The sequence below is a fragment of the Macaca mulatta genome, chromosome 3 (genome assembly GCF_049350105.2).
Source record: "Macaca mulatta isolate MMU2019108-1 chromosome 3, T2T-MMU8v2.0, whole genome shotgun sequence".
Lineage (NCBI taxonomy): Eukaryota > Metazoa > Chordata > Mammalia > Primates > Cercopithecidae > Macaca > Macaca mulatta.
Genome location: NC_133408.1, coordinates 73,041,026 through 73,185,204, shown reverse-complemented (window position 1 = coordinate 73,185,204; position 144,179 = coordinate 73,041,026). Strand labels below are relative to the sequence as shown.

General features: G+C 43.5%; 1 protein-coding gene across 1 annotated transcript; it reads left to right on the top strand.

Annotated features, from left to right (window-relative positions):
* The first annotated feature begins 73,053 nt into the window (after positions 1-73,053).
* Positions 73,054-138,424, top strand: LANCL2 (LanC like glutathione S-transferase 2). The gene is given in 9 exon segments (NM_001261176.1): positions 73,054-73,337; positions 98,827-98,944; positions 104,955-105,162; positions 106,490-106,637; positions 107,751-107,897; positions 116,469-116,651; positions 130,559-130,735; positions 133,601-133,673; positions 136,410-138,424. Coding segments are annotated over 9 exon segments (1,353 nt in total). The 5' UTR covers positions 73,054-73,133; the 3' UTR covers positions 136,505-138,424.
* Positions 138,425-144,179: the final 5,755 nt, after the last annotated feature.

The following is a 144,179-nucleotide window of genomic DNA, read 5'->3' as shown; positions in this document are numbered from 1 at the left end:
AATTTTGGGAAATCAGGAATTCTCCAGAGGGAATACTTCCAGGCCTCAGCAAATTGTCTTATTGGTTTGAGCCATAAAGATAACTCAAATTGATACCAAGAACCCACAGGAGATTTGTCAAAGGCCAGGGGCACCTCCACTCAGAATCCCTCAGTGGTTACCAAAATGTGAACCCCAAATATCCAAATATCTGACACAGGTCTCAGGTAATTTAGAAAGTTTATTTTGCCAAGGTTGAGGATGCGCACCTGTGACACAGCCTCAAGAGGTCCTGACAACATGTGCCCAAGGTGGTTGGGGTACAGCTTGGTTTTATACATTTTAGGGAGACATGAGACATCAATAAATATACGTAAGAAGTAGATTGGTTCCATCTGGAAAGACAGGACAACTGGAAGTTGGGAAGAGGCTTCCAGGTTACAGGTAGGTGAAAGACAAAGGGTAGCATTCTTTTGAGTTTCTAATTAGCCTTTCAAAAGGAAGCAATCAAATATGCATTTACTCAATAAGCAGAGGGTTGACTTTGAATAGAATGAGGCGCAGGTTTGCCCTAACAAGTTCCCAGCTTGACTTTTCCATTTAGCTTAGTGATTTTTGGAGTACCAAGATTTATTTTCCTTTCACACTGTAAATGAGCCAAATGTACCAATTAAAAAGCAAAGGTTTTCCGACTGAATTTTTAAAAAGGCAGACATAACCGTGTGAAGCCTATGAAAAACCTATGCTAAATATAAAGAGAGTAAAACGATGGAAATAGATACAGTAACAGTAATCAAATGAAAGCTGTAGAGGCTCTGTCATTTTAAAAATATTATCTGAGAACTTCCAGGGGAAATAATAATGCAAAGAACAAAGAGTGACTTATAATGACAAAAGTGTGAATTCAACAAGAGGAGGGCTAGGTGTGGTGGCTCACGCCTGCAATCCCAGCACTTTGGGAGGCTAACGCGAGTGGATCACTTGAGGCCAGGAGTTCAAGACCAGCCCAGCCAACATGGCAAAATCCCGTCTCTACTAAAAATATAAAATTCAGGCAGGCATTGTGGTGCACGCCTGTAATCTCAGCTATTCAGGTGGCTGAGGCACAATAATCACTTGATCTGGGAGACGGAGTTTGCAGTGAGGCGAAATCATGCCACTGCACTCCAGTCTGGGCGACAGAGCAAGTCTCTGTCTCAAAAAACATAATAAAAACATTGCCGGGTGTGGTGGCTCACACCTGTAATCCCAGCACTTTGGGAGACCGTGGTGGGCGGATCACCTGAGGTCAGGAATTCAAGACCAGCCCGACCAACATGGAGAAACCTTGTCTCTACTAAAAATACAAAATTAGCCAGGCGTGGTGGCACATGCCTGTAATCCCAGCTACTCGGGAGGCTGAGGCAGGAGAATCCTTGAACCCAGGAGGGGGAGGCTATGGTAAACCAAGATCCCGCCGTTGCTCTCCAGCCTGGGCAACAAGAGCGAAACTCCATCTAAAAAAAAAAAAAAAAAAAAAAAAGCCTAAAAAAATAACAAAAACAAAAACCAAAAAAGGGGCCATAACGATCTTAATGTTTATGTTCCTAGAATTTCAAATTACATGAAGCAAAAACTGATAACACATAAAGAATAGGCAAAACAGTAATTACAGTCAGAAACGTCAACACCATTCTCTCAATAATCAAAAGGACAAATGGTAGTAATCAATAGGAATGTAAAAAAACTTGAACAGCATTTTTATCCAATCTGACCTAATTGACATTTATAGACCTCTCCATGCAACAACAGCAAAATATACACTCTTTCGAAGTATACCCAGAATAAACCATATTCTGGGTCATAAAGCAACTACTGGTAAATGTTTATAAACCCAAATTCTATCAAATACGTCATTCAAATACAATCGAATTAAACTAGAAATCAACAATATATTAAAGATTAAAACATAACATACAAAGAAACAAAAGATTTTTGAAAGTGATGAATATGTTTAGTACCTTTTGTGTCCAGAATTGGTGGGTTCTTGGACTCGCTGACTTCAAGAATAAAGCCGCGGACCCTCCCCCTGAGTGTTACAGCTCTTAAAGATGGTGTCCAGAGTTCGTTCCTTCTGATATTCAGACGTGTCAGGAGTTTCTTCCTTCTGGTGGGTTCGTGGTCTCGCTGACTTCAGGAATGGAGCCGGAGCTGCAGCCACAGCCACACACCTTGGCAGGGAATATTACAGCTTTTAAAGGTGGCATGGATCCAAACAGTGAACAGCAACAATATTTACTGCAAAGAGCAAAAGCACAAACACCACACAGCATACAACGAACCACACCTGGTTGCTGCTGCTAGCGCCAGCAGCCTGCTTTTATTCTTTTATCTGACCCCACCCACATCCTGCCGATTGGTCCACTTTACCAAGAGCTGATTGGCCCATCTTACAGAGAGCTGATTGGTCCATTTTGACTTGATGCTGATTGGTGCATTTACCAACCTTGAGCTAGACACAGAGTGCTGATTGGTGCGTTTACAATCCTTTAGCCAGACAGAAAAGTTCTGCAAGTCCCCACCAGATCCAGAAGCACAGCCGGCTTCACCGCTTAATGGCACTCCCTGCGGGACTTTGCAGCACCTAGCCCGGCCACTCTGGCAGCCCAGAGGGAGCTCCTACCCCGATCGAGCTTAGCAGGTGCCAGCTGGCTGCGCCGAGTGCGGGGCCCACCAAGTGCACCTACCCGGAACCACGCCAGCCAGAGAGTGCCACGCAGCCCTGGCTCCTGCCGGCGCCTCCCCACCCTCCCTGCGAACAGAGGGAGCTGGCTGCGGCCTCGGCCAGCCCCAAAGGGGGGTCCCGCAGAGCGCAGCGGCGGGCTGAAGGGCTCCTCGAGCACGGCCAGAGCGGACACCTAGGCAGAGGAGGCTCTGAGAGCGAGCGAGAGCTGCTAGCACGTTGTCACCTCTCAGCTTGATTATGGTGATGGTATTATGGGTTTGAACACGTCTGTTTGAACACGTATGTTCAAACTCATCAAAGTGTTTACATTAAATATGTGCAATTATCTGTATATCTAAACATATTCGGTAAAGCTTAAAAGTAATAAAATCTCAAATAATGAAAGTTATCTAGATAATCTCCAAATATTTGGAAGTAAAATAGCACATTTCTTTCTTTTTTCTTTTTATTTTTTTTTTAATTTACTTTTTTTAATTTGGGACAGAGCCTTGCTCTGTGGCCCAGCCTGGAGTGCAGTGGCATGATCTTGGCTCACCGTGACCTCTGCTTCCCAGGTTCAAGCAATTCTCGTGCCTCAGCCTCCCTAGTAGCTGGGATTTACAGGCATGCACCACCACGCACGGCGAATTTTTGTATTTGTTAGTAGAAACGGGGTTTCACCATGTTGGCCAGGCTAGTCTTGAATTCCTGACCTCAGGTGATCCACCCGCCTTGTCCTCCCAAAGTGCTGGGATTACAGGCCTGAGCCACTGCACATGGCTAAATAGCACAAGTCTAAATAACACATAAGATTAAAGAATAAATAAAAGAAGAAATTAGAAATAATTCTAAGTGAAAATTTAAAGAAAACACAAAAATTGTGGGATGCTCTTAAAGTAGCATTGCCCTCTAGGGCACATTCATAACATTAAACACCTATATTAGAGGAAATCATGGGTCCAACTCACTTTAAGATCCTAGGGAAAAAAGAACAAATTAAACCCAAAACTAAGCAGAAGAAAGAAAATAATAAAAATTAGAGTGGAAATCAATGGAATAGACAGAAAAAAATATAGTCAATGAGATCATGTGCTTTAAAAAATTCTCTAAATTAATAAACCTCTAACCAGACTGATCAGGAGAAAGTAGAGAAGACATAAGTTACCAATATTAGGAATAAGCAATATATCATCATTACAAATTCAGATATTAAAAGAAAGTATTATGAGTGATAATGGAAGAGCCAAACTCTGTAAAATATTTTGAAGAGGGAATTCTGCACCAACACCAGTGACCACAACCGGGGGAAACACAATCTCAAAGAGTCCTGAAAAAGTGTGTCCACAGTAATTGGATTACAGTTTGGTTTTATACATTTCAGGGAAGCAGGAGTTATAGGCAAAGATACACATCAACTCATGGAAGATATACATTGGTTCAGCCGAAGAGGCAGGATTCAGAGATTCCTTAGTTTGCAATTGATTAAAGAAGTAAGGTTCTGACTAAAAGTTGGAGTCAGCAGAAAGGAATGTTTTACATTAAGACAAGGATGCCATGTAGCAAGATTGACAGCCTGCAGATGACTTAACCCTTGCGTCACCTGGCCTTAGATCTTATTTTTAATTTGGTGTCTTATTCACACAAAGAGTGTGTTCTGTCAGTATTAAGATCTCTACTTTAACACTAATGCTGCTCAGGTGTTGTGCCTAAACTCCAGAAGGGATGGCAGGTAAAAAGGTGTGTTCGACTTCCCTTCCCATCAAGACTGGGAACTCAGTTTTCTGAGGTTTATCTGGAGTCTCCTTTGGCCAACAGGGGGGTCCATGCAGTCAGTGGGGGACATAGGATTTTATTTTTAGTGTACATGAGCAATAGTATAACAATCAATTTGACAATTTATATAAAGTGGACACAGTGCTTGAGAGACACAAACTACCAAAGCTCATTCAGTCAAGAAATGGGTAGCCTGAAAGCCCTTCCAGGAGAGAATTCTCCAGGGCTGTCTTGCGTTTCTGTATGTCTCGCAAGCAGAGGCTTTGTTCTGGATGGTCTTCTTGTGACCTACAAAAGGGTCGGGTTGCTAGCTGCTTGTACAAAGAAGTTAAAATAACAATGAGTTGTAGAGGGAATGCAGGGGTTTTTAAAGAAAGGGTTTGGAATGCAGAAGAGGTGAGGGGTAGGAGTTAGGGTTGGTGATTAGGAGGTGCCAGGCAGCAAGACCCACTCTAATGGCTCATCTTGAATTATTGTTCAATTTGGTAAAGGGACTGGCATCATCGTGGATCCTACCAGGTTGCAAATTAATCACAGTTCATCTTGTATCACTCTTCATCTGGGAGTGGGTTCCAACCTTGAAGTAATCTTTTGTTGGAGAGAGAATTCCGGAGGTGTCTAGTCCCTATGAGGATCCCACTCCTGAAGCCTCTAAGAAAATAGATGGCCAGATAGGTGAGCATGGTGTGTGCTTAACAAGCATCTTGGTAAATAAGTGTGCATAAGGCATGGGGGCATAGAATGGAAAAGGATGGGAAGTAGAGGTTACAGCACATTCTGAGGCTGTGGTTCAAGATGAACATATACATAGCTCGTTTCAAAATCATATCTTGAGACAACGGGGTGGGGGAAGAGGAAAGGGGAAAAAAGAAAGTTTTAAAGTGTGGTTTAAGGCTCAGCTGCTAAGCTGCCCAGTTACATTCTCAAAGATGTTTGTATATGAACAGCCATGGAAGATAGTGATGGTGTCTCACTCTGGAGCACAGAATAGTCACTCTGTCCAGAATGATAATGTTTCCTTGAAGGCAAGGGTCAGATAGGTTTGCTAGCAGCCTGTATAATAAATCAAAAGAAAAGAAGGAGAGAGTGAGAGAGAGAGAAAAAAAGAAGAAGAAGAAAGAAAGAGGAGGAGGAAAGAAAAAGAAGAAAGAAAGAAAGAAAGAAAGAAAGAAAGAAAGAAAGAAAGAAAGAAAGAAAGAAAGAAAGAAAGAAAGAAAGGAAGGAAGGAAGGAAGGAAGGAAGGAAGGAAGGAAGGAAGGAAGGAAGGAAGGAAGAAAGAGAAAGAAAGAAAGAAAGAAAGAAAGAAAGAAAGAAAGAAAGAAAGAAAGAAAGAAAGAAAGAAAGAAAGAAAAGAGAAGAGATTAATAAATAAAAGATTTTTGTTTGCTGAAGTAGAAGTTCTACAGCTGTGATGCAAATCTGGATGCCCTCGACATGGGGGTTCTGACCCCTCCTGTGATTTTCAGCTTGGTCTTTCTCACTATAGGGCCGTCTTAAGGGCATCTGAAGGTAGGTTTACCAAGGCTTTGTAAAGACAAGGAAGACACTCTTCTCCCTTCCCTTTCTCCTCTTTTTTCTTTTGTCATTCTCTTTCCTCCTCCTCATCTGACTGTCTTCTCTTAGTTTTTTAGCAGCCTTGCTGAAATATTTCCATACCACAAAATTCCTCCATCTAAAGGGTTTTACATTTTAAGTCTAGTAGTTTTTAGTATATTCACAGAGTTGTCCAACCATCACCACAATCTAACTTTAGAACATTTTTATTACCTCCAAAGGGAACACTATATGCAGCAGTAGTCAGTTCTCATTCCCACCCCACAACCCCATCCCGGACAGCCACTACTTTACTTTCTGTCTCCTTGCCTATTCAGGAGATTTTGTGTAAATGGAATTATATAAAAGGTAATCTTTTGCATCTGTCTTCTGTAACTTAGCATAATATTTTCCATGTTTATGTTGTAGCATGCATCAGTCTTCATTATTTTTTATTGACAAGTAATATCATATTGGATGGATATTAAACATATTATTCATCTATTTAGCAGTTCCTGGATATTTGCCTTGTTTACACTGTTTTGCTATTGTAAGTAATGGTGCTGTGAATATTTGCATATGAGCCTTGGTGTGTGCACATGCTTTTCATTTCCCTTGGGTACATACCTACGAGTAGAATTGCTGGGTCATATGGTAACTCCACAGGAACTGCCAGACTGTTTTCCAAAGTGGCTGCCCTATTTTATAGTCTCATCAGCAGTTCAGGAAGGTTCCAATTATTCCATATTCTCACCAACATTTGTTATCTATCTTTTTTGATTACAGTCCTAGAGGGTGTGAAATGGTATCTCTTTGTGATTTTGATTTGCATTTCCCTAATGACTAATGACATTAAGCATCTTTTCACGTGCTTAATGGCCATTTATATATGTCCTTTGAAAAATATCTGTTCAAATCCTTGTCCATTTTTAGTTGAGTTACTTGTCTTTTTATAACTGAGTTGTAAAAATTCTTTATGTAGTCTGGATAAAAGTACCTAACCATATGTATAATTTGCAAATATTTCCTCCCATTCCAAATGGGAGAAAATGCAACAAAAACAAAAATAGACCCATGTGACATAATTAAACTAAAAGCCTACACAGCAAAATAAATAATCAACAAAGTAAACAGATAACCTATGGAATGGGAGAAAATATTTTCAAATTACACCTCTAACAAAGGACTATCTCCAGAATCTACAAGGAACTAAGATAACTCAACAAGAAAACAAATAAACAACCCCATTAAAAAGTGGGCAAAGGACGTAAACAGACATTTCTCAAAAGGGGACATACATGTGGCCAACAATCATGAAAAAATTCTCCACATAACTAACCATCAGAGAAACGCAAACTGAAACCACAATGAGAATGCAAATATACACTGTTGGTGGGAATGCAATTACAGCCTCTATGAAAAACAGTATGAAGATTTCTCAAATAGCTAAAAATAGAATTACTGTTTGACCCAGGAATCCCACTACTGGGTATCTACCAAAGTAAAAGAAATCATTATACAAAAAAGATACCTGCACTTGTTTATCACAGTACCATTCACAACAGCGAAGTCATGGTATCAGCCTAAGTATCCAATAATTGTGGACTGGATAAAGAAAATGTGATACATATATACCATATAATACTATGCAGCCATGAGAAAGAATGAATTCATGTCCTTCGCAGCAACATGAATGCAACTATAGGCCATCATCCTAAGTGAAATAACTCCAAAACAGAAAATCAAATGCCACATGTTCTCATTTATAAGTGGGAGGTAAACAATGAGTACACATGAACATAAAGATGGAAATAATAGACACTAGGGGAAAATAATAGGCAAAAAGTGGGGAAGGTAGAGAGATAAGGGTTGAAAAACTATTGGGTATAAGGTTCACCACTGGGGTGATGGGTACACTGGAAGCTCAAAGTCCCGGCATTACAAAATATACCCATGTAACAAGCCTGCACATGTACAAACCTTGAATCTAAAATAAAAATGTTTTTAAATGTCTGAGTGAGAAGGGATTGTAAAAGTCCCATAACCCCAAATTCCTCTGATGCCTGACCTATGTTTATCGCATCCCAACCAAGTGGTCATCTGGCCAGTGCTTGAATATCTGCAATGACAGAGATACTCTCCACCTGCCAAAGCAGACAATTTCATTTTGGGGTCAGTTTGATTTGGGGGCAAGTCTTCCTTGAAGCTCTCGACAAATCATTTCAGTATCAACCTCTTAGGATCATACAAAAAAGTCTTCCATGTGACATCTAGCCCTCTATAAACTTGAAGACATATTTTGTATCCCCCAAACCTTTCCTCCTGAAGGTGAAACATTCCCTAGTCCCTCAGTGAATTCTCACTTTGGCGTGTTTTTAGTTTCATCACCTGACTCATACTTTTGTGTTCCAGATTATTTTTAGCTTTCTAAACATGTGGCTTCCAGAAATGAATGCACTATTCCAGGTGTGGCTAGCCAGCACAAAGTAAAGTGGAGCTATCACTCTCTGCCTGCTGACTTCTATACTTGGATTAATGCAGTCTGAGCTCATTTTTTTTGGCAGGTACCTCACAAACCGATGACTCACACTGAGACAACTTTTTAATAAATGCACTAAAAATCTATACGTTGATTTAGCAAAAGATGCCACAATCCTCATTCTGCATTTGAGCAAGTGGGTCTATGGATTAAGATCAGGACTTTTTCTGCTAACTTCTACCTGTTACTGTCTTCATGAACCCTGGTTTTGTCCCATAGCTCAATATAATCTATAAGTGTGACAACCATGTAGATTTTGTCAGTCATATCTCAGAATTGGAGCATGAGGTGTGATGCTTCATTAGAGCACCCTGGAGCAGGCAGGGTCAAAGAGGAAGCCAGGACCTGAAATGATTTTTACCAGGAAAGGAGGTGAGGCCCAGAGGATGCAGAGCCAGGAGGAGCAAGTGAGATGCATAACCCAAAGAACATGGCCAATTTATCCATGGATTTGGCCACAGATGGCCCTGGTATTTCTCAAGGAAGACCATGGAATCCTGTTCTAGGGGATTGTGAGGGAAGGAACTGAGAATCTGGTGGACAAGAAGCCACGGCCCAGGAGAGCTCTCTTAGGGGTTACAGTTGTTTGAAATGTGGAAAGAAAGGGCTTAGTCTCTGGAAGAGGAGTTAGCGAGAACAGGATGGGAAGTACAGTGGAAACCAGTCCTAGCAAACTGGAGCCCAGAGAGCTTCCTCTGGACAAACTGGAGCCCAGAGAGCTCCCTCTGGGCAAGGCGATGGGATTACAGACTCCGCACTTTCTGATCAGAGTCCAGGAGCAAGCAGTTGCTGATGAGCTTGCCTGGAGGGGATTGGTCCGGAGGTTGGGAGGACAGGGCAGCCTCGAATCCAGCAGGAGGTAGTGCAAGGAGTGGAGAAGGCAGAAGCTGGGAAATGAGACTGGGCCTGAGATATACCATCGTTGAAGTCCCCAGTGAAAGTGTGGAAGAGGCCTTCACACACACTACTGAAAGTCCACCACACACCCATTCTCTTCTGTTTGAATTTCCCTTCTATGTAATTTTCTTCATTTTTTCTTTAAACTATTATTTTCTTGAGAGCAATTTCCCTGTACTGTTTTCCCTGAGGTTCTCTGGACCTTAGATTACCTTTTGAGAAAGACATGCACTTAGACTTTATTGCTCAACACTCATGCCCATTGCATCATTGTCTTAACCTGCATTTCCCTCTCATCCAAAGGGGCAATGTGGACAAAACAAAGTAAAAAGATCAAATGCCGGCCGGGCACGGTGGCTCACACTGGTAATCCCAGCACTTTGGGAGGCCGAGGCGGGTGGATCACGGGGTCAGAAGATGGAGACCATCCTGGATACACAGGTGAAACCCCGTCTCTACTAAAAATACAAAAAATTAGCCGGGCATGGTGGTGGGCCCCTGTAGTCCCAGGTACACAGGAGGCTGAGGCAGGAGAATGGCGTGAATCCGGGAGGCGGAGCTTGCAGTGAGCCGAGATGGTGCCACTGCACTCCAGCTTGGGCGACAGAGCGAGACTCCATCTCAAAAAATAAAAATAAAAAATAAAAAAAAAGATCAAATACCTTGCTGAACTTCAGTGTCAGTGTTGCTCACTCTACCAATCTTTTGATCTTAAAACTGGGTTCGAAAGGAAATAAGCTACTTTGGAGCCAGGTACAGTGGCTCACTCCTGTAATTCCAGCACTATGAAAGATTGAGGCAGACAGAGACTTGACCCCAGGAATTCGAGACCAGTCTGGGCAACATGGCAAAACCCCGTCTCTATAAAAAATACAAAACTTAGCTGAGTGTGGAGGTGCACACAGGCAGTCCCAAGTATTTGGGAGGCTGAGGCAGGAGAATCGCTTGAGCATGGGAGGCCGAGGCTTCAGTGATTCGTGATTGCATCACTGCACTCCAGCCTGGGTGACAGAGCAAGACCCTGTGTCCAAAAACAAAAAAGAAACAAACAAAAAAGCTGGTTTGGCATAGTTTTTCATCGAATCCAATGCCAAATTCCAGCCACTTCTTACTTTTCTAAGCACAGACAGGCACTTCATTGCTAAACTATTTTACAAACCTCCCAACTATATTATATAAAGTCTATCTTCCTCTCTTATCAAGGGAAACACTTGTTCATCTTTGAGCAACTCACATACTCCAAATACCTGCAGTGTTGAAAGCCGTCTGGTCATTAGTACATTCAGCTGCTCAGTGTCTGAAATTCCTTTGGGCCAGGCCTCTAGAGCAACCAGATAATCTCTCAGTGGCAGTCACGGGCTAGCAAGCCTTGTCCGTATCCTATCATGGTCTGGCAACCCTGCCAAAGTAGCAAAGCAACTTTTACTTTTACATCTTGCCAAAATAACAAGACAACTTTGAATTTATTGCCAACACTGAACATTGAGGACCTCATATAAAATCAGGATTCCCAGCTGCTTTTGAAAATTTGGAAGTTGTGACCCTGCTGGGCCCACATTCCCCAGAGTGTTGGGTCTCCTGGGCTCAGCAGCTGCTGCCCCTGAGGGAGGCACATATCTCTCCTGCGTAGGTTTCCACCGGGCCCACTGGCTTGGTCATATTGGCTTCCTGGCCTCTTTTTGCATGTAGTTTGTGATCCCTGATTGTAGGTTTCATCATTTATCCTGGGCTGTTTCATCCTGGGAGTTATAATCTTCCTAATCTGAAGCTGAAACTCCCCCAAATGCAAGCTAAACATGAGTTGACAGTAATGGCTAATGCCTAAATAGCACATACTGTGTACCAGGCCTGAACCACTAACTCATTTCATCTTCACAACAAGCCTGTGCTGTGGGTGCTGGTTACTGCACCAGCCCTGAACCACCAGCTCATTTCCTCCTCACAAGCCCATGCGGTAGGCCCTCGTTACCACACCAGGCCTCAACCACCAACTCATTTCGTTACCACACCAGGCCTGAACCACCAGCTCATTTCCTCCTCACAAGTCCATGCGGTAGGCCCTCGTTACCACACCAGGCCTCAACCACCAGCTCATTTCCTCCTCACCAGCCCATGCGGTGGGCCCTCGTTACCACACTAGGCCTCAACAACTAGCTCATTTCATTACCACACCAGGCCTCAACCACCAGCTCATTTCATTACCACACCAGGCCTGAGCCACTAGCTCATTTCCTTCTCACAAGCCCATGAGGTGGGCACTCATTACCATACCAGGCCTCTACCACCAGCTCATTCCATTACCACGCCAAGCCTCAACCACCAACTCATTCCATTACCACACCAGGCCTCAACCACCAACTCATTCCATTACCACACCAGTCCTCTACCACCAGCTCATTCCATTACCACGCCAGGCCTCAACCACCAACTCATTCCATTACCACACCAGGCCTCAACCACCAGCTCATTCCATTACCACACCAGAGCTCAACCACCACCTCATTCCGTTACCACACCAGGCCTGAGCCACCAGCTCATTTCATCCTCACAAGCCCGTGCAGTGGGCGCTCATTAGCCCCATTTTACAGGTGAGGACACTGACACTCAGAGACTTCAGCCCACTTGTCTGGAGCTGACTGCCTCCACCACACCTTCTGTGTGATTCACACTGACACAACTGGACATTTCCTACCACGAACCTAATACTCACCCCAGTTTTCTGCCTTGACCTCTACATTTTTGGCCCCCGCATATTTGGGCCTCAACCTTCCAACACAGTTCCTCCAGTTCTGTTAGAGTCCTGTGCTCTTCCTCCCATGCCTTTGGTGCTCACACTAAGTCAGGGCTCAGAACACTCCTTCTGTGACTTGGCTGCTCTGCTTTGTGAGCTTAAGAAACCAGGAAGCCTGTTAAACACGCCACCAGGAATGCTGAAGAATTAAGATTGTCCAATAAAAGTCAGCGTCGAAAGAATGGAGAATGAAGTGTGGATAGGAACTGTTATTTCTCAGGAGTGAGGGAGCATCTAAATTTGCTGTCTGAAGTCAGAGCCATAGAAAATCCCCAGCTGCACTCTGGTAGTAGTGGTTTTAGCACCTTTACTTGTCATTACAAATAAATTTGAAACCTAACGAAAGTGAAGAAACACCTCTCAGAAGAGCATGATGCCTTTGACCTGGTTTGCTAGGACAGGAACTGGACACAGATTCAGAAAATCTCATTCATTCAAGTTGAATAAAATGTAGACGCAAGGATGTTTACATAGTCAGCCATTCCTTAAGAAACGCCTACTGTACTACTGAGTGCCTACTGTGTACCAGAAGTGGCATTCGGTAGGTACCACATGTTTCATTCATTTGCTCATAGCCCTTTGAGGCCCGACTAGGTGGAAGCCCCACACTAGGCTCTGGGGATACAGCTCTGGGGATTCGCATAAGATTCAGACTTCCAACAACCAATTACACTACTAGTTAATTACAATTATAGTGCTGCAACTAGGTGTTCCCAGTCAGTCAGTCTGGGAAGTGAAGAAAGGCCTCCCTGGTGAGAAGGTCTCTGCAGTGAAATCTGTAGGAGCTGGAGGAGTAGGGTGAAGGGAGGTAAGGGAAAGTAAGAGCCTTCCAGGCAAAAGGAAGTGGAAGCGCCAATGACCTGCAGAGGGAGGGAGCCAGGGAACCGAAGGAGGCAGTCACTAGCACTCCTAAAGCACAGGCAGCCAGAGGAGAGAGCCACAGGCTGGACAGTGACCTTGGCAGGGGACACACCATGCAAGGCTAGTGAGCCACGTTCAGAATTTTGAGATTTATCTTGAAAGCACTGGGAAACCATTAGCATTTTAAGCAGAATGGTAATATGGTCAAATTAGTATTTATAAAGGCCCTGTGAAGGAAGGTCAGAGGTGTAGCAAGAATGGACGCAGTGTGTTGGTTATTGGGTGAATTCGCCAGGCAGGTAAGAAGGGATGGTGTAGAGCGAGGCTTCTCCACAGCCACACTGGTGACATTTGGCATTGCATTGATCTTTGCTGTGAGGGCTGTACTTTGCACAGCAGTGTGCTTTGCGTCCCTGGCTCTGCCTGCTGGATGCCAATAGCTCCCTCCCCCAGTCATGACAACCAAAAATATGTCCATTGGACATTGTCAAATGTCCCTTGTTGGGGGAAATCACCTATAGTGGAGAAGCACCAATTTAGAGTAAAGTGGGGACAAGGGACGTGAAGAGATACGGACAGATTCAGAATGTGTCTTGGAGCTGGAATCAAGAGATATTAGTGACATGTTTGAAAACGGATGGAGGGCATGAAGTCAGGGCTGACTCTAGCTTGAGGTGCTAGGAGGATAACATGGCGACCATTGCTAGAAAATATGAACGAAGGCAGGATTCAAAGGAAAAGATAATGAGCTCCATCCTAAGTATTTAATTGGAAAGTTGAAAAAGCTGCCTGTGCCTCGTAAGACCTCCAAGAAATACACAGAGACACACACACACACACACACACACACACAAAACAAGGTGAGGAAGGCCCTAGAGTCTAGGAAGAGACTGGCCAATGCATTAACCATTGTAGTGTAATGGATTAGATGTTACTTTATGTTCACAAGTTGGACACACACACAGGGAACCAGATTAAATTGGAGGGGAAGGTCAAAGTCAGCTTCCCAAAGGAACTGAAGCTTAGATTGATTTTTAAAGGCTGAGTTAAAATAAACTGGGTAAAGATTAAGAAGGAAAGAGAGAGAGGGAATCCCTGTCTTGTATCAGGATGATGCCATCTCACACCAGTTAGAATGCAATCATTAAAAAGTCAGGAAACAACAGGTGCTGGAGAGGATGTGGAGAAATAGGAACACTTTTACACTATTGGTGGCACTGTAAACAGGTTCAATCATTGTGGAAAACAGTGGGGCGATTCCTCAAGGATCTAGAACTAGAAATACCATTTGACCCAGCCATCCCATTACTGGGTATATACCCAAAGGATTATAAATCATGCTGCTATAAAGACACATGCACACATATGCTTATTGCAGCACTATTCACAATAGCAAAGACTTAGAATCAACCCAAATGTCCATCAGGGACAGACTGGATTAAGAAAATGTGGCACATATACACCATGGAACACTATGCAGCCATAAAAAAGGATGAGTTCGTGTCCTTTGTAGGGACATGGATGCAACTGGAAACCATCATTCTCAGCAAACTATCACAAGAACAGAAAACCAAACACCACTTGTTCTTACTTACAGGTGGGAATTGAACAATGAGATCACTTGGACATAGAAAGGGAAACATCACACACTGGGGCCTATTGTGGGAATGGGGGAGGGATAGCATTAGGAGATATACCTAATGTAAATGACAAGTTAATAGGTGCACATATATACATATGTAACAAACCTGCATGTTGTGCACATGTACCCTAGAACTGAAAGTATAGTTAAAAAAAAAAAGAAGGAAAGAAAAAAGCAAATGTAAAATATCTGTGCAGCATGAAGCAGCAAAATATATTCAAAGAATATAAGAAGCTGAAATGAGGGCCTCAGCTAAGAGTGGGAATGTAGACGGTGACATAGCAATGCTGAGGTAGGCTCCCCAAGACCGAGGCTGGCTTGTTGCGGGGAGAGGGGAGGGGTACTCTAGGATGATCTCTGGCATGAGCAACAGGTAATGCGGTGGCAGGACATGGTTGAGTTTTACATAACATTTGTTCAAGCAAATATGGGATCATTCACTGAAACGGAGAATTCAAAGTGAGGTCTAGATTTGGTGGGAAGATACAACTGATTCGAGGTTAGGAAAGGAGAGATGGAGAAACAGCAGGAAGCGGCCTCTCATCTGCGAAGCCTGAGTTCCTGAAACTCTTGTTTATTAGGGAGGGAAGTGTGGCGAAGCCATGGCCCTTTGAACATCTTCCTCTTCCATCCTCTGGGTTCTGCATTTCGTGCTGATCTTTAATACATTTCAGATTTTCCAGATACGTCCACACCTCACCCTGGTACACTACTGGCTGGAAGGTCACTTCCTTCAAGCAGGGGCTTGACATCTCCTTGTGAAACTAACTAGCCAAGCTCCAGAAATTGTAGCACCTGAAGATGACAGCAGCCTTCCTGGGTGCGGGGCAAGGCATTTCATCTGCCTGTCTGCAGTGGAGCAGTTTGAGCAGCTCCCCAACCTGGTGCCACACAGCAGCATCATGTCCAAAAGGTCTTATTCCAGGTGAGCCTTACATACCATGTTGTCAAAGGTGCCTACTGGGCCTTTCAGGGGTGCTGCAATTTCTCTCTGTGCCCATTTAGTGCAGGTTTCAGAGCATTCGCAGCTGGATCTAGGGGCCAGCGCTATTCTGAGGTTCCCGGGAACCTCTTACGTTGTAGACATCACTCACTGTGTTCCCAGGGACCAAAGAAATTGGTAAAACGGCACAAGCTGGCTACGTGTGAAATGGAGAGGAAACGGGTCAACTGGAAAACTTATAAAACTTCTAAGAAGGCTGGGCATGGTGGCTCACGCCTGTAATCCCAGCACTTTGGGAGGCCGAGGCATGCAGATCACAAAGTCATGAGTTTGAGACAAGACTGACCAACATGGTGAAACCCTATCTCTACCAAAAATACAAAAATTAGCCAGGTATGGTGGTGTGCACCTGTAATCCCAGCTATTCAGGAGGCTAAGGCAGGAAAATTGCTTGAACCCGGAGGCAGAGGTTGCTGTGAGCCAAGATCACGCCATTGCACTCCAACCAGGACAACAAAGCATGATACCATCTCAAAAAAAAAAAAAAAAAGGAAAAACTTCTAAGAGGCCCAGCATGGTGGCTCATGCCTGTAATCCCAGCACTTTGGGAGGCCAAGGTAGGGCAGATCATTTGAGGTCAGGAATTCAAGACCGGCATGGCCAACATGGTGAAACCCCGTTTCTACTGAAAATACAAAAAGTAGCCAGTCTTGGTGGTGCACACTTGTAATCCCAGCTACTGGGGAGGCTGAAGCAGGAGAATCTCTTGAGCCGGGAGGCGGAGATTGCAGTGAGCAGAGGTCACGCCACTGCATTCCAGCCTAGGCCACGGAGTAAGACTCTGTCTCAATTAATAAAAAAATATAAATACTTCTAAGAAGAGGCTGAGTGCAGTGGCTCACGCCTCTAATACCAGCACTTTGGGAGGCTGAGGTGGGCGGATCACAAGGTCAGGAGATCAAGACCATCCTGGCTAACACAGTGAAACCCCATATCTACTAAAAATACAAAAAATTAGCCGGGCGTGGTGTTGGGCGCCTGTAGTCCCAGCTACTCGGGAGGCTGAGGCAGGAGAATGGCTTGAACCCGGGAGGCGGAGCTTCAGTGAGCCGAGATCCTGCCACTGCACTCCAGCCTGGGCGACACAACGAAACTCGTCTCAAAAAAAAAAAAAAACACTTCTTCTAAGAAGAAAATGCAACTTGTTCTCCATCATTACTTAGCAACAGTGTATCCCATTCCTTTCATCAGCCCGAAAGACCACACAGCTCATAGGCTGCCTGTCTTGTCTCTTGGTCACAATTTAATTGGAAAGTTGAAAAAGCTGAAAAGTTACATATGAAGTAGGGTGCCAGATAAAATACAGGCCATCTAGTTATGTTTAAATACCAGATAAGCAGCAAATAAGTTTTTAATGTAAATATGTTCCAAATATTGCATGAAACCTACTTACACAAAAACTTACACATTGTTTATCAGAAATTCAACTGAGTGTCCTGTATTTTTATTTACTAAATCTTGTATAGAACAACCCTTGTATAGAACAGCCTGAAGTTTGACCTTCAGCTTCCTAAAAGGGATATTTTAAATGTCTTTATTAATGTATTTAACAGGTCCTTCCTTGTTCCATGAGGCATTTGAAGTAGCTGAATAAAGTTGTGCTCAATTTTGGCTCATATATTGACTCAGTTGCCAGTTTGGGCTCATTTATTCTGTATCACTGAAGGTGGTCCTCAGACAGTGATGAAGGGCCCTCCTCAGCCAGAAGCAGAGCCTGGCAGGAAAGGGCAAGTCAGCTCCTGTTGTGAGGCCCTGGGCACCACGCCACCTCCTCCTGAGCGTCCTCCCCCGCTCACCCCACAGGGTGTCCTCAGGGCATCGCCTTTCCCATCACAGCTGGAGGGGAATTTACAGCAAACAGGATGAGGGCAGGGAGATCTGTCTCACCTTGTAGCTTACCTGCTTGCCCCATTCTTGAATCCTAAGGAAAAAGCCAAACCCTTATACACACACCTCCAGCTCACTTGGAACCCCGATGGCTGTCCAGCTGGTCACAAAGAGCTGTCCTTTGGGAGCCCTGCTGTCCTGCCACATGCATCAAATATAGTGTGGAGCCTGTGTCCTGAGCCAATGCCAGTTCAGCCTGAAGCGGCCCCTGGGACCAAATAAAAAAGGCATCCTTTTTATTTATTTATTTTATTTTTATTTTATTTTATTTTGAGACGTAGTCTCACTCTGTTGCCAGGTTGGAGTGCAGTGGCACAATCTCAGCACATGGCAATCTTCGACTCCTAGATTCAAGCAATTCTCCTACCCCAGTCTCCTAAGTAGCTGGGATTTCAGGTGCCCGCTACCTTTTTAGTAGAGATGAAGTTTCACCATGTTATCCAGGATGGTCTCGATCTCCTGACCTCGTGATCCACCTGCCTCAGCCTCCCAAAGTGCTGGGATTACAGGCATGAGCCACTGCGCCTAGCGAGGGTATCTTTTTTAAAGTGACATCATCACGACAGTAGGGTCAGCAATCACGAAGGCGCTGGAGAAGTCAGAAAGCAGTTGAGGGAGCGCAGTGCTTTTTGAATGTGCTCAGGTACTGAGCTGAGCCAACCGACAGATGACCCTTGCCTCAGCCTTTCAGGCCTCAGAAACTGGCTGGACGCCAGGTAAGAAATACCACTGCAACTAAAAGGGAATTTTTTTATATGTTTTATATATATATATGCATATTATATATATACCCTGTGCACATTAGTTTTTTGCATTGCCACATTTGCTCTCTTTTTCTCCTCAATAGAGATAAATAACAGATATCATGATATTCCTAAATAATACAGCATAAACCTCCTAAGAACACATACATAACCACAGTAAAATTATCATACAAAAGACGTTTAATATTAATATGATTATCTAATTAAGTCCATATTCAGATTACCCTGTTGTCCAAGTAATGTCCTTCATAGCTTTTTTTGTTGCTATTTATCCAAAATCTAATCAATTGCACTTAGTTTTTAATGTTCTTTTAGTTTCCTTTAATCCAGAACAGTTCTACAGCTTTGTGTTTGTGTTCTACAACGCTGACATTTTTTAAAAATTGAGGCCGATATTTTTGTGGAATATCCCCCAAGTTGAATTTGATTGTTTTCTCATGATTAGATTTAGGTGCAATATTTTGGCAATCATACTAAGTAGATGATGCTGTGTCTTCAGTGCATGATATCAGGAGGCTCTTGATTTCAGTCAGTCCCACTATTTCTTTTTTATATATATACTTTAAGTTCTAGGGGACATGTGCACAACACGCAGGTTTGATACATAGGTATACATGTGCCATGTTGGTTTGCTGCACCCATCAACTCATCATTTATATTAGATATTTCTCCTAATGTTATCCCTCCCCCAGCCCCCGACCCCCAGACAGGCCCCGGTATGTGATGTTCCCCACCCTGTGCCTAAGTGATCTCATTGTTCAATTCCCACCTATGAGTGAGAACATGCAGTTTTTGGTTTTCTGTCCTTGTGATAGTTTACTGAGAATGATGGTTTCCAGCTTCATCCATGTCCTTGCAAAGGACATGAACTCATCCTTTTTTATGGCTACATAGTATTCCATGGTGTATGTGTCCCACATATTCTTAATCCAGTCTACCATTGATGGACATTTGGGTTGGTTTCAAGTCTTTGCTATTGTGAATAGTGCCACGATAAACATATGTGTGCATGTGTCTTTATAATAGCATGATTTATAATCCTTTGGGTATATACCCAGTAATGGGATTGCAGGGTCAAATGGTAATTCTAGTTCTGGATCCTTGAGGAATTGCCACACTGTCTTCCACAATGGTTGAACTAATTTACACTCCCACCAACAGTGTAAAAGTGTTCCTATTTCTCTACATCCTCTCCATCATCTGTTGTTTCCTGACTTTTTAACGATTGCCATTCTAACTGACGTGAAATGGTATCTCATTGTGGTTTTGATTTGCATTTCTCTGATGACCAGTGATGATGAGCATTTTTTCATGTGTCTGTTGGCTGCATAGATGTCTTCTTTGGAGAAGTGTTTGTTCGTATCATTTGTCCACTTTTTGATGGTTTTTTTTTTTTTTTTGTAAATTTGTTTGAGTTCTTTGTGGATTCTGGATATTAGCCCTTTGTCAGATGGGTAGATTGCAAAAAATTTCTCCCATTCTATAGGTTGCCTGTTCACTCTGATGGTTTCTTTTGTGGTGCAAAAGCTCTTTAGTTTAATTAGATCCCATTTGTTAATTTTGGCTTTTGTTGCCATTGCTTTTGGTGTTTTAGTCATGAAGTCCTTGCCCATGTCTATGCCCTGAATGGTATTGCCTAGGTTTTCTTCTAGGGTTTTTATGATTTTAGGTCTAATATTTAAGTCTTTAATTCATCTTGAATTAACTTTTGTATAAGGTGTGAGGAAGGGATCCAGTTTTAGCTTTCTACATATGGCTAGCCAGTTTTCCCAGCAAATAGGGAATCCTTTTCCCATTTCTTGTTTTTGTCAGGTTTGTCAAAGATCAGATGGTTGTAGATGTGTGGAGTTACTTCTGAGGCCTCTGTTCTCTGTTCTATTCTCTGTTCTATTCTCTGTTCTATTGGTCTATATGTCTGTTTTGGTACCAGTACCATGCTGTTTTGGTTACTGTAGCCTTGTAGTACAGTTTGAAGTCAGGTAGCTGATGCCTCCAGCTTTGTTCTTTTTGCTTAGGATTGACTTGGCAATGCGGGCTCTTTTTTAGTTCCATATGAACTTATAAAGTACTTTTTTTCCCATTCTGTGAAGAAAGTCATTGGTAGCTTGATGGGGATGGTGTTGAATCTATAAATTACTTTGGGGAGTATGGCAATTTTCACAATATTGATTCTTCCTATCCATGAGCTTGGAATATTCTTCCATTTGTTTGTGTCCTCTTTTATTTTGTTGAGCAGTGGTTTGTAGTTCTCCTTGAAGAGGTCCTTCACATCCCTTGTAAGCTAGATTCTTAGGTATTTTATTCTCTTTGTAGCAATTGTGAATGGGAATTCACTCATGATTTGGCTCTCTGATTGTCTGGTATTGGTGTAGAGGAATGCTTGTGATTTTTGCACATTGATTTTGTATCCTGAGACTTTGCTGAAGTTGCTTATCACCTTAAGAAGATTTTGGGCTGAGACGATGGGGTTTTCTAAATATACAATCATGTCGTCTGCAAACAGGGACAATTTTACTTCCTCATTTCCTATTTGAATACCCTTTATTTCTTTCTCTTGCCTGATTGCCCTGGCCAGAACTTCCAACACTATGCTGAATAGGAGTGGTGAGAGAGGGCATCCTTGTCTTGTGCTGGTTTTTAAAGGGAATGCTTCCAGTTTTTGCCCATTCAGTATGATATTGGCTGTGGGTTTGTCATAAATAGCTCTTATGATTTTGAGATACATTCCATCGATACCTAGTTTCATGAAAGTTTTTAGCTTGAAGGGCTGTTGGATTTTGTCAAAGGCCTTTTCTGTGTCTATTGAGATAATCATGTGGTTTTTGTCTTTGGTTCTGTTTATGTGATGGATTACATTTATTGATTTACATATATTGAACCAGCCTTGCATCCCAGGGGTGAAGCTGACTTGATTGTGGTGGATAAGCTTTTTGATGTGCTGCTGGATTTGGTTTGCTGGTATTTTATTGAGGATTTTTGCATCAATATTCATCAGGGGTATTGGTCTAAAATTCTCTTTTTCTGTTGTATCTCTGCCAGGCTTTGGTATCAGGATGATGTTGGCCTCATAAAATGAGTTAGGGAGGATTCCCTCTTTTTCTATTGATTGGAATAGTTTCAGAAGGAATGGTACCAGCTCCTCTTCATACCTCTAGTAGAATTTGGCTGTGAATCTGTCTGGTCCTGGACTTTTTTTGGTTGGTGGGCTATTAATTATTGCCTCAATTTCAGAGCCTATTATTAGTCTATTCAGAGATTCAACTACTTCCTGGTTTAGTCTTGGGAGGGTGCATGTGTCCAGGAATTTATCCATTTCTTCTAGATTTTAGTTTATTTGCATAGAATTGTTTATAGTCTTCTCTGATGGTAGTATTTCTGTGGGATCGGTTGTGATATCCCCTAAAAGGGAATCTTTTCTCAACTCCATTTGGTCTTGCTGGGAGGAAAGAGATACAGGGATATGAAAAGCAGACACGGGCAGGATCATCAGAGCTGCCCCTGAAGAGCCTGTCCCAAACACTTGGCCAACATGGAGAAACCCCCTCTCTACTAAAAATACAAAATTAGCCAGGCATGGTGGCACATACCTGTAATCCCAGCTACTCAGGAGGCTGAGGCAGGAGAATCACTTGGACCCTGGAGGTGGAGATTGAGGTGAGCTACGATTTCGCCACCGCACTCCAGCTAGGTGACAAAGCGAGGCTCCATCTCAAAAAAAAAAAGATCCCGATCAAATGATTTCCATTTCCCATTTGAAATAAGGATTATTAAAAAGCTTAAACATGGCCCAGTGCAGTGACTCATGCCTGTAATCCCAGCACTTTGGGAGGCCAAGACGGGTGGATCACCTGAGGTGAGGAGTTTGAGACCAGCCTAGCCAACATGGTGAAACCCTGTCTTTACTAAAAATACAAAAATTAGCCAGGTGTGGTGGTGGGTGCCTGTAATCTCAGCTACTCAGGAGGCTGAGGCAGGAGGCGGAGGTTGCAGTGAGCCGAGATCGTGCCACTGGACTCCAGCCTGGGTGACAGTGCGAGACTCCATCTTAAAACAAACAAACAAACAAAAAAAACCTCAAACACAAATAGAGAAAAGAGTATAGTGAGCCCTCATGTACCCATCACTGAACTACAATTAACAACCCATAGCCAAGCTTATTTCATCACTCACTCTATCCTCTTCCATATTATCTTAAAGCAAATCCTAACCATTATGTCACTTCATCCAGAAATGGTTTAGTATGAACTCTGAAAGATTAAGGGCACTTTTCACAAAAAGAATAAAATACCTAGGAATACAGTTAACAAGGGAAGTGAAGGATCTCTTTAAGGAGAACTACAAACCACTGTTCAAAGAAATCAGAGAGGACACAAACAAATGGAAAAACATTCCATGCTCATGGATAGGAAGAATCAATATGGTGAAAATGGCCACATTGCACAAAGCAATTTATAGATTCAGTGCTATCCCCATTAAACTACCATTGACATTCTTCACAGAATTAGAAAAAAACTATTTTAAAATCCATATGGACCTAAAAAAAGAGCCTGAATAGTGAAGACAATCCTAAGCAAAAAGAACAAAACTGGAGGCATCACACTACCTGACTTCAAACTATACTACAAGGCTACAGTAACCAAAACAGCATGGTACTGGTACAAGAACAGACACATAGACCAATGGAATGGAATAGAGAATCCAGAAATAAGACCACATACCTACAACCAGCTGATCCTCAACAACCTGACAAAAACAAGCGATGGGGAAAGGATTCCCTATTCAGTAAGTGGTGCTGGGAGAATGGGCTAGCCATATGCAGAAAATTGAAACTGGATCCCTTCCTTACACTATATACAAAAATTAACTCAAGATGGATTAAAGACTTACGTGTAAAACCCAAAACTATAAAAATCCTAGAAGAAAATCTAGGCAATACCATTTGGGACATAGCCCCCAGCAAAGATTTCATGACGAAAATGCCAAAAGCAATTAAATGAAAGCAAAAATTGACAAATGGGATCTAGTTAAACTAAAGAGTTTCTGCATAGCAAAAGAAACTATCATCAGAGTGAACAGACAACCTACAGAGTGGGAGAAAATTTTTGCAATCTATCCATCTGACAAAGGCCTAATATTCAGAGTCTACAAGGAACTTAAACAAATGTATAAGAAAAAAACAAACATCTCCATTAAAAAGTGGGCAAAGGGGCCGGGCGTGGTGGCTCAAGCCTGTAATCCCAGCACTTTGGGAGGCCGAGACGGGTGGATCACGAGGTCAGGAGATTGAGACCATCCTGGCTAACACGGTGAAACCCCGTCTCTACTAAAAAATACAAAAAACTAGCCAGGCGCGGTGGCGGGCGCCTGTAGTCCCAACTACTCGGGAGGCTGAGGCAGGAGAAGGGCGTGAACCCGGGAGGCAGAGCTTGCAGTGAGCTGAGATCCGGCCATTGCACTCCAGCCTGGGCGGCAGAGCGAGACTCCGTCTCAAAAAAAAAAAAAAAAAAAGTGGGCAAAGGACATGAACAGACACTTCTCAAAAGAAGACATTCATGCGGCCAACAAACATAAAAAAAGTTCAACATCACTGATGATTCAAGAAATGAAAATCAAAACCACGAGATACCATCTCACACCAGCCAGAATGGCTATTAAGAAGTCAAAACAAAAAACAAACAAACAAACAAAAAAAACGATACTGACAAGGTTGTAGAGAAAAAGGGATGCTTTTACACTGTTGGTGGCATGTAAACTATTTCAACCAATGTGGAAGACAGTGTGGTGATTCCTCAAAGACCTAAAGACAGAAATACCATTTGACCCAATAATCCCATTACTGGGTATATACCCAAAGGAATATAAATCATTCTATTATAAAGACACATGCACATGTATGTTCATTGCAGCACTATTCACAATAGCAAAGACATGGAATCAACCCAAATGCCCATCAATGATAGACTGAATATAAAAAAAATGTGGTACATATATACCATGGAATACTATGCAGCCACTAAAAGGAATGAGATCATGTCCTTGGCAGGGATATGGTTGGAGCTGGAGGCCATTATCCTCAGCAAACTAACGCAGGAACAGAAAATCAAATACCCCATGTTCTCACTTATAAGTGGGAGCTGAATGGTGATAATACATGGATACACGGAGAGGAAAAACACACACTGAGGCCTGTTGGAGAGTGGGGGGTGGGAGGAGGGAGAGCATCAGGAAGAATAGCTAATGGATGCTAGGCTTAACACCTAGGCGATGGGATGATCTGTGCAGCAAACCACCATGGCACATGTTTACCTATGTACAAACTTGCATATCCTACACATGTACCCCTGAACTTACAATAAATAAGTAAATAAATTTTTAAAGCATTAAAAAATAAAATAAAAAGGGCACATTTTTTATAATGTAGTCATGTTACCAATGTCATACCTTAGAAAGAATTAATTTCTTCAGTAGCATCAAATATCCAATCAGTATTTAAATGTCCAGTTATCTCACAAATGTGATAAACATGTTTAAATTTGTTTGAATTAGGATCCAAATAAGGTTCAAATGTTCAGATTGATTAATATGTCTATTAAATCTATAAAGTTTCCCTTCATATTGTTTTTCTTTGACATTTACTTATTGAAGAAACCAAGTCTTTCATGTTGTCATGTTCACCTTAGTATGGATTTATCTGATTCAATCACTGAGGTGTCATTTAATATATTTCTCTCTCTTCTGTTATTTCCTGCAAATTGGTAATTGAAGGCTTGATCCACTCTTTTGCAAACTTCTTCATAGGTCGTGCTGTGTACTTCCAGGAGGAAGATAAAATGTAGGGCTCTCTCTCTCTCTCTTTCTCTCTCTCTCTCTCTCTCTATATATATATATATATATGTATGAAGTTATCTTCCATTAATATGCAAAGCCTAACTATCTTAATTCATTACTGGCATTACTGGTCATGAAAAGGTAACATTCTAATTCAGTCTTTCCTTTTTCTTTCTCTGTCACCCAGGCTGGAGTGCAGTGGCCCAACCTCAGCTCACTGCAAACTCTGCCTCCCAGGTTCAGGCCATTCTCCCACCTCAGCCTCCCAAGTAGGTAGGGATTACAGGCATGTGCCACCACTCCCAGCTAATTTTTGTATTTTTTGTAGGGGCGGGGTTTCACCGTGTTGCCCAGGCTGGTCTGGAACTCCTGACCTCAAGTGATCCACCTACCTCAGCCTCCCAAAGTGTTGGGATCACAGGAATGAGCCACCGTGCCTGGTCTCATTTTTCATCTATTAGCTGACATACATCCACAAAAAGAAAATGTTCTCTTTTGCTGTCTGGGTTGCCCATTGCTGTAGTACACAGAAAGAAGGTAAGTTAAAGATTTGATTATTTGATTCTTTTTTTTTTTTTTTTTAAGACGGAGTCTCTCTCTGTTGCCTAGGCTGGACTGCAGTGGCACTATCTCGGCTAACTGCAAGCTCCATCTCCTGGGTTCACACCATTCTCCTGACTCAGCATCCCAGGTAGCTGGGACTACAGGCGCTCGCCACCACGCCCAGCTACTTTTTGGTATTTTTAGTAGAGACAGAGTTTCACTGTGTTAGCCAAGATGGTCTCGATCCCCTGACCTCGTGATCCGCCCGCCTCAGCCTCCCAGAGTGGTGGGATTACAGGTGTGAGCCACCGCCCCCAGCCAAAGGTTCGATTCTTTCATTTATGTAACGCTTTTTAATGTGCCACTTTTCAAAATAATGAGTTTATTCACTAGCATTCTCCAATAGTAATTAAGTTTTTGTTTGTTTGTTTGTTTTTTGAGACAGAATCTTGTGATCTCAGCTCACTGCAACCTCCGCCTCCTGGGTTCAAGCGATTCTCCTGCCTCAACCTCCCGAGTAGCTGGGATTACAGGCACCCACCACCATGCTTGGCGTTTTTGTTTGTTTGTTTGTTTTGTTTTTAGTAGAGATGGGGTTTCACCATGTTGGCCAGTCTGCTATCCAACTCCTGACCTCAGGTGATCTGCCTGCCTCTGCCTCCCGAAGTGCTGGGATTACAGGGGTGAGCCACCACACCCAGCCAGTTTCTTTTTCAATGTTGTCAAGACCATCAATTTAAACATATTTAATAGATGAAGGAGACATAAAATTAGAAAGATATAGAATACTTTAAACTTAATTAACATTTTCTCCTGTTTCTGGGGACAGAAGAAAAAAAATAACAAGCTTGCATCAATAATTGAAGAAAATATATTTTTAATTGAAAAATAATTCACATACCATAAAATTCATGCTTTTAAAAATGTTTTTTATGTACTCAGAAAGTTGTGCTCTCCAATTCCAGAACATTTTGTCACTCCTAAAAGAAATCCATATCCATTAGCAGTCATTCTTTGTTCCCTTCTCACCCCACCTGCACCCCGCCCCTGGCAATCACCGATCTATTAATACTTTCTGTTTCTATGGATTTGCCTGAAAAATACATTCTTTTTAAGCACATTTGTAACATTTGAGAAAATGTAAACTAAGTCTGTTTCTTTAAACGTAAAGGAAATAAAAGCCAGAAAGCAAATTCCAACAACATTCAAAGGATTATTATATTGTTCACATTATTTGACAAAAATACAAATAAATCTAAAATAAATAACAAATAAAATTATGCCGCAAAATAATAAAATAATACCACATTGGAAGATGAATAATACATTTATTTGACTCATGGATTAGAGACCATGGATCATAATGCCAATATCTGTACTCTGTAAGATATTCCCTCCTTTATAGTACCTATTTAAACCTAAATTTAAAAATATTAAGTGGCAACTTGACGGTATTCAAGAGCATTTAAAAATCTTGTTATGGAGTATGGAGTGTGAAAGGAAGAGAAGAAAGGGAGGAGAGCTACTGGTCTAAAGAGTCCCTGAGAAGACTGCCGGGGCTGACCATGCTCAAGGAGACGGCGCTCGCCTGCGCCCAGGTGGGCAGCAGGGAGAGGTGACATGTGGCAGAGCTGGAGTTTCAGAACAGTGGCCATGCTATGAGTGCTGGTACTGTCCATTAGGGCCAAGAGCTTTTCTGCTGGGAGTGAGAGGCCTCATGACTCGGAAATAGGAGCCCCCTCAGTCACGAGAACACAGGTGCATCTCCTTTGCATCAGATCCCTGCAGCGGTGAGGCACATCCCCGCTGCTCTTTCCATTTACATCCACCAATTGATGGTCACTCTGCCGGTTGAATGATGGATAAGAATCCCTCTCAAATGTTAAAGGACTTCTAGTCATCCAAATTTCTGATTTTACATCAACTTGTTCAGATGTCACAAACCCTGCATTTCAAGTCGCCCCAGCATTTTCACCCTGTAGTACCTTTGGCAACATCACTGCAGTGCTTTCTGCCGGCCAGTGTGGATCAAAACTGCCAGCAGAACATACTATTTTCTGCCTTGATTGGCAGAAAGCAGGAGCACAGGAATGGAGTAAACAGATTGGACGGCACTTGGCAAGCTGAGGAAACCACACTTACTTGGCCCTGTCTGGCCCCTGGGACACATCCAACTCTGCCATATTAGCGACTGTGATACTGTACTCTCCAGAATTCCAAAGTATGAGCTATTTCTGAGGGAAACCGGGCAAGCTGACTCAGCCTTTATGCAGTTGCTGAACAGAGCTCCAGTCAAGAGACGCCGCAGGGAAATGCAGCAGGAACATCCTGGCCTGGTGTTTTGCTAAGGCCGGTGGTCTTGCCAGAGTAGGAGGTACACACAGGGCACTACTTGGGGGCAGTGGCAGGAATTCAGCACCCACAGCAGGATGCAGACTCTGGCTCCCCACAGTATTGGCAGCAAATTCCAGAGACCCGTGATCAGTAGGCATCTAAGGCTGCTAAGTCACTCTTTGAGCAACAAGAATAGTTTGTGGGTCCTGTACCCACAAACCCAGATCCCTCTCCTCTCACATTACCAGGAAACAAAGTGGAAGGAGGAGGGTGGCCTGGGCTTCCAATAGTGATTGGCTTTGTCACTAAGAAAAGCAATTCATTCCTCTTTTCGTTATTGTCTTTTCTTAGACTGGTGGCCAAGAAACAATAGTCACATATGAAACTTCAAGTTGTTTGAAAATTTAACGTGAAACAGTAGTTAGTGAGTTTTCCTTCATGCCAAACTGTCCCGCTAAAACAAACATCAGGTGGCCGTCACCTCAGCCAAGATGTAAGGGCTCACAGACGGCCAGCCATGAAGCCATTGGCCAAGGGCCCACAGGACATCTGTTCTGGGTCTGCCACTGAGTGTGAGCCAAGAAAGTCAGATCTGAGAATAAAATATTTCCAAATATTATTTTCCTCTGGACCTGATTTACAAAGTATAACACAAGCTGGGGAAGAGGGAGTTTTTCCAGGATAAACAACCTGGAGTAGGGGGAGGTTATGTTATTTTAAATGTGAAGCTCGTACAGGGGAGTTCCTGGTCCCCAAGATCAGGGAGCATTCGCCGTGATGGTAATTTTCATTATTTTATGCTAACTCTGGTGCATAGCATTCCAACATAAGTCTAAAACAAGGCGCTCACTAGAGGAAAGTGAGCCAGCAAGCACCTGTCCTCCACGGACACAGGCCCTCGACATTTGGCTCCGCCACAGTTAGAGGGAAGGACTCCTCCAAGAAGTCGGCTCCTGCTGTTGCCTTCTCTTCCATTTCTACTCTCCCATGATTTCTCCCCAGGAGAACATACACACAGGCATTGACAAGCAGATCTATTATGTGACATTATATGCAGACTTCAGGGTAAAATTGTTGGCACAGCTTGTATAACTTACAGATGCACATTTTCTTGATCAACCCAGGCTCTATACATTAATTGTATAGATCTTCCAATTCAGGCTCACCTCCTTTTTTCTTGAATAATGCAGCAGTTGTTCTTTAAAATATAATAATAATACATGCTGATTATCAAAAGCTTAAGAAATAAAAAATTCAAATTGACAACAATCCTACCACCAGCGAAACCTACTGTATTATAACACCAAGTATAATACACATGTACATAAATATACATACGCACACATGCACACTGAAATCTTGGCATTCATGGGGTAAACATTTGCAATTTCAGTTCTTCCTCGGTAACTCCAGCTTGCACCCCTGCAAGGCACAAATCTCAATCTGGTGTGTGGGAGAATATTGCTAAGCTAATGAGCAATCCTGCAGAAGTTCCTGCCATGATGCCTAGATCTCTGGATGTCATAGATAATGCACAAGCGGATTTGAATCCAATCCAAGTCAATAGATTTATTTGAAAATGCTACTGATAGTGACAGAGACCCGTTCACACTGAGCATGTAGAGGAAGTGGGTGGAGTTAATAAACAGGCTATCCATATATGTGGGTGGAAACAAAGGCAAATACATATGGAACATACAAGGAGTAGAAAGGAAAACCAGGGAGGCAGACCAGGACCACGTTGTCTCCCCACTGCCTGAGGGATTTCCTCACCTCTACTTGCTGCTTTCTGTGCCTTCCACCCCAGTTATCTCTGCTTCTTCCACTTTCGAATGCCTAAAAATGACCATTTCAGCCCCCCAGAATAAATGAATCTTAGTCCCATTTCCCCAAGAAACTGAGTTTCTCAGTCTGAATTTCAACATTACTGGGATATAATCAGATTGGCATGGCTCATGGTTGATTGCCAGGCCAAGGACTGCTAGCCAGGCTTTGGAAGGACTGTCCTGGAGGCCAAAATACACCCTGACCTCATCAGCTGGTCCTGTGGCTCTCAAAGAATAGCCTTTCTCAGACAGGGCATGAACTGGTTGGTATACAGAGCCTCAGACTGCTCAAATCTGGCACTTTGTCTTTAATGTGACAGGGCAACCTTCTTTCTTTGCCACTATAAAACAGATGCAACTTTATTTCTAGTATTTTCTACCCAAGTTTTCCACTTAGTGTTAACACTCTTAACACATTTTGTAAAAATTTAAATACATTTTAACACATTTTCTTAACACATACTTAACCAACCTCCTTGCTACACTCTTTGCCCACATTAGAGTTCAACTTAGTACAACATAGCTCATCTTTTCCTCCATATTCTGTACCTATTTGTGTACTAATGGTGGCCCATTCTAAAATCTTTATCACTGGGTGATATAGTTTGGATAATTGTCCCTTCCAAATCTCATATTGAAATATGATCCCCAATGTTGGAGGTGGTGCCTGGTGGAAGGTGTTTGGGCCATGAGAGCAGATCTCTCATGAATGGCTTGGTAACCTCCCTCCCTCCCTATGATAACAAGTGAGTTTGGGCTTTGTTAGTTCACACAAGAGCTGGTTGTTTAAAGGATCCTGGCACCTCTTCCTCTCTCTCTCTTGCTCCCTCCTCACCATGTGACATACTTACTCCCCATTTGCCTTCTCCCATGGCTGGAAGCTACCTGAGGCCTCACCAAAAGCAGATGCTGGTGCCATGCTTCTTCGTTTTTTGTTGTTGTTGTTTTTATTTTTCTGTTTGTTTTTGATACAGAGCCTTACTCTGTCACCTAGGCTAGGGTGCAGTAGCTTGATCTCAGCTCGCTGCAACCTCCCTCTCCCAGGTTTAAGTAATTCTTGTGTCTCAGCCTCCCAAGTAGCTGGAATTACAGGCACGTGCCACCATGCCCGGCTATTTTTGTATTTTTAGCAGAGACTGGGTTTCACCTATGTTGGCCAGGCTGGCCTCAAACTCTTTACCTCAAGTGATCCACCTGCCCCGGCCTCCCAAAGTGCTGAGATTACAGGCAGGAGCCACCATGCCTGGCCTTCCATGCTTCTTGTACAACCTGCAGAACTGTGAGCCAAATAAACCTTTTTTTTTATAAATTAGCCAGCCTCAGGTGTTCCTTTATGGCAACACAAAATGGGCTAATACACTGGGTGAGCCCAATATCTCTGTATGTGCTGCTCTTGGTTTTATTCTCATTTCTAATGGTAGAAATGGTAGGATGGCATGGAGTTCAGAAAAGTAAGGATTTATGTTAACCTCTGTATAGATACAGGACATTTTGACACCACTATTTTCCAGCCTGATGGATTTTTGACTCTGTGATTATGAACACAAATATCTTATTGAAAATTATAGAACTATTGATAAATTTTACTTCAGAAAACATTTACCAAAGCAAAATCTATTGATCTATTTCATTGATAATTTATTTAACACATAAAATGTTTCCATCTCTTTGTTTTCATTTTTATTTCATGGAAAATATTTTATTTGGAATGGATTATTGTGAATAGTACATTTGTTTTTCTTCTGTACATCATATTTAATCTGCTTCAGTGCCTCATGCAGCCAAAATGGAAGTACCAATTGAGGGTTGTATGAGTTGGGGTCCTGATAGGGCACACATTGCCTACTCAGCCAAGATATTTTCCTTTTTAGCTTAAGAGATTGCTGCTTTGGATTTTATTATATATTATTCACAAAACAAACTAAAGTTACACGTCATTACTTGAATTTTAGTAGTTTCTGAGCTTTGACATGTAAAAGTGATTGTCTTAGTTCTTTGGATGGCTATAACAGAACACACAGACTGGGTAATCTATGATGAACAGATACGTATTTGGTTTACAGTTCTGGAGGTCGGGAAGTCCAAGAGCATGCTGCTGGCATTTGTCAAGGGCCTTCCTGTTGTGTCATTCCATGGTGGAAGGCAGAAGGGCAAGAGAGGGTGATGACAAGCTCAATTCACATCCATCACAAGCCCACTCTGGAGATAGTGAATCCACTCCCTGGATAATAACATTAATCCTTTCAGGAAGGCCCTCATGGCCTAATCATTTCTAAATGGTCCCACCTCTCAACACTATTTCATTGGGGATTGTGTCCAACACTTGAATTTCAGAGTACACATTCAAAGTATAACGGTGATGAAAAATCTTTTTTATTGTCTCAAATGTCACCAAAATCTCTAGCCTTTTCCTTTATAGTCAATAAAAGTGTAATTAAATACATGAAAAAAATCTCAAGTTTTGTTATTTCAAACTCCATTTAAATTTGACTGTTGGCTCATAATTCAGTGAGCTACCCTTTTATCAAATCACTGTCATTAGAGAATCCATGGTTAAATAAATACATCCAATATTTGTTGTCATTGACAGTAATGGTAAAATTTTGTTTGTGGGAATTTTGGCTAAATTAGGGTTCTTACATAAAGAGGCATTCAGAGGTCCAAACATCATGCCACTGCAATTCAGCTGGTTTCTCATTCCTTCCTTTCCTGAAATAACATTTATTTTTCCTAGAGAAACAGTTAATAAAATTTCTTTTCAATATGCTTCATAGAAATCAGAATGTTTTCCAATAAAAACAGCTTCTCTCTGTTTTTCACTCTGGTCATCTTAGCTCTGCATAGATACATTGAGTTTATTTTAGGTGTCTAAATGAATGTGCTGCATACTGTAGAGAAGGAATAAATGCCCTAGTTTTGAAGACATAATTTCCATTTTTGCTTAGTTGAGAGGCAGCATTGCTGCACGGAGAAGCTCCATTGCTTCTCCATGAGAAAGAAAGATTGCTTGCTTGGTACCAATTTCTACAGAGAAAGCACAAAGGATCATTGGTTTAGAGGAAGTCCTGTGATATGACAGCTCTCACAGATTCCCAAAATATCCTTTAGTTTTAAAGCAGGTAAAGGCAGGTAGACAACAGCCAAGCATACAAATAATAATCACGCTTTGAAGATTTTTTCCTTAATGGCCAAGTTTCTTTCTAGCATAGCAGTGGTGCCATCAACGCAAGCTGATCCACTTGTGAGTGATGTGATCGTGCCCTTTAGAAGTCTCTTCAGGTGGAACCCAGTGATTTCACTCAGGGTTTATGCCAGTGATTCACAGTCATGTGGGATTTTTGAAGACGCTTTTAAATGAAGGGAATGATTACATAGACTGGGCAGAGTTAAGGGACACAGAGGGTATGGTATCGTGGGAAGCTTGATCATCCCAGGCAATGGTGTTACCAGACCCTGGGTGAAAGCTAAAGTTCTAGAAGAATCTACCCATAGAGGGTGCATTCCCTGCCAGAACCATGCCTAAACAGGAAGAAAGAAAAATACATACCCAACTTCCCTCTCCTCCCACTCTCTGACCCCCTATTAGCCAGTGCCTCCCCTTGGCCAAACCCTTTGGGAAACCCAAGGACATGAGAGCAGGAGGGACAATGTCTGCAGGAGGCAGCATCCCGAAGCACAGAGGAGAAAAACAGAGGGTGGAGAGTGGACTGAGAGGTTGGGTAGAGAAGAACAGAGTATCACCAGCACAGGTAGCATCCCCTCTACTCAGATAGCACAAATGACCCAGATCATTCCGGAAGAGCCCATTGGTTTACAGTCTACCCTCGTCACTCTGGCTCTGAGAAGGTGGGCGTTTCCTCTGCTTTCTCCGGTGCTATGGAGTTCTTGCTCAGGTGGGGCACCTTGACAGCTCTCCCACATCCATTCTCCCCATGTGCACCCTGTGAATGCTCCCCTCTGAGCTCCTGCCCATCGTTCAGGGAAAGAAAAGGCTTGGAAGACTGGCCCTGCTATTTAAGGGTCTACAAATAAAATAAAACTAATCCTTCTCAGTTATTTGGGGTATAAACTTTTTTTAAACCTGATCATGAAAAAGTTTATTTCCCACATGCTGTTGTTTAAATGCATCCCCCAGAAGTTTCTGTTTTGGAAACTTAATTGCCCTTGTAACAGGATTAAGAGGTAAGGCCTTTAAGGGGTGATTAGGCCATGAAGTCTCCATTCTCATTAATGGACTAATGCTGTTATCACAGGAGAGGGCTCCTGACAAAAGGATAAGCTTGGCCCCTGTTTTCTCTCTCTCTCACGGTGGGATGCCCTTATACCATGGCAAGACTCTTGCCAGATGCCGGTGCCATTCTCTTGGACTTCTCAGCCTCCAGAACCGTGAGTCAAACACACTCCTGTTCTTTATAAATTTTGTAGTTTGTAGTATTCTCTTACATCAACAGAAAACTGAAGACACATTTTAAAAGAAAGTGAGTCTTTGTGACAAAATCTAGAAATTCAGAGTTCACCTTTTGTTGCCAATTTCTACAAAGTCAAGACTTACAGAAAAATCACAATTCTTCCATCAGTTCTGGAAAATCTCTTTTTCTTTTCTTCCCCCCTCCCTCAGTTCTAGAAAATCTCTAACAACCATTTTTTTATGTGCAGTTTTAATATTTGCCTGTAATTGTTGATTTTTTCTGCTGGTGACATTTGTAATTTGGATTTAAGACTGATACTTTGTATTTTTTTCTTGAATAATCTATGAGAAATTGTTCATGGTTTTGCCCAGGAATTCCAGAACTGCAATTACTAATGTTTGGTCTATTGTTTTGCTAGCTTAGTTCTTACATATTCTTCTCTTCTAAAAGAACTTATTACAACATATGGCAATGTTCTAATTATCTATCCAAAAAGCCCAAGGAGACAAAATGCTTACTTTTTGCTTTTGCTTCATCAAATCTTTTGTCCCTTCATCAAATGTTTAGCTTTTACCATTGTTTTGCAGCTATTATCTGCTTTTATAAAAATGAATATAGATGCATATCCTGACTTTTACTCATAAACATTTCACAATGAGCATTTTCCCAAGCTGGGCTATAGTCTACCAAAATGTGACTTTAGTCATTGTGTCATATTCCTTCTAATGAAAACACTTCAGAAGAATTTCCCAATTTTGGGGCCAGGCACGGTGGCTCATGCCTGTAATCCCAACACTTTGGGAGGTCAAGGTGGGCGGATCACCTGAAGTCAGGAGTTCAAGAACGGCCTAACCAACATGGTGAAACCCCATCTCTACTAAAAATACAAAACTTAGCTGGGTGTGGTGGCAGACGCCTGTAATCCCAGCTCCTTGGGAGGCTGAGGCAGGAGAATCGTTTGAACCTGAGAGGCAGAGGTTGCAGTGAGCCAAGATGGCAGCACTGCACTCCAGCCTGGGCAACAAGAGTGAAACTCAGTCTCAAAAAAAAAAAGAAAACAAAAATAAAAAGTAATTCCCAGTTTTTGGACTCTTTTCGTGTTATTACTAAAACTTGGAAAACATTATTTGTAACTCTTTTCCCGTCTAATTTTTCCTCTGTAAGTCTTCCTATAAGTACAATCAGTAGATCAAATAACATGAAATTTTAAAGGCTCTTGAGCCAGGCATGGTGGCTCATGTCTGTAATCCCAGCACTTTGGGGGGCTGAGGTGGGTGGATCACCTGAGGTCAGGAGTTGAAGATCAGCCTGCCCAACATGGTGAAATCCCGTCTCTACTAAAAATACAAAAAATTAGCCGGGCATGGTGGTGGGTACCTGTAATCCCAGCTACTCAGGAGGCTGAAGCAGGAGAATCGCTTGAACTGGGAGGCGGAGGTTGCAGTGAGCAGAGGTTGCAGTGAGTCGAGATCACACCAGTGCACTCCAGCCTGGGCAAAAAGAGGAAAACTCTGTCTCAAAAAAAAAAAAAGGCTCTTGAGTCATTTTTCCAGAAGATTTTCCTCAAGATATAATTATGCTTCTGCTCAAACACAGAAATAAAAAGAGAAAAAAACCCAAAGTCCTACCATAAGCTTTGTAGCTTGAAAAATGTTTAAAGCTGACGTACAAAAGTCTCACTTAAACCATTAAAAAATTAGTGTAAACATCACATCGAACAACACAAGTTTTTTTTTTTTTTACTTTTTAGATTGACACATTAAACCGCATGTATTTCTTGTGTACAACATGATATTTTGAAGTATATATACATTGTGGAATAACTAAACCTAGCTAATTGACATATAAAAAAATAAGGGAATCCTGTCACCCAAGACAGCATAGATGAACATGGAGGACATTGTATTAAGTGAAATAAGCCTGGCCCAGAAAGACAAACACTGCATGGTCTCATTCATATGTAGAATCTAAAAAGTTGAACTCACAGAAGTGAAAAATAGAATGATGGATACCCGGGGTTGGGTGGTTGAGGGGAATGGGCTGGAAAGATGTCTGTTCAAGGATATAAGGCTTCAGTTAGACAGGAGGAAAAATTTCAAGAGATTTACAGTCATTAAACCAGTTTCAATGTACGAACATGATTAGATCCAGGATTTTTTTCTTTAAAGCTTTAAATGATATATTTGAGACAACTGGGGAACCTGAATACGGTGTTGTGGTTATACAGAACATCATTCTTAAGAGAAGCATGTGAAGTGACATGACCTACACATTGTTCAGCAGTTTTTAACATATAATATAGATAGACACATATATGCATATAAACAAACACACTTTGAAATAAAAATAAATCTTGGGACCCCCAAATCACTAAGCCAAAGGGAAAAGTTAAAATGGGAACTGGTTAGGGTAAATCTGCCTCTCATTCTATTCAAAGTCACCCCTCAGCATACTGAGATAAATGCATATCTGATTGCTTCCTTTGGAAAGGCTATGCACTCAAAAGAATGCAAGCATTAGTCTCTTATCTGCCTGTGTTCTGGAAGCCCCAACACAGCTTCAAGTTGTCCCACCTTTCCAGACCGAACCAATATCTTACATATATTGACTGATGTCTCATGTCACCTTGAAACATGTAAAACCAAGCTATGGCCCAACAACCTTGGGCATATGCTGTCAGACCTCCTGAGACTGTGTCACACGCAGGTCCTTAACACTGGCAAAATAAACTTTATAAATTAACTGAGACCTATCTCAGATATTTTGGGTTAACAATACATACAAACATACATACTTTCTGCTAGTGAAAAGGTGGTAAAATATTAACAGCAGGTGAAGTTAGGTAATTGTTATTTAGATGTTTAATGCTAGCTACAGAACATTTATGTTTTGAGCACTACTGGGAAATATAACTAGTCCCACAGCAGCGGGGGCAGAATGTTCAGTCAGCAGTGTCTCACGTAAACATGAAGACTTCACATCCTCAACTTCAATCACAGCCTGTCACACAGCAGGCTCGTGTCCATGCGACTAGCTCCCTATGAGGACTCTGGACGGCAGGATTCAAGTGGATGTGCCTGGGTGGACACAGGTGTCTGTGGTTTGCCTCTGGAGAGCAAGCAGCAGAGGGAGGGTTTAGAAGCCTGTGCTGGCCTTCCCTAGTCTTCCTGCACTGGAAGCTGTGCTGCAACCCAGTTTAACCAACAATATAACTTTCTCTTGGGTCAGGTGAAGCCTTCAACAAGGCACCCAGCTAGGAATGGGACCCCAAAACAAAAGGGCCTGTGGGAGCCTTCTCAGGTTCTGGTGTAAGGGCAACGACAAATGTAAAAAAAGAAAACTTGAATTTTCTCCAGTACAAGAAACAAAAGAGACCCCCCTATTTCTTTCTTTAGAGGATTTACTTAATTTTTTTATTTTTTTACTTCAATAGCTTTTGGGGTATAAGTGGTTTTTGGTTATGTGAACCCAGAAAATCTGAGACAAGTCTCAGTTAATTTAGAAAGTTTATTTTGCGAAGGTTGAGGACATGCATGTGACACAGCCTCAGAAAGTCCTGACGACATGTGCCCAAGCTGGTTGGCGCACAGCTTAGTTTTGATATTGTTTTATATTGGATATAGTTGCAAAGCTCTATATGAGATATGAGGCATCAGTCAATACATGTAAGAAGTACACTGGTTCTGTCGGGAAAAGCGGGACATCTTGAAGCAAAGGTAGGAAGACTGGAAGCAGGGAGGGAGCTTCCAGGTCACGGATAGGTGATGCACAAACGGTTACATTCTTTTGAGTTTCTGATTAGCCTTTCCAAAGGGGGAAATCAGATATGCATCTATCTCAGTGAGCAGAGGGGTGACTTTGAGTAGAATGGGAGGCAGGTTTGCCCTAAGTCGTTTCCAGCTTGAGTTTTCCTTAGTGATTTTGGGGGCCCAAGATATTTTCCTTTCAGTTACATGAATGAATTCTGTAGTGGTGAAATCTGAGATTTTAGTGCAAAGGGCAACCAAGTTGTATTCACTGTACCCAATATGCAGTGTTTTAAGCTCACCCCCCACCTTCCTCCTTGAGTCTCCAAAGTCCATTATATCACTGTATTCATTTGTGTCTTCATAGCTTAGCTTCCACTTGGAAGCGAGAACATATGGTATTTGGTTTTCCATTCCTGAGTTACTTCTCTCAGAATAATGGCCTCCAGCTTAGAGGATTTATTTTAGAAAATGCCTCATCATAAGTTCTTTCTCTCTCCTTTTCAGATAGATTTATGCAAATCTTTGCCAGTCTTACAATCCAGGGATGCTTTTCTCAAGTACCTGGGAGCCATCTCTTTGAAATGTAAACATCAAGGAAGAGAACCAACCCCCTATCCCCAGAGTCCAGGGGAGGGCAGGAGTCCAACTTCAGCAGGCACCTGGCTACACATTTTATTTTCTTTTGGATAAAGGCAATTAGCAAGCACAAGTGACCACTCCAATTACCAGGTGAATATGAAACAGGAGAGTTTCCTGACCCCCCTCACAGGACCTGCAGCAGGGGTGTGGCTCATATATTAGGCTACCACACCCTCAAACCCCTTATAGGAGGGGGAGCCCACAGACAGGCAGGTGCAGGAGCCAGGGTGAGCACTTTTGGGCTCCAGCCCCATGGTAGTGCCTAGGGGTGGGTGCCTGCAACTCCCGAAGTTCCAATGGGCATGTGACAGTGCTACTTTAGCTCTGCCGTCCACAGACGGCTTACATGTTAACCAGCTCAGTGCCCTCTTGGTACCCAGGTCCTTGTCCGGCATCCAGAAAGAGTCAGTTCACACGGACAAATTGAAGGATGCTAAATGAGGAGGATTTTGTTGCCAGATGGAGGTGTCTCTCAGTGGGATGAATGGGGAGTTGGAAAGGGGATGAAGTGGGAAGCTGATTTTCCCCTGGAGTTCGTCCATCCTGCAACTGACCTCTCCAACCATCCCCAGCTGAACTCCTCTCAACCTTCAGAGGCTCCTTCTCTTCTCTCCTTCTCTGCAACTCTACCACTCTTCTGTTCCGCTGCTCTTCTGCTTACAGAGCCCGGTGTTTTGGGTTTATATGGATACAGGATAGGAGGGTGTGGTAGGCCAAAAGGCAATATTTGGACATGAAAACAGGAATGCCTGTTCCCATTTAGGGCTTTCAGTTTCCAGGCCTGAGGATGGGGCCCTTGCTGGGGAACCTCCCTCTTCTACCCAGTATTTCCCTGCCTCCTGTCCATATCAAATGTAGTATGAACTATATGTGACAAATGGTGCTGCCAAGTTCTCTTACATAAGGACTAGTTATTTTTCCTGAGAACAAGTATGCGATGAGTTGTATCTGCCAGGTTATATACATGGTTGATTTCTTTCTATCTTTGCAATCTCTTTCATGGATTGCCTGTGATATGTGTCACATGAGTTTAGTGTGTATTCAATGATGAAACTGTTTTCTTTCTCTTCTAAACTTGTGGAGAGGCTTTCTGGGTTAGCAGGAGAATTTGTTTTCAATTCCATTTCCTCAGTACTGGAAATGTCTGTAACTTGAGCTAGGTGGTGGTTACATGAGTATGAACGTACGTAAAACTTCTTTAACCTTTGTGTGTATCACTCTAGGTAAATTCCATGTCAATTTAAAAAGAAAGAAAGAAAAAAGACAAGAAAATGCCAATTCAGCCACTGCCTTTTGCCTTCCCACAGGTGAAGAAGGGACACAGGGCATGCTGCACGGAAGCCTCTCATTTCCAACTCTGACCACCAGCACCTGAAAACACAGTGGCCTCCACCTCACTGCCTCCACCTCGCTGTCTCCACCTCGCTGTCTCCACCTCGCTGTCTCTACCCAGAGCGCGTGCCCAGAGCGCGTGCCACTTCCTACCCAGCAAGGGGTCCGAAGGATGTAATCTGAGCTTTGTAACTATATCCAATATAAACAGGATGCAACGAAGGTTGAGAGAACAAATCCAGCTATCTTCTGTGATGATTGTGCATGCCTCGGGCCAAGTCACGTCGTTAGGCAGATTGCTGAGTTGGGTGAGTGCTTGCAGCAAAATATCAAACTAGCAGGTGGTGACGGGATATCACCCACTTATTAGAGAGGAGGAACTGCCTTTGCATGAAGAAAAAATTACAAATGATCAAAAAATATGAGAAAAAAGTTTCATCTTTTCAGGGTAAGAATATGGACAAAGACAGGTAGAATGGGTATTTATTGTCTTCAATTACAAGCAAATTACCAGGGATCAAGGAAATATAAAGATAGTTTCTTCCTCCACTTACAAAACTATCGGTAGGGCCCAACCAGACAAAACTATACAAGCTGGCCGGGCGTGGTGACCCACACCTGTAATCCCAGCACTTTGGGAGGCCAAGGCGGATGGATCATCTGAAGTCAGGAGTTCGAGACCAGCCTGGCTAATGAGGCAAAACCCCGTCTCTACTAAAAATACAAAAATTAGCCGGGTGTGTTGGTGCATGCCTGTAGTCCCAGCTACTCAGGAGGCTGAGGCAGGAGAATCACTTGAACCCGGGAGGTGGAGGTTTCAGTGAGCCGAAATCGCACCACTGCACTCCAGCCTGGGCAACAGAGAGACTCCGACTCAAAAAAAAAAAAAAAATTATACAAGCTTAGAAAATGCAGTTAGAGCCAACCTGCCAGGCATCCTTGCATACTTCAGACCAGGGACCCTTGTCTGCATGCTTTGCTTGGGCCCATCTCTACAGCACTCTTCTGTCTGCAGAGATTGGGGCAGGCACCTTGGGATGACTAATCACTGAGCAGGGCTTTTCCATGTGTCCCAGAGTTAGTGACAAAGTCCAAAGCTGCGGACGGAAAACACTCAGTACCCTCACCACAATTAGAGAAAGATAGCAGTCCCAAAACCTTGGATTGAAGAAAGAGGCTCAACCACACCCCTCCACCTGCCTTACCAGAAGGAGTGGAATGAGGAAGGGTGGGGGTGGGGGGTCAGAGTTACCCTGTGGTTTTGCCCAGTTTGGTAGTGAGAGGCTTCTCTCTTCTCCTTCTATGGAAAAGAAAGAGGTGCTTCTCTCACCCACTTACTCAAAGCCAAGAGAGGAGAGGGGAGCTAGAGGAATCATTTATGGAGACTGCAGGTGCCTGGAAGAAGGACTGGCCTCTTTCTACCTGGATGATCCTTTCTGCAAGTGGGAAAGTTCACTAGAGGAACCCAGGCCAGCATGATGAGAAGGGTCCGCTGTGGGGTGTGCCCAAGAGCAGGAGGGATTTGCTTCTTCATCTGTCCCAGGTCTTGGAAGCTCTGAGGGCATAAGCCACCACAGTATGAAGAGCAGATGCTGGAGGAGGGCACAGGGCCAGACAGGGCAAGCCCCACACTGAAGAGATGTTGTAGATGTGGATTACTGTGTGCCTAAAGGGAGACACAGCAGCCCCTTTTTGAGGGGATATTCTGTGATAAAGGGTAGGTTAGGGGGGAAGCTGAACACTGTCCCTCCCCACAAAACACATACACCATCTACATTTACACAGCAAAACACAGAAGCCACCAACCAGCACCAAACCGAAACAATCCAAGCCAAGTAGGCCCAGAAGGGGAGGGCAGAGGGTAATAAAGGAGCAGATGGTAGCCCTGTTCCCACTCCAGGGATTGCATCAAATATGACTGCAGCAGATTTCCTTCAGGCTTTTTTTTTTTTTTAATAAATTTTTGTTGAAGGGAAACACAGAAAGTGCACAAATGGTAAGACCACAGTCCAACGAACCATCACAAAGTGAGCACAGCCCTGCACCTAAATGACTGAACGTTACCAAAGCCCCAGAGAGCTCTCATGCCCCTCCCGGTCGCTGCTCCTCTCTGGAAGGTGACCACCATCCTGACTTCTAATAACAAAGATGAGTTTGGACTACCTCGAACCTTGAGTCACAAAGATGAGTTTGGACTACTTCGAACCTTGAGTCACTGGAATCACATGGTAGGTTCTCTTTTGACTCTCCTTTCTTTCATTCAATGTGACTGTTTTCAGATTCATCTGCGCTGTGTGTAGAGTACTTCATTTATTTTTAGTTGATTTTTTATTTTTATTTTTTTATTTTTTATTTTTTTTTTTGAGATGGAGTTTCGCTCTGTCACCCAGGCTGGAGTGCAGTGGTGCGATCTCGGCTCACTGCAACCTCCACCTCCCGGGTTCAAGTGATTCTCCTGCCTCAGCCTCCCAAGTAGCTGGGACTACAAGCGTGTGCCACCACGCCCGGCTAATTTTTTGTATTTTTAGTGGAGATGGGGTTTCACCATGTTAGCCAGGATGGTCTCAATCTCCTGACCTGGTGATCCACCCACCTCAGCCTCCCAAAGGGCTGGGGTTACAGGCGTGAGCCACCATGCCTGGCCTATTTATTATTTACACGCCACTGCATGGTGTATGTTTTCTATGTTTGCTATAACATATTACTACAACCTCAGCTGCTTAAAACAATGGAGATTTATTTTCTCACAGTTCTGGAGAGCAGAAACGTGAAGTCAGTATCACTGGGCCCTAACCAGGGTCCCAGCAGGGCCACAGTTGTCCAGGGGCTTTAAGAGAGAGTCCTCACTTCCAGGAGCTTCTGGGAGCTGCCAGCAGCCCTTGTCTTGTGGCCAATCTCTGCTTCCTTGGCCACATTGCCATCTCCTCTTCTGTATTAAATCTCCTTCCAGCTCCCTCTTATAAGGACACATGTGATTGCATTTTGGGCATTCAGGGCCCCTCTGGATAATCCAGGATCATCTCCCTCTCTCAGGATCTTTAGCTCAGTCACAGCTGTGAAGACCCTATGACTGAGATTTAGAGTGAAAGTTTAACAGGCCAAGGAAAAAGAGCTCTCCCTGCTGCAGAGAGAGAGGTCCTGGAGAAATGGGCTGCCACTTCCAAGGTGAAATGCAGATGATTTTATAGGTGAGCTTGAGGAGGCGGTGTTTAATTTACATAGGGCATGAAAGATTGGTTGAACCAGGTGTGCCATTTGCATAGTGTGGGAAGAAGCTGGCTGCCCCACCCCAATATTTTATTATGCAATGGATTTTTTTTAACATGGTTGGTGCCATGTTGCCTGGTTTTTGTTTTGTTTTGCTTTTTTGAGACACAGTTTCACTCTTGGTGCCCACGACGGAGTGTAATGGCACGATCTAGGCTCACCACAACCTCCACCTCCCGGGTTCAAGCGATTCTCCTGCCTCAGCCTCCTGAGTAGCTGGGATTACAGGCATGTGCCACCACGCCCAGCTAATTTTGTATTTTTAGTAGAGACGGGCTTTCTCCATGTTGGGCAGGCTGGTCTCAACTCCCAACCTCAGGTGATTCACCCGCCTCGGCCTCCCAAAGTGCTGGGATTACAGGCATGAGCCACGGCGCCTGGCCGTTACCTAGTTTTTGTGGTAACAAAAAAAAGGGTGGGGGGAAATGGAGCCTCCATGTTGAACACACCAAGCCCCAAGTCTATTGGCAAGCTGCTAGCCTTTATCCATGCAAGCTTTCAGCTTCCCTAGCTTAGTGTGCCCAAAATAGGGAAAGGAATATGTTCATTAAGGCCCACTGTTTTTACTGGGACTCATTGTGTTTATGTGGAGTTTGGTGATTACTCAGAAAGCTCCCCCTCTGTGCCGAAGTGCTTATTCATGTTTTATAGCCCAATCTTCCAGACTGCTCTTTGTTAGAAAAAAAAGCAATTTCTTTAAACTGTGTGTTTTTTAAAAGAAAGTAATTTCTAAGCTGCTTTTTGTTAAAAGGTAAGTTTTTGTCAGGGACTCTTTCACCCTATCAACCTAAATAATTTATTTCCACCTCCTGTATCACAGGGATTAGGACCTCATGTCTTTGTGGGAATCATTTTCCAGCTACATCACACATGTTTATACTACAGTTTATTTACTGTCCTAAAATTGATGGATATTTTGGTGTTTTCAGTTTGAGGCTTTACAAATAATGATGCTGTGAATATTCCCACGTGTGTTTTTTGGTATGTGCATGCATTTTTGCTGCATCCATACTTAGAAATAGAACTGTGGATTATAAGATACGTGTAAATTTAGCTCTAGTAGCTACTGTCATACAGTTTACAAAATAAATTATGGGTCTGTGAGGCGCCGAGAGGCCGTGGGACAGACCACGCTCCTCTGCTCCACTGGCTTCTTCTGGACCATGAACTGTCCCTACTGCTCTGGGGCTCCTGGGGACCCTGCCCACTGTCCTACAGCCACTTCTGACATGGGTTATGACCCCTAAAACCCCCAGCTGCCCAAGCCCCATCCCAACCTCGCCCAGAGGGAGAAAGGAGCCTGGGCCTGGGGGAGGGCCCTAGCCTGGACTGGAGCTGAGGCTGGAGCTGGGGCTGGAGCTGGAGATGGGGCTGGGGCTGGAGACAGGGCTGGGACTGGGGTTGGAGCTGGAGCTGGGGCTGGGGTTGGAGCTGAGTGCTGGGGATGGAGCTGGGGCTGAGGCTGGGGCGGAGGCTGGGGCTGGGGCTGGGGCTGGTCCATGGAGGCCATGCGCTGTGAGGGGAGCTGCTGAAGACAACTGCAAGAACGCTGGTGACACAGTGGGCCTGGGTCAGGACACCTTCCTGCTGGCCTGTGACTACAGCCCTGGCATCTGTGGCCTGTAAGTCCCTGCTGAGCCTGGCAGCAAGCACTTGCTGGCCTCCCTGAACAGGGGTCAAGGCAAAGGCACAGGGGATGCGATGCCATGGAGTGGGTCCTCAAGGCCATGAGCCAGCCCCCACAGCACAGCTGCCCTGTCCCCAGTGGCATCTAGGTGATAGACAACTCCGGGCCGCTCTCCAACTACTTGGCCTGGCACCTCAGCCCGGCCAGCTCTCGGGAGCAACGGGCCACCAGGCGGCCCTGGGCTCCCCCGGCAGTAAGCCCTCTACTCTGCTCTCAAAAAGCCCTGCCACCTCTCTGGTGGCTGCAATGCCGCCAAGGAGCCCACCATGGCCAGCCCTGCTCAAAGCCAGGGCCAGCCCCAAGAGCCAGGCCACCAGGCAGCCTTCCTCCAGGGAGGATCTGGAGGCTGAGGACAGGGCCTGCAGGAGAACAAGGAGACAGCCCTGCAGCTCCATGTGGGGGACCTCGGGCTGCTGGGGAGTCCCCACCCACACGCGATTCCCCAGGCCTGGCCTGGCAGGATGGTGGCTGCCTCAAGGAAGGGAAACCCGAGGAAGAAAAGCGGGACCGCAGTCGTAAAGATGGTGCCCAAAAGGAGGACAAGACCAAGGACAAGGGTTGAGGGCGGCCCCGGGAGATGCCCGGTGTGGACAAGAAGGGCCTGCAGGCCAGCAGCCCCTGCCGCAAGGTAGAGCGGGGGAAGGGACCAAGAAGCAGCCATTTTCGGCCACTGAAGTCCATTTGCTCCCCCAACCCTCCCAGACAGGAAGTGCACGAAGGCCCCTGCTGGTGGAGTAGAAGGCCTGCTTGCTGGATGCCTCGAAAGATGCCCCAAGCTGAAGAAGCATGTCTTGAGCCACCATGATCTCCTTGGAGACAAGAGTGAGGACGAGGCCCCAGAATCTGTGGCGCTGAGGGTGTGGGCCCCTGCCCTCCCAGCCTCAGCTGGCTCTTAGACTCAGTCTCCAGCCTGGGCTTCGGGGAGGCTCAGGGACTGTCCAAGCGGCTCAAGGACTCCCTGCCCCACTCCCTGGCCCACCCTACTCTTCCTCTTTCTCCTCCATCACGGGCAGGATGTGGACTACTCAGCCCTAGAGAATGAGGTGGACTTCACTCAGACCCCCTGGTGGCGTGCCTGTGGATCTTCAACGAGTCCACTAGCATCAACACGGAGGACAAAGGTTGACTGGCCCTCAGCCCCCCAAGGAAGAGAACTTCGGGTCTGACCACTCTGTTCAGAAGAGGATGATCTCATCTTTCCCAGGAAGGCCCGAGGCAGAGCCCTAGACAAGGAGTCCTGTGGTGCCCCACCTGTGCACTGGCACAGGAGTTAGTTGGTTACCTGCGGGCCCAGCAGGTGCAGGGGAAGTAGGTGAGCTGGCTGCTGGCTGCCCCCAGGCTGGCGGAGATGCCTTCCTCCCTCCAAGAGGATCGTCCATGCCCCAAAACCAGCTTGGCTGCAGCCCTTACAGGTGCCAAGAAGACCCTCGTGGTGAGCGGCAGCCAGACCCCCAATGAGGCCCCGAGCCCCTCAGCCAGCTGCTTGAGACCCGCAGGTGGTTGAGGATGGCATCCAAGACCACCACCACCATCACCCCTAAGTGACTCGCCCACAGTCTATCCTTACAGAATGTAAAGAGACCCATTATCCCCGAAGAGTTTAGGGGTGAAGTCGCCACTGTCATCCGCCAGTGCCATCTCAACCTGTTCATCCAGAAGTGTTTCAGGTTCTGCGCCTCCAACCAGGAGGCCGTGGAGAAGTCGCTGAATGAGGAAACAATGACCTGAGACCAGCAACCCCAGGGAGAACCTCTACCCAAACTGCCACGAACACCCTCCCCGAGCTCAGCCACCTGTGAAGCCCCGGAGCCACAGGATGTGTCCCAGGAAGCGGAGTTGGTGGGCAGGCTGGCCCCTGGGGCCAGCTTCTCGTGCAGGTACTGGAGCAGCCCCCGGTAGGGAACCTGAACTGGGCCGCCCTGTGCAGCCCTTGGAAGAGCTCATGCTAACCCAGGCCCAGCTCCAGAACGGCTCTCCATCCCACACCAACTGCTCAGTCTTCTTCATGGCCCAAGGCCCAAGGACGACTCCTGCGGAACCTGCTGTCCCGAGGCACTGAGTCCCGAGTGTCCTCCTCCAGCGCTATGTCCGCGAGGAGGAGTTGCTGCCACTGGGGGCGGCTGAGAGACCCATGGCTGCGTGGCACCATCAGGTCGCTGAGCTCACCTGCTGGCGGGAAGAGTGCCTGGAGGGCTTCGTGAGGAGGTTTGAGAAAGCTCTGGGGGACACCTCCCCACTGGGACCCACGCCCTGGACTGTTGGACGCCCTGCACCACCCAGGGCCTGGAGCTGGCCCGGTAACCATGGCCATACAGCCTTGCACATGGCGCGCGACACCTTTGTCAAGACCCATGGCTTTCTCACCGACATTAGCGTCAGCTGCAGGCCATCCCGCTGAACGTGTTCCACTCGGCACCAACACCATTGTCACCCGCACTGCCTGGAGAGTGACCTGTGACCTCAAAGGGTTTCTGCAGCAGACAGGTGGATGAGTCCCTGCTCTCCTCAGTGCCTAGGTCTCCCCTACAAGTGCTCCCTGGAGAGCCTCACAGTCGACCACCTGGGACACATCACCCAGAGCTGCGTGTACAGCACAGCTCCCGTGGGGGCACAGTGCCTGCATGCATCAGGCAATCTGGAAGGTCCCAGAAGACCAAGCACTGGCACCCGTCCACCTGCCTGCCCGCCTCTCCTCCCACCCTAGGCCTCTTCCAAAACAGCACCATACATCTCCACTAGGCCAGGGCGCCAGGCAGCCCAGAGCAGCTGAGAACGGGACGCCCAGCAGACCCGCCCAGCCCAGCCCAGCCTGCGCCCTGCCCTGGCCTCTGGCATGTGTCCCCGCCCCCAGCTCCACAGCCTCCAGCCCCGCAGCCCTAGGCCGTCTCCGCCCCTCAGCCCCACAACCTGCAGCCCTCTGCCTTCTCTGACCAGCGTTTAGAGTAGCCTGGAGACCCTTCCACCGGCCCCAGGCTCCAGCCAGGCCCTCACTTCCGCTCCAGTGCCTAAGACGCTTCAGACACTTATGCAACATCTGCATGAGGCAGACACTCCCAGAGCAGCCATTTTAGAGGCCTGCCCCTGGGAATGTATTCTTTTCCCAGGGCTGTTGATTATTAATATTCCTTCCTGGAGAAAGAATTCAGCAATATTTCTCTTACCACTTTTTGGCAATAAGAGAAATATGACTCTGTCCTGCCCAGCTCCCAGGCAATCAGACCTAATGGTTATCTCCCTTGTTCCCTGAACATCACTGTTATCCCGTTCTTTTTTCAAGGTGCCCAGATTTCATATTGTTCAAACACACACGCTTTACGAACAATTTGTGCAGTTAATGCAATCACCACAGGGTCCTGAGGCAACATACGTCCTCAGCTTACAAAGATGATGGGATTAAGAGGTTAAAGACAGGCATAGGAAATTATAAGAGTATTGATTGGGGAAGTGATAAATGTCCATGAAATCTTCACAATTTATGTTTAGAGATTGCAGTAAAGACAGGCGTAACAAATTATAAAAGTATTAATTTGGGGAACTAATAAATACCCATGAAATCTTCACAAATTATGTTCTTCTGCCATAGCTGCAGCTGGTCCCTCTGTTCGGGGTCCCTGTCCTCCCACAACAGACAGGGATCTTCACAGTGCCTATTTTATGCAAATAACCGATTAGGTCAGGGGTCAATCTTTAACTACCAGGCCCAGGGTGTGGCCCTGAGCTGTCTGCTTGTGGATTTCATTTCTGCCTTTTAGTTTTTACTTATTCTTTCTTTGGAGGCAGAAATTGGGCATAAGACAATATGAGGGGTGGTCTCCTCCCTTAGAATCACTTCAGGACTCTTCCCCATTTTTTTCCACTGTGTTGTTTTCTCCTCTTTAATAGGAGCTGTATACATTCTAGATAAAAGCCTTGGTCAGTATAAGGTGCTGCCAATATCTCCTCCCAGCCTGTGGCTCACCTTTACACTCAGAAGTGGTGTCTTTTTTAGTCCATAAACAAATTGTATTTTTATTCACTAGCAACAAACAATTACAAACAGCCTCAAAAATTCAAATGCCTGAGAGTAAATTTAATGCATGATATGCAAAACCGCTACACAGAAAGCCACAAAGCAGTATTGAAACAAAACTTAAAAGTTCTAAATAAACATATAATTGGAAGACTTAGTATTATAAGAATGCCAGTTTTCCCAAAAATGATCTGTAGAGTCAAAACAATCCCAATCAGAATCCCAGAAGGTTTTTTTTTTTTCCTCCCTTTTTCTTGGAAACTGACAAGTGGATTTGGACATGTATGTGGAATTGCAAATGACCTAGTATAGCCAAGATAATCTTGAAGGAAAAGAACCAAGTTGTGGGAATTTTCCACCCAACTTCAAGACTAAGTGTAAAAGTACAACAGTTGAAACAGTATTGGGGTAAGTGCAGACAAATGGACCAAAGGAAACAATTCAGAACAGAAGCAGACTCCCCTGGGTACACATACTTGACTTATGAAAAAGTCGGCAGTACAGAATGATGAGTAAAGGCAATAATGCTGGGCCAGTTGGATAGTCAACTGGAAAAAATGAAAATTATCCCCTCTTCATGCTGTGCACATAAATAATTCCTGGTAGGTTATAGATGTAAATGTGAAAGGTAAAATAATAAAGCTTCCTGAGGATAGCATGTGAAAATATTTTTATGGCTTTGAGATAGGCAACAATTCTTCATTGTTAAAGAGCACTAACCGTAATAGGACTACATTAAGATTTGGATTGCTTTTTGGGAGGCCAAGGCGGGCAGATCACCTGAGGTCAGGAGTTCGAGACCAGCCTGGCCAATATGTCAAACCCTGACTCTACTAAAAATACAAAAAATTAGCCGAGCGTGGTGGTGGGTGCCTGTAATCCCAGCTACTCAGGAGGCTAAGGCAGGAGAATCGCTTGAACTGGGGGGGCAGAGGTTGCAGTGATCCAAGATGGCGTCATTGCACTCCAGCCTAGGCAACAAGAGCAAAACTCTGCCTCAAAAAAAAAAAAAAAAAAAAAGATTTGGATTGCTTTAATGTCTGAAAGTAGCAAAAAAAAAAAAGTTGCAGGAAACAGTTTGCATAATATACTAATAATATCACTAACTATAATTTATTGAGCATTTGTGATATACTGAGCACCCTACTGGGTTTCAAATGTCTTATCTCATTTAACCATTACTAATATTATTATTTTACAGATAAAGAAACTGAGGTATGGAGTGTTGAAGTAACTTGCCCAAGGTTATTCACACCACTGGTAAGTGACAGAGCTGCTCTGCAGACCAGGCAGTCTGACTCCAGAGCCAACACTCTTAATGACTCCACCTGACCCCATGGGAGGCATTGGATTTTATATAATGGGGCATTTAACTTATAGACTGATACTAGACCTGAAGAGGGCATGTAGGATGCCTTTTTGAAAACATACCAGGAGCCCCTGGTATGTTTCTCAGTGCTACATATCACAAAATGCAAAAGATAGCAAGAAGTAGTTATGGCTGAAGTTCCTAAGGATAAATATTTCAGGAATCAGGACAAAATCAAACTAGTAAGCTCAATCTTCATGTCTTTTAATTATGTTCCCACAGCTTGTCCAAAGGTGTAGGTTGTTATGGTGATGGGAAAAGGTTTTGCAAACTTATGGGAGTATTTTTTCAGATTTAAATAATGCCTTGTCATGATGTACAACCTTAGCTAGCCTTGCTCCTCCGTGCTACCCACTTCAGTGATATCAGCAGGTATTATGTTGGTGTTAGATGGTAAAATGTCTGAAGAATCTGTGAACCCAAAAAAGCCATGGGTACCCTCTTGGTGGTGGTAACAATAAATTTTATTTATTTATTTTTTTGAGATGGAGTCTCACTTTGTCATCCAGGCTGGAGTGCAGTGGTGCAATCTCGGCTCACTGCAACCTCCACCTCCCAGGTTCAAGCTATTCTTCTGCCTCAGCCTCCTAAGTAGCTGGGATTACAGGTGCCCACCACCATGCCCAGCTAATTTTTGTATGTTTAGTAGAGACAGGGTTTTACCACGTTGGCCAGGTTGGTCTCGAACTCCTGATCACAGGTGATCTGCCCGCCTCAGCCTCCAAAAATATTGGGATTACAGGTGTGAGCCACCACCCCCGGCCACAATAAATTTTACATATGTGAGATCCATGGTGGCCAACCTATCACTTTTCTTTTGCATGTTACTTTATTAATCTGATTGGTTGTTTCAAGCTATTTCACTATCTTTGATTTTGTTACCCAGGTACTAGAAGGAGGGTAAATCCACATTTGACAGGACCCAGTATAGATGAAGTCAATCTCAGTTAATCCTCAGTTCTTCCTAAAAACTCATTCTGGGTATGTAACATTTACTAAAAATAATAATAAAATGCCATAAAGAGAAACTTTTTGCCCAAGCAGATAGAATGTCTGTGGTGTTCATATTGCCAGGGAAATGACACAACACTAGAAGAAATTATCATCGTATGACTCACCACTACCCTTGCCAGTTCTTTTGCTGACAGATGGAGAGATAAAAGATCTAAAACTGTGTCTATGAGGGATTAACGTTCTAAAACTGTGGTCTCTCATAAGAATGCAATATCAACACTCATTCGAAAAGACAGCAGCACATGGAGGGTTTTTCTTATGGGACCCCAGCTGGCCCCACCCAGAAGACAGGGCTCAGTAACTCCAGGAGTCCATGGGAGTTACTTCCCTCCCTTCGTTTTTTCCTTCCCTTCTTTTCAGGCCTTCTTTTCTTCCTCTCCTTTCCCCTCATTCCTTCCTCCCTTCTCTCTTTTCTTTCTATTTCTCTTTCTGTTTTGTTTTCTTTCTTTCTCTTTATTTCTTTCCTTCCAACAGACAGGATTTTATTTTTATTTTTATAATCCTATGTATAAAATTTCAGTCAAAATGTTATCCTAGAAAGGAGTGTAAATAATTTTTTTGTCTCATTATATCTAATGGGTTTTCAACCTAACTAAGAATCTCTAAAATATCCAGGTCAGCAAAGAAACTGTAACTATGTGATTTATCGTGGAGATGCCTTCTCTTCTAACACGAGCTCTACCCAGCGGGAGGGTTTTCCTAAATTTAAATCAGCGGTAAAGCATATTCTCCTCTTCTAGGCAAGTTTTTGCAAACACCCTGTTGCCAAGCTGCCGTCTCTGTGCAGGGAGGCTTACACAATGTCTGCCAATTGACTGCAGCAAGTACTGAGAGCAGTGGAGGAAGAAGGGGCCAGTATGATCAGACATGGGAAAGGGATCAAAGGGACAAAAGCACTGAGCACTAAGCTCTGATTTTTTATCTTGCCCAAATTCCTGCCTAAGGGGCCTAGGGAGTCATGCCCTACAAACCATAAATTCTCATCAGATGGATTTTATTGGACCCTATATATTGTGACTTACTTTTCAGTCTGACTCTGGCATAACATTATGAGACAAGGAAAAAAACATGTAACCACGAAATATATTTCCTTGCCATACCTTAAAATTGCCCTGCAAAATGTCTTGTGGGAAGAATCCACATTCTATGCAGAAGCCCCTTCCCCCTTTGTTTTTCTTCCTTCCTTTCCAGATCCAGGAGATAATCAACTAAGAGCCAGGCACCCTTTTAAGTTCCATAAAAAACAATTTACAACCCTCTGTCTCTAAAGTCAGCTATGTAAGAGCCTCCTCTGCACAATAAAACTTGGTCTCCACAATCCTTTATCTTTAACCTGAACATTCCTTTCTATCTATCGCAGGTCTTCAGACAACCTCAACCAATTGTCAACCAGAAAATGTTTAAATTTACCTATAGCCTGGGAGCCCTAGCTTTTGTCCCACCTTTCTAAACCAAACCAATGTATTTCTTAAATGTATCTGATTGATGTCTCACACCTTCCTAAAACACATAAAACCAAGCTGTGCCCTGGCCACCTTGGGCACTTGTTCTCAGGACCTCCTGAGGGCTGTGTCGTGGGCCATGGTCCCTCATATTTGTCTCAGAATAAATCTCTTAAAATATTTTACAGAGTTTGACTCTTTTCATCAATAGCACCTAGGCACAAAGCAGAAATGAATAGAAAAAGAAATGCATGTAATCCATGCTTCCCTCAGCAACACCAGGTTTAGATAGACTATTTGTGACAAATAATTAGGGCATGACTAATAATTTCCATGTTAACAAGAAATTATTTGGTTCTGAGTCTTCAACTCACGTTTTCACTGGGATCCTATAAGTATCAGAGGTGTTTGAAACACAGTGACTCCATCTTGAACAGCGCTGGGTGAAATAAGGCTGAGACCTTTTGGTCTGCATTCCCAGAAAGTTAGGCATTCTAAGTCACAGGATGAGACAGGAGGTTGCCACAAGATACAGGTCCCAAAGACCTTGCTTATAAAACAGGTTGTGGTAAAGAAGCCAGCCAGACCCCACCAAAACCAAGAGTGACTTCTGGTCATTCCCCACTGCTCACTGCATGCTAATGATAATGCATTAGCATGCTACAAGACACTCTCTTCAGTGCCATGAAAGTTTACAGGCGCCATGATAGTTTACAGATGCCATGGCAACATCTGAAAGGTACCCTATATGGTCTGAAAAGGGGAGGAGCCCTCAGTTCCAGGAATTTCCCACCCCTTTCCTGGAAAACTCATGAATAATCCACCCTTTGTTTAGCATATAACCAAAAAATAACCATAAAAATGGCCATTCAGGCCAGGCTCAGTGGATAACGCCTGTAATCCCAGCATTTCAGGAGTCCAAGGCAGGCAGATCACCTGAGGTCAGGAGTTCGAGACCAGCCTGGCCAACATGGTGAAACTCTTTCTCTACTAAAAATACAAAATTAACCAGCTGGGCATGGTGGCACGTGCCTGTAGTCCCAGCTACTCAGGTGACTGAGGCGGAAGAATCGCTTGAACCCAGGAGGCGGCAGTTGTAGTGAGCCGAGATCGCACCACTGCACTCCAGCCTGGGCAACAGAGTGAGACTGTGGATAAAAGAAAGAAAGAAAGAAAAAAAAAAAAAGTCCAGAAGCCCTCGGGACTGCTCTGCCTATGAAGTAGCCATTGTTTTATTCCTCTACTTTCTTAATAAGCTTGCTTTCCCATTACTCTATAGACACACCTGGAATTCTTTATTGCGGAGATCCAAGAACCCTCCTTGGGGTCTGGACTGGGACCCCTTTCTGGTCACACAAGCACTTCATGTCCTCTTTTTCCCTGATAGGGTCCCAGGGGCTGCTAGCCATGGCCTAGGATGGTGCAGCACAGGGAGCACCACACACATCCTCAGCCGTGCTCCCAGGAATGCCTCCTGCACAGTCCAGAGTGAACAGCTGCCCACAGCCATGCAGGGCAGTGTTACTCCACACGGGCAGTTGGCAGCCACCTGGTAGCTATTGAGATCTTCTTGCTTTTCATTATTTACTAAAACAAACAGAAACACTTATATGTCTAACAATAGGTAAAATAAATTCTCGTAGATCATACAATGGCATATGAAGCCAATAAAATTATGTTACAAAAGAGTATTTACTGACAGAAAAACATTCACGATTTATTGCTAGATAACACTGACAAAATTTGAATATAATAGGTCAAAAGACAAAAAATGTATAGTGCGAAATAAAATTTCAAGACCTTCTAAATGTATTTTGCCGAGGAAGGAGATTAAGCTCTGGAGACAGTAGCATGTTTGCAATGTTGCTTCTTAGATTATAGCTTAACTCTCTTCCTCATTGCTGTTGCCCTGTAAATGCCTAGGAGAGACCAGAGACCAGACTTTCCCCCTTCCAATCACTGATCTTTGTTATAGATTAACTATCTTTATTGTCCAGTTCCTAACTCAGACCAGATGGCGCCCAACACCCCATGACAGTCACATCTTCAGGGTGGAATGTTAAATATACCTTTCCCTGAAAGAAACATACTACCTACACTAATCATATCATTGTACTTTAACTACACATTAAGTCTTCCATAGAAAGATATTGAAATTCTGTTAAAGCGCCCTAAGCTTTGTCATGTAAATGATCCCAAACTTCTACACTCTGGAGCACTGACTTCCATTCTCTGAAATTTGGGCTTCCTGGATGGCCTGTCCTCAATCTTTGCACTTGAATAAACTCGATTTAAACAAGAGTCTGACCTTTTTATTATTATCATCATTATTATTATTTTAGGTTGATTACAGGCATTGGAGCATGACCAAAAGCAGGCAGTAACTAGAGTGGAATCAGGCCATGAGAATCAGGAACCACACTGCGTAAGATTTGCCATACGCAGCATTTGGCCTGCAGGTCCTCTCCAGTTCACAGAGAGCTCAGTGCAGCTGGAAACCTCAGTCTTACTGGCTTGATGTGTCAGATGACAAAATTTAGACTGGCAGAACAGCTGGAAAGTCACGAAGAAATCCTGGAAAGGAGAAAACCACAGAGGGGAGAAACCCTTACATCTGATTATAAACTCCACCTAAATTCTGGGCTGACTTGATAAACTACAGTCAACGAAAAGAGTCAAACTCTGTAAAATATTTGAAGAGATTTATTCCGGCCAAATATGAGTGACCATGGCCCATGACACAGCCCTCAGGAGGTCCTGAGATCATGTGCCCAAGGTGGTCGGGGTACAGCTTGGTTTTACAGTTTTAGGGAGGCATGAGACATCAATCAAATACATTTAAGAAATACATTGGTTTGGTTCTGGCTGGGCACGGTGGCTCATGCCTGTAATCCCAGCACTTTGGGAGGAAGAGGCGGGCGGATCACGAGTTCAGGAGATCGAGACCATCCTAGCTAACACAGTGAAACCCCGTCTCTACTAAAAATACAAAAAATTAGCTGGGCGTGGTGGTGGACACCTGTAGTCCCAGCTACTCGGGAGGCTGAGGCAGGAGAATGGGGTAAACCCGTGAGGCGGAGCTTGCAGTGAGCCGAGATTGTGCCACTGCACTCCAGCCTGGGTGACATAGCAAGACTCCATCTCAAAAAAAAAAAAAAGAAAAAGATACAGGATTGTGGGCCAGGCTTAGTGGTTCATGCCTATAATCTCAGCACTTTGGGAGACCGAGGCAGGCAGATCACCTGAGGTCAGGAGTTTGAGACCAGCTTGGGCAGTGAAACCCTGTCTCTAATAAAAATACAATAATTAGCCATGTGTGGTGGCGTACACCTGTAATCCCAGCTACTCGGGAGGCTGAGGCAGGAGAATTGCTTGAACCCGGGAGGTGGAGGTTGAGTGAGCTGAGATTGCACCGCTGCACTCCAGCCTGGGTGACAGAGCAAGACTCTGTCTCAAAAAAAAAAAAAATAGCCGGGCATGGTGGCACATGCCTGTAATCCCAGCTACTCAGGAGGCTGAAGCAGAATTGCTTGAACCCAGGAGGCAGGGGTTGCAGTGAGCCACGATTGCATCACTGCACCCCAGCCTGGGTGACAGAGTAACACTCCATCTAAAAAAAAAAAAAAAAAAAGAGGATTGTGGAGACCAAGTTTTATAGTACAAAGAAATCTCTCAGATAGCAGATTTCAGAGAGACAACAGGTTGTAAAATATTTCTTATTGGACCTAAAAGGGTGCCTGGCTCTTAGTTGATTATCTCCTGGATCTGGAAAGGAAGGAAGGAAAACAAAGGGGAAAAGGGATTATCTATAGGATGTGGATTTTTCCCACAAGAGACATTGCAGGGCAATTTTAAGGTATGGCAAGAAAATATATTTTGGGGTTAAATATTTTTTTCTTGTTTCATGATGTTATGCCAGAGTCAGACTGAAAAGTAAGTAACAATATATAGGGGCAAAACCCATCTGATGAGAATTTATGGTTTATAGGGCATGACTCCCTAGACCCCTTAGATAGGAATTTGGGCAAGATAAAAATTCAGAACTTAGTCCTCTCTACATAAACACAGGGAAGATCCCTGTAGGGTCAGCAAAAAAGTAACAAATGAAAACTAAAAGAACAGATATTTCATCTACTTCCTACTGCAGGTTGTTGAAGAGAAACGAGAGTTCGACAGTAGTTAAAGCAGTAAAGATTTTATTCAGGAACTACTGCAATAGGGGAAAGGAGCCTCAGAATAGAACTGGGCTCAAGTCTGAATACAGCAAAGACAAGCGTGAATTTACAGCTGTAAACTAAAAATTAAAATTATAAGCCCCCCAACTATCTGAATGAACCCCTCTTCTTAGCCAAGGGCATTCCAAAGTTAACCTGAAAATGCAGTTCAGGCCATGAAGGGAAGGGGGGATTTGACGTGCCTATTACCTTCCTCCCTTTGGAATTCAGGCACAACTGACCAGCATTAACATTAAAACAGAGATCTTAATACTTTTTGTAGCAACAAGATACCAAATCCCAGCCTGTCTCTAGTATAGCATCAGCTGACCCACAGCAAGCCATGAAAGATATTGAAGTATTTTACCGTAAAATATATTTCTTCGACATATCTTGAAATGGCCCTGCAAAGCTGTCTCTTGTAGGGAAAAATCTACATTCTGTAGGGAATCCCCTTCCCTTTCCAGGTCTTTGTCCTGATCCAGGAGAGAATTAACAAAGAGTCTGGCGGCTTTTTTAGTCTGATAAGAAACATTTGTAATCTAGTCTCTGAAGCCTGCTACCAGGATCCTTCATCTGCATAAGAACCTTGGTCTCCACATCCCTTCTCTTAACCCAGACACTCCAGGTCTTTAGATAAACTGTTTCAACCAATTGCCAATCAGGAAATCTTCTTTGAATCCACCTATAACCTAGAAGCAACCCCCTTCTCTACTTTGAGTTGTCCTGCCTTTCCCGACAGAACAAGTGTACATCTTCCATGTATTGACTGATGTCTTATGTCTCCCTAAAATGTATCAAACCAAGCATTAGCCAAACCACCTTGGCACATACTGTCAGGACCTCCTGAGGCTGTGTCACACGCATATCCTTAAACTTAGCAGAATAAACTTTTAAATTGATTGAGCCTTGTCTCTGATACCTTTTGGTTTACAGAGCCAAGGAGCAGGGTGGAGGTCAGTGGGTGGAAAAGTATTAAGAAGAAACATCAGGGGCAAGGGGGTTCTGGTTACAGAGGTCTAACAGAACTCCTACTGAAGGCAGGCCAGGGTGATCAGAGGTCACCAGGAAGTTGGTGGAGAATGAGGAATTTGATCAGCTATTGAAGGTGACAGTAAACTGACTTGAGATTCTTGCTACAACTGAGCTCTTGAGGACAAGGCCCAAGGACAGGTCTTAGTCCAAAAACAACTGAGAGGAGCCTATCTAGAGTTTGGGCAGAGACAAGATCTCTGTCAAGGAGACACCCAGGTTTGGAATTCTTTTTTATTTTATTAATTTCTTTAGAAGACATGTTTAGGCTGGGTGAGGTAATCCCAGCATGCCTGTAATCTCAGTACTTTGGGAGGCCAAGGCAGGCAGATCACCTGAGTTTGGGAGTTTGAGACCAGCCTGACCAATATTGAGAAACCCTGTCTGTACTAAAAATACAAAAATTAGCCAGGCATGGTAGTGCATGCCTGTAATCCCAGCTACTCAGGAGACTGAGGCAGGAGAATTCCTTGAACCCGGGAGGCGGAGATTGCAGTGAGCCAAGATCGCTCCATTGCACTCCAGTCTGGGCAACAAGAGGGAAACTCTGTCTTAAAAAAAGAAAAAAAAGACATGTTTAAAGATTATAACAGTGCACTGTGATGTTTATAACAGGTAGATGTTATGTATATGCTAACAATAATGCAGTTTATAGGAGGTGTATATTAAGCTATATGCCTTTATTTTATTTATTTATTTGTTTATTTATTTGAGATGGAGTCTTGCTCTGTCAACCGGGGTAGAGCGCAGTGGCGCAATCTTGGCTCACTGCAACCTCCACCTCCTGGGTTAAAGTGATTCTCCTGCCTCAGCCTCCCAAGTAGCTGGGATTACAGGCACCCGCCACCACGCCCAGCTAATTTTTGTATTTTTAGTAGAAAGAGGGTTTCACCATGTCAGTCAGGCTGGTCTCAAACTCCTGACCTTGTGATCCAGCCGCCTTGACCTCCCAAAGTGCTGCGATTACAGGCATAAGCCACCGTGCCCAGCCTATATGCCTTTATTTTATGTGAAAGAGGACAACATTAACTTGAGTAGACCATGTTAAACTAAAGATGCATGCTGTAATCCTCAGGCATTGGTTCTCATCTGATGGTGATTTTTCTCTCCAGGGCAACATTTGGCAAAAGATATCCGAAGACTTTTTTTTTCTTATTGTCACAACTGTTGGGTGGCGGATTTAGAGGGGAGGACATGTTACCAGCATCTAGAGGGTAAAAGCCAGTAATGCTGCTAACTATCCTACAAGGCATGGACAGCTCCTCACAGTAAGGAATTATCTAGTTTAAAATGTCAATGATGCCAAGGTGAGAAACTCTGTCAAAAAACAAGCTAACAAAAAACACATAGAGGCATAGCTAAAAAGCCTATGGGGGAAATTAAAATGGAATACAAAAAAAAAAAAATTCAGTTAACCCAAAAGAAGGCAGAAAAGGAGGAGCAGAATAACAAAAAGTAGAGAAGACAAAAACAACAAAATTTTATACCTAAATCCATTCATATCCATAATTATACTAAACCTAAATGGACTAAACATTCCAATTAAATGGTTGAGAATGGATACAACAGCAAGGCATATAAGCGACACACTTTTATTTTTTTATAAGTTTCAGTGGTTTATTTCATACAATACATAATAAAGTACAAACTTCTTGGTATGCCATATTAGATCCTAATAATCTGCCCACCACTTATTTTCAGTATGTTTACAAAGATAATGGGAAACAACAGTGGATCTGGCAATTTAATTAAATAGAAGTCTAGCAAAGAGCTCTACTAAATGTTTGTTTTCTAATTGCAACTAGTTAAAGGCATTGAGCTATATGTATACTGAGTATACACTATATGTATATTGAGTATATTCACTGTGATAGCCCCTAGCACATTTTGCACAGTACCAAGGACAGAGCAGTTGTTTGACAATATGTGATTGAATTGATCTAGTCCAATATCCTTTATTTATATACGGCAATACAAATAGATTGAGAAGTCAAAGAATTGTCCCAAAGTAGGCAAAGAAACCAGAACTAGAACTCAAGTCTTACAAGAGACATACTTTATTTTTATTTCTTTATTTATTTAAGATGGAGTCTTGCTCTGTCGCCCACGCTAGAGTGCAGTGGCAGTGCATCTCGGCTCACTGCAACCTCTGCCTCCCAGGTTCAAGCGATTATCTTGCCTCAGCCTCCTGAGTAGCTGGGATTACAGGAGCACACCACCACGCCCGGCTAATTTTTGTATTTTTTTTAGAGATGGGGTTTCACCATATTGGTCAGGCTGGTCTCAAATTCCTAACCTCATGATCCGCCCACCTCGGCCTCCCAAAGTGCTGGGATTACAGGCGTAAGCCACCACGCCCAGCCAAGACACACTTTAAATGCAAAGGACACAATGATTGAAAGTCAAAGGTGAAAAAAGACAGGCTATGTAGAAAACATTAGAAAGCTGAAGTGGCAGTCACAATATCAGACAAAATAGACTTTGAGTCAAGCAATATTTCTAGAGACATTTCACAATGATGCAAGTATCAATACATTGGGAAGATATAACAAATGTAACTTTTAATAGCATATATATGCTATTGTATGTACTTCTTATTTATTTATTATGTATTTCTTTTCCAATATTTTTCCTGTACATGTATATTTGCAAATTTGGGGTCATATTATATATGTGTATCTATACTATGCGTAGGTCATAGTATATACATATATACTATGTGTATGTGTATATACTATGACCACAAATTTGCAAATATACATGAACAGAAAAAATATTGAAAAAGAAGTACATAAATTTATTAAGAGCCCCATATTTGCAGGGAAGTAAAGATAATCACAATGTGGGAAAAAATTAATAAACTGAGTATATTTGAAATTGGTTTGCACTCACTCTTCCCTCCCACCTGAGCTTCTGTCCCCATCTTCTGTCCCCAACATCTTCACAGTCTAGAGATCCACTGGCAGAAGTTACCGAAATATTCCTTTTTTTTTTTTTTTGAGGTGGAGTCTCGCTCTGTCGCCCAGGCTGGAGTGCAGTGGTGCAATATTGGCTCACTGCGACCTCTGTCCCCCGGATTCAAGCTATTCTCCTGCCTCAGCCTCCTGAGTAGCTGGGACTACAGGCGTGCGCCACTATGCCTGGCTAAGTTTTTGTATTTTTAGTAGAAACGGGGTTTCACCGTGTTAGCCAGGATGGTCTCAATCTCCCGACCTCGGGATCTGCCCACCTTAGCCTCCCAAAGTGCTGGGATTACAGGTGTGAGCTACTGCGCCCGGCTGAAATATTTCCTATGGAATTCAAAATACAAGTAAAATATGGTAGACTTAATTCAAAACAAAAATTTAATGTGAATGAATCCTGCTTGTACCAGGAGAAAATAGCATGAAGGACATGGAGTTAAAGAAACATATACTCCAGTGAAGAAACAGCTACCCTGTTTTATTTTCGTTTTAGTTATGATTTGTTTATTGCTTTTAGTTTTCAAAATTTTTAAATTGACATATAATAACATATGCTTAACAAGTAAAGTGTTATATTTTGACACATGTATATACAATGTATAATGATCAAATCAGTGTAATTCACATATTCATCACCTCAAACATTTATCATTTCTTTGTGTTGGGAACATTCAAAATCTGCTCTTCAAACTGTTTGCAAATGTGCACTAAATTGTTGTCAAGTAGAGTCATCCTACAGTTCTGTATAGACCACTAGAACTTATTTCTCCCATCCAGCTGTAATTTTATATCTGTTAACAAACTTCTTCCCATCTCCTCCACACTTCTCAGCCTCTGGTAACCACTATTTTACTCTCCATCCTCCTGAGATCAACTTTTTTTAGCTTCCACATAGAAGTGAGAAAATGCAGTATTTGTCTTTCTGTGCCTGGATAGTTTACTTAACACAGCGTCCACAAAACTTGTCCATGCTTGTCCATCCTGAATGACAGGATTTTGATCTTTTTTTGGCGGCTGAATAGTATTTCATTGTGTATATGTACCATATTTTCTTTATCTATTTGTTGATAGACAGAGTGTGGGGCCGTATCTTGGCTATTGTAAATAGTGCTCCAACAAACATGGAAGTGCAGATGTCTCTGACATTCTGATTTCATTTTCTTTAAATATATACCCAGTAGTGGGATTGCTGGATCACATGGTAGGTATATTTTTAGTTTTTTGAGGAATCTCCATACTGTTTTCCATAATGGCTGTACCAATTTACATTCTCACCAACGATGTATACACTTATAAAAGCTCCCTTTTCTCTGCATCCTCACCAGCATGCTATTTTCTTTTACTTTTTGGTAATAGCTATTCTAACTGGAGTGAGATTGTATCTCACTGAGGTTTTGATTTGCAGTTCCCTGATGATTAGTGATGTTGAGCATTTTTTCATATACCAGTTGGCCATTTGCATGTCTTCTTTTGAAAAATGTCTATCCAGATCTTTTATCCATCTTAAAATTGGATTATGTTGTCTTTGGCTGTTGAGTTCAACATATATTCTGGATATAAATCTCCTGTCAGATGAATAGTTTGCAAATATTTTCCCCTACTCTGCTGGTTGTCTCTTTGCTTGGTTGGTCGTTTTTTCTTTGTTGCCTATGCTTTTGAGGTCTTTTCCATAAATCTCCACCAAGACCAATGTTCTGAAGTGTTTCCCCTATGTTTTCTTCTGGTAGTTTCACAGTTTCAGGTCTCATATTTAAGTCTTCAATTTATTTTGAATTTATTTTTGTATATGTCAAGAGGTAGGGGTCTAGTTTCATTCTTCTGCAGTAGCTATTCACTTTTTCCAGCATTATTTATTGGAGAGACTGTCCTTTCCCCAGTGAGTGTTCTTTGTGCCTTTGTCAAAAATCAGTTGACTGTAAATGTGTGGATTTATTTCTAGTTTCTCTATTCTATCCCGTTGGTCTAGGTATCTCTTTTTATGCCAGAACATGCTGTTTTGGTTACTACACTTTGTAGTACATTTTGAAGTCAGGTAGTGTGATGCTTTTGACTTTTTTTTCTCCCTCAGGATTGCTTTGGTAATTTGAGGTCCTTTTGGGTTCTGTATAAATTTTAGTTTTGTTTTTTTTTTTTAAGAGTAGCATGGTGTTTTTTATTTGGAAGACAAATGGTTACATTTAGTGGAAGGCAGAGGTCTTATTAAACAAATGCTCATACAAAGTAGTTCTCAAACAGGATGGAAAGAAATTTTTCCCAGGCTCTCCACCAGAATACAAAATCAAAGTCTGTAGTGACTGTGCAAATATGACAAAATTTCATATATTCATAGACTCATGTCTGAAGAACTTTTATCTAGGTGAAAAAAGATAAAAATATTTTTCTTATACCCTGTGTCTCAAGAGAAGAACTATTCAGGCCGGGCACGGTGGCTCACGCCTGTAACCTCAGCACTTTGGGAGGCCAAGGCGGGTGGATTACCTGAGGTCAGGAGTTCAAGGCCAGCCTGACCAACATGGTGAAACCCCGTTTCTAAAAAAAAACTAGCCAGGCATGGTGGCACATGCCTGTAATCCCAGCCACTTGAGAGGCTGAGGCAAGAGAATCACTTGAACCTGGGAGGCACAGGTTGCAGTGAGCTGAGATTGTGCCATTGCACTCCAGCCTGGGCAACAAGAGTGAAACTCCATCTCAAAAAAAAAAAAAAAAAAAAAAAAAGCCAAGATTGTTCGTATGCATAAGGTGCAAAATGTTGCTGGCAAGAAGAAAAATCAGCAAAGGCTTGCTCAGGAGAGATGTCTTGGGAATCTGCTGTTTTGCAGGTTGATCTGTATTCTCAGACAAGTTTGTCTGAGGAAGGAGCAGCCCACATGGGAATCGAAGCCTGAGAGGGAACAGTTGAAAGGGAAACTCTATCCAGGAGATGCAGCATGCAGCTCTGGTAAGCAGTTTATAAAGGAGGCTTGCTTCCAGCAACTTCAGTGCTGTCAAGTGGAGTCCAAGTATCCCTCAGAACCCAGGATCGTCACGGTACCCAGCCATCATGACTGCATGCCTTGCACTGGGCCCTTATGTTGACCCTCACTCCTGAAATTGTTACAAGCCCCCAGGTGTCTACTCCTGGTTTTGAACTGCCTAAAAAATTGTGCTCACTGATGGAAATGCAAATAGTGACACAAACTGAAGCCTTTGCCTGAAGAAGAGAAAATAAATTAAATAGGATAACAAAAAAAAATAGGCAGCAAAAGAAAAAAAATTTAATATCAAAGAATTGAGAGGGCTTTAGAAAAACTTTTAAAGGCCTCATATACTTTGCACAATAGTCTTAAAATGTGCAGCTCAAGTGTGAAGTCAAAGACGTCTTATGCTGCCATACAATTATGCCAAAGAACACACTGAGCTCATCTTTATTCATTCTAGGAATTAGAATGTAGCTGCACTTACTAACACCTTATGTGAAATATAACATAAACAATGTATTTTTCACAATTTTTAGTTTAACATTTTATGATACAGTCTCTATCAAACAATTGATGATGAGATTTCCATCCCAATATAACTGAATTTATTTTCGATGGCCTTTTTCCAGTAGGAATTCTCCTTGATATTGTGAATCGTCTGAACATCCAATATCAACAGGAGGTTGTGTCAAATTGGTAGAATTACGGATGTCTTCTATTTGCTTCTTGTGCCTTTCCATCTTTTTCAAATACTTCTTTATAAACACATAAACACTTATAATCAGGAAAAATATAAATAAGCAGTAGGCAAGCAAGCAAATGTTTAATTTGACTTGCTGAAAATAATTAAATCCACCTGATTTAAAGCACAGCTGTGGCTGCCCACTTGCTGCTTCCCCTCGAAGCCTCCTCATCACCGCTGGGACCCATGAACTCCCACACAGTAAGCGCCTTTGATGCTCCTAATGCCAGGCATCACATAGGAGGGAGGGAGACAGTTACTGAGGGGTTTAGAACCAGCAGGGCTTTGACTGTGACAGAGCAACTGGGGTAAACATGCTCTTCTTCCTTCCCCACCGGCATTATTTCTGAAGTCGGGAAAAGCAAACCCTGGGCTGTGTAGGGCCTGGTACAAATAATGTTTCGCAGGGTGGCTATTTACATAAACAATTTGAATCACCCCAAGTCATTGTGACAGCACCATTCTTGTGGCTTAATCTCTCTCTGGGGCACTCTCCTGGAAAACCCCACAAGTTCCAGCCACAGATACCCCAGAAAAACTCCAGAGATACAAGTCCTAGAGCTCCTGGGGTATCTGTAGGCTAGAATGTAGAGGGTTGGAGAGTTCTCCAAAGGGAAGAATTGGGAATGAACCCTTGTATGTCCCATAGGGCTTGGGGCACCCCATCCAGTTGACATTGCCAGATTTGGCCAATCCCAGGGATGGGAGAAGAACTTGGACATTGTTGAGGAAGAGCCTAGAGTGACATTATGCCATCCATGTCTGTTTCTCTTTATCCTTCTCTCTTTCTTCCTCTGCCCAGCACACTAAGTCTCATGGGGACAAGTCACAGCACATTTGAGGGAAGCATCCAATGCTCACATCCAAAGCCTTCTTTTGTGTCCTCTAATTAGTAAAAAATTTATGTCCCAGTGTGGAGCCCAGGTGTTTTGAGTCTCTCCACCTCATGTGGTATTATACAAGCTAGATCATTCATTTTTTCTCCCTGTATTGTTTGATAGGCAGATCATGGCACCCTGCTATCTAGGTACTGGTCATCAGTCCCTTGATTCAAGTGTATGTGTAACAGCTTTAATGAGATATAATTCACATACCATATACTTCATTCCTTTACAGTGCACAAATTCAGTGGCTTCCAGTGTATTCACAGAGTTGTGCAACTATCACCATAATCCATTGTAGATAATTTTCATCACTACAAAAAGAAACCCCATACCTCCTAGCCTTCGGTTCCCAACCTCCTCCCATCAGCTCCTGATATTGACTGTTTTTCTGTCTTAATAGATTAGCCTATTCTGGACATTTCATAGAAATGGAATCATGCAATGTGTGATCTTCCGTGACTGGCTTCTTTCACCTAACACAGTGTTTTCAAGGTTCATCGATGTTATCATATGTATCAATACTGCATTCCCTTTTATGTGATAAAATAAACATAACATAAAATCCACCATTTTAAATATTTTATGGTGTACAATTCAGTAGCATTTTGTTCACAATGTTGTGCAGCAGTCACTATTACCTAGTTCCAGAACATTATCATTCCTAAAGGAAAATCCTGACTCGTTAATAAGTCACTCCCCATCTCTTCCCTCTCCCAGCCCCTGGTAACTCCTAAGCTGCTTTCTGTTGCTATGAATTTGCTTATTCTGGACATTTCATATAAATAGGATCAGACGATATTTACCATTTTCTGACTGGCTTCCTTGTCTAGTATGTTTTCAACATTCATCCATGTCATAGCAAGTATCAATACTTCATTCCTTTTCAGTGTTGAATAATATTCTCTTGTAGAGACATACAGTGTCACATTTTATTTTTCCATTCATCAATTGAGGAATGTGTGTATTGTTTACCCTTTTTGGCTGCTATTAGTAATGCTGCCATGAACATTCATGTACAAGTCTTCCCGTTGACTTATGTTTTAATTTATCTTGGGCATATACCCAAACATGGAGCCTCTACCTTTTATATTCTCCTAGGTGGCTTAGTGGGTCCTTATGAGAATGGAACAATTTAGGACCTACGCTCACAGGACAGCTTCTTAGGAAGTTTAAGGAACACACTGTATCCTTGAAATAACCACGACAGATCCTCCAAACATGAAAATAAATGGAGAAACACCACATGGGGAGGGTAACTGGATCTTGTGTCTCCAACTCCTGTTCCCCAAGATTTACACCCTCTTGGGTTTTCTTTTTTCTTTTTTTTTTTTTTTTTTTTGAGACGGAGTCTCGCTGTGTTACCCAGCAGTGCAGTGGCGCGATCTCGGCTCACTGCAAGCTCCGCCTCCCGGGTTTACGCCATTCTCCTGCCTCAGCCTCCCGAGTAGCTGGGACTACAGGCGCCCGCCACCACACCCGGCTAGTTTTTTGTATTTTTAGTAGAGACGGGGTTTCACCATGTTAGCCAGGATGGTCTCGATCTCTTGACCTCGTGATCCACCCGCCTCGGCCTCCCAAAGTGCTGGGATTACAGGCTTGAGCCACTGCGCCCGGCCTAGTTTTCTTAACTTCCATGGCTGTCCCCTGCTGATGGCAGACTGGGCACAGCTCCCTCCCTTTGATGCTCTGACCCCAAATGGGCTCCATTCCTGTGATATGAGTGAGCGCAAACTGAAATTGTTAAAACAAGACTTTAGTAAGGCTTGTATTAGTCTGTATTCATATGCTACAGAGAAATACCTGAGATTGGGTAATTTATGAAGAAAAGAGGTTTTAATTGGTTCTCAGTTCTGCAGGTTGTACAGGAAGCACGATGATCTGCTCAGCTTCTGGGGAGGCCCTGGGAAGCTTACAACCATGGCAGAAGGCAGAGGGGGAGCAGGCATGAGATATGGCCGGAGGAGAAGATAGTGAAGTTGGGGGTGGGGTGCTGCACACTTTTGAACAACCAAATCTCATGAAATCACTCACTATAATGAGGATATCACCAATGAAATGGTGCTAAACCGTTCATGAGAAATCCACTCCCATGATCCAATGACCTTCCACCAGGTCCCACTTCCAACAATGGGGATCACATTTCAATATGAGATTTGGGCAGGGACATGGATCCAAACTCTATCAGGCTCCAAAGAAAAATGGGAACAGATCAAGATAGCACATACATAATAATGTGGTTTAAAATGCACAATGTATTCCCCTTAAACAGGGGTCTCATCACTTGGATGTCCCCCCCAGACACAACTGGATCCCTCCATGCCTGGACCAAGAGATTGGGGCTCTGAGTGGGGCAGGAGTCCCGATTCCTGTCTATATGGTCCAGCTGGAAGATGAGCAAGACTGACATCCACTCACTTAAGGGGAAGTCTCACCCATTCTTAGAGGGCAGCCTTACCCATAGTCTCAACAATGTCAAAATGCCTCACACTAAGCCCGACATCCCATGAGAGATGGACACATGGCAGAGAGGGGGTGGTTTCCGTGCTATTATCTGTTTGGGACACTAGTGAAGGAGCTGGCCAGCACATTCTTTATAAAAGGAGAAGCTGCATCAAATGTAGTCCAGGCTGTGTCAAAAGAAGCCTATTTCTTTGCATGGAGAAGAAGTAAGAAAATAATCATGTAGATAAAGGCAGCAGCAGCAACCTGAGACCTGAGATGGTACCTTATAGCACTTGTTAAGGAAAATACTTTTGTATGTTTTAGAGAAAAGATCTGACCTCTGCAGCTGCTCTTTGTGCCAGGTAAAGCGGATCCCACTAACCTACGAATTTCAATGGCTCATTGCCTGCAAACCAGTCTCCTCCCAAATCTTAACAAGAGTCGTCCTGGTGTCTTATGTGTCTTATGTTCATGAACAAGTCTACTCCCTGAGTGCTGCCACTGTTCTTCAGGGTGCCATACTGTCTCTGTCATGCTGACAGGTATGATGGCCGCAGCACCAGACCCCTCAGAGTCCCCATGTGGTCTGCTGTGTGGTGGTCTGCTGTGAGGTGAGGAAAATGCACCGTTATTGGCAGAGCAGTTCCTTCACTCAGCATGACTACCTTCTCTTTTCCTATCACCCTTCCACAGGTGGTACTGTGGACAGAGACCCTGTTTTCTATTCTTTCATGATCAGTCAGGTGCGGCCACAACGGGGACACAGGGGAGGCACAGAAATCAGTTGACTGTGCTTCCAGGTCCTAGAAAGGCAGTCACTGTGCACCAAGAAGGGGCCACCCTGCAAAGGGAGGGGCTCCACCACGTGAGAGGGAGGGGAGCAGAGGGAGTGGGGACCTGTGAGACAGTGCTCTCACTGGGGGTCAGGGTGGACACAAGCAAAAAGCAGGTGGGGCTTCATCGGTGTGTTGAGCGTCTCTAATATTACAGGAAAATTATTCAATGTCAACTGTTAAAGCACAGGGTCTTGTTTTCTGTTGCTTATAACATAATACCTGAAACTAGGTAATTTATAAAGAAAGGGAATTTATTTTTTACAGTTTTGGAGTTGGAAAAGTCCAAGGTCAAGGGGCCACACCTGGCCAGGGCCTTCTTGCTGGTGGAGAGTCTCTGCAGAGTCTGGAGGCAGCACAGAGCACCCCATGGCAAGGGGTTGAGTGTGCCAGCTTAGGTCTCTCTTCTTTATATAGAGCTACAGTCCCACTCTGAGACAACCCACTAATCCATTCATCCATGAATGGATTACTGTCACACTGGGGATTAAGTCTCAACATGCCTTTGAGAGAGGAAAAACATTCACACCATTCACAGCACACGGCTGACTTTATTGAGGACCTTAATGGTATGGGGACTACCACGATGAGATTCTGCAGTGAGGGGAGAAAGATTGAGCTTAATTCCCAATACAAGTGGAAATGGATAGCCAAGAAGCAAGGTGGGGGTGACTGGATGGAAAATTACTAAGAGATAACATGAGGGGTAAGGTGGGTACTGACTAATCTTACCTGATAGGCTTCTTGCTGAACACAGGCCAGGATGATCCAACATCACCTAGGGGATGGTGAGGGATGGGGAACCTGGTCAAATAATGGGGGTGATGACATATTAGGGAGTGGTTCTTGCTAAAGTGACTTAGCAAGGCTCTTTGCTAAAGCTGGATTTTATAAGGAAGTGTGCAGATGGGCCTTGGAGGAGATTCAGGAGCCTGACTAGTATGGTAACGCAAAGAATCTCTGTCACTAGGTCACAGTGCAGGAGGGCAGGAAGGGGAACTGTGGCAGGGCCAGCTCACCACGCTCGGGCATCTGGCCACCTGGGCGGGGTGGGGGATGGGGGGCTCACTGCCTGTTTTCGGTTTTGAGGCTGCAGGGAAGCATGAAGTTTTGAAATACATAATACAGGCCCCACGTGGTTCTGACCCAGCGCCACGCAGTTCTCAGAACCATATATTCTAGCCCTGCAAGCACCTGAGGCTTGGTTCCCGGGCCAGGGGGTGGTACCTGACCAGAGGAGAGCCGGGGCTGTATGCGGGGCCCCAGGGCTCAGCGATGGCTGAACCCCACAGTGAGAGCCCTCGTGGCCCAGGTTTTCCATCACTTTTCCTGTCTCTCATGTTTGGGGCGCTCCAGATGAAGCTATCCTGAGGGGTGGCGTTTCTCAGGGAGGCGCCCCCACCTCAGCTCCTCCTGTCTCAGGCCCCACTTGGTGGGGAGCGCCGCAGGCGGGGAGCTCAGGCTTGCCCCTGCGGGCAGTCACCGCTGCTCTGTGCCCCGAAACCCCCCTTCCCGCTCCCCAGTGACCTCCCGCCTCTGGGGTTCCTCTCCACCTTGCTGCCTGCTGTGGCTTTAGAAGGGAGCTCAAGCTCAGCGGCATTTGGGGCATCTACTTTAGGTACTGGGAAATGGAAGAGGATGACACTGCTTATTTTGACTCAGATTTTCAAGGATGAACACACCCTCCCCTGATAACCATTTCCGCACCCGCCGGCCACCCCATAGGGCCTTGCCCCGCACCCCGCCCGGTGGCCTCCCTGGAGGGCCGTGACCCAGGCACCGCACCCGGCGGCTTCCCCAAGTGCTGCTCCGCCCAGTGCCCGCAGCCTGAACGGCGCCCCAGATCTCAGCGTAGTGCCACAATGCTGCCCTGTCCCACATCGTGTCCTTTGACTCTGTCTTCGAGAGAAACGTCGGTTGCCAGGGGTCCTCACAACTCCTTGGGTGTGCTTTGGGCCGGAATGTATGTCCTCTTGCCCTTCTCTTACACAGAAGAGTGGGAGGGTGTCCTAAGAATTTGACTTGTCCTAAGGAAAATAAAGTTGTAATTTCAAGGAACTGACCAAGGTCTCTGTACTACTGAAGAGCTCAAGAGTGGCCACGGGGGAAGATAGCCCTGGGTGCGAAAGGGCCGCAGAAGGGATCCCATGTGTTCTGCATTAAAAAGCCCCCAGGGGACAGGAGGCTGAAGAAAGGGAACCTGCCACTTCTCCATAAAATAGTGTCAGAGAGCTGTCCAGGAGAGCAGAGGATCTGCCGATCAGACAGCATTTAGCAAAATATACCGATTCCTTAAATTGGGTTTCGATTTTTCAGCTTTTGAAAATATTGGTCTTCTTTAGGACAGGTTTGTGTACTTGCCAACAGTTACCAGTTATCCCCCAGCAGACTGCAGGAAGAAGAGACCATCTTCACTTCCCTTCTGGGTAGGGAGAGCTCAGAGTTCACTAGGCTTAACCTAACAAAGCCCGCAGTGGACGTTTCTGCTGTACCTGTCCAAGGCGTGATAGTTCCCCAGGCTTTGGGCAACATCTACTGTGGGTTATTTCGTCTAGTTGAATCCCTGTGGTGCGATAAGGATGGCTCCTAAGGCATGTCGGCATCAGTAGTTCCTGGAGTGGATTTTCCTACACCGTGTAGCTATGAAAATTTGATGGGAGAAAAGACCCCAGGAAAGGGGAAAGCAAGAAAGTGGAGCTAAGGGATGCTGCTATAACAGTCATCCTGTCGTATCCGTTCTGCTTCCCTGAACTTTGAAGATACTTATGCTGAATACCCCCTTTAAAATGATTTTCTTCTACACTGTACCTTCCCATGGTCACGTTCTTGGTGGGGTGTGTTTCACATGTCCAGCCCTGTGGGGTTGGGGGGAACACTAGAAGAGGTAGTGGGAAGCCAGACTTTCCCACATCACTCCACTGAGGCCACCTAGGCAGGAGGGACCGAGCCCTCCCTGTGCTCGGCACTGTGTTTTTCTTCATCATGTCACTTTTTACATTACATTAACGTGTATCTCTGCTTGCTTCCAGAAAAGCACCTACATCAGCTATGCTGTAATCCTTGCTTTTCTCACCCAATAACTGGGAATCCCCAGAGAGCCAAAACTATCTTTTTAATCTCTTATTTCTTCATCACCTAGTACCATTTGGTGCTCAATGTTTACTGAGCGAAGACAACGGAAATAAGACATTTTCCTCAAGGAGCAGAAATCATTACACGTATTTGGTTCTAAACAAACAACAAAAATAAAGAGAACCAATGAAGACTGAAGTAAACCACATCACGATTATACAAATGCAAAGATCTGGTTGGTTGTGTCCTTTTTATAATACATACTATGCTCTTTGCTAATTAACACTGGAGGACTCTTTCTGGTCGATAAAATAGTTAGATAATTAAGTATGCTTTCATTTTATGTCCCGGTACCAAAGAAGTCCATTTATTCAAAACAAAGGGACTGAACATAAAACATAAAAAGATAAAAAAAAAAAGGCCTGTGGCTCCTCCTCCCAGACACCCCCCTCCAACAGTGATGAATAGGAGGGACTGTCTCCCTCCCCCTCCCTCGGAGACTAGCCTTGCAGTGTTTTAGGCTGTTTTGAAATTCTGTTCTTTAGAGGAGATTTTTTTTTTCTTCTTAATATCAAAGAACTGCTGCTATTCCTTTGGGCTGGCGCAGCAGGGGCCGGTGAAATGCAGGCTGACGACCGCGCGCCAGGGGCTGTGCTCGCCCCGGTCGGCGACGCGCACACACCTTGAGTGACAGCGACTTCTTCTCTACAGGTTTTCCCCGCGGGAGCGTGGCCCTTGCGGGCGTTCGGTTTTCTCTGGAAATCGCCAAAACGGCTAGCCGGGCGCAGCGATCCCGGCCCGGGGACTCCAGCCCCGGCCGTGCGCGTCGCCGCGGACGGGCTCTGCGGGCCACGGGGAAGGTGCAGGGAGGCGCGAGCAGGCTGTGAGCCGCCGGGCGCTCCCGCGTGCCCGCTCCTCCCCGCCTGGAGCAGGGCAGAGGCGCCGGGAGCAGGGCAGAGGCACCGCGCCCACCGCCTCCGCGGCCGCCTGATGTGCCAGCAGCCCGCGACGAGGCAGTCCCAGCGCAGAGGCCCCGCTCCTGCTGCCAGCGCGCGGCCTCGCTCCTCCTAGAGGACGCTCTCTGCGCGGGCCCCGTGAGGAGGCGGTGGCTGGGCGAGCCGCAGCACCGAGGCAGGAGGTTTGTCCCCGCCCGCGCGCCGTACCGCGGCGGAGATGGGCGAGACCATGTCAAAGAGGCTGAAGCTCCACCTGGGAGGGGAGGCAGAAATGGAGGAACGGGCGTTCGCCAACCCCTTCCCGGACTACGAGGCCGCCACCGGTGCGCTGCTCGCCGCCGGAGCGGCCGAAGAGACAGGCTGTGTTCGTCCCCCGGCCACCACGGATGAGCCCGGCCTCCCGTTTCATCAGGACGGGAAGGTGAGTCGGCGGCCTGGCCGCAGCGGCGCCGGAGGGGGAGCGCGGCGGTGGTAGCGTCCACCCTCCGCCAGGCGTGACGTCACAGGCGCGCGCTGCGCTTGGGAGGGCCTCGGGCGGGAGGGCACCGGATGGTAGCCGTTGGCACCTGGCTCCGGGCCTTCGCGGTGAGCGGCGCGTAGGGTTCGTGGGTTTTCAGCTGCGTAAGCCACGTTCCAGCAGTTCGGCCCTCCTGGCCCCGCGCGCCGTTGAAATGCGCGTACAGTGTGCTTTCCTTTTTGGTCCGAGCGGCGGTTGGCGGTGCGGGATTGTGCACCGGTGAGGCCCGCGGACACCTCCCACCACTCGGCGGAGCGCTCTGCCGGCGACCTGCTCCTCACACCTGGCCTGGAGGCCGGCTTTTCTTGGCCATATCTGGTCCCTGGGCTCCCGCTGACAAAGAAGCATTGTCCATGTAGATTTATTACTGTCTGTGTGCCCAGGAATGGGAAGTGGATGTAAGGGGAGGCCAAACTTCACTTTCTTAGGCTCGCGAGGTGGGCCACAGCGTTACATTGACATAAAACAGATTAACAGGAGTAAAACATACACATCTCTTGAACGTGTTATACGTGAAAAAGACACAAAGAAGTGGCAAAACCCAAATACTTTCATGCTAGGCAGAACCAAGAGCGGCAGCTGTGGGAGAGTAAAGTGTGCGGAGAGGGTAACGGAAGATGGAACTGAACCACGTCTGGGTAGAAATCTCCGCTTTTCCCGGCTGCGGTGCCGAGTGTTTCTTTGTCCCTGGCGTAGGGAGGCCATCTTTTACAGCTTTATCTCCTTTTAGGAAGAAAAGGGGGCAGTTTAGAACACTTCTGGTTTTTCAAGTGCTTTTAGCTTAAAATAATGCTTATGCCAGAGACATATTTTTGGGGTGGCATACCCTGTCAGCCTTCACGGGCTGTCTGAACAAAATCTAAGGTAGGAGGCAAAAAGTGGAAATGAAATAGAAGATTGAGTATCAGCACAACTGTTTTCATGCTTGGTAAAACCGTACCTTTACCAAGTTTTCTTTTTCCACTGAGGTACGTGTTCCAATGCCCACTTCACCTCCCTGGATCCCCATATTTACATATTTGTAAAGGCGACAAGTTGGCTAAAACTAAGAAGGTAATTTTGAAAGAGCTATTGGTCTGAATATGGAATCTAAGGCAAGTGACTTATGTAAACCTCTTTCTTCTTGAATGTGGTTAAAAACTGGAAACAGGCCGGTCGCAGTGGCTCACGCCGGTAGTCCCAGCACTTTGGAAGGTCGAAGCGGGCTGGTTGCTTGAGCCCGTCAGTTCGAGACCAGCCTGGCCAACATGGCGAAACCCCGTCTCTACAAAAAAAAAAAAAATACAAAAATTAGCTGAGCGTGGTGGTGGACGCCTGTTGTTCCAACTACTCGGGTGGCCGAGGTATGAGAATCGCTTGAGCCTGGGAGGTCGAGGTTGCAGTGAGTCGAGATCTCGCCATTGCATTCCAGCCTGGGTGACAGAAGCTAGACGCAGTCCCAAAAACAAAAGCAAGGAAACCTGTGGGAACAAGTCCTAACTCATGGGGATGTGTCTGAATTAGATGAAGCATATAAATTGCCTAGCAAACTGCCTGATGTGGTACCTTAAGTAGGGCCTCAATAAATGTTAACCTCTTCCCCCTGATGATTTAAGTTACATAGTTTACAATTCATATTCAATATTGGTTTTTCTCTAGATTTCTTCTATTTTTACATACAAATGTGTGTTTCATTTGTGACTTAGTGTTTCATTTTTTAATAACTAAAATAAAAATCTGGCAAGCATTGAAGAAACTGCATCATTCATTCTTGTTACCAGTTGCCATCTCAATACTATCCTTAGAGTAAGTAGGTTACAGCAAATGTTTAGTGAAAGATGAATGAAATGAACTCCTGACATGAGAATAATAATAATGATAGAGACATGGGAATCAGGTGAGTTTCATTTGCAACTTCACAGGAGATAAACACTAATTGAACTCAAAGTTCTGAAATTGCGTATTTTTCTTTTTACCCTTTATATCTGGATAAATGTGATTTTTGACCTCAGCTATATACCTGATTTATGTTGAATAGAAAATTAGACTACAGGTAACTAATGGGGCTTGTGATATCTCTGCAATGAAATGCTAAGTTGGGGTGGGGACCTATGCCAGTGGTTATGAGTATATGCTAAAGAAAGGACGAAATGGACATCATATTGTTGTTGAATGTGAAAATGAGAGGGATAGTGAAAGACTGCCTCTTGATAATTGGAAAGTCATCAGATAAAATGAATATGAGCCACTGTCCTCCCTATTAATATTTTTATGATTGACAGATTAAAATTTTGATTTTAAAAATAAGAATGCAATTTGAGGATGTCAAACTATGCCTTGTTTTTGTAGACATGAAATTTCAAGAAAATGAGAATGTTATGGGTTGAATTGTGTCCCCCACCAGAAAAACAGGTATTGAAGGTTGAAGTCCTAACCCATTGGAACCTCAGAATGTGACATTTGGAAGTAAGGTTATGGCAGATGTAATTAGTTAAAATGAGGTTATACTGGAATATGATGGGCCCTTAATCCAATGTGACTGATGTTCTTATACGAAGAGAAGAGAGCCGGGTGTGATGGCTCATGCCTGTAATACCAGCACTTTGGGAGGTCGAGGTAGGAGGATCACTTGAGAACAGGAGTGCAAGACTAACCTGGGCAACATAGTGAGACTGTGTCTCTTTTTTTAAAAACAATTTTAGAAGAAAGAGACATAGGGAGAAAGAAGATGGCCATGTGATGATGGAGGCAGAGATTGAAATTGCCAGTCAACACCAGAAACTAGAAGAGGCAAGGAAGGATTCTCCTCTGTACGTTTGATGAGGAGCATGGCCCTGTTGATATGCTGATTTGGAATTGTAGACTCCAGAACTATGAGAAAATAAATTTATGTGGTTTTAAGCCACCTAGTTTGTTGAACTTTGTGGTACCCCTAGGGTAACTTGTTAATATGTAAGTTAAGCATTGAATAATTTTCTCTCCATGATGTTACCCAGTAAGGATTACAAAAATCTACCAACACAATAACATTTTATTACTAAGTATTCTTTAAGTCATTTACTCTACCTCATTTTAGATTGGCTGCCTAGGTGTGTGGTGTGATCAGTCAATAAAATTAGCCTCTGATTCTAAAACCACTCAAGTCTGCTTCTCTGAGCCATATTTCCATACATTGGTATTTATAACATTTTTTACATTATTGAGCCAAATATTATGAAAAGCAGTGAACCAATATAGTAGCAGTTGTTTTCAATTATGGAAGGCCTCTGAAGCAGACACTCTTAGTTACTCATCTAAAGCCGTTTCCTCCTTTTTACTTGATTTTGTTGTGACTGTGGACTTAAGGGGAATTGAGCCCAGCTCCAGGAGCTGAATCATGATTAATCTCTGCCAGTGATTCTCAAAGTGTGATTCTTTGACCGGAGCAGCAGCAGCTTTATCCAATGTTCAAGTCCATCCAGGAGATGGATACCATGCAGAGTTTAATAGGAAAAGTTTAACATAAATAATTGTTATGAACTGTGAGACTGGAGTAATGTGAGATTGTCTCATGAGAAGGAAAGAGAACTCTGAAGAGTATAGGAATAGCAGACAGAAGGAGCAGCCCCACCCCTAGGGCTGAGAGGGCACTCGAGTAAAGGCCCCTGTAATTAGCTGTGTTGCTGTGTAATAATTATCCCAACACTTAGCATCTGTATAAACACTTATGGTCTCATGTAGTGTCTGAGAGTCAGGAATCCAGCTGCAGGTTAGCTGGGTGGTTCTGGCTCATGGTCTCTGGAGAAGCTGCACTCAAGCTTAGCCAGGGCTGCTGTCCTTTTAAGGCTTAACTGGGGCAGGAGAATCTGCGCCAAGCTCATTCACATGGTTGTTAGTCGGCCTTGCTAGGTGTTTTCTGGAGGCTTCAGTGTCTAACCACATGGGCCACTCCTTAGGGCTGCCTCATGACATGGTGGCTGGCTTCCCCGAGACTGAGTGATCGAAGAGAAAAGTGTGCAAGAGCACCCAAGATGGAAGCTGCAGTCATTGTATTTATTATGTAATCTCAGAAGTGACATACCATCATGCCTGCCATATTATATCATATTAGAAGCAAGACAGGAAATCCAGCCCACGCTCAAGTGGAGGGATTATACAGGAGCGTAAATACCATGAACTGTAGAGTGCTCAGCCAGGGCTGAAATCTTGAACTCGTTAGAGAGGCCATGGCCATACCTCATTCGCTGGCAGAGAAATTGCTGTGATACTGCACCATTGCTAGAAATAGAAGTGTAGCCTCCTGCAATGAGTGTTACAGTAAGTGACCATATATAAAGAATATCTTGGGGACACACGAGAAGAAAGAAGACATGTTAATTCTGCCCGTTCGCATCAGGGAAGGCGTTTTACATTAAAATGATACTTGTGTGGTCCTTGAAAGATTAAGTGGGGGTTTTCCAGGCTCAGGTAGGGAACTCCATGAGCAAGGACTTAAGGGATACCACATTATGAGAATATCGAGGAGTACAGCATGACTGGAGAAGTGGGAACGTGAATGGCACTGGGGGTAATAAGGCTGAAGAGGGTGATTGGAGTTGATGCTGAAGGACTTGATGGATTAAAAGGATTCTTTTAAAATGAGATTTAAAATTATATATTTAAGGTATAGGCTGGGCGCGGTGGCTCACGCCTGTAATCCCTGCACTTTGGGAGGCGGAGGCGGGCGGATCACGAGATCAGGAGATCCAGACCATCCTGGCTAACACGGTGAAACCCCGTCTCTACTAAAATACAAAAAATTAGCCGGGCGCGGTGGCGGGTGCCTGTAGTCCCAGCTACTCAGGAGGCTGAGGCAGGAAAATAGCACGAACCCGGGAGGCGGAGCTTGCAGTGAGCCGAGATCGCACCACTGCACTCCAGGCTGGGCGACAGAGTGCAGACTCTGCCTCAAAAAAAAAAAAAAAAAAAAAGTATACCACATGATGTTATGTGATACATATAGTTAGTAAAATGGTTTCTGTAGAGAGGCAAATTAATATATTCCCAATGTCACATAATTACCCACTGTTTTTTGTTTCTGTGGCCAGAGCAGCTGAAGTCTATTCACTTAGCATGAATCCCACATCCAGTGCATTTTTATTACCTGTAGTCCTCATGTTGTACATTAGAACTCTAGACTTGTTTGTCCTACATATCTGCCATTTTGTATCCTTTGACTATATCCTCTCCTTCCTCCAACTCACTGCCTCTAGTAACCGCTGTTTTGTTCTCTATGTATAGTTTTGGGTGTTTGCAGGCTAGAATGTAGTGGCATGATTGTGGCTCCCTCCCGAGCTCGAGTTATCCTCCCACCACAGCTGCCTGAGTTGCTGGGACAACAGGCGGGTACCACCATGCCCAGCTAATTTTTGTATTTTTTGTAGAAACACGGTTTTGCCATGTTGCCCAGGCTGGTCTCAAACTCCTGGGCTCAAGGAATTTTTCTCAGCTCATACACTGCTGCTTCATTTTAAGAATTCTTTGCAGTGCAGAAGCTTTTATTTTTGATATAGTAATATTTGTTTATTTCTACTTTTGTGCCATGAGCTTTTGGTGTGATACCAAAAAATTATTGCTATGGCCAGTGTCCAGGAGCTTTTCCCCGTGTTCTCTTCTAGGAGTTTTATAGTTTCTGGTCAATCCAAAGGACTTTACAACTTTTTCCACAGAAAAAAAATCAGGAAAACTTGTCTATAATTTTACACAATCTTGAGCTGTTGGAAATGCTTTAGTTTATGATTATTTAATTTTTGTTTTGAAACTTTAAAATTTGTTTAACATCATAATATATAATGGAAGCATAAGGAAATCAGTACTACCCTAATACCCAGAGAAATGTAATTTTTTTCTCTTTATTCAAAATGAACTAAATTGTGTGTGTGTGTGTGTGTGTGTGTGTGTGTGTGTGTGTGTGTGTCAGGTGGAAGGTGGGGGAATATACTCTACAACTTCTCAAAGTGAGGTTTGTGGATCAAAATCATCAGCAGTTCCTCAAAGATTGTTAGAAATGCGGATCCCACTCCAGACCCAAGGAACCGCAGTCTGCATTTTAACAAGATTCTCGTGCCAGAGTACTCATACATTTGAGAAGCATTGAGGAAAACTGTTCTACATATAGCTTTATTAAATTTTCTTTTAATATGAACTTAACCTCCAGCCGGTTTTCAATTCCTGATGTGGAAAGATATTGATATAGAAGGGTAATGGCAAGATTATGGAGAGGAGACTAAGAAGATATTATACATGAACATTTTCCATCTTTTGGAAATAAATTGTATTATAGAGCAGGTAAGAGCTTTAATAGTCTTGTGTTTGACTCTTACTTTTCTGCCATTTATGACTTGTAGACTTTGAGCAAGTTATTTAATCACACGCTGAACCTTGCTTTTCTTACCTCATCAACTTGATGTAAATGGTTAAATTGAAAGGCTAACTGAGGTTCTTAATATAACATAGTTGTAATATAACGTATTTGCTAAAACTTTTAATAATGTAGATGTAATATAACCACCCCCTCCTCACTGGGTTGTTGTAATGGCTAATTAGGTTAATACATTTAAAACATTCAGAACGGTGCTGAGTACAGTTAGTACCTAGGTACACATAGTTACTGATACATAGGTGAGTAGTAAGAGTTCAGTTAGTGATAGCTATTAACATTATTATAAACGTAACTTATTTGTATTAGAGTATAAAATGTGATAATGAAAAATTTCTGTACATTTTATATTTTCAGTGGAATGCAGAAAAAAAATACATGCCTGTTTTTGCTCCTTAAATAAATGTTTATTCTTGTCTCCTTTTCTTTCTAAGGAAAATATGGTTAGGTGTACAATATTCACATGGATATATCCTCAGACTGCCAACAGTTTCTGGATTTCTGAATTCCATACACATACATTCTTCACTCTCATCATCTCTGAAAGGGGGTGGGAACTCCTGATGATGTGGTGAGATGATAAGGAATAACCAAACCATTTGGAAATGTGGAGGTTGCGAATTCTACCCACAGTAGAACCTACCAGCTCATGCTGTGCACCCTCTGGGCCTCAGCAAGATTGAAAATTGTCATCTATCATAGCCTGGGTCTCCAGATTCATAAGTTTATGCTTGAAACTTCAAACAGAAGCTCTGAACACTTAATTCATGATTACCAAGGGCTTACTGTAATACATTTCTATTTCTTTTTCCCCACTTTATTCCTTTCTGAGAACAGGAATTTTTTCTTGAGTGTACTTGAGTTATCATTTTTAAATTTTTTTAATATTTATTTATTTATTTGAGACATGTCTCAATAATTTGAGACAGGGTCTTATTCTGTTTCCCAGACTGGAGTGCAGTGGCACAATCATAGCTCACTGCAGCCTTGACCTCCCAGGTTCAAGAGATCCTCCCACCTCAGCCTCCCAAGTAGCTGGGACTATAGGTGTATTCCACCACACCCAGCTAATTTTTAAAATTGTTTTTGTAGAGGTGGTGTCCTGCCATGTTGCCCAGGATAGTCCTGAACTCCTGGGCCCAAGCAATTCTCTCCTGCCTCAGCTTCCCAAAGTGTTGGGATTACAGGTGTAAGCCATCACACCCAGGGAGTTATTTTTAAACATCCTCACTGCTTGATACTGAAATAGGAATACAGTAGGTAGTAAATGTTTGTAGAATGAATAAATCTATTGAAATTTTAAAAATTGTTATTTTTTATGAGAATCATTTTTTGCATATTAATGATATAATTTTGTATTGTAAAAGCTATTCTGTATCTAGAATGTTACATCTTGGACTCCTGGATGACATTCCAGGCTACTGTAAGTCAAGAACTGTGTAATATGCTTTGGGAGTTCTGGGTGAGGAGTGTGCTCTGTAAGGGCAACTAGCAGTTGACTAAGGCCAGACTAGGTTTTGAGCAAATTTTGCGTGAACGGAATTGCATGTAACAAACTGAGTTTTTCAGAAAACGTTCCTGTCTTTTATAGATTTTAGTTAGTACCATGCAGCAATTGTTTAATCAAAATGAAACCTAACTTTTCACTGAGAGCTTTCCATAATTAAATATAATTTGACCACAAAGTCCCACTATCTCCATGGGTTCCTTGTCCCTTGAACTGTAATTATGTATGTTTTGAGCCCTTGTGTGCAGTTTATTAATATATTGTCACTTAGCAGTTTGTCCTTGGTTCTTTATTGCAATTGTAGACTTCCTTGTGGTTATGCCATATATCCCCTACAGAGCATAGACGGCAGATGAATTTTTATGATACACATCAAAATTGGATTGAGGTGTGTGTGCTTAGGATATGTAATCTAGAATATTTTTCTGTTATATTACTGAGTTTGAAATAAGAAAACAGAAGCAGACCAGATTATTTAAATCTATGACTATTTTTAGCAGAATGAACTATTTTCAAACAACTCTGCAAAATAGCATTATCTTGATAGATTCAGTTTAGGTAAGGACCTGTTATTGAAAATACCACTATTAAAGGTAGATGTTTTCACTACCATCTAATTCTTTACTGTCAGAAGATACAGCTTCTTTACTCCTGCCTACTTTTCCCATGTAGTAATTAGCTTTGAGGTAGGGATTGGGGGACTTTTGTTTTATTCATTTTGTTTGCAAAATGGAGTGTTACAAAGCAAGCCCACACTCTTGCTAGGTATAACATCACATCATATCTTCATATATCTAACATTACAAGTGATCATTAGCCTAGGAGAGCTGAATTAGGAAATGTACTTCTCCCACCCATACCCCTTAGCAGAAAGGTTTATTAAAATCTTTCCTAAGAAAAGAATTACTTTATGGTATACAGTTTGCAAAGTTTGCACATCATCACATATGTAAAATGTGAGTCAAACAACTATTTTTATCGTCTTTAAAATGTAGGCAAGTTATTTTCTCTTAGCTTCAGTTTCTGCATGCATACCATGATGATAATGTTGTTTTAGGATTATCAAGAGGATTAAATTAGGATTATCAAGAGGATTATCAAGAGGATTAAATTAGATTAAGTGTCTCAAATACCCCATTTATTAGGAGTGTAGTAATAATAAAACTATCTTTTTTTTTTTTTTAATTAAGCTCTCCTGGTGCATTTCAAGTATTACTCATGCCTAAATGTTCAATTTATGCATAACTATTCAAAATATACCTTTTTCTTTTTAGGAGTTAGTTATTATGTACATGTTGAACTCTTGTTTTTAGACTTTTCACTCTCCTCTATTTGTAGTTAAGATCATAATTTTTTACAAGTTAATTGTCAATCTTTTTTAAGTTTTCTGTATTTTTATGTATGGCAGTTTTATTTCCTCAAACTAGCACTAAATTTATCATAAAAAATACAGAAGAACACAAGTATTTTAGAAAGAGAATGATTGCATATTCCATATTTTTACGATGGAATGGCTTGTTTCTTCAGGAATGCCCATGGCTTTCTCCTAAATGCATTTTAAATATCATCTCTGTCCCTCAGCACAGAATGCCCCCCTGCTTTTCATACAGCGAGCTCCTGTCTTTCTGTGACACACCTGTGAGAGGCTTCTTCCTCCAGGGTCTTTCTCAGAGTTGCCCAGGCAGACTCTGTTGCTTGGCCATTCCAAAGCCACTCAAAGGATTAGCTAAGAAAGTTGTATTCTTTTTCCATTGCTGCCATGAATACCACCAATTTTGCAGTTTAAATCAGCACCTATTTATTTATCATCTTTAAAATGAAGTCAGAAGTCCAGGTACAGTCTGGCTCTACTGGCTCCTCTGCTTAGAATTTCATAGGGCCAAAGTCAAGGTGTCTTCAAGGTTGCCTTCTCTCCTGGTCCCTGAGGGTGTATCTGCTTCCCGGCTCGTTGAGGCTGTTGGCCAAATCCAATTCATTGTGGTTGCAGGAGTGTTGCCCACTTCCCTGCTGGCTGGCCTTTGCTCCTCGGTGCCGCCTGAGCCCTGCCCATGCTTTCCACATGGTCCTTCCAGCACCTGCAGATCAAGTCTCTCTCACACTTCACATCTCTCTGATTTCACCTTCTGCCCTATATTTCTGACTTCAGTAGGAGAAGGTTCTCTGCTTTTATGGGCTCATGGGATTAGATGAGCGCTGCTTGGATAATCCAGCATCCTCTCCCTGTTTTGTGGTCTGTGACCTGTTTCAGGTTCCAGGACATCTTTGGGGGCCATCCTGCCTACCATAAAGGTTCCTAGTGCTTGTAGTCTGGAGTGGCTGCGTGGGTCCAAACTCCAGTCTGCCCCTTACTGTTGATATCACTTTTGGTAAGTTACTTTACCTCTCTCCTGTGCTTCATAGTTCTCATAGTTCTCATATGTAAATGGGGTTAATAGTTGTAGCTTCACCATAGAGTTTTTATGATAGCAGTGAAGGGCAACAACAGTCTTAGACAGAGTCAATGCATTCCTTTCATGGGGCTCAGGATCCGCCAGACTTCACATGGACAGCCCTGCAAAGCAAGCTCCTCAGCTTTTAGCCCATTGAGGAGGAAGCTTTCAGGGCCTTCTAATCCACACAGTGCCCCACTGATGATACTCCCTAATCAAAGAACGGGTCTCTTGGGTCCACCGGGAAGCCCCCTAACGGACTCACAGTGACTGTCGATGCCTTTCCATCTCGTCTCCACCCTCCTGAATGCCCCAGCTACACACTTGCCAGCCTTTGTGAGCGGGCATCTGGTAACAATCCCAGTAAACTGAATGCCTTACACAAGGGTGAAGTAAGATTGTCTTCAGATATCAGTCTGTATACATTTATATATTTTCTTGAATATACTATATTGCATATTGCTAGTCAGGCATTTATTATATGGAATCATGATTATTTTTACATTTGGCTCATTAGGCGAGGGACATTCTGGGGACTACCCAATCTTATTCAGCTTTGTGTCCCAGTAACAGTGCCTGGTACATGAAAAGCATTAACTATTTGTTTTTCAAAAGAATAACTAATATTATACTCAAGATTTGCTAATCATCTACATTTTATTTCTTCCTCACCTATTTCAAAGGTATCTGAAAGTTAGAAAAATATATATAGTGCTGGGTATTTTATCATAGATGAATTTGTTAATATGCCAATTATGTTTGCTCTGCTTTATGCCGAGATAAAGAAAATTTTATCCTTTATCTTCAGTAACGGTTGTTAGTGTTGATATTATCTAAAATATTTGTAAAATTGTAAAAATTTGTAAAATCTACCTTTTTTATATATGCAATATAAAATGTAGCTTATGAATATACTGGTCTGAACCCTTACCTTCTCTAAAATCTAGAGTTGAGGCAGAGAGGTACAGAATATGTGAATATGTTCTAGCAAATGACAAATTAGGAAATAAATTATTCCCCTCAATTGTTCCTGTGATGTACATTGAAAAAACATCACGAATACAAAGAAAGTTAATTTCTTGAAACGTTTTTCAAGAATATAACTGGTGTAATTTGTATGCTTCAGTATCACCCAGTGTCTGTCTGCCATCTGTTTATCTTTCCCTTCCTCTTTCTCTCTCCTTCCCCTATTCCCCCTTCCCCCTCCTCTTCTGTCTCTTCTTCCCACCCTACCCTCCCCAGGAAAAAAGCTTTTTTATTTGATTCTAAGATTTATTACCATGAAAACATGTGAGGAAGAGAAATAAATCTTGCCATAAATGTGCGTTGTGCGTCATTTGGAATAATAGATGCAGTGACACCTCACAAGGTGTTTTACAACCAGTGATTAATATCTACTCCAATATATTTCTGCTTTATAATACACTTGGGCATTCTTGTTTGGGAAAATTGTCTACCCACCATGTAGGAAAAGAACATTTTCTTCCCAATTGCAGTGTAATTGCTAAAAATCAATTTCAGAGTCAAGAGATAAAACCTCCAAAGTTCTTTAACTGCTCCTGCTGTTTCTGGGCTATGTGGCAGGTACATATTTCTATTCATATAGTATGAATGAGTGAAGGCTGTAAGCCTGCATATCCAAAGGTAAAATGTAAATATAGAATCAAGCAAAAAATTTCACAATAAGCAGAGAATGCGCAGCCCAGGAACTTTAGAAGTAGACAGTCTAGTCAGAGTTTCAAGAGCTTTGTCTCTCATTGTCATGAGACCTCAAGTAAGCCTCGGTTTTCTTACCTAAAAAATGGAATGATGTGAAGATTATTTGAAATATGTAAAGCACTTAGTGCCAAGTACATAGTAAGTGCTCAATAATTGTTAGTTATCTTTATAATACCATTATTGCCAGGTGCAATGGCTCACTCCTGTAATCCTAGCACTTTGAGAGGCCAAGGTGGGTGGATCACTTGAGGCCGGGAGTTCAAGACCATCCTGCCCAACATGGGGAAACCCTGCCCCTACTGAAAATACAAAAATTAGCCGAATGTGGTGGTGCATGCCTATAATCCTAGCTACCAGGAGGCTGAGGCACAAGAATCACTTGAACCCTCCTACCAGGAGGTAGGAGGTTGCAGTGAGCTGAGATCGCGCCACTGCACTCTAGCCTGGGTGACAGAGTGAGACTCAGCCTCAAAAAAAGAAAGGAAAAAAGAAGTGTGTGCGCATATATATATATTCACATGTGTATATGTGTGTGTGTATATAAATAAAATACCATTATTAAATGAGACAAACCAGTTAAAATTTCTCCTGGTACAGTAATCTCCATCAAATGTGAATAGAATTAGAGCATAATAAATGTTTTTTGTACATGAGAATTTTGTTCCAGTATAAACAAATTAGAAGCCTCTTTTATGAGAAATAGGAAAAGGGGAACCAGAAAAAGTACCTTATGGCAAAGGGCAGAGAAATTAATGGTTTTTGCAATGAAATTTTGGCAAATATTAAAGGGAATTGGAGAAAGCAATCATAAGTCTTGAAAATATACTCCAGTAGCATTTATGAGGAGTGAAGGGTTAGTAGTATATGCTTTGGAATTAGGTTATCATGATAGAGCTAAGACTGCATATGAGTGTGCATTAGGCCTGGAAAACTCAACTTAGAGGTACTTTAATCAGCAGGCAGAAGGGGAGAAAAGTTAGGGAAGTTCTTTCTTTTTTATCATGAAAAATAAGAACCTCCCAGGACCTCCTAGAAGACTTTCATTTAGGTCTCATTGGTCAGAACTGTGTCATGTGGCCACCCTTGTGCATAACGGCCTAGAAAATCAAGCGTCTCTTCTGGGGCTGGATGCCCTGCTGTTCTGAATATAATCAGATTTCTGTTAACAGGCAGGAAGGGTATGGGGACTAGATATTGGCCAGGAACTATCTTATGGGTTCTGCTACCGCAGTTATTTAAGAGGTATCCCCATTTATTCCTTCTTATGCAAATGATTCTGCATCTCTTTGATTACAGTAGAAACCAAAGGTCAAGACACAGGAGGTGTAAGTTACTAACCTGGAGTCAAAAAGTTTTTAAGAAGTTGGATGGAAAACCATACGATTACTCTTTTTGGTGCATTCATTAACAGAAGCAAAGTTAAATACATTTACAAAAACACCAAAACCATAGGGAATGGCAAATCCAGAAAGCATTGCTAGTAAGTAAAGATTGTTAAGTGCATGTGTTTGTCTAGTTAACTCATAATATCACCTTTAAAGTGGGTGAAATATTGATACTGTGTTTTTTGGTGTGCCATCTTTATCAAATTTATTTAAGTGAGCATAATTATAAAGATTTTCATGAAGCTCTCCTTGGCCTTAGATTTCTAACTCAGCTTTCACTATAAGGGAAGGTATTTTACCACCATGGATGAGTAGAAATTATTGTAATTTACTTATTACTTTGAATAACATTTAATGAAAAGATACAATTTTGAAAGCTAATGCTATATTTTAGTCACTTAATAGAATTTGTTGTCTTGCCTACCTATTTTAGTCTTTGGCAACTAATAAATATAATGTCAAAGGGGAAAGTCGTATTCAGTACCTATATTATAGCAAAAATATATACTTGTAATTATGCATGTTTAAATCCTCTTGGGCACAATTGGTTAGTCTCAAAATAGATTTTCCCATCTCTGAATGCTCAGCTATTACTTTCAGTGACTTAAAAATGTGGACACGGATGGGGGTTTTATGGTATATAATATGCAGCTGGAGTGTAACAAAAGAAAGTATGTATACTGGGGTTTTTTTTTAACTTAAAAAGTGTTTTAGGGGATTTATACTTTAATGATGGGCTAAGACCCTGCCGGAGGATGCCCTGTATAAAACAAGTATAAGACTGGGATATAATATAAAAAGCAGCTGCTCAAAGGCACTGGAGAATAAGCAGACCACAGTGTAATTGCCTTTTTGTATTATGTCCAGGTTCTATAGAATATGTTACAGTGCATGATTGGAGGAGGAGGGAGGTTCTATAGAGTATGTTACAGTACATGATTGGAGGAGTGAATTTCTTTTTTTGGTTTTTTTTTTTGAGATGGTGTTTCACTCTTTTTTGCCCAGGTTGGAGTGCAGTGGCGCCATCTTGGCTCACTGCAACCTCTGCCTTCCGGGTGCAAGTGATTCTTCTGCCTCAGCTTCCTGAGTAGCTGGGATTACAGGTGTGTGCCACCATGCCCGGCTAATTTTGTATTTTTAGTAGAGATGGGGTTTCACCATGTTGGCCAGGCTGTTCCTGAACTCCTGAGCTCAGGTGATCCACCCACCTCGGACTCCCAAAGTGCTGAGATTACAGGCATGAGCCACCATGCCCTGGCGGAAGAGTGAATTTCTATAGGGCATGTTTTTGTTTTGTTTTGTTTTGATTTGATTTTTGTTTTTTGTTTTTAGACGGAGTCTCACTCTGTCGCCCAGGCTGGAGTGCAGTGGCTGGATCTCGGCTCACTGCAAGCTCCGCCTCCCGGGTTCACGCCATTCTCCTGCCTCAGCCTCCTGAGTAGCTGGGACTACAGGCGCCTGCCACTACGCCCGGCTAATTTTGTTTTTGTATTTTTAATAGAGACAGGGTTTCACTGTGTTAGCCAGGATGGTCTCGATCTCCTGACCTCGTGATCCGTCCGCCTCGGCCTCCCTAAGTGCTGGGATTACAGGTGTGAGCCACCATGCCTGACCTCTATAGGTTATATTATAGTGCATTCCCTGTGAAAGAAATTTCTGTGTCCATGTCTTTTATCCTGGAGCCAAGTTTCATTTACGTGGTGCACTCAGTGGTGGCAGGGTGTGCCTGTGGGAAAAACACATTTTGAGGGAACCAGAAATCTAAGATGGGATAACTGGCTGATAAGATAATGGGGAAAGGGAATGAGCCAGAGGAGGGATCCCAAAATCTTGTCTGTGTATATATCCAATCAAATTCTGAACAACCCATGTCTGGAACAGACACAAAGAAGCTTAGCTAAAGACTAAAGCTAAGAATTGAGAGGAGAGCTGCTGCCCCAGAAACATAATTTGCAATTCAATACAAGCAAGAAAACAGTGTACAAATTAATATTCCAGATGCAGGGCAAAGTTACCTGCTCTCTGTAGAACCAGGATCGTAGTGTAAGAGAGAAAAATTGTTTTTCCTCTTACCCCTCAGAGTTCTTAGCTGGGACAGACCCCTGTAATAAAAGACAAATTAAGAAGAGAAAAACAAATGAGTGTTTTAATGTGTGTATTTCATATGCACGTAGGACGTACCCAGGGAATGAGTGAATCTCACAGAGATGGCTTAGAAACCCAGCTTATATCTCATCTTCAGCGAAGAGCAGTGCGTTTTTAGAGCAGTGACAAGACAAAGGACAGGGACTTTTAGTGTCTGGGATGCAAATCATAGAATGGCAAACAAATGGGGTTTGTAATGTAGAATTCTGTGGTGCCTTCTTCAGGCTGATGCCTTCCAAAGATTTCTTCCCTGGTTGGGAGCGAAGGAGGGGCACAGTTTTTAAGTCCTGCTTTTAGGCAGCTGGGGGAGGGGAGAGAGCTATTCTGACGTCTACTTCTCAGTTGTCTTCAACTCAAATTCATCCTTATGTCAAAAATGCATGATTTCGAGGTGGCATATTCTGCTTTTCTACATAAAAGACACATTTTCAAAAGAAAAGAACATTAACTGGGTCCAATCCTGAAAAGAACCAGGTAGTGAAACTAGTATGCAACGATTTTAAACTGACTACTGTAACTCTCCTCCATGAAATAAAACAAAATATGCTTTCAATTCATGAAAAATGAGGAAATCTCAGTAGGGAAGTAAAAACCATTAAAAAAGAGTCTCATGGGTATTTTAGAACTGATAAATACAGTGTATGACAGTTAAAAGTCACTGCATGGCCTTAGCAGGGGAATGAGAAGACTGTCAGTGCCCTGTGAGTTCTGCTTGCCCGCTGCCCACACAGAGCTGCCTTATCAAGACGGGAATCACAACACAAAGTGTAATTCACACAAAGCCAGCTGAACTGGTGACTGGAGTTTTTTACTCAAGCCAGTCTCCCTGAAAACCTGGACTGGGGTTTTTAAAGGATAATTTGGTGGGTGGGGGCAAGGGAGTGGGAGTGCTGATTGGTCGGATCCTAGATGAAATCTTAGGCGGTCACAGTGGGTTCTTCTTCTTGTCTTCTGTTCCTGGGTGGGATCACAGAACCGGTTGAGCCCGATTACCAGTCTGGATGGCACCAGCTGGTGCATCAGAATGCAGAATGCAGGGTCTGAAAATATATCTTGAGCACCATTCTTAGGTTTTACAGTAGTGATGTTATCCTGAGGAGCAATTGGGGAGGTTTGGAATCTTGTGGCCTCTGGTTCATGACTCCGACACCATAATTTCTAATGTTGTGGCTAATTTGTTAGTTTTACAAAGGCATTCTGGTCCCCAGGCAAGAAGGGAGTTTGTTTTGGGAAAGGGCTGTTATCTTTGTTTCAAAGTTAAACCGTAAATTAAATTCCTCTTGGCCAGCACAGTGGCTGATGCCTGTAATCCCAGCACTTTGGGAGGCCGAGGTGGGCGGATCACTTGAGGTCGGGAATTCCAGACCAGCCTGGCCAACATGGCAAAACCCTGTCTCTACTAAAAATACAAAAAATTAGTGGGACATGGTGGTGATACAGCTCTGATGACTGGAGGAACACCAGGGTCCTTTATTTCTCGCTGATTTAGATAAAATGACACGGACACATGTGGAGTGGTTTTAAGGAGTAGAGAGTTTAATAGGCAAGAAAGAAGGAAGACGCTCTTCCTTACAGAGACAGAGGGAGGGGGTCTGCAAGCAGAGAGAGGAAACCCCATGTGTGGTGGGTGAGGAGGAATGGTCAGTTATATTGGGAGGCTAAAGGAGGCAGTGTCTGATTTACTTAGGGCCCAGGGGATTGATTTGACTAGGTATGTCATTCACGTAGCCCTCGAAATAATTGACCCTCCCATCCTAGCATTTTAATATGCAGTGTGAGCCACTATGATGTCCTGCACAGGTGGAGATAACTGGGAGTGGCCAGGTTGGGCAGACCTAGTTTTAATCCACGTTATCATATCAATACTTGCCAGCCTGGCCCTTCAAGCTGTTTTTCTGCTAGAAAAGAAACGTTTCTGGAGTTGCTTTTATTACAAGAAAAAAAAACTTTACCAAGGACCTTTTATGCTCTCTATCTGCCTAAAATAATTTCTTTCTTTTTTTTTTTTTTTTGAGACGGAGTCTTACTCTGTCACCCAGGCTGGAGTGCAGTGGCGCAATCACGGCTCATTGCAACCTCTGCCTCCTGGGTTCCCACCATTCTCCTGCCTCAGCCTCCTGAGTAGCTGGGACTACAGGCACCCGCCACCACGCCCAGCTACTTTTTGTATTTTTAGTAGAGACGGGGTTTCACCATGTTGGCCAGCGTGGTCTCGATCTCTTGACCTCCTGATCCGCCCACCTCGGCCTCCCAAAGTGCTGGGATTACAGGCATGAGCCACCGTGCCCAGCCTAATAATTTCTTAATAACTCCTATAATAGTGGCACATGCCTGTAATTCCATCTACTGGGGAGGCTGAGGCAGGAGAATCACTTGAACCTGGGAGGCAGAGTTTACAGTGAGCCCAGATAGTGCCATTGCACTCCGTCCTGGGCAAGAGAGTGAGACTCCATCTCTCTCTCTCTCTCTCTCTCTATATATATATATATATATGTGTGTGTGTGTGTGTGTATACACATATATAAAATAAAATAAATTCCTCTCAAAGTTAGTTCAGCCAACACCCAGGAATGAACAAGGACAGCTTGGAGGTTAGAAGCAAGATAGAGTCTCTTAGGTCAGATCTCTTTCACTGTCATGATTTTCTCACTGTTACAATTTTTGCAGGGGGTGGTTTCAAGACAGAGGAAAGAGAATTAGTAATTTGTAAACTTGAAAATAGATCAATAGAAATTATCCAGTGTGCAAAATAGAAAAAAAAGAATGAAGGGAAAAAGAAAGGCAGAGTTTTACGGACCTGTTAAATTACATCAAACTGTCCAGCTGTTGGTAATTGGAATCGTAGAAGGGAAGCAGAGGAAGAGTGGGACAGAAAAAGTATTTGAAGAAATAATGGTTTCGGATTTTACACATTCAATGAAAGACAGAAATTTGTAGATGTAGGATGCGCCTCAAAACACCGAGAGGAATAAACACAAAGAAGGCCAAATCAAGACAAAGGTAAAGAGCACATCTTGATAGGAGCAGAGGAAAACAACACATTATATACAGGGAATTTCACTGACGGCTGATTTCTCATTAGAAATCATGGAGACAGAGGAGAATGAAATAACATGAAAGTCCTGAAAGAAACCATTATCCAGAATTTTTTTTTTTCAGTGAAAATATCCTTCAAGAATGAAGGCAAATTAAGACATTTTAAGATTAAAACACTTACCACCATCACCACCACCACGTAAAATAGTTTGTTACGGCAGGCTGGGCACGATGACTCACGCCTGTAATCCCAGCACTTTGCGGGGCAGAGGTGGGAGGATTTCTTGAACCGAGGAGTTTGAGACCAGCCTGGGCACCATAGCAAAACCCTGTCTCTACAAAAAATACAAAACTTAGCCAGGCGTAATGGTGCACACCTGTAGTCCCAGATACTTGGGAGGCTGAGGCAGGAGAATCGCTTGACCCTGTGAGGCAGAGGTTGCAGTGAGCCAGGATCATGCCATTGCACTCCAGCCTGGGTGACAGGAGTGAAACCCCATCTGAAAAAAAAGCAACAGAGGTGATACCTGATGGAAACTGTCATGGGTGAGTGGCGACTGTCTGGGCTGGTGGTGTGGGGGTGCAAGAATTTACCAAGACAGTTGTGAGTACAGAAAGGCAGATTTATTAGAGAAAGAAGGAAAAGATGTTGCAAGGAGGCAACAGGCAGGCCAGTGGAAGAGAAGCTGACTGTAAGGAAACAAAGACTTGCTGGAGATTGAATTTATAGAATGGTGCTGTGATGTGTGCTGGAGAGCTTTGTGCAGTACCAGTAACACCAAGGCTGCAGTGAGCTAACTTGTAGGTGTCTGGTCATAAGTTGGGCACAGGAGGGCTACGTGTTCTGGACCCTGAAGAAAAACAGACTTTACCTTATCTGGTTCTTTTTGCTTCCCACTGCTCCCACCAGTGTCTGATTTCTTTTCCCCAACTAGGACTCCACATTTCCCCCCACGACAGAGCAACAATGACAGGTCTTTGGCATGTGGGTGAAGGTATCATCTTCCAACTGCTTCCTGCTGACCAGGTCATAGAGCTGGCCCTACCTAGGATTGTTAGTTGGTCGAGAAGTTATGCGGGTTATTGTTTTGGGTTGTGGAACGTGGGATATTGGACCTTGCTGGAGGAAGGGACTTGTTAGAGAGGGGGATTATGTTAGGGTGAAACTGGTGTTCATCTGAATCCCAGGGAAATTCGTAAAGGTAGCAGGCATTATTGGGGAGAGATTGCTATGCCATTTGCAGCATCATTTGAAGGTGAAACTCATGAACTCTAGAAGATAAAAGTTTGGGTACTTTTTAAAACCAGTTACCAAAAAGGCAAAGAAAAACCTTTTACAGTGTGACTTTTCTGATGGGTGTCCATTTAGTTAACCTGGAAGTTAACCTTGATGAAAACATGTTTGAATTTAATTAGACATAGGAAGAGTGTGTTTAGGGTTAGGAGGCTATGAGTATAGCCTGGGAACACATGACTCATAGGAACAGTGTGAGACATTTTTGATTACTTTGAGAATTTAGATAAATATCAAGAAAATCCAGGAGTACAGAATTAAATTATGTTAGAGGAAAACATTGGTTAATGTTGACCTTCAAGATGAAACATTTTAGCGTTAGGCCACAATAACAGAACTGGAAGAAAAAGTTACAGAAGCTGACAAAGACTGCAGAAGAGAGTTACTATCCTACGCCTCCTCCAGGGGAGAAAAAGCTGAATGCAGTGGAACACAGCAAACTGGGATGCAGCAAACGTTGAACTTCTGAGATATGCTTCTGAGGATTTTTTTTTTTTTAAAGAAACTTTTATAAAATTCTGAGTAAAACTTTGTGCAGTTTTATTAAGAGCAGAGTAACACCTTAAAAAAACCTTGTTTTAACATAGAGAATTAATGTTAGAAAGACTATACTAAATAATTTTTTCAAATTATACCAACTTAATTACATGCAAATTTCCTTTCATAAATTCTCCTTCATTAACCTTTTCATGACTTACACAGACCATTTACGACATATTGGACTTTGACTTGTTCTAAACATCCTTTTTATAACCTTACTTTAAGATAGTAATTTATCATACAAGATGTTTTCTTCTATAAAATTTCTTTTTATACCCTTCCTTACTAAAAATACCTCTTTTCCTTTTCTTTTTAACTTTAAATGAGTTTTCAGTGTTTACATATTAGTTACACCATAAATAATGAGTCTTAGCACCAGCAACTTAGTAACAGCAGATTTAAAGTAGTTAGGAAAAAAGAGGGGAAGAGAGCTTTAGAAGACTTTACATAACTCTACATTGCAGGTTAACCATTTGAGCTCGGAATTTCTCTTGTAGCTTGCCCATTAGTTTAAAATGTTCACAAAAATGGGCCATAATATGTAATCAGCTGGAGTTTTAAAGAAAATGACAAAATCAGGGGTTAGGATGTTAGAGACTTTTTCCATTTTAAGGCTGGACTGCTGGATTGAACAGAAAAAGAGGAAAAGAGAAGAAAGGAATGGGCTGGGCACTGTGGTTCATATTTGTAATCCTAGCACTTTGGGAGGCAGAGGCAGGTGGATCACTTGAGGCCATGAGTTTGAGACCAGGCTGGCAAACATGGTAAAATCCTGTCTCTACTAAAAATACAAAAATTAGCTAGGTGTGGTGGTACATGCCTGTAATCCCAGCTACTAGGGAGGCTGAGGCACGAGAATAGCTTGAACCCTGGAGGCAGAGGCTGCAGTGAGGCAGAGGCTGCAGTGAGCCAAGATGGTGCCACTGCATTCCAGCCTGGGCAAGAGAGAGAGACTGTGTTTAAAAAAAAAAAAAAAAAAGGAATGGAGAGGAGTTAAGCTTTACAGGAGGGCTTGTGAGCCAGCCAGTTATTGCAAGGTGTGGGGCCAGCCCCTTTACTACTTTGGTTTATCCTTTATCTCCATCAGTCAGGGAGAGCCTTGACACCCTGGACCTACATGGTATGAGACGAATTTTTCCCACCTTCTCAAGTCACCACTTAAGGTGAGCTATTTTCAGCTGGAGCAGGGAGCCCCTTCAGCTCAAGACTTTCAGGGGCTGGAATTCCGTCCTGGGAGCCCTTTGGTCCTCAGGCCTCATTTCCAGTGGCTGAGCTTCTGACAGAAGTCAGGGGCCCCAAACGGAGGGACCAGCTGGAGCTGGGGCAGAAGAACATAAATTGTGAAGATTTCATGGATATTTATCAGTTCCCAAATAATACTCTTATAATTTCTTATGCCTGTCTTTAATCTCTTAATCCTGTTATCTTCATAAGCTGAGAATGTACGTCACCTCAGCACCACTATTGTACAAATTGATTGTAAAATGTGTATTTGAACAATATGAAATCAGTGCCCCTTGAAAAAGAACAGAATAATAGCGATTTTCAGGGAACAAGGGAAGACAACCATAAGGTCTGACTGCCTGCAGGGTCGGGCAGAATAGAGCCATATTTTTCCTCTTTCCTCTTGCTGAGAGCCTATAAACAGACATGCAAATAGGGAAGATATCACTGAATTCTTTTCCTAGCAAGGAATATTAATAATTAAGACCTTCATCTATAAACGGCCGCTCTGGGAGTGTCTGTCGTATGTGGTTGAGATAAGGACTGAAATATGCCCTGGTCTCCTGCAGTACCCTCAGGCTTATCAGGTGGGAGAAAAAAACCTCACCCTGGTGAATTTGAGGTCAGACCAGTACTCTGCTCTCAAACCCTGTTTTCTGTTGTTTAAGATGTTTATCAAGATAATACGTGCACAACTGAACATAGACCCTTCTCAGGAGTTTTTGATTTCGCCCTTTGCCTTGTGATCTTTGCTTTGCCCTTTGCCTTATGAAGGGCCTCAGAAGCATGTGATCTTTGTTCTCCTTTTTTGCCCTTTGAAGCATGTGATCTTTGTTACCTACGCCCTGTTCGTCCACCCCCTCCCCTTTTGAAGTCCTTAATAAAAACCTGCTGTTTTTGCAGCTCAGGTGGGCATCACAGTCCTACCGATATGTGATGTCATCCCCGGAGGCCCAGCTGTAAAATTCCTCTCTTTGTACTCTTTCTCTTTATTTCTCAGACTGGCCAACACTTAGGGAAAATAGAACCTATGTTGAAATATTGGGGGTGGGTTCCCCTGATAGCAGAGGGCACAAGTTGGGTGGGGCTTTTCCCATGTATCTCACTGGGGGCAGTTTGCCTTTGGGTAGCTTGGCCGTCTCCACTGGTAGCAGTCATTTGGAGGAGTATCCTTAGGGAAACCTGGAGGGGGCTGGGGGCTTTACAACAGCCAACAGTTGAGCCTGCCTCTGCCTCTGCCTCTTGTTTCTGTTTTTCTTTGTCTTTCTTTTCTATTCTTTCTCTCTTTCTTTTTTTTTTTTTTTTTTTTTTTTTTTTTTTTTTTTTTGCCGTGTCCTCCTTATTCTGCTTTTGCTTATAAAAGACTAAGGAAGCAAATTTTATGTTTTTCTGCATAGGAGCCATGCTGTGTTACACAAGAAAGTTAGATGTTTGTTTTTGAGCATCTGGGGGTTGAATTCGTTCTAGTTTTTAAAAAATACAGCCTAGAGGTGAGTCTGCAGGAACAGATGGGGTTTGTCCCACAGTGGGACTGGAAAAGGTGCCACCCAGGGCTGACTGAACCGCACTTTGTCTTAGGGCATCCTGCCAATGAAGAGGGTTCTGCTCATGTCCGCTGAGGGACTCTAAGAATATCAGGATAAATTAACGAAAACCTAACTGTGTGCTACACAAGAGATCGACTTTAAATATCAAGACAAAAGTTGAAAGTGAATGGATGGCCAAGTAAGCAAGCAGTGGGCATCTGAAAACTTAGTGACTATGTGTAAAATGTCCCATAAAATAGCTCTTAGGTCGAGCAGGTAAAGAGGGTTTTGATACTTATGTTAATTAATTTTGTCCTGACTATAGCAAAAGGTTTTTGAATCAGGAATTTCTTCCTATTTACCTGACCACAAATAACCAGTGGGCAGTTCCCAGGTCCCAGTTCTTATCTGTGGTACAATGCAGTGCAGGTAGGGTATGATGGCCTTCACTGGCAAAGCCTGTATTGTAGATAAGGAAAGAAGGAAAGTAAATTTTCTGTGCTTTTTATAAAAGGGGAAAAGGCAATTGTCTCCCCTTCCCTTTCTGAGAGTCTCATTAGCAGCATCTTTCTTTAATCTTTTCAGAATGTACATAAATATCTGTATGGAAAAGATGAGCCCATTGTCTTCAATTTTACAAGTCAGAAATGTCTCCTGGTTTTGGGGCCTCATGCACTTTGAAATGTAAACACGCACATCCAGGGTTGAGGAAACCTCTCTGGGGTTCACTCTCTGCACACCTTAGTTCCTAAGGTTTACTTTTAGTCCAGAATACCAAATTTCAGTAGAATTTGCCCTCAAAGCCTTAATTGTGCAGAACCCACAAGTATTTTCTTTACAATCTCACAGAAGGACATTTCATTATGAAAATGAGTCAGTTTGTCAGGAAGACATACTAGTCATTAATTTGTCTATGCCTAATAACAGAACTTCAAAATGTATGAAAGCAAAAAGAGAGAGAGAGTTAAAGGGAGAAATAAACAATTCCATGGTCATAATGGGAGGTTTCTGACTAATTGATAGAGCAAGTAGATTTTTAAAAATCAGCAGAGGTGGGCCAGGCACGGTGGCTCATTCCTATAATCCCAGCACTTTGGGAGGTGGGTGGATCACTTGAGGTCAGGTGTTTAAGACCAGCCTGGCCAACATGGTGAAACCCCATCTCTACTAAAAATACAAAAATTAGTCGGGTGTGGGGACGGGTGCTTGTAATCCCAGCTACTCAGGTGGCCGAGGCAGGAGAATCACTTGAACCCAGGAGGCAGAGATTGCAGTGAGCCAAGATCTTACCATTGCACTCCAGTCTGAGCGACGAGCGAAACTCTGTCTCACCCCATCTCTCCTAAAAATACAAAAATTAGCCAGGCGTGGTGGCAAGCGCCTATAGTCCCAGCTACTTAAGAGGCTGAGGCAGAAGAATCGCTTGAACCCAGGAGGCGGAGGTTGCAGTGAGCTGAGATCACACCACTGCACTCCCGCCTGAGTGACAGAGCGAAACTGTCGTGCAAAAAAAAAAAAAACAGCAAAGGTAGGAAAGATCTTAACAACACTGTCAGCTACATTATTGAAGAATATTGCATATTTCTCTTGGGAAAGACTGCCAGCAGTGAATAAGAATACCTGTTTTGTTTGCTCTTAGTCTTGGGACTTAATTCTTTTTATATAATACTATTTTTTAATCTGATAAATCCATAGTACTTGTTTTTATTTGCATTTCATTAATCACTGAGTGATCGAACTTGTTTTATGTATGCTTATCATTTGTTTTTTCTTTTGTATGAGGATGTTAATAATTTGGGGTCTAGTTATGTATTATGTTTGTTATTGATTTATATCTTATATTCCATGTATTTCCCCTTTGTCATTAACTTTTAAACCATCTTTCTTTTGTTCTTTATCTTACAGAAGTTGAAATGTTTGTGTAGTTAAATCCATCCATTTTTTTCTTTTCTGTTTTTTTTTAAATTCTTTGATTTCTGCTAGTTGTTTTTTGTGATTCTACTTATGAGTTATAGTCTAAATAGGGTATTATCTCATTTAAAAAAACGTAACCTTATAAAAACCAAGATGCACTCCAACCAACGATACACTGAGATGGTCCAAGGAAAGTAACTGCTGTCTGTTATATTTGTACAATTTAGACTTTAAAGTGTTTATCACAACATTGTCCCATTCTTGTGCAGTTAAAGTTATCTCTTCTTTTGGATCTCAGATCATTCATAATTTAATAAGACGGATCCAGACCAAAATTAAAGATCTTCTGCAGCAAATGGAAGAAGGGCTGAAGACAGCTGATCCCCATGACTGCTCTGCTTATACTGGCTGGACAGGTGAGACTGATACATTTTATTCTTAGATTATGAGATGTAAGACTTGACTTTGAAATTTTCTTCTCTTTTAAAATGGTAAAGATTTGGCCAGGCACAGTGGCTGGTGCCTGTAATCTCAGAACTTTGGGAAGCCGAGGCAGGTGGATCACCTGAGGTCAGGAGTTCGAGACTAGCTTGACCAACATGGTGAAACCCCGTCTCTACTAAAAATACAAAAATTAGCCGGGTGTGGTGTCGGGCGCCTGTAATCCCAGCTACTTGGGAGGCTGAGGCAGGAGAATTGCTTGAACCCGGGAAGCGGAGGTTGCAGTGAGCCAAGATCGTGCCAGTGCACTCTAGCCTGGGCCACAGAGTGAGACTCCGTCTCAAAAACAAAAGAAAATAAAATTATAAAGATTTTATACTTTTTTTTTTTTTGAGACAGAGTCTCACTCTGTTGCCTGGGCTAGAGTACAGTGGTACAATCACAGCTCTCTTCAGCCTTGACCTCCTGGGCTCAAACTATCCTCCTGCCTCAGCCTCCCATGTAGCTGGGACCACAGGCACGTGCCACCACACCTGGCTAATTTTTTTATTATTTTGTAAAGACAGAGTCTCACTATGTTGCCGAGGCTGGTCTCAAATTCCTGGGCTCAAGCGACCCTCCTGCCTCAGCCTCCCAAAGTGCTGGGATTACAGGTGTGAGCCACCATGCTTGGCTGATTTTATACCTTTTAATTGAAGTCTTGCTCTATGTCTTCAATGATGAGATGATTTGGAATTTTATTTCTAAAGAAATGCTTTCTCCCTGAAGTTTGAACTTTAATATCTAGTGTGTCTTTTTTTAATAACATCATTTATTTAACCTAATATATAGCTGTCTATGAAAATGTGTAATTATTAAGAGCAAACTTGCCCTAGGGTCGGTTTTAAAGGATTCTTTGCTGCTCTGGTCATTGTGACAGGCTGTGGTGAGTGGTCTCTCTGTTCTGTGATATAAACTATCTACCCTACTGCCTGTACTTATTTGACTCATTTGTGCACATAAATGTTTTATTTTTATTTTAATGATAACAGTTAAACAACCAATAATATACTTCACATCAAAAAATGTAATTAAAAAATTAACTTGCCTTAACTAATCTTTGCATTCTTGTTATTTTACCCGGTATTCAGAACATTCTAATAATTATTTAGGGAATACAAAGAATATGAAGGATATAAAAGATGACCTTGTTCTCAGGGATTAGACTGAAGTCTGACTAAATTCCTAATGACAATTTATATACACATTTAGAGTGATTTCTTGCTGAATTCTTATAGCTTAATTAATAAACAGCATAGGCCAGCTGCAGTGGCTCAAGCCTGTAATCCAAAGCACTTTGGGAGACCAAAGATGGCAGATCACTTGAGGTCAGGAGTTTGAGACTAGCCTGGGCAACATGGCAAAAGCTGTCTCTACTAAAAATACAAAAATTAGCTGGGCGTGGTGGCATGTGCCTATAGTCCCAGCTATTGGGAAGGCTGAAGCAGTAGAATTGTTTGAGCACAGAGGTGGAGGTTGTAGTGAGCTGAGATCACATCATTACACATCTGGGCAATAGGAGTGAGACCCTGTCTCAAAAAGAAAGAAACAAACAAACAAAAAACCAAAAAAAAAAAAACCCAGCATAGACAGAGGTATACATATTAGAGCCACCATGAACCAAACATGGGGCCCTGATAATATTGTGTTTGTGTTTATATTTACATTCATTTTTATGAACACTGTTTTTGTATTTATATTTGCATTCATTTTTGTGATGCTTATTTGCCTGTTATGCATGCAGCATTTACATAGTGACATTACATATGTCAAACTTCAAACTTATGAACCCAGACAGACATGGAGCCAGTTCACTTACAGGGCCAAAGATGTCTTAAATGTAATAAAATTAGATAATTGTGGTTAACCTGAAGTAAAATACAGAGAATAAGGATATTTTGGAAGGAAAATAGCATAGCTATTAGTCGCACAGGTTTCCCCTAAAAATCTTTTACTTACAACTTTTTTGCTTGTTGAAAAAGGGTTTCTAAACCCCTGATTGTTAGGTTCTAAACTGGCCGTGCATCACAATTACCAAGAGAGCTTTGTAAGAAACTACAGTTCTCAGCCTCCAGCCCAGAACAGTTACATTAGGAACTCTAGAGGTGGGTTCCAGAAATCAGTATTGCTTAAAAAATCCCTAGCTGTTGCTGTCTTTGGGAATCATCATGGAACTATTTTGTTTCAGTGATTTAAATTAATAGGGTTTAGAGGTTCAGGTAGATGTATGGAATCCACCTAGACCCATACCTCCCTAAATTGTGTGTACAATATAAGAAGGCGGCTGGGCACAGTGACGAACACCTATAATCCCAGCACTTTGGGAGATGGAGGTGGGTGGATGGTTTGAGGCCAGGAGTTTGAGACTAGCCTGGGCAACATAACAAGACCCCATCTCTAAAATTAGCTGGGCACAGTGGTAAACACCCGTAGTCCCAACTACTCAGGAGGCTGAGGCAGGAGGATGGCTCAAGCCCAGGAGGTCGAGGCTGCAGTGAGCCATGAGTGCACTGCTGCACTCCAGCCTGGGTGACAGAGTGAGACCCTGTCTCAACAAAAGAAGAAGAAGAATGAATGAAGCACCCACAACTTATCCCTTTAGCAAAACTTTGAGACAGAAAATACACGAGTCATGTTGGGTAAAAACAAGCAGCATCCAGAATGAGTGTGGAGAGCCATGGCGTGCAGGCGAGAAAGCCCAGGGTCCAGGCATGGCCGAATCACCCCGACCCCACCCACCCTCCCAGAAACAACAAATAGCTATTCCAGGCAGGGTGGGCCACAGCCTCAGTGGGAACTTCTGTGGGCACATCCGAGTGCAAAGTGGGAAGACAGTGCCAGGAGAAGCTGGGAATAAATGTGTGGAAAGTGCACAGGGAATGGGGTTGGAGAGCTGTAGAACAGGCATGGCTTGCAGAGAAGCAGGTTTAGCTTGCAAGGTGGAGCGGCATTCTTGCTGGCCCCCGCTGATGGTGTAGAGAAGGAAGGAAGCAGCAGCAATGGGCACTCCTGATACAAGGAAGGGTTTGAGAGTCAGGAGATCTGGCCACCAGACTCCTCGTGTATTCCATACACTGTTCATCACTTAGCAAGAGGACACCGTTGGGATAAAAGTTGGGAAAGCTACCCTAACCATTTTCCCCTTCCAGGGATTTGTCCTATTAATAGTTGATATAGAAAAATTAAATTTTAAGAAAAAAATATAATTATTTTATCCATAATATAAGGAAGAAAAATAAAAATAAAAATTTCTCAGTGGAGGGAGAAAACCACACCAGGAAGATGTCACTACAAAGTGGAGGAAAATTGGTGGTACTTTCAGCATTCATTTTGTAACTTAGTTAAGCAGTGAGTTCACAACGCAGAGGTAAAGACACTCAGAGCAGAGATGGCTAGACGGTAAGAGCACGTGAAATAAGAATTGACAGACCAAGAAAAGAAATTTAAGGAAAAGATAAAAAATCATTTCAGAAATGAGACCAAAGCGCAAGGAGCCAAAGAAAGAGCTGACCCCACAGAGAGCATGGGGGCAAAGTGTCCTCGTGTCTAGGAAGGGTGTAATAAATGTTTGCTTAATAAATAAGTGACTAAATGAAACTATCAAGGAAAAAATGCAAAGGAAAAGCAAGATAAATTAAAGAGACACTTCAGTTTTCCAGTCTAGCGTTTAAGGAGTTTACAAGTCACCAATGCATCCTAGCAAGTAAAAAGCTTAACAGAGTGAAAACTCAGCAGCTCTTCTTAGCTCCATCAGAGAAGTGAGGTCAAAGGGGCAAACAGCTGCACCAAAAACTGGCGAAACAGGTGAATGCCGAGAACTACAGTTGTGCATCGCTTCACATCATGGATGAGTTCTGAGAAACACATCACTGGGCAGTTTCATTGTGCAGACATCATAGAGGTGCTCACACATACCTAGATTGTGTAGCCAACTACACCTCTATGCTCTATGATATAGCCTGTTGCGCCTAGGCCGCAAAGCTGGACAGCATTGCTGCACTGAATACTGTAGCAATTGTAACACAATGGTGTTTTTGTATCTAAACATAGCTAGATATAGAAAAGGTACTGTAAAAATATGGTATTATGATTATGATCTTATGGGACTGTGCGTATACAGTTTGTTGTTGACCGAAACTTTGATGATGAATTACGGGGGCTAAGTGTGGACCAGCCAGAGAGACTTAAAAACTCGATGGGCACCCAGTCATAGCGGGCTCTCACACTTTTGTGAACTTTACCTCTAGGAGCTCCACCAGATCTTCATGGTGAACATCAGGGAAAACTCCCCTCATGCTTCTTGTAGGTTCAGGGGAAGGCACTCCAGCCTGGGCAACAGAGTGAGACTGTGTCTCAAAAAAAAAAAGCAAAATGAAAAATAATAAAAATCAGAGTAGGATATTAGACAAAGACTAGAATATTGAAGAACCTCAACTTAAACATGAAAGAAATGTTTCATTTGGCCTTTTCACCAGCATGTCATGTCTGCCAATACTTGTTCCTATAAAAGACTTTAGTAAATACATATTTATGCTGATTCTTTTTTTTTTTTAACTTAGCTGTCATATTGTCTTCTCAAACCCAGATATACGAACATGCTTCTTTAAGAAGCCATATAGGCCGTTCTCTGGAGATTCTCGGATTCATTTGAAGATCTGAGTCTGTTCTTTATCCAAAATGGAAAGGTTGGTGGGTGATGAACACACACGCCCTTTGTACTGGTCGCCTTACTCTGTACTGTGTGGCTGCTCCAGAAATGGCGAGTTCACTCACCAGTTGGTTGGTCAGTTGTAGGGTTGTTCACTAAAGAACATTGAAAAACTGGGAAAAATAGGCCGGGCACTGTGGCTTACGCCTGTAATCCCAGCACTTTGGGAGGCTGAGGCCGGCGGATCACGAGGTCAGGAGATTGAGACCATCCTGGCTAACACAGTAAAATCCCATCTCTACTAAAATTACAAAAAACTAGCCGGGCGTGGTGGCGGGCGCCTGTAGTCCCAGCTATTCAGGAGGCTGAGGCGGGAGAATGGCGTGAACCTGGGAGGCGGAGCTTGCAGTGAGCGGAGATCAGGCCACTGTACTCCAGCCTGGGTGACAGAACGAGACTCCGTCTCAGGAAAAAAAAAAAAAAGAAAGAAAAATTGGGAACAGTAGGAAAAAAAAGGAAGAAGAGAGTATAAAGTTCAGAAAAGCAATCATTTGGGATAACATAAGAGAAATGATTTTATGAGAAGTAAAAAGAAGAGGATCCATGTTAGGATCTACAAGGAAGAATGAATGCAACTTTGGAATGAATGAAAATTAACTGAGGATGAGTAGGAAGTGATGTATCTTCTCTTGTCTGTGAATAAGAGGTATTACATCACTATGCCAGGACAAGCACGAAGCTAACATGTACAAACTTGGTTTCTGTTCTTTCCTCCCTAATTTCTCTGTCTTGGTTTTGTTTTGTTTATTCATCTTACAGAAATGTATGATATGGGGGCCGGGTGCAGTGGCTCATGCCTGTAATCCCAGCACTTTGGGAGGCCAAGGCGGGCAGATCATGAGGTCAAGAGATTGAGACCATCCTGGCTAACACAGTGAAACCCCGTCTCTACTAAAAGTACAAAAAAATTGGCCAGACGTGGTGGCGGGCACCTGTAGTCCTGGCTACTCAGGAGGCTGAGTCAGGAGAATGGCGTGAACCCGGAAGGCGGAGCTTACAGTGAGCCGAGATTGCACCACTGCACTCCAGCCTGGGTGACAGAGCAAGACTCTGTCTCAAACAAACAAAAAACAAACAAACAAACAAACAAAAGAAATGTATGATATGTATTGTTTTGGTGTCACCCCTTTGGAAACATAGATTTATGTAGAAGGTATTTCATGTGATTACAAATAATGTCCTGAAGATAAAAGGAAAAGATAATAATGCTTTTCTTTTGGGGTGGGAAATTATTCCAGGCATAGCCCTTTTGTACCTGCAGTTGTACCGGGTCACATGTGACCAAACCTACCTGCTCCGATCCCTGGATTACGTAAAAAGAACACTTCGGAATCTGAATGGCCGGAGGGTCACCTTCCTCTGTGGGGATGCCGGGCCTCTGGCTGTTGGAGCTGTGATTTACCACAAACTCAGAAGTGACTGTGAATCCCAGGAATGCATCACAAAGTGAGTTTTAGAACTGGAAACATTTTCTCCCAATTCCCAGTGAAAGCTCTTGCTGTAGAAAGATTCAAAAGGGAAACTGTTTTTAATTTCATCCATTGCTGTAAACAGATCGTGCCAAACTGTTAATCTTGAGCATAGTGGTGGGATCGTATGCCCTCTTTTTATGCAAGCATGTGTGTGCCTTAATTTTGGGAAAAATAAATATATTTCTTGATTTTAACCATCTTTCCTAAGCAATTTTTAGTTTTCTTCAATGCATGAAAATTAGCTTACATGCTTTAGATTCACCATAATAACTAAACCGATCTTAGGTTCAACCCTTAAGTAACTGATTAGATATGCTAATGATGGAACAATTAGGGAATGTAAGCTTTTATTGCACCTATTGGTTTATAGTCTTTCTTGAAGAAGCAGAAATCACGGCTCATTCCTAGGGTCTGGTAGAGTATCTGGCACGTGCTAGTCAGTTAATGTTTGTTGAAAGACAGGGTGACGCTGGGTATGGCGGCATGCGCTTGTAGTTCCATTAACTTGGGAGGCTGAGGCAGGAGGATCACTTGAGCTCAGGAGTTCAAGGCTGCGGTGAGCCACCATCCTGCCACTGTACACCAGCCTGGGCAACAGAGCAAGACCCTGTCTCTAAAGAAAAAGAAAGAAAAAAATAAAGAGAGAACGACAATCTAATTCCCAAGCATTGGTGACATTGCAGTACCATTTTTTTTTTTTTTTTTTTTTTTGAGATGGAATTTCAATCTTGTTGCCCAGGCTAGAATGCAATGGTGCGATCTCAGCTCACTGCAACCTCTGCCTCCTGGGTTCAAGGGATTCTCCTGCCTCAGCCACCAAAGTAGCTGGGATTACAGGCATGTGCCACCACACCCAGCTAATTTTGTATTTTTAGTAGAGATGGGATTTCACCATGTTAGTCAGGCTGGTCTTGAACTCCTGACCTCAGGTGATCCACCTGCCTCAGCCTCCCAAAGTGCTGGGATTATAGGCATGAGCCACCGCGCCTGGCTTGCAGTACCATTTTTATTTAAATTTTAAATCACTTTCTTTTACTTCTGGATTTCAAAATAAAATTTTATGGTTTAAAATAGATGTAGAGATTAACAGAAAGATGTTTTATTTTTAATTTTGACATTCAAAAGGAGACTAGTGAACTGGAGACATTTTTGTTGTGTTCTGGATTTGGGAATATTTTTTAAAATCATAGTTTTAAATTTAAAATAAATAACAGGTAATTCCTAAAGCAACAGGTTTAGTGTTTCAGGAAGAAGTACTTTAGAATTCCTCTGGGAAAAAATTAATTTTTCTTATTGGTTAGACTTTTGCAACTCCAGAGAGCGGTTGTCTGCCAAGAATCAGACCTTCCTGATGAGCTGCTTTATGGACGGGCAGGTTATCTGTATGCTTTACTGTACCTGAACACGGAGATAGGTCCAGGCACCGTGTGTGAGTCAGCTATTAAAGAGGTACTGTGGGATATGGGCAACTATGGGCATCTCTACCATTCAAACCTGTTTGCTAGTATTGAGTCGTATTAATAGCTGGACTCTGTTTCTAGGTAGCATTACTTTTTAAAGTAAGAAATACTGAAGTATTTCTTAAGAAGTACTTTTTTAAGTACTCATCAAAAGTAAGAAATAGCCCCTATTTTTTTCTAGGAACATTAACAAAAAAAACCTTACTCTCTTTCATCTTTTATTAATTCATCTGTTTTTACTGGAGCTAAACAACAGCGGCTTTAGAGAGTTAGAATGTTTATTTATCTTTCATGAGATGTCTGAGCTGGTAAGCATTTCAGGCTGGTACGAGTGGGGACCAACTTCTTATGTCTCATTCTGCCTTATCCTAGGGGCATACCCTTATTTGCAGGACCAAAGCTAGTTTAGCCCCTCAACCTATGAAGGGGAAAGAGGAGGTGGAGGTGACACAGCTTCCTTGTTAGGGACTTGGTTTCCAAGTTGCCCACTTTACTTCTGCTCCCGTCCCAGTGCCAGAACTTCATCAAGTGTCTGTGTTCAGCTGTCTGTAACTAGGCGGCCAGATGCCCAGCTAAAACTTGGAATACTTTCCCAAAAAGGATGAGAGGAGATAGACGTGAGGAAACCGTCATTCCAGACATGCTATGCTTTTGATCTAGCTGAAATCCTTCATGCCAGAGCAGACCTCATATCATTAGTCTTTCATAAATAAAGCCAGTTCCTCCGGCCTTTTCTGATAGGTGTATGTGCTGCTCTTTTGGGAAAAGCACTGCAGCTACGGAGCAACTAAGAAATCCAAAACAGTTTTTATAAGACGTTTTTCTAGATTTTTGGTTGACTTTTTATACAAAGAATTTTTTGTTTCTTAGACTTACTATCTTTTCCTACTCTAACATTGGCTCCTGATTTCTTTCTGCCTGCATTTATTAATTTATAAAAGAAATATAAGTATGTTAGCTGCTAACTACTTAAAGACTTTTAGGTTAAGTTTTCTGCCTCTCTCTATATATATGTCATATATATATATGACATACTGTTAATTGAACTACAGCAGGGTACATATACAGTTTTAGATTTATATTGGTCTCGTTCTCTCTGTAGGTAGTCAATGCTATTATTGAGTCGGGTAAGACTTTGTCAAGGGAAGAAAGAAAAACGGAGCGCTGCCCACTGCTGTACCAGTGGCACCGGAAGCAGTACGTTGGAGCAGCCCATGGCATGGCTGGAATCTACTACATGTTAATGCAGGTAGGTAAGAATTCTCTTACACACTACAGTATATTTGATCAAACATGAAATGGGAAATGAATCCTGCATACAAACAATCCTGCAGGCTGGATTGAAATACCCTACTTTGAATCGCAGATGCGTAACTCTGCCTTATAAACCACAGGCAGTGGATTTCTAAGAGTCCAGTGAGTTCCTGAGTACATTTGGTATGGAGTCTTAGAGCAGATTAGTTATCTCTTCCCCACACTTTTTTTTTTTTTTTGAGGTGGAGTCTCACTCTCTCGCCCAGGCTGGAGTGCAGAGGCGCAATCTCGGCTCACTACAACCTCCATCTCCCGGGTTCAAGCGATTCTCCTGCCTCAGCCTCCCAAGCAGCTGGGACTAGAAGCGCACACCACCACCTCCAGCTAATTTTTGTATTTTTAGTAGAGACGGGGTTTCACCATATTGGCCATGCTGGTCTCGAACTCCTGACCTCGTGATCCACCCACCTCGGCCTCCGAAAGTGCTAGGATTACAAGCATGAGCCACCGTGCCTGGCTTGTCCACCCTTCTGTGCTTGTCCTCCTGCTGATTCCAGTAGGAACTCTTAATGGGGAAAAATCTTCAGGGAGCAACAGGGCCTGCAGAACCCAACTGAGGCAGTGACTTTGTCATGTCCTGATAACCTCGCTTGCTGTCAGTTGTCTTCTATATTTTTGATGAGTTTGTTGCTGTGGTTATGATTTTGTCTCTCAGTCATCCCTGACACCTATTAAGTACTGACTCTTCTATCAGGCCAGTAGAGACCCCACACTAAACATTGCTTCAGGCTGTGTTTGGCTTGAGCATAAGCCTAGGACTTCAGCCTAGCCTGTGGCCTATGTTCTCTTCCCTGCAAGGCATAAAACCGCCTCTGCCACCACCTCCTCCTCCTCCTCCTCCTCCTCCTCCTCCTCCTCCTCCTCCTCCCCCCCCTCCTCCCCCCCTCCCTCCTCTACCCTCTGTCCTGCCCACTGTTCCCTCCCCACCTTCTCCCTCCACCTCCCCTCCTTCTCCTTTCTTCTTCTTTTAAATTAAGCTTTCTTTATTCTACAAAACTACAAAACTAGTAAGTCAAAGGATGTGGATTAGAATTTAGATATCTTAGACTGGAAAACCTATATATTACTTTTTTAAATTTTACTTCAGATTCTTTTTATGTCTAATCTACTATATCATGTCCTCACTCACTAAAGGAAACTAGGAAATTCATGTCTACACAGGATTAAAACTTTTTCTAGGTATTATTTGTCTTTCTTTATTGTTGTAGAAAGTAAAACATGCATATATGCATATAGTTCGTTTTCTGAATTTACTTTTTTTTTTTTTGTTTTGAGACGGAGTCTCGCTTTGTCGCCCAGGCTGGAGTACAGTGGCGCGATCTTGGCTCACTTCAAGCTCCGCCCCCTGGGTTCACGCCATTCTCCTGCCTCAGCCTCCCGTGGAACTGGGACTACAGGCGCCCGCCACCAAGCCTGGCTAATTTTTTTCTTTTTTTTGTAGTTTTAGTAGAGACGGGGTTTCACCGTGTTAGCCAGGATGGTCTCGATCTCCTGACCTCGTGATCCGCCCGTCTCGGCCTCCCAAAGTGCTGGAATTACAGGCGTGAGCCACCACGCCCGGCCTTTTTTTCTTTTTTTTTTTGAGACGGAGTCTTGCTTTGTTGCCCAGGGTGGAGTGCAGTGGCGCCTTCTCAGCTCACTGCAACCTCTGCCTCCTGGGTTCAAGCCATTCTCCTGCCTTAGCCTCCTGAGTAGCTGGGATTACAGGCATGCAACACCACACCTGGCTAATTTTTGTATTTTTAGTAGAGATGGGGTTTCGGCATGTTGGCCAGGCTGGTCTTGAACTCCTGGCCTCTGGTGATCCATCCGCCTCAGCCTCCCAAAGTGCTGGGATTACAGGCATGTGAATTTTCTTCATGATGCAGGTACATGCTTTCAAAGTAACCAGAATTCCATATCTCATTTAAAAATGGCACTGTTATTTTGAACAGTTAGATTTTGTATATGTGTTAGGGTTCTCCAGAGAAACAACCAATAGGAGATAAATACTATATTTGAGATGGGATTTCTTATAGGAATTGGCTCGTGCAACTATGGAGGCCCAGAAGCCCCACGATCTGTCATCTACAGGCCTGAGACCCGGGGATGCTGGGGCTGTAACTCCACTCCGAGTCAGAAGACCGAGCCCCAGGGGAGCCAAATCCCAGTCCAAGGGCAGGAGGAGACTGTTGCCCTGGTTGAAGCCAGCAGGCAGGAAGGAGCAGATGTTTTCTTTCTCTACCTTTGGTCCTTTCAGGCCTTGGATGGACTGGATGAGGCGCACCCACTTTGGGGATGGCCATCTGCCTGACTGAGTCCACTGTTCAGTGCTAATCTCATCTGGAAACACCCTTTGAGACACACCCAGACGCCATGTTTAATTTGACACATAAAATTAACTATCATAGTGTATTCTGTATTTTCCCAGAAAAATGTTTTAACAGTGGTTCAGGAACTTTTTTTTTTTTTGGTGAGACAGGGTCTCAGATTGCAGTGGCACAATCTCAGCTCACTGCAAATTGCATCTCCCAGGTTCAAGCAATTCTCCTGCCTCAGTCCCCCAAGTAACTGGGATTACAGGTGTCCGCCATCACGCCTGGCGGCAACTTTTTTTTTAATGCTAATTCCCTTAGGGGAACATAGTAATGTAAGAACCACGCCAATGTCGTTCATGTGTTTAGGCCGATTTTGCTGTATATTAGGGACTTCCTTGGGAGGAATATAAATCATAAAATTTTCCATTGATCTGTTTTTAAAGTGAAGAACGTGGAACACTATGTAGTAAGTACTTGACTTAGAGATTGAGCCAGGTTTTCTTTCAAGATTCTTAGGCAGTGGTGTGGTGGAGCCTGCAGGGAAGCTGCCTGCATCTCTTCCCTGATGCATGGTTCGTGGCTGTTGTCAGTGCAGAATGATGGTTCAGAAATGTGGAAAGGAGGGCTTTGTTTCTCATACTGGGTTGCAGCCTGCAGGGTGGCCATTCTGATGGCTAATGGTAGCCTTGGGCTAGAAGCCAGAAACAGGTATTCTGAGGGAGTGGAAAGGGAGCAGGAACGTATGCCAAGCCAGGTGGCCGAATGTATGTGTTCAGTGAGCTGCAGGAGGCGTGGAGTATTTGCTAGAGAAGTGTGTGTCTGCACAATTGGGCTTCATGCTCCTTGAGACCCATGTTCAGAAAATGGTGGCATGAGCAGGATCTGAGGGTAGCGTTTTCGGCCCTCTGAGTCAAAAGGTGAAGCAGAGGAACAAAACCCCTCCCTGCGTGTCCTCCATAGGCTGGCCTGAGCCTCCCTGGCGCCTTCTTAGGGGCAAGTGCTGGCTGCTTGGTTGTTGAAGCCGCAGAAGATGGGGGAGCAGTCAGGTGGTTGTCACTGCCAGTGCAGTCTGCTGAAAGGGCTGGTTTCCGCTTAGTCCTTAGGGCAGAAAGTCTCATGCGGTCAGCACGGGAGGGGCAGAGCAGGGTGAGCCCCACCTCTTAGCCTGTCATGACTGGTAGCTTAGTTTCAAGGTTGCCTCAGGCTTCCTCGGCCAAGAAAGGGTCTGCTGAGTGAGTTGGGGGCTTAGAATTTGGTTCTTATTTCTCATTGTCTGGTAGTTTAGTCATGTAAAAGTAGTAGTTTCAACTGGAGGGTGTCGTTGAAAGGCTATCAGAACAATATATGCAGAAACTCTTAAAATATCGCTTAAAAGGAACTCCACTTTCATGACAGAATAAAAGCAGTTCTCTTGAAAATCATCTCAAAACAGCCAGAAAAACAACAAAAGAGAAACCAAAGTTCTTTGATGAAGCTAGGGGACATCTGGAGCTCCAGCTGCAAACCTGTAAACTGAAGCAGATGAAGGAATGACAGCTGACCTTCTGGGATGAAAGATGGTGTCAGTGCCCGAGGGGGAGGGTGCCCACAACAAGCAAGTCAGTTTGTTCCACAGAACCCCAGAACTCAGGAGGGGAAAGTACCATGTCCCCAGTAGGCAGTGCCACACATGGGCTTAGGTGGCGCTCTGGCACAAGAGGCTTCTTTGAGCATGTGCAGTGGTTGGACCTCTGTGAGAACCTACACCCAGCACAGGGAGGGAACTGCCTATCCTTCAACTCGTGCTGGAGACAAAAGGAGCTAGGTCTGGAAAAACGGACTAGGCTCTTTTCGATTCAGGAAAGCCAGATGTAGAAGAGAGCTGGAGTGAAGCACAGAACTAAAAATAGGGGGGAGAGAATGAGTGTCCATGGTCTAGGGTGAGACTGCCTCTCTGTCACCTCCAGCCTCAGGCACCATCACCTCTCCTTCACCCCAAGGGGCAGCGCCACCTCCACCCCGCTCGGGACTTGAAGTCACTTCTGGAGAAACAAGTAGCTCAGATAAAAGTTTCATAAGTACAGGTATTTGAAAACCCCCATTAAAACGTTAGTCTGCCATCCATGATGGTTAATTTTATGTGTCAACTTGGCTGATCCCTGGTGCCCAGACATGTGGTCAGACATTATTCTGGATGTTTCTTTGAGGGCGTTTTTGAATGAGATTTACATTTAAGTTGGTGGACTTTGAGTGAAGCCAGCTGCCCCATAGGATGTGAGTGGGCCTTGTCCAGACAGTTGAAGGTCTGACTAGAACAAAATGCTGGACCCCTAGGCAAGAGAGGATTCTCCAGCACTCTGCTTTCAGACTCCAACTGCAGGTCCTTCCTGAGTCTCCAGCTTGCTGGCCACCCCAGGCAGTTTGTGGACTCATGAAGCCTCTGCAGCCAGTTCCTTGGAGTGAATCTCTTTCTCTACTTCTATACATCCTGTTGGTCTACTTCTTTGGAGACCCCGGCAATCCCCCATCCAGCCACTCCACACTGATTCCCACCATTCCGCAGCCCCTCCTGTGCACTGAGGGCAGCGAGGAGCTGTGCCTTATGTGTGAGCACAGACCGGTAGCCCATGAGCAGACACGGCAGAAAAGCCCCAACTTGAAAGGTGGAGACCTGAACAAGTAGAAATAAAAACAAAGAGAAAGCAGGAAGTGGAAGAAAGCTTTGAAGAAATAATAATTCATAATTAATATCTTCAGGGAAATAAGAGATGCTGTTGCATCCAAGAAACAGGCAACATTTGATGGAAAAAGAGAGCTCTTGAAAATAAAAAGTATAATGGCTGAATTTTTAATAAATTCATGAAAATGTTTGGGAATCAAAGTCATATCTTAGAAAGCGGGCAGAAATAAGACAATGGGAGAGGAAAACGTAAGAAAGCAAGAGGATTAATCCAGGAGGTTCAGCATGTGACTGGTGGGAGACCTAGTGAGGGAGAACACACAATAGGAGGGAGGAAAATAACACAAGAATATGCTCTAGAAATGAGGGACATAGGCTGGGTGCTGTGGCTCGTGCCTATAATCCCAGCACTTTGGGAGGCCAAGGTGGGCAGATCACTGAGGTCAGGAGTTTGAGACCAGCCTGGCCAACACAGTGAAACCCCATCTCTACTAAAAACATACAAAAAATTAGCTGGGCATGGTAGTGGGCACCCATAATCCCAGCTACTTGGGAGGCTGAGGCAGGAGAATCGCTCGAACCCAGGAGGCAGAGGTTGCAGTGAGCCGAGATCACACCACTGCACTCCAGCCTGGGCAACAGTGCGAGACCCCATCTCCAAAAAAAAAAAAAGAAAGAAATGAGGGACATAGTTGCATATTGGAAAGACCTACCAGGTTCCTACACAATGAATGGAGACAGACAAATCCACATCATGCCCGTCATTGTGAAAGCTTAAGATAAAGGGATAAAGAGACAGTGCTTAAAACGTTAGACAAGAAATAGCCACGTGTAGCGGCGTGCACCTGTAGTCCCAGCTACTTGGGAGGCTGAGGCAGGAGAATTGCTTGAACCTGGGAGGCAGAGGTTGCAGTGAGCCGAGATCATGCCACTGCACTCCAGCCTGGGTGACAGTGAGACTCCGTCTCAAAAAAAGAAAAAAGAAAAAAAAACTTTAGAGAGAAAAAGGTTATGTACGAAGTCCAAAAATGGCATTGGACTTTGCAACAGTTTCACTGAAGCTAAAAGATAAATGGAAGTGACTTCCAAGTTTTGAGTAAAAATGATTTCCAACATTGCATTCTGCCCAGAAAGTTACCAATTAAATGTGGAGTAGAGCAAAGACTGTTTAAAACATCCCGTTCCCCTGTACTCCATCTCAGGAAGCTACCAGAGTGTGGTGTCTACCACAACAAGGGAGTGCTCTAAGAAAGAGGATCAGATCCAGGGAAGAGGGGCTACCCAAACAAGAGAGGGAGCAGAATCCCCAGGAAGTTGACAGGTGCAAGTCCCAGGACAGCAGTGGCACAGAAGACCTGGAAAGCAGCTGATAATGGAGAGTCGCCTCCAGGGAAAACAAAGTCATAGTAGATTTGACCATATGGAAAATCTTACCGAGAGACTTTTTACGGAACTGTTGGTGGGTATGAAAGAGCTTAGGTACTGGTTTAAAGAAAACTAAGCAAATAAAATGTTAGAAAGTTACTCCAAGAAAAACTAAAAGGTGTAAAAGAATATCTAATTCAGTATATTTACTGTTTCAGGAGCAAATAGTATTTGCGTAGCATAGTCTGTAAAGAACACAGGATTATGGATGGTGAGCAGAGTGAAATTCTCTTGGGAAGATTAGAGGAAGGAAAGTGTCCCTCATCTGCCACAAGGGGAAGCCTAGAATCAGTGACTCAGGGCACAGCCGTGCATGGATTGTTTAGAAATACCGTGGTAATGTGAATAAGCAGCTAACAACCACCACAACAGAAAGGAACTCAGTTGTGTCCTAGGAAGGACATGGTCTGTTGGTCTTTGAATTAAGCTCCTCAATATTTTTTGACTTTTTAAAGTGGTTCAGTATTTGTTACCTGTACAAAAGTAATTTTAAAAGTATCATGTAGCCTTTTGGAAATAAACTTCATGACCTATAGTTTTTAAAAAGCTAATACAGTCTCTAAGTGTGTATCAGGAAAAACACCTAAAGATTTTCTATTAAATATAGTTTTATTTCAATGAAATTTAGAAGTATTGATATTCCTTAAATTATCTTTCCTTTATTTTTAATAAAATTAACTTTTTGTTGAAGAAATGAGGTTTTTTATTCTGTAGGAGAAGATGTCATGTTGTAAACTTTGGTGCTTATGGAATGATGAGAATTTAAAGCAATGCAATATTTTATTTCAGTTTTGAGAGTACTTTACATCACCCCGACATTTGCCACCAAAGCCAAATGAAAACTCAGTGGCCAGAGACAGATTCTCTATCTCAGACTTCACCAATATGCAGATTTATGTGGTGCTAACATGTCACTTTAAAGATATTGTGTGGTGTTAACATGTCATCCTAAGACGTTCTGTAGCGCTAATATGTCACCCTAAGACGTTTGTGTGGTGCTAACCCGTCACTCTAAAGATGTCATGTGTCGCTAATGTGTCATCCTAAAGAGATTGTGTGGCATTAACTTGTCACTCTAAGGATGTCATGTGGTGCTAACATGTCACCCTAAAGACGTGAGGTGTTAACATGTCACCCTAAGATGTTGTGTGGTGCTGTCATTCTAAGGATGTCATGTGGTGACATGTCACCCTGAGACGTTGTGTGATATTAACATGTCAGTCTGAAGGCATTGTGTGGCATTAACATGTCACCCTAAAGTCATTTTGTGGCATTAACATGTCACCCTAAAGACATTGTGTGACACTAACATGTCACCCTAAGATGCCGTGTGAGCTGGCATGCCACCCTAAGACGCTCACTTAGCTCAGCCTTGCCATCTGACTCTTCTCACCAGGTTTTTTCGTGGGAATCTGTACAGTAACTTGAGACTATTTGAATGTTTTAAGTCCTTTTAAAAAAACAATGCCTCAAAATTTGCAAATATTTTCCAAATATGTTTTCCAAATACTTAGTCCCTGTAGTGAAACTTAAACACAAATTCAATAATGAATTCTAGTAGGTAACATTTAATGAGTGCCTTCAGTTAGTAAAAGCCAGTATCACCACAAATTGTTGGATGAAGGAGTGAGGCATGCATTTTTTTCTCCTTTGTTCCTTACAAACGTCTTAGGTGTTGAGTACTATGATTATTCTATTTTAGAGATAAAGAGACTGAGGTTAAATAATTTGGCTGAGTAACAAAGCCAGTATATAGATTTGGGAGAAGGGGGTACCTGGCTTTCTAGAAGGTGTGAGCCCCATGGAAGGATATCAAGTATTCGTATTTTAACAAAGCAAAGCAACAAAACAAAACCTACCTACTCCTAGGTTCACTTGCCATTTAATCATTTCCTTTACTACTCATCCACCAAAGAGGAGACAAAATACATTATAACACTGAGATTTCAAAAACTTGAAACAAGTTCTGCCTAAGTCTTAAATAACCAGATAGTTGAATTAATTCTAATTTTATGTGCTCTTTCATTTTCCATGTAATTGATGTTTTATTTTGTTAGCCGTGATACAATGTAAAAGAAATAACTTCAGAAAAAATAATTTGTGTTTTATTTTTGTTTGTTTAAAGCCAGCAGCAAAAGTGGACCAAGAAACTTTGACAGAAATGGTGAAACCCAGTATTGATTACGTGCGCCACAAAAAATTCCGGTCTGGGAATTACCCATCATCGTTAAGCAATGAAACAGACCGGCTGGTTCACTGGTGCCACGGTGCCCCAGGGGTCATCCACATGCTTATGCAAGCGTACAAGGTCAGTGCTTCCACTGTCACGGCCATCCCCTGTGTGGGGAGCCAGGTTTCCCTGTCAGGTTTTGGTCTTGCTTTGGTAAGGCCATTTGACTGTACACTAAAAACCTTTTAGAATGAATGTTTTTACAAAATAAAGTCTTTGTATTTTACCACTCATCACCACTGCCATTAGTGCTACAAGTCTGTGTGTACGTATGTGATTGTGTGTGTTAACAGGGTTTATATTCATGTGTAAAAGAAAACGTAGATGACAGAGCAGTGATGAGATGATTTTCATTCTAATGAGTATGGGTATCCAGTAAAGTAGTGGATAGGATTATAACCAAAGTGCTTTTTTGTTCATTTTCACATCATTTCATTTTCTTGCTTGAATAAGCCTTTATTGCTGGATTATTAATAATAATGATGATTGTCTAAGAGCTTTTGAGTTTAAAATTGTTATATTATTCTCAAGACATAGGTGGTACTCAAATTTGTATACATCTGGGATACTATAGGAAAATAGGCTGAACCTTCACTGATTAATTCTAATAGGCTTTAAATATGTTTGGGCATAATATTAAGAACGCTATTGATTTCTTCCTGGACTAAGATTTATCATATAAGTTGAAAACCAGTGATGCTTCTTTTGTAATTTTATTTTTATTTAATACATCTGTATTTGTAATAATTGATGTTGGAGATTGTTGCTCATACATCAGAGTATACAACTGTAACACAATGATTGCTCTGTTCAACACAGTATTTTGGCCAGTTCTCTTTGTTTAGGATAGATAGATGGAATTAATGGAGCAGAACTCATATCTCTACCTGGAAATAATAAGAACTGATACCTGAGTCAATTTTATTTTTTCTTTACGGCCACCATAATAAATTACTCAGAAAAATTATGGGAAATTATCTCTCATGATTTAGGCTAATTTGTCAGAAATTTTTAGTCCTCCTACAACAACACCAAAAATATTCAAATCATATATAAGATATGAGCATTCAAGACAACAACTCAGAAAGTTATGACGTTTGGTCAGAGTGAAACACGATGAAATGTATTTTTTGAAAATAACATGTATCTTCCTAACAGTACCCTCACTTTTACATTAAAACATAATTCTGTTCAAATCACTGCCTCCCTTTTTTAGAGTTTTGGAGCAGTTGTAACTTCAGTGTCATAGAGAAACATCTGTAATATGTCCAACAATAAGGTGTGAGCACAATATTGACTGTATAGACAGGGGCCCTCTGATACTTAAAACAGATGTATAACTGCTAAAACGTGGAGGCTCCTTTTTGTCAAACTCCTTTTCCCTTCACGTGAAAGAGGCTCAGCCGACACAGCTGGTTGTTCTTGGTGGCTGATCTCTGCTGCCGGGTGTACCTTTCCAGTCTGTTTCAACAGAGCCCTGTGGAGAGCAAGCAGGTGCCAGGAACCAGGCTATCCTGTGAGGACCCTTCCTCCTGGGCCGTTTCATTTTCATGAGTTCTGCTGACAGTGGCCACCATCTGTTTTCACCACTGCTGGCCACTTGGGAGCAAGCCAGCACGGCTCTGCCACTGACAGGCTGCAGGTGGCTGCGGCCAGCTCCTCCAGGCAGGGCTTCTGCACAAAACACCATTCAAACACCTTGCCTTGCCCTGTTGGTTCCAAAACAAATTTCTCTCCTCCAGAAAGCATAGAGCCAAAGATGTCAAGATCCCATACTTAGTCTTTAAAATGTAATTGTGTCCTCTACATTAAGATTCTTGAGCATGAGGAACAAGGAGGAATATCAGAATCTTCTGGGGGTAGGAAGGCATCAGTGGTAATTTGAAAAAGCATGTATATTTTATATTTCAAAATAGCTAGAAGAGAAGATTTGAAATGTTCCCAGCATAAATAAATGATAAATGCTCAAGCTAATGGACATCCTGAATACCCTGACTTGATCATTACACATTATGTGCATGTATACCACATGCACCCATAAATATGTACAATTATTATATATCAACGAAAAATTTAAAAAGGAAAAAGCATGTGTAATATGGTCTTACAATTGGGGGTAAAAGTATATCCTCTTCATAGTATAAACTACAGAAAATAAGTGTAGACTGAAGGTCTCTGCCAGCGGGGAAACAGACCATGTGCTGCGGAGTCCGCACATCTGTTTGCATCCCTGAGTGGAGGGTGGGGTTTGTGTTTGACCAAGGCAGGGTGGGTGCGGTGGGGGAGGCAAAGCTAGGGAAGCACAGCTCCACACTGTTTTCTCTCAAGTTACAGTTACATTGAGAGAGCCTCCATTTATTAAAGCTGTCTCTTAAAATTAGGTAGGAAATGTTCAAGTTTTTTGTAATAACAAGTGCTAACATTTTCTTCTCCTGGCATATGAAGTCTTGAGTTGTTCAGGTGTGCTGATGAAGGTGTAAAGTGTTCAAGTACTTGAAAAAATATTATTAATTATCCTTTACAAAGAAAACTGTAAGTTCAGTCCAGACTCACAAAATTTGTTTTCCCTCCCGGTAGATGCTCATCATGTGTTAGTATTTAGTAGGGTATACTCTTCTATGTAGGAACGTGTATTACTTGTTAATTTAAAGTTATATGGTATTTTAGATGGCCTTAAAATGTAAAAGTTTGGCCAGGCGCCATGACTCACACCTGCCATCCCAGCACTTTGGGAGGCCAAGGCGGGAGGGTTGCTTGAGCCCAGGAGTTGGAGACCAGCCTGGGCAACATGGCGAAACCATGTCCCTACTTAAAAAAAAAAATACAAAACTTACCTGTGTGCGGTGGCACGTACCTGTGGTCCCAGGTACCTGGGAGGCTGAGGTGGAAGGATGGTTTGAGCCTGGGAGGCAGAGGTTTCAGTGAGCTATGATCATGCCACTGCACTCCAGCCTGGAGTACAGCAAGACCCTGCCTCAAAAAAAAAAAAGAAAAAAGAAAAGGGCGAGATTTTAACAATATTCTACATTGTATTAGGAATTGTATTAATTGTGAATGATTTTCTAACAAATTACATCTGTGTACCTCCAGTTACAACTGGAAGCTATTTTGATGAGTAGTTACAGCCAGCTCTTGATTATCTGACCAAAAAAATCATGGGTAACGGTGGCAAATTCTTCCTTCTGTTCACGTTTTGAGCCCTAGGGCATTAGCAATTTGTGTGGGTTTAGCCACTGTAAACAAATACATTTGTTAAATGAGATTGTATTTGGAAAGATAAATGTGATGTCCAAAAAAAGCATGTAACACCCCCACCAGAGTGACACCAGTGCAGTCCTTAGATGCTGAACTGAATTTGGCAGCAGCCACAGCATCACTGTTTACGCCCACACACCTGCCCTGGGAAGCCCCAGATAGAACTGCATTGAGAGTGCCCCCTGGTGACCAACTATTGTATATATGTCAGAAAATGCTTTCATACAAATTCTGTTCTTGAAGCTTGTTTGCAAGTTGCTTATTTGAAACATGGAAAGTTTTTCAACGGGTATCAGAATTACTTGAAAATATTTTTCTGAACTATACTTTTTTCCCCCTTACTCAAGATTCTGATACCTTCCTAATTTTAAGCATCACTTAAATAAATGTACCATAGTTTATCATTGTTTTTCTTTCTTTTTTTTTTTATTTGAGACACAGTCTCACTCTTTCCCCAGGTTGGAGTGCAGTGGCGCAATCTTGGCTCACTGCAACCTTTGCCTTCTGGGTTCAAGCGGTTCTCGTGCATTAGCCTCCCGAGTAGCTGGGATTAGAGGTACACGTCACCATGCCTGGCTAATTTTTTGTACTTTTAGTAGAGACAGGGTTTCACCATGTTGCCCAGGCTAGTCTTGAACTCCTGACCTTAGGTGATCTGCCTGCCTTGGCCTCCCAAACTTCTGGGATTACAGGTATGAGCCACTGCGTCCGGCCAGTTTATCATTGTTTTTCATTAGTTTCCAGGTTTTGGCTGTTAGGAACAAGCTACTATGAACATTCTTGCACAGGTCTGTCTGGAGACACATGTCTTCATTTCTTCTGGGTTAATATCTAGGAGTAGAATCACTGGATCGGAGGGTAGGTGTATGTTTAGCTTTAGAAATTGCCAGACTTTCCCCACAAGTTCTGGTTGTTCTGCATCTGCCAGCACTTGGCGTTGAAAGTCTTTTTAATTTTAATTATTTTGGTAGGTTTTCATTGTGGTTTATTTGTATCTTCCTGATTGACCAGGGTTGATTAATTTTTGCATGTGCTCGTGGGTCAATTGTGTATCTTCTTTTGTTGAGTGTCTCTTCATATCTTCTTCTTCTTCTTATTATTATTTTTTGAGACAGGGCCTTACACTGTCACCCAGGCTGGAGTGCAGTCGTGCATCTTGGCTCACTGCAGCCTCGACCTTTGGGGCTCAGGTGATCCTCCCACTTCAGCCTCCCAAGTAGCTGGAACTACAGGCACGTGCCACCACACCTGGCTAAATCTTTTTATTTTTTGTAGGAGTCTTGCTTTGTTGCCCGGGCTGGTTTTGAACTCCTGGACTCAAGCAATCTTCCTGCCTTGGCCTCCCAAAGTGCTGGAATTATAGGTGTGAGCCACTGTGCCCAGCTTGTCTCTTCATGTGTTTTACCTACATTGTTTTGTTTTATTTTTGTCTTTTTGCTATTTTTGTAAGAATTCTGTATATGTTCTGGTTAAAGTCCCCTCTGTCAGATATATATCTTACAAATAATTTCTCCCTGTCTGTAGTTTGCCTAATCATATTCTTTATGGTATCTTTTGATTAATAGAGTTTTAAATTTTGATGAATTCTATTTTTCAGTGTTTTCTTTTATGATAATTACTTTCTGTGTTTTGTCTAAGGAACCTTACCTACCCTCAGGTTATATAGATAATACTCTCCTTTAATCTTTATTGTTTTAGATTTTACCTTTAGGCCTGTCATCTATCTCAAATTAAGTTTTGGATATTACATGAGGTAACAAACGAGGTGGTTTTTTCTTTTAATCATAGGGATATCTGATTGTTCCCATACCTTTTGTGGAAAAGACATTTATTTTTCCTGTTTGATTGATTTTGGTTCCTCTGTCAAAAATCAAATGATCTAATAAGCCTGGGTCTGTTTCTGGACTGTATTCAGTTACTTTGGCCTGTTTACCTACATGATATTACCATGTTATTTTTCTTATTCTGCATTTATTGTAAGTTTTGAGATCAGGTAACTTAAGACCTCTAACTTTATTCTTTTTCAGAATCACTTTGAATGTTCCAGGTCCTTTGTATTTTCATATAAGTTTTAGAGTCCATTGGTCAGCTTCTAAAAATGGAGCCTGTTGGACCTGGGACTACAGTCATGCACCACCATGCCTGGCTAATTTTTGTATTTTTTGTAGAGATGGGATTTCGTCATATTGCCCAGGCTGGTCTCAAACTCCCAAGCTCAAGCAAGGGATCTGCCCACCTCAGTCTCCCAAAGTGCTGGGATTATAGGCTTGAGCCACTGTAACTGGCCACAGCTGCTTTTTGTATATTGACTTTATATTCTGTGCTAAATTCATGTATCAGTTCTAGTAGCTTTTTTATAGCTTACTTGGGATTTTCTGTGTACACATATTGTATCTGTGAGTTTTCATCCTTTTCAACCTCTGTGCCTTGTATTTCCTTTACCGCTCTTATTACGTTGGTTAGGATCTATAGTAGAATATTGAATAGAAGTGGTCAGAGTGGACATCTTTGCTTTATTCACAGTCATAGAAAAAAAATTAAATATTTCCCTATCAAGTATACTTTTAACTGTTTTTCTTAGATGCCTTTTATCAGATTGAAGAAGTTTCCTTTTATTACTGGGTATCATGAAGGGGTGTTGAATTTTGTCATTTTTTTCCCTAGATTTATTCAAATGCTCCTATGGTTTTCCTCTTTTGTTTTATTAATATGGTGATTTTACATTGATTGGTTTTTAAAAGTTGAGTCAACCTTGCATTCCTAGTATAAACCTCACTTGGACATGATTTTTATCCTTTTCTTTTTATTAATATTCCTAGATTTGATTTGCTAATATTTAAAGATTTTTATGTCTCTATTAGTGCATATTTTCTTTTTCTGTAAAATCTTTGTTTTTATTAGGAATAGGGTATCAGGATTATGCTGGTCACATACATGAGGGGAAAGTGTTTTCTCTTATTTTCAGAAAGATTTTGCGTACAATTGGTGTTATTACTTGCTTAAATGTGTGTGGGAAAATTTTTTATTATGAATTCAATTTCATTAATAGAATCATTTTGCATCAACTTTGTAAACTGTTTTTCAATATGTTTTCTCATTTTATCTAAGTTGTCAAATGTATTGGCATGTTATTCATATCTCATTTTTTTAATGTTTAATACTGTCCGAAGTCTTTTATTCTTTTCCTTTTTTTTTTTTTTTTTTTTTTTTTTTTTGAGATAGAATCTTGCCATTCCTGCCAGGCTGGAGTGCAGTGGCATGATCTTGGCTCCCTGAAACCTCCGCCTCCTGGGTTCAAGCAATTCTCCTGCTGCAGCCTTCCATGTAGTTGTGATTCTAGACACGAGCTACCACGCCTGACTAATTTTTGTGTTTTTAGTAGAGACAGGGTTTCACCATGTAGGCCGGGCTGGTCTGCAACTCCTGACCTGAGGTGATCCACCTGCTTCGGCCTCCCACAGTGCTGGGATTACAGGCGTGAGCCACCACGCTGGCCTCCCATTTATTCTTGATATTAGTAATTTATGTTTTCTCTCTCTTTCCTCAGTCTAGATAGCAGCTTTCTCAAAGTTTTATTGATCTTTTAAAGAAATAAACTTATAAATTTTAGCTTTATTTCCTATTTCATTGATTTTTCTTTTTTTTTTTTTTTTTTTTTTTAAGACAGAGTCTCGCTCTGTCGCCCGGGCTGGAGTGCAGTGGCCGGATCTCAGCTCACTGCAAGCTCCGCCTCCCGGGTTCACGCCATTCTCCTGCCTCAGCCTCCCCAGTAGCTGGGACTACAGGCGCCCACCACCGCGCCCGGCTAATTTTTTGTATTTTTTAGTAGAGACGGGGTTTCACCGTGTTAACCAGGATGGTCTCGATCTCCTGACCTAGTGATCCACCCGTCTCAGCCTCCCAAAGTGCTGGGATTACAGGCTTGAGCCACCGCGCCCGGCTTTTCTTTTCTTTTTAAAACTTCCTTCTATGGGTCTGGGCCCAGTGGCTCACTCCTGTAATTCCAGCAATTTTGGCCTTCTCTGCATTAATTATTCTAGTTATCAATTCTTCCACTTTTTTTTCAAAATTTTTAGTTTCTTTGCGCTGGTTATGTAATTCCTCCTTTAGCTCTGAGAAGTTTGATGGACTGGAGCCTTCTTCTCTCATCTCGTCAAAGTCATTCTCCGTCCAGCTTTGATCCGTTGCTGGCGATGAGCTGCGTTCCTTTGCAGGGGGCGATGCGCTCTTATTTTTTGAATTTCCAGCTTTTCTGCCCTGCTTTTTCCCCATCTTTGTGGTTTTATCTGCCTCTGGTCTTTGATGATGGTGACGTACTGATGGAGTTTTGGTGTGGGTGTCCTTCCTGTTTGTTAGTTTTCCTTCTAACAGTCAGGACCCTCAGCTGTAGGTCTGTTGAAGATTGCTTGAGGTCCACTCCAGACCCTGTTTGCCAGGGTGTCAGCAGCAGAGGCTGCAGAAGATACAATATTGCTGAACAGCGAGTGTACCTGTCTGATTCTTGCTATGGAAGCTTCCTCTCAGGGGTGTACTCCACCGTGTGAGGTGTGGGGTGTCGGTCTGCCCCTAGTGGGGGATGTCTCCCAGTTAGGCTGCTCAGGGGTCAGGGACCCACTTGAGCAGGTAGTCTGTCCCTTCTCAGATCTCAACCTCCATGTTGGGAGATCCAATGCTCACTTCAAAGCTGTCAGACAGAGTCATTTGCGTCTGCAGAGGTTTCAGCTGCTTTTTGTTGTTGTTGTTGTTGTTGTTGTTGTTTAGCTGTGCCCTGTCCCCAGAGGTGGAGTCTACAGAGACAGGCAGGACTCCTTGAGCTGCTGTGAGCTCCACCCAGTTCGAGCTTCCCAGCCGCTTTGTTTATCTACTTAAGCCCCCAGCCTCGCTGCTGCCTTGCCGCCAGATGGCAGACTGCTGTGCTAGCAATGTGGGAGGCTCCGTGGGCGTGGGACCCTTCCGGCCAGGTGTGGGATATGGTCTCCTGGTGTGCCCATTTGCTAAGATCCTTGGTAGAGCGCAGTATTGGGGTGGGAGTTACCCGATTTTCCAGGTGTTGTGTGTCTCAGTTCCCCTGGCTAGGAAAAGGAATTCCCTTCCCCCTTGCGCTTCCCAGGTGAGACGATGCCTCCCCCTGCTTCAGCTTTCGCTGGTTGGGCTGCAGAAGCCGACCAGCACTGATTGTCAGGCACTCCCTAGTGAGATAAACCCAGTATCTCAGTTGAAATACTGTCTTCTGTGTCGCTCACGCCGGGAGTTGGAGACTGGAACTGTTCCTATTCGGCCATCTTGCTCCGCCCCTCAATTCCAGCAATTTTGGAGGCCAAGGTGGAGGATAGCTTGAGGCCACAAGTTCAAGACCAACCTGGGCAACATAGACCTCATCTCTACAAAAAATCCAAAATTATCTGGCCATGGTGGTGCCACTGCACTCTAGCCTAGGCGACAGAGTAAGACCCTGTCTTAAAAAACATAAAAAATAAAAATAAATAAAATTCATTTCTATGGACTTTAGATTTACTTTGCCGTTTTCTAACTTTTTAAAGTGGAATCTTAGGTCTTGTACCTTTCTTTTTTTCTAATACAAGCATTTAAAGCTTTACATTTTCCTCTAAGCACTATTTTAGCTCCATTCCCAAATATTTTATGTCTTGTTTTCATTTTCATTTAGTTTTAGATAGTCCCTAATTACCCTTATGATTTCTCTTTTGATTCATGGGTTATTTAGGAGTGGGTTGTGTATTTTTCAGATATTTGAGAGTTGTATAGATATTTTCATTGATTTCTGATTTAATTCCATTGTTACAAAACATATTATATACGATTTAACGTTTTAAAATTTACTTAGATGTATTTTATGGCTCAGTATTTAGTCTGTCTTGATGAATGTCCCACGTGCATTTGCATGGAATGTGTATTCTCTAGTTGTCAGGCATAGCGTGCTAGAAATGTCAGTTAGGCCAATGGTTGGATGTATCGTTCAGATCTTCAATTACAGAGGTCAGCGAACTTCCTGTAATGACCCGGACAGTAAATATTTTAGGCTTGCGGTCCATGCAATCTCTGCAACCACTCAGTTCTATCATTATAACACAAAAGCAGCCACAGCCAGTGTGTGAATGAACCATCATGACCACACTCCAGGGAACTTAATTTACAGATAAGACTGTGTGGGCTTGCAGTGTGCTGACCCTCACGGATTTGTCTTACATATTTGTTTCAGCTGTTTGTTTACTTAGTCATGGGAGGAGGAGTTTTACAGTCTCCCAACTGTTTATTTTCTTCTCTTTAATTTTTTTACTGTTTGCTTCATGCATTTTGAGGCTCTGTCCTAATACATGTTTATGATGGTTATGTTTTCCTAATGAATTGACTCTTTTATCATCATGGAGTGTTCCTTTTATCTCTGGTAATATTCTTTGTCTTGAAATCTACTTTGTCTGATATTAATGCAGCTGCTCCAGCATTTTATAATTACTGTTTGCATGACACATCTTTTTGCTTTCAGCCTGTATGGGACTTGTGTTATAGCTAGGCTAATAATCTCAGTGTTTTAATTGGAATTAGTTCATATATATTTAATATAATTATTGATGCGTTTGGAATCAGCTCTGCCATTTAAAATTTTTTTTAATGACATTTTGTGTTTTTCCTCCCTCTGTTTTTTCTTTCCTGCTTTTTTCTTTTTTTCTTTTTTCTTTTTTTTTTTTTTTTTTAGGGAGGTAGAGAGATCAGTTGGAAATTTTTTAGGATTCTGTTTTAATTTTTCTGTTGACTTTTTTTTTTTTTTTTTTTTTGAGATGGAGTCTCGCTTTGTCACCCAGGCTGGAGTGCAGTGGTGAGATCTCAGCTCACCACAACCTCCACCTCCCAGGTTCAAGCGATTCTCCTGCCTCAGCCTCCTGAGTAGCTGGGACTACAGGCACGTGCCACCATGCCCAGCTGGCTAATTTTTGTATTTTTGGTAGGGACGGGATTTTACCGTGTTGGCCAGGCTGGTCTCAAACTCCTGACCTCAGGTAATCCGCCCACCTCGGCCTTCCTAAGTGCTGAGATTACAGGTGTGAGCGTCACCGGGCCTGGGGCTCTGTTAACTCTTTAACTGTATCTATTTGCATATTTTTTTTACTAGTGCTACAGGGGTTGCAATATATGTCCTTAGCTTTTCATAACCTCCTTAGAGTTAACACTGAGCCACTTCACATAAACTGTAAGAAACTCATAGGCAGGTGGTTCTGCTTACTCCAGAGCTTTGCACTCTATCTGCCATATTTATAAAATCTACGAATGTTGTAAACCACTGATATAATGTTAGAATTTTTGCTTTATTTTTAATTTAAAAAATTCTTTTTGAAGAGACAGGGTCCTCACTGTGTTGCCCAGGCTAGTCTCGAACTCCTGGGCTCAAGTGATCCTTCTGTTTCAGCCTCCTAAAGTGCTGGGATTACAGGTGTGAACTACCATGGCTGGCCAGAAATTTTGCTTTAAATAGCCCTGCATATTTTATCTTAATTGATACAAGCAAAAAAGATAGTTTTGTTATTTATTTATGTAGTGCCCATTTTTAGTGGTCTTTGTTTCTTCCTGAAGATCCTGATTTCTATCCAGTATTATTTCTTTCATCCTGTAGAATTTTACTTAGCATAGGTTTGGTGACAACAAATTGATTTTCATTTGTCTTAAATTTGTTTTTATTTCACCTTTATTCTTAAATACATTTTTGCTGGATGGGGAATTCTAGGTTGACTTTTTTTCTTTTTGGTGCTTTAAAGGCATTGTTCCGTCATCATCCACCTCTGTTGTTTCCAAGTCATTCTCTGCACTGTTCTCTTGTATAGAACGTGTGCTTTTTCTCTAGAGGCTTTCACGGTTTCCTCTTAATTTTTGGTTTTTAATAGTTTAACTGTCACGTGCCTAGATGTATTTGTATTTATCGTGCTTAAGATCCTTTGAACTTGAACTTGTAAACGTGTATCTTTTAGTACACTGGGTGACTGGCTTCTCTTTTCCTGCCGGTTCCTGAGGCTTTTGTTTTCTAGATTTCTTGTTCTTCTCTGTAATTAGGATTAGATGATTGCTATTTCCCTGGTTTTGTATTCACTAATGATTTCTTCTGTTATGTCCAGCCTGCTCGTAAACCCACCCAGCGAGTTTTGTAATTTTAGCTATTGATGTTTTTCTAGGTCCAGAATATCCCTTTGTTTCTGTCTTATTCTGCCTTTCTCTTCTGAGGGTTCACTAATGATGATTATAGTCCCCTTTTCATCTTTGAAGATATTTCTAATAACTGCCTAAAACCCTTGTCTCTATTTCTGATGTTTGAGGCACCTTGGGATCCATCCGTTTTGTAGCATGGGCGCACAGGCCCAGGTCGGGTGCGGCAGCTGACCTGAAGTCACAGCCTGCCGTGGTGGAACAGGGACTCTAGCCCTGTGTCTGACTGACTCCAGAGCCCTCGGGTTTTCCTTCGCATTGTGCTGTCTTTCTGCACTTTCTGTCCTGTACTGCCCAGGGAAACTTACCATTTGGGGGAGGTAATGTGGATAAGTACATGGATTTTGTAGCCCATGTATGATTGCTGTAATACAATGTGGAGAAGATGAATCTGTGATTTAGTCCGGGAGCTCTTTTCTGTAGTTCTGAATTCTCGGATGTCTCGCTGTTAGAAGTAGCTGTTTGCTTAGAGCATGAGTGTATGTGGTGGCAGGAGCAGACATGGTAGGCTGCTGGTGCTGAGAAGCAGCAGTGCAGGCTGCATTGTGGGCATGACTCCAGCAGCCTCAGCCTCGCAGGCACAGGGACGGCATGAAGGAACCCTGTTCGGTTTCCATGTGGACCCTCAGTCACCCGGGTTCCCACCAGCAGGGGCAGCTCTGGCTCACTAATTTAGGGCTGTCCTCACTCTGTGTGATTTCAGGACACAACCTCTCAAACAATATCTTCTCACCCATTAGCTTTGACCAAATATTTCCTTAGGATGGGAAAACATGTTTTCCTTTACAGTTCATTTTCAGAGGCTTAAGATGCAAGTGACAGGATGAAGTATGTGTGCTGGCACGATACCATAGAAAGAGTAATGGTTAATCATAGCCAAGAAATAGCTAGCACTTCCCATGTGCCAGGCACTGTTCCAGAAGCTCCAAGGATGTGATCACATCTTAATCTTCATAGCAAGCCACTGAGGTGAAGGACGGTCATCCTTTTATAGTTGAGAAAACTAAGACATAGACTTTTCAGTGACTTAGCCAAGGTCACACAGTTAAAGGGTGACAGTAGGGACTCAGGTCAGGCTGTCTGACCCCAGAGCCCACATCTTAGCTGCCTTTGTGACTGATAGAGGGGGTCCTGCTTCTGATTCCCTAACAGCCTAACTTTGGGAACATTTAATCTCCCTGGTGATTTGCTGTGCCTTTGTTTCCCACTCTGCCCTCTGTAGACACTGGTCGCAGTTCGTGCCCAGTCCCCCCACCTCCGCCTTTTTCCTGCGACCTCAGAGCCCTTCTCGACTGAGTGCCCAGCTAATCAGTCACAAGTAGAGGGACCTGACCTGCCACCCAAGTAGTGATGACCTTTGTGCCTCTGATCCATTGTCCAAAACCCATTTGCACTGGAATGGGATGAGTTAGCAGGTAGACATAACTAAGAACAGACTCTGAGGAAAGGATCAGGAAAACAGTATATGGCATGTGAGGAGAAAGAAGAAAATGTACAAGGGAATCTCAGGAGGTGAAAATCCACAGCTTCTTCTTGCCGTCTCTTGCCTTCACTGAGCCTGCCTGTCTCTGCAGCTGACCATATAAACAGCTCAGGGAGGTGATGCTTGCTCCTGGACCCCAGAAAGCTGTGTGCCAGCTTCCTTGGGATGGGTGAAGATGGATCTTGCCAGCCTGGTGGGGCAGGGTCCTCAGGTCCTGTTGAGGTGTACTGACCAGTGTGTTGGACATTCTTGCCCTGCTAACAGGGCCTCACTCTCTCGATTGCCTTCTACAAGAGCAGAAATTTTAGAGCTATGGGATGTACGTGCCAAGAAACAAGAAAAACATCTTACCAAAAAGATATGGCAGCTTTAATTTTAATTTTAAAGACTAAATTTTAGAATTATTTTAGTAAAACTGTAAAACAGAAGGAGGACAAGGGGAATAGGCTGATGCGGGGGTCCCCAGCCCAGCCCCCAGGCTGTGAATTGGTACTGGTCTGTGGCCTGTTAGGGACCGGGCTGCACGGCAGGAGGTGAGCGGCAGCGAGCAAGCGAAGCTTCAACTGTGTTTGTAGTCGCTGCCTATCACTCACATTACTGTCTGAGCTCTGCCACCTGTCAGATCAGCGGCCACGTTAGATTCTCGTGGGAGAGCGAACCGTATCGTGAACTGCTTATGCGAGGGATCTAGGTTGCGTGCTCCTTATGAGAATCTAACTAATGCCTGATGATCTGAGGTGGAACAGTTTCATCCCAAAACCATCCCCAACTCCCCTTCCTGGCTGTGGAAAAATGGTTCCACAAAACCAGTTCCTGGTGCCAGAAAGGTTGGAGACCACTGGGCTAATGAATTGAGATTGTGAGATTCTATGTACGATGTTGCTGCTGTTTTTTGTTTGTTTGTTTGTCTGTTTTTCACCCCCAGTACCATTTCAGTTTTCCTAATATCATGCCATGTCCTAACCAGAAAGGGAAAGTATTTTGCCAGCTCGTCATTGAAACTGTCTTTTTAACACTGCTTTGTTTTTAATTTGCCAAGGTCTTTAAGGAGGAGAAGTACTTGAAAGAGGCCATGGAGTGTAGCGATGTGATTTGGCAGCGAGGTTTGCTGCGGAAGGGCTACGGGATCTGCCATGGGACTGCTGGCAACGGCTACTCCTTCCTGTCCCTTTACCGTCTCACGCAGGATAAGAAGTACCTCTACCGAGCTTGCAAGGTGAGGGTGGCTCTGTTGGAACTGCTTCCGAACAACCCTGGGTGTGCACAGAGTCCAGAAGTACAACTCCTGTTCCTTCTTTTAATCTGTTTCTCCCAACTCTGTAGCTTCCTCTTTTTCTTCTGACACAGCTTTGTCTGTGGCTTCTCTGGGCCACAGTGTCCCTGTCTATAGAATGGGGAGCACAAATGTCAATGGCTTCTGAAGAATATGTGTCCTGGAGTCACTACCTGATGAGAATTACCACCTGTGCCATTTATTGGCTTCATGAGTTTGAATGTGTCTCTTCTTCTAGCCTCAGTTTCCTCATTTGTACAGATAGAAAAAAAATACTACCCACCTCCTAAGGATGTTGCAAGCAGAACTGAGCTAATGTGCAGATCGTCTGTAATCATCCTGCCAGACCCTCCAGCGGCTTCCCATCGACTGTAGATGGAGCCTGCACTCCTCCGCCAGGTTGACAGAGCCCTGTGCACCTTGGCCCCCTCTGTGTCTCTGCCTAGTCTCCTCACTGTACCCTGCCCTCTAGCCTGCCGTAATACAGCCATGCCGCCCTAAGAACGGAGTGTGTCACTCTTGTTTCCGCTGGACCTGTCGTTAACTCTTCCCTTCAGGAGCACTCTTCCTTCAGCATGTGGATGGTGGCTCCTTGCCATGCTGATCTGAACTGTGACATTCTAAGAAGGACCTTTGAGACCCCCAAGTGGATGATCACTCAGTTGCTCATTGTATGTTTTTGCGTGTTTCTTGAGTATGTAGGCTGGTAGAACATAAGCTTCTTGATCTTGTTTGTCTGGGTCACTATTCTACACTAGTACTTGGAGCAGTGTATATCTCCTAGTAGAAACTCAGTAAACATGCACTGGACATGTGAAGATGAATGGCACAGAGCAAGACTCAGTAAATGTTTGCTAGTATTCTTATTATGTACACATTTCACAGAATGTAGTTGTGTGCACACAGAAAAAAGATTGGAAGAAAATACACTAAAGTGTGTACAGTGACCCTTGTTAGATGGAGGCATTGCGGCTGATGTGTTCTTTATACTTTTTGAATATCTGTTACTTTATGAAGCCTTTTCTCAACCCAAATGGAATGGGCCCCACCTTGTTGGTGCGCCGGAAAATGCACGCACATCTGTGGCTCCCCCACTGATGGAAGCATGCAGGAGGCTGTGGAAGCAAAGAGGGCAGGGCCCAATTTGGCATGGCAGGTCAGCAGAAGAAACTGCTGTTCCGAAGTCCCGGAGGTGTGAGCGCCCAGACACTATGGCTGGAGCACGGGGGATGGGGCAGAACAGGAGCCAGCAAGCGGGGAGCAGCTAGATTCCGCAGTCCTGGGCCAGCCTTGATGATGTGATGATGGTAGATGATTATGCAAATATGGACAATGCAGGAGGGTTGAGATGCCGCCGGTTTTTTAAAGATGAGGGGTTTTTCAGGTGGGCCAGGCAGGGGTGGCCTGCAGAGGTGGAATGCAGTTCTGATAAGGAGAATAGCCTGGGCAGAGCTGCAGAGCAGGAACCAGCTCAGTGTGTTCCTGACTCCATAAGCACTTCAGCCTTTAGGGTGCAAAGGGAAGGAAATGTGTGAGGAAAGGTGTGAGGAAGGAAAGGTGAAGTCAGACAGGTAGGTGGAGGCCGGAGAAAGTTAGTCCTTCCCTGTAGCCAGTAGTTCTCAACCTTGTACCACTGGGAAGCTTTCAGATAATGACTGGACCTCACTGTAGACCAGTTAAATGAGGAACCCCCAGCACTAATATTTTTCAAGCTCCCCCAGTAATTTTAGTAATCAGCTAGCATTGGATACCGATTTGGAAGATGGGGGCTCATGGAAGGGTTTGGAATCCATGTTCAGACTCCTCTTTTAGAAAGATCGCTGTGGTCCCAGTAGGAAGAATGAGGCGAACTTGGGTTTCCCTAAATAGCGGTTTAGTAATTAATGCAAGAAATGTTGAGTTATAAACCAAAGCATAGGTTGGGATAAAAAATGAGACATTTAGAAACACGTATGATGTAAAGCCCATAGAATTTAATGCATGTTTTTAAATGTGGAGAAGATGGAAATATCTGAATGTCTTTCTGTTGTCTGACTCAGAAAACTGGGTAGATGGGCCATCAGACAAGCTAAGAGTGAGCAGATTGGGAGGGTAAACGCAGAGTGAGTTTCTTTTTACGTGTGCTGAACTTGATACTCCTCATGTTTATTACTTATGATTCTTAGTGTACAAATGACTCTTCAAATTATGTTAGCTTAGGCACAAAAGGGAAGTTTATTAAAACGATATGGAAATACCCATTGAAGAGGTCTAAGAAAAAAGGGTCAAGGAGCTCAGAGGAGACCACAGGAAGGGCTGAGAGCCAGGGGCTGTGAAGGTGGGGAGACTGCCAAGCAGCAGCTGTGGAGGGGCTGTGGTGAGAGGCGGCGCCCCGGGCAGGGCTGAAGCTGTTTCCCAGCTGGGGCCGGGGGAGCTGGCAGCTGCTGCTGAGGGCCGTTTTAGACCCAGGGTTTTTTGTTCAGGATAGAGCAGGCGTTTCGAGTTGCTTCTAGAATCGTCAGCTGAAGCGGCAGGAGGAAGGTGCCAGGGAGAACAGAGTGTCATTGAGCTGTTCAGTTTTCACCTCAGACTTCCCAGCAGCCGTAAGGCAGACCCCACTCTACAGCTGAGGCAGCCACAAGCAGAGGTGACAAGACTTGCTAGGCCTTGCCCCTGGAAGAGGGGGCGCAGGAGCCCGTGGAGCCCACGCTGAATGCCCTACAGCTGGGGGTCCACTTCCCTAATTCCTGTGAAGACATTGCATTCTCATTTATTACCTTTTCACCAAGTAGAAACTCCAGTCTTAAAAAGAAATCCCTTTCTTTTCAGTTTGCAGAGTGGTGTCTGGATTATGGAGCACACGGGTGCCGCATTCCTGACAGACCCTATTCACTCTTTGAAGGTAAGAGTGAGAAAAATGCTATGGTTTAAATGTTTGGGTGAAATTGGTTCTCCTGCCCCTGTGGACTGGCACTGTTCACATTTGACCTGGCTCAAGTAATACTTCCAAACTGTAAAATAAGTCAGCAAATTAGCTTATTGCTGAAAATTATGTTGAATCTCCTCACCTTACCTATGTTTTTTGCTCCTGTGAATGTCTTCCAAGTGCTGTTAGGTTTTGTGAGGTGTCTCTGCAGACAGAACGTAGGCGGCTTGCTTTTAGCAATGGAAGAAATAGTTTACTCCTCTGTGTTTCATCTGTAATGTTGCGTACTTAATATTGGTGTATTCATGGGAAGCTTTACTAATTACTTAATATATATTTAATATTATATAAAGAAGTATGAATAATTAATATTGGCAATTAGAAATATTGGTAATTAGAAAAATAGCAAAAGTGAATATTGAAGAAGGTTCTGAAAAGAAGAGCACCGTTAGGCAGTCAGTGAAAGCAGCAAGGATTCCAAGTCCACCAAGGGCACAGGGGAGGGAAGACCGGAGCACAAACAGAGAAGCCCCACAGACAGGCCCGGATACTCATTAGATTTATATGTGGGTGTGGGCGTGCTTTCTGTTTGCTAATATTTTGGTAGAGGTTTTTGCATCTCTGTTCATGAAGGGTACTGGCCTATAGTTTTCCTGTTTTGTGCTGTCTTTCTCTGGTGTTGGTATCAGGGTCATACTGACCTAACAAACTGTGTTGAGAAGTGTCTTTCTTCTCTTCTGTTCTCTGGGACGGACTGTGTGTTAATTGGTGGAAGAATTGGTATTAATGTAACTGAAATGTTTAGTAGAATTCTCTAGTACAAACTTCTAGGTCTGGAGATTTATTTTTCTAGACTTTTAAAAGAAATTCAATTTTTAAAATAGTTATAGGGCTGTTCAAGTTTCATATTGGGTGAGCTGTCATAGTTTGTAATTTTGGGGAAATCGGTTAATTGTGTACATGTGGTGAAATTCATATGTGTACGCTATTGGTAGTATCCCCTTATCATCCTCTGTCTACATCATCTGTAGTGGTATGTCCTGTTTTAGTTTTTATACTGGTAATATTTTTAAATCACTTTTTAGAAATATGAGCAGAAAATAGAACATGTGTCACATCTTTTGCAGAAGATGATCTTTTTAATATTCAAAGAACTCATAAGGAAAAAGTACTTATTAGAATAAAAGTTTTAGTCCTCGATGTCATAAAAGTGCAATGCATTTGCATCAGATATAACAGAGTTAATGCCGGCACTCTAAATGGAGTTTATCTAGTTGATAATAGCACCTCCAGAGCCCCAGTGGGTCGAAAGCTTTGGACCCTAAAGGCAGGAAATTCATAGGTCACCTCCTTCCCCTGTGCCTCGCCAGTGCCTGGCAGACAGAACTGTGGGAGACTCTCACCAAATTCCCGTCGGGATGGAGGGATCATTAGTCCATGTGCCTAGCAACGCAGGCCATTGTGGCAAACTGGCTGGCTGGAAGAGCCACTGGGAGGGCTCCCTGGCACCTGGCGCCTCTTCTGGAGGAGCTCACTCCTGCTGGAGCGCGCCGCCCAGTGGATCTGCTGCCCACACACCTGAGCAGGAAAGCCAGGCTCGTCCCCGCAGGGCCTGCTGTGGGGCCTCCTATGCTCGTTATGGGTCCCTGTTTACTTCTCATGGGCACTCCTAGGTCAGTGGTTTTCTGATTTTTTAAATAAGTTTCTGGAACCCTTTCTTTAAACAAACTTACAGAGAAGGCTGGGAACACCCCAGATGACCTTCAGTAGGCAAAATGGGGAAACGGTCTGCAGTGTACTGTTCAGCAGTATGACGGGGCCAACTATGGACACGCACAGAACATGAGTGAACTGCAGGAACCCTGACAAAGGAACCAGATGCAAGGGCTGTACACTGTGGCCATGCTCCTAAGAGTGCCAAAGCAGGCAGAAGTAATCCCTGGTGGACCAAGACCAGGCTGCCGGTTACCCCTGGGGGGACCACAGGGGCTGGAGGGACTGGAGAGGGGCACTTGGAACTTGTGGGGTGATGGAAATATTCCAGGTCTTAATCGCGTTTCTTTTGCACAGGTGTATATGCATTTGACAAACCCTCAGAGAAGTACACTTTGGATTTGTGTGTTTCATTGTACGTGAATTTTATATCAAAAGAAAAACTGTAAACAAAAACCCTATAAGGGAGGAATTGTTCTGATTTGAGTGGGGACAGGAGACCTGGAGGCCTTGGTGGGCTACTAGCGCCTTCCCCATCCCATACCCTTCCTATGCTGCTGTGAGTCTAGTTGAAAACCCGCTGCTTAATTACTGCAGTGATCTGGGGTGGGGATTTTGGCCAAATATCAAGAAGATGTAAAAGCAACTTTGAGCATATACAGGTTCTTGAGGGGAAGCTCCATGTGTAGGAGTATCGTAATTAGCAGCATCCATAAGTTCCATAGCGATTCTATGATGTCACCTTAAAGTTTCAAGATATAAGATTAAAGCCCAGTAACCAATTTTTAAAATATAAGACCGTGAGGAAAGCTGGTATTATTATATTACCTGCTGGGTGCTAAATATAAGGATATCTTTGTTTTTTAATGAAGTCATCTTTAGAGTCCTCAGCACCTTTCCCACATGCTTGCAGCCCCTGGTAAGGGAAATGATTAAAAGTCACTGTCTTAGACACTACCCTTGTGCCATTCGTAAGAGGCTCCTCATTTTACGTTGCAGGCATGGCTGGCGCTATTCACTTTCTCTCCGATGTCCTGGGACCAGAGACATCACGGTTTCCAGCATTTGAACTTGACTCTTCGAAGAGGGATTAAAAGGTGCAAAAAGACAACTAAAATACCCGTTTGGAACAAAAGCCACCAGATTGCTTAGTGCCTGACACAGAAACAACTGGGAATCCTGAAAGAGAAGCAGACACTGTCACAGGCCCCTCTGTTAGAGCATGAGTGATCGAAGCCATCCATCAACATTAACGGCACCCTCATCAGTATAAAATATGACTTCTTCACATACAGATTCTCTGTAGTGTTTGCATGTTTCTTGGTGTTTGTTGTATCCAGGTGTAAGTTGTTTTAAATGGAAGGCCCTTCTATTCCTGGGGGCTCAGAGCTGACCACGCATGAATGTATGGCAGTGTCCACTTTTCTGTATAAAATGTATAAAGTGGGGTTTCTTCCATATTGACAAACGAGGGAACAGGTGATATCTATCTGGTATATCAGAAAGATTATCTAGGGTCTATCCTAGTAATAATACATTGTCAGCCTTTTCTGTGGCACCTTCCAGATGAGTATGAGGGAACCACCACTCCAAGGATGGACAGGAGCAGCAGTTCCGCAGGGGCGTGCTGGGGTGGTTTGGGAGGGCACAGCTGAACGCTTCCTGTTTGGATTTTGCACTCACCTTCGTGTTTTAAAGAAGCCTCAGGGTGCACTGTGGCCCTGTCAGGGCCCCATTCCCAGCAGAGGCTTCAGGTGCTTTGTGTAGGGTCCAGGGCAGCCGGAGCTTTGAGGGTGAGACTTCTGGACCCAAAGGGAGCTTTCCCAGGAAGCCTTTGGTGGCCACACTGTAGGCAGCAGTGACTAAGCACTGGCAGTTCCAGAACATTTACCCAGGTGTATGTTACTAAAACAGGCTCCACCTCAGTTTATCAGCGTTACAAGTTACTGTTCTAAGAAGAGTAAATACAGTTCCAGATGGGTTATTACAGATGAACAGAAAGTCACTCAGCTGGACTCATGTCCCTGCAATTAAACTTATTTCAACCTTTTGGAAAGTTATCAAAGTCTAAATTTGGAATGAATGCATTTCATATTTTTTGTCTACTTTTGGGTGATAAGTACTAGCCCTCATTTATAGATATGAGAAACATAATGTTCTAACCAGCATCATTATGGTATTTGTGTGACTTTTATTTAAAAAAATGTGAGCAGTAATTTGGGTTAGCCTACCTTCATTCATTCTGTCACATAGATTTCAGTTTTTAGAAGGGTTTCTGTCATCCTGGAACAGGTGGTCTGGGACTAAGGACTTCTCATCTTGTGAGCTAAGGCTTGTGTCATGAAAGACAAGTGGACTCTCTTAACAGCCCAGTCTTCGTCTGCAGGGGGCAGCCTGAGCATTTCCCAGCCCCAGTATCCACACCTCTCAGAAAGGAGAAAAAAGAATGTCAGTTTAGGAGAAAAGCCTCCTTTTTACTTGTGTGATTATGTGTGGAGCTGGCACCCTAAATGTGTGACATTCAGCTTCTAAACGATGCCTGGAGAGTCTCTTTGCTGCAGACACCCTTGCTCCTGAGTCATGATTATTTTCTTTCATGTTAGATTGACGACTTCTGTGAATAGAACTCATCCTGATCCTATTTTACCTGACCTCCTGGACCCGCTGATGGGCTTTGCAGGCAGTCCAGCAGCCCAACCTGCAGGCAGGATGCTGTCATCAACGAGCTGAGGACAGCTGCTTTGCAGAAGACCTCACACGATGTCCAATCACATCCAAATAACATTGTTCCCATCCTCCCCACCCACCTCATCAAAACATAACACATCACAGCACTCGGTAGAGGTCCTGCCTCCCCGTTTCCCAAGGAAAGCAAGTAGGCAACACAGCCAGCACGGTGCTCTCCAGGGCGGCCCCTCTCAGAGGAGGAGGCAGCTGGTGCAGCCAGGAGTCTGCAGAGCAGCCACGAAGGTGGCCTAGGATCCAGGTGTCTCCCAGGTGAGTCCATCCACACACACATTTAAAAAATACTATTAGTCTTTCTAATACACTGAGGGAAAGATTTTTAAAAATCTGTGGAATAAAGGAGGAGATTTTATTTACAGATTTTTTAAAAAGCCACGTGGGTTGACACCTTCCTCCTTACCAACTAGATGTCAACAGAGGTGCTGTTCTGTGACTCTGCATTAACCCCTGCCTCATGTCTGTCACATGTGCTGCTGTGTGACAGTAATTCCAGCTCAGTCCCTGCAGGCAAAGGAGAAACGGGACTTCACAGGACAGAGGATTGATAGAAGTCAGTTTAAGGGAAGTGTTTGAATCAGACTTTAGTACATCTCATTCATTTCTTGGATTTGTGTTCACAATTGTGTTCTCTAAAATGTGTCTAAATTTTAAAAATATGTACATGCATAATGTCATTTTAAAATATGAAGGAAGGAATTTGATGTCCACAAAAAGTGTTTGAGGTTCTTTGGTTTTGTTAGTAAAAGCCAGTTCTGTGGTGTTGACCTATGGAATCATCATTCATTTTCATTTCTCCGTGTTTGAGAGTGACATGGGTTAGGAGCAATGGCATCTGTTCCGAAGGTTGGATGCTTCACTTAAAAATGTGACAGTTGTGGCTGGGCCTGATTGCTCACGTCTGTAATGTCAGCACTTTGGGAGGCCGAGGTGGGCAGATCACGAGGTCAAGAGATCGAGACCATCCTGGCCAACATGGTGAAACCTGTCTCTACTAAAAACATAAAAATTAGCTGGGTGTGGTGGCAGCCACTGTAGTCTCAGCTACTGGAGAGGCTGAGGCAGGAGAATCAATCACATGAACCCAGGAAGTGGAGGTTGGAGGTTGCACTGAGCTGAGATCACACCACTGCACTCCAGCCTGGAGACAGAATGAGACTCCGTTTCAAAAACACAAAAACAAAACAAAACAAAAAGGCAGTTGCTTGCGTTACAATGTTCTAGTTGCAGGTCTCTTCTTCTTTCTTTCTTTTTTTTTTCAAGACTGAGTTTCGCTCTTGTTGCCCAGGCTGGAGTGCAATGGTGTGATCTCGGCTCGCTGCAACCTCCACCTCCCAGGTTCAAGCTATTCTCCTGCCTCAGCTTCCCGAGTAGCTGGGATTACAGGCGCAAGCCACCATGCCTGGCTAATTTTGTATGTTTAGTAGAGATGGGGTTTCACTATATCGGTCAGGCTGGCCTCAAACTCCTGACCTCAGGAGATCCACCCGCCTCAGCCTCCCAAAGTGCTGGGATTACAGGTGTCAGCAACTGTGCCTGGCCCTAGTTGCAGGTGTCTATACGTGCATTCTTTTTGATTCCAACAAGACCTTTGGAACCCTGGGTGAGAAGAGCCGCATCTATCGAGCTCCCTCCTTGTGATGGGCCCTTTGTTTTCACAGCAGCTCTGGGAAGGGGGACTGTTGTAAATACCACTTTCTCACAGTCGAGACAGTGCCGGACTTGCCCAGCGTCTCACAGCCCATGCGTGGGACAGTCGGGTCAGACCCAGGTGCTGCTCATGGTGCGCCACTCCCTCTTCCCTGGGTGCTTGATGCAGGAGGAAAGCCACGGAAACCCCGGAGGGCTCTGCCACGTGCCCATGAGCACATGGCTAGTGAACAGAAAAGCAGGGCGGACCATGTAGGGCTGCTTCCTCTGGCCCTGTCATGTCTCCTCCCCCGCGGCCTTCTAGGTGGGGAGGGACCCTACAGCCATTTGTCGGAATTGAAACTGCTTTTTAACTTAGTATTACTAGGCAGTTTTCACATCTGTTGCTTCATTTGCTAAATTTACAAAAACAATAGTCCAAGTTTAAAGTCCAGGTTCCCTAAGACATCTTTACAAACCATCTCCACTCCCACCCAGGCTCTGTGCTGCGGCTTCTATGGCCCTACCTTTCGTGAGCCTCATAGTTTGGTGAGAGGCTGGATGTGTGATGTGGATGGGACCGTTGGTGGTCCTCAGGAGGCACAGGCCCACTACATTGCACGCAGAATTCTGCGTGCACATGATTACTGACCTGGAGAGACAGTTCCCAGTTTTCATTAGCGCTTCAAAGCAGTGTGTGACCTGAAAAAGTTGAAGTGTCAGGTTGGGAGGTAAAGAATGTGTGTGGGCCAGCCGGGCTTCAAAGCATGGAGCCGGGGGTGCTGTGGGAGGTGGACATGGCCGCAGGATTGGATCAGGAGGTGCCGTCGCATTTAGGAAGACCCCTCCTGTAGTGGAAGATGCTGCCAGCAGGTCCTGACTTTTCCACATCAGTGTCAAGTCCATCGTGACCAAGGCCCTGGTGCCTGTCAGCGTCTTCTCTGCTTCCCGGACACGGCTGTGGGCATGGGAAGTGGTGGTCCACGCAGCACAGCATGCAGCCCTGAGTGAACCGGCCGGTGGGCTTCTGGAAGGCTATTCCATCCATTGTCTCCTGTCAGAGGCGGCGCTCCTGTATGATCCTGTTTTACCCAGACTGCAGCTCCCTGCAGGCCAAGGCGTAGGGACTCAGATGCCTGGGGCTATCCTGAGATCAGTCAGCTTCACAAATCTCACTGTCCCCAGCTCCCTCTCGTCTGGAGGTGGGAGGCGCGATTTTCTTCCACTCAGCAAATGCTTACGGAGCAGCAGCACTGTGCCAGGCATTGTGCTGAGTGCTGCGAGTGGAACGATGAAAAACCACCCTGGCTCCTGTGCTCAGTCAGCGTCACATCAGGCCTGAGGAACCTCTGCGGCACGGTAGAAGCCGCGAGCTGAGCTCAGACTCAGGGTGCCTCCCTCAGAAGAACCCCGGAGTGTTCCTCTGCAGTGAGGTGAGGACAGCTAGCTTCTGGGTGAAGGATGTTGTACGCCTCTTCCAGATAACAGCAGGAGGCGGACCAAAGGAAAGTGGGGGTCAGCTCGGCCTTGCAGTGTGACACCTGGTGGGCATGAAGGTGAAGGTGGTAGTCCCTGTTGTCAAGGAGTATATGGTCTACAAAGAAAGTAATAAATATATATTTACATTTTACAGCCAAGCCTGGTGTGTGTTAAGAGCAGAGACTCTGGAGCCTGGGAGCTTGTGTTCACCTCTGAGCTCACCTGCTCCCTGTGGGAACTTGGGCAAGTGATTTCTTGAGCCTCCGTTTCTTTGTAAAATCGGGACAATGGTAATATCTATCTTACTTGGTTGGTGGGAGGATTTAAATAAAATGATAAATGGGAAAAGCCTCTAGCCCACGTAAGTGCTCTGATGGGGCAGGTGAAGGTGCTGGCGACTGGCTTTCATGTGAGGAAGTAGGCTCGCCTGCCTGCGTCGTGGAGGGAAACAGATATGTCCTGCTTCAAAGTCTCATGCCTCATCACAACCCCATGTCAGTGCTCTGCCTGGCAGCCCCGGGCTTTCAGACAGTTGTGCATGCGTGTGCGCGTTCATGTGTTTGCGTGTGCGTGTGCGCGTGCATGTGTTTGCGTGTGCGCGTGCATGTGTTTGCGTGTGCGTGTGCGCGTGCATGTGTTTGCGTGTGCGTGCATGTGTTTGCGTGTGCGTGTGTGCGTGCATGTGTTTGCGTGTGCGTGTGTGCATGCATAGGTGCGCTGGTAACTGCCCCAGGGTCCTTCAAGAGGAAAAGATGCTGCAGGAGCAAAGATGTCCGAAGCCACAGTTTCAGGCTTATTCAAAATCCAGGAATTCAGAGAGACCAGGGTCCCAGCTGCTCTGGTGTTTTCTTAGGCGCCCCAGGGAGCTTTCCCTGGTTCTGTGGCCCTCTCCACCCTCCTCATTACTGTACAAGAGAAACTTGTGTCTTTCATAGGATCATCCAGCAGATGTGCTGCTGCTCACATGTTGATAAGGATCTTACCCCATTCTTAGGGTATTGCCCATAGGAGAAAAAAATGTGTCCCGAGCGGCATAATCTCACATTCACCTGTAAGTGTATAAGCATTCCTAAAGTTCCAAGAACTGACAAGGCCAGGCTTTCAGACCATTCCTAATGAAGGTGGCAAGGAAGTTACTAAACACTGTGCTTGGCTTCTGGAAACTAGGTGTGATCCCCAGGACAAGAGAGGGTGACCTACACACACCCTCTTGACAAGCCAGAGGTGGCCTGGCTCCCGAGGAGCCCTCACGGAGGCCGCCTGGTAGCTGTAAGGAGGGCCACGAGCATCTGCAGTGCCTGCTCCCTCACGGCAGCTGAGGAACTTATCTTGAGTCCTTGTGTGCCAGAAAGACGTCTTTCACCTGCTCTGACACTGAAGTCATGGTCTGACTGCTTATAGGATTCTTGACGGGTTATCACTTTCCTACTGATATCTCAAGGCGTTGCTCTGCTGTCCTAAACCTCCCATTGCTGCCTGTGGGGATTTCATAGCCATTGGGATTCTTGTTTCTTTGTATTTGATCTTGCTTTGCAGGTTGTAGGATTTTCTTCATCTGATAATAGGCCTAGTCCTGGTTCTTCATGGGCCCTTCCAATCTGTAAATTCATGTCTTTCAATTCTAGGAAATTTTCTTGAGTTATTTCTTTAATGCTCCCACCCTCTGTCCTTGTCTCTTTTACTTGAACATCTGTTATTTGGATGTTAAACCTCTTAATATAATTCCTGATTTTCTTTCTTCTGTTTTACACCCTTTTGTCTTTTTACTTTACTTTCTGAGAGATTTCAACTTTATCTTCCAGTACTTCTATCGAATGTTTCATTTCTTTTTTCTTTTCTGGAATTTATTTTTCATTTCAGTGTATCTTTTATATATTATCCTGTTTGTATTTCTTTTTCTTTTTTTTTTTTCTTTTTTTTTGGAGATGGGCTTTCTACCTTGTTGCCCAGGCTGGAATGCAGTGGAATGGCGTGATCTCAGCTCACTGTAGCCTCTGCCTCCCAGGTTCAAGTGATTCTTATGCCTCAGCCGCCCAAGTAGCTGGGATTACAGGTGCCCCCAACCTCACCCAGCTAATTTTTTGTATTTTTAGTAGAGACAGGGTTTCACCATGTTGGCCAGGCTGATCTTGAACTCAGGTGATCCGCCCACCTCGGCCTCCCAAAGTGCTGGGATTACAGGTGTGAACCACCGCACCTGGCCCTGATTTGTATTTCTTGGTTTTGGTGTCTTACCTCTCTGAGGATGTTAATGTATCCAACTAGTTAATGTATCCAACTGAGTAAGTGTTTACTCAGCACCAGACACTATGGGGGCACTTGGAATCCATCAGTGAAGAAAACAGGCGAAGGCCCTCACCTGAATGGGTCTGCAGTCTAGCAGTGGGAGACAGACAGTACACAGAAGTGTGCACATTTTCTTATGTGTTATAAGGTAATAAACGATACGGAAGAAAGATAAAGTAAGCAGGATCAGAGAGACTGATGGTGGGAGGTACACAGAAGGCTCTTTCAAACAGAACGGTAACTGTGACCCTGAAGTCAACTCTCAGAGAAAGTGAAGAGGCCGGCAGGTGAATAAGTGTGGACAGGGAGCCTCACACAGAGCAGGCCAGGCAGAGGCCCCAGGGAAGTACTTCTCACTCGCTGCAGAATCGCAGGCCTTGGAGAAGGCACAGAGGCCTTGAAGGCCATTCTTAGGAGTTGGGCTCTGACCATGGGTGAAACAGAAAGCTCTGGAGGGCTGTGAGCAAAGGAAGGCATTATCTGGCCCATGTTGTAAAGGGATCACTGTAGGAACACGGGCAGGAGCAGGGACCCAGGCAGGGGGTCCAGGAGGGAAACGGCCGTGGCTCCGCAGGTGCGGGTGGTGAGCGGAGTCGGAATCTAGAAGGATCTTGAGCTGGAGCCAGCAGGACT